Source organism: Akebia trifoliata, chromosome 15 (assembly GCF_017979445.1).
Source record: "Akebia trifoliata isolate Shusen 1 chromosome 15, ASM1797944v1, whole genome shotgun sequence".
Taxonomy (NCBI): domain Eukaryota; kingdom Viridiplantae; phylum Streptophyta; class Magnoliopsida; order Ranunculales; family Lardizabalaceae; genus Akebia; species Akebia trifoliata.
The window spans coordinates 29,131,872-29,254,412 of NC_141389.1; the positions used below are offsets into that span (position 1 = coordinate 29,131,872).

Below are 122,541 nucleotides of genomic sequence, written 5' to 3' on the forward strand. Positions count from 1 at the left end.
ATATACCGCAACTATGAATCAAATGTGTGTGATTGAGCAATTCACAGCTGTGGACCATTCGTTGGACACAGAGTGTCCAACATCATTGGACCTTGGAAATACCCTATAATATAAGAATAATAGTGCAGTGACCTCAAGCTGAACCTCATATCGTACATCGCCTAAGGACGGTATATGTATTTTTCAATTGTGTGACTATATGAGTCAGAAGTACTTAGAACATAAATACTTTCAAAAGTATTTTTTTTAGTACTATTTGGAGTAGGTAGATAACTATTGTGTGTTTAGAAATATTTAAAACATAAATACTTTCATAAGTACTTTTTAAAGTACTGTTTGGAGTAGGTGGATAACTGTTGTGTGTTTAGATACAGGTTTTAAAAAGTATCGTCAGAAGTACTTTAATTTTAATAGAGTTTTGTATTTGAAAACTATTCTAAATTTTGTTAAAATAACTAGAATACCCTTATAAGTATCATTTAATATTTTTAACATTATAACATAACAAATTATACTCTAAAAGAAATAAAAATTATTATTTTTATTCATAAAAAATTATATAAACACCTAACAATTATAAACTAATAAAAGATATTATAAGTAAATATATACAATCACTAAAAATATGAAAAAAATTTCACCACATTAATGGATAGTAAATTTGTGTATAATTATTCACATCAAATGCTATACTAAAATGATACCACAACATCAATAGATAGTAATATAATATTATTTAATTGCATTTTTGAAAGTATGCTTGTAATTTTTAAAATTTATGAGGGGCATACTTATCCCAAATGTCACACCAAAAGGGCACCACCACATCAATAGATAGTAATATAATATTATTTCAATTGCCTTTTTAAGGGTAGGCTTGTAATTTTTAAATTTTATGAAGGGCATACTAGTCCCAATCCCATCATTTTGATGGTGTTTGATGGCTTCGTGCAAGAAAAGTTTAGAGAAGTAGCACCATCAGTACTCCATAAAAAAACACCAAAATGACTTCAAAGTAAAGTAGTTCTCTCCGGAAGTTATTTATCTAAACACCCTTAAAGTGCTTGTAACTCCCACAAGAGTCATAAGCATTTAGAAAAGTCAATCAACACAGACCCTTAGTTTTTAATAAATAAACCTTTTTATTTTTAAGTGAACCAATCAAATATGAAATTCTCTTTCTCTTTTGCTATTTGTTTGTCTCTTCTTCTTCTTTTTCTTCTCTGCTCTTCATCTCGCTTTCTAATTCATTATACATTCATTCATTCTTCTTCTTTATGTTATCCTTCTTATTTGCATCCATGAAGATTTCTACGAGGGTTTTGTGACACAAGAAGCAATACTATTAAAACAAGAGTAATCAAACTCATTTTAAATATGGTTTTAAAAAAAAATTATTCAATCTTGCAAGAACTATATCAACATCAACCCATAGACAAAATCGATTTTTTGTTTTTAAATGTGATCGGAGCTCTTATAAAAAATGGAGGAACCCAAAGTCATTTTTAATGGGGATCCACGTACGTCAAAAGGTGGGTGCAAATAGAGTGCCACTATTAACAATTGACCTTTTTGGTAAAGAGCATTCTACTTATGCCAAACTAATAACATAATTGATCACTTCCACAAAGCTTAGATGGATGATGTAAAACCAATGCATTGGTCTGGTTCTACAAGCTCTATTAGTCTAAAAATACGAGGATCCCCACTATTCAGTATCCAAGCATTATTGGAGCCATCAATATTTATATTTCACAAGGCCATTAAGAGAGTATCTGATGTGTGAAAGAAATAATAAACATTTTTTTTTATTTTAGTTTTCTTATCGTTGGTATCCCCACTCTTCAGGTCAACCTGATCTTGGAGAGCGTCCCCTAGGACTTCATTGTCTCATGGGGTTTCAAACTCTTGACCTACTCTTATGATTGACTTCACTATCAAAGTCTTGATGATCGTCGATGTAAAGCATGGAGGTTTCCTCCTATTTTTGCCTTCCCTTGTTGATGTCCCCTCCTCTTCCCTATTAATATATAAGCATTGTTGGAGCCTTCAATACTTATATTTCACAAAGCCATTAAGAGAATTATCAGATATGTGAAAGAAATCAATTATTATTGACTTTACTGTCTGTCTAATTCTCTTTATCTTTCCATTTACTATTGGGCTGGTAGTCCTGATGATCGTCGATGTAAAGCATTGGGTTTTCTCCCAATTTTGCTGCCCTTATTGGGCCCACCGCACCTCAACCCGGTCCATTTGAAGGGAGGTCTAAAAAGATGCTCTAACACCACAACCGGAAATCACCCATCAGATTGATTTTTGATGACTTGGTTTACCAACTTTGATTAGACAATTATTTGTAAGTGGGCCCATGAGACTTCGCTAATTGTTACCTAAAGGATGGTATGGGGCCATTCTTAGATGGGCCTGATCACACAACCCAACAATTTAGAGAAGTTGGTTAAATACATCAAATTTGATGTGTTAATCTTCTTGTTTTTAAAGACCTTTTTGGGGTGAATAAATCTTTATTTTGTGCCTCATTGACCAGTCTCCCTTGAGAGGCTAATTGAATATGGTCTATATGTCCAACCTTTAGCCCACAACTGTTACTTTTCTACCAAAAACTTTAATCTGAATAAAATTTGTAGTCTCATCTTCAACCTCTAGATTATATCTCCTCAAATCATAAACCTCAAGAACAAGTTAGGATTTTTACAGAAGTTGAACATAAAGATCAAATCATCTTGAAATTAAATGTTTAGATTTTCTTCACCTTCTACAATCTTCTTTTTCTAATTTAGGAAAGTCAAAATCAGATTATATAAATTAAATTTTCAGAATCCAGAATCTTGTTTTCTTATAATATTTTCAAAAATAGATTTCTCAATCTCATGTTGTTGTCCCTATTTCTATAGTTTAAATATGAAATATATTCACTTTATCTTAAAATCATAAAAATCATCCATAAATAGTGGGGGCCTATGCACCTATGGTTTAGGGATAGTTTACTGACTTAGTATATGAAATTTCATATTTCATATTTATTTATTTTTCATTAAAAATATAGTACTTCCAAGCCGGTTTATAGGATATTGGGAATCCATCAAACCAAATCACTCTTAATCCAGTTTGATTTGGTTCGATTTTAAGGGCAATTAGATTTGGTTTTTATTTTTATTTTGGTGGAACCAACCTACCTTGATTTGATTCCTATTTAGATAGCGGCAAAGTCAGGATTTTATATACGTGGCGAAAACTAATTAAGATCCTTATAAATATTAAAAATTCTTGTGGGCGTAAAAACGATGGATTTCTTTTTTTACCATTGTTATCTGTCGCAATAACATATAAATTCTTATAGTTTTTAAAAAATTTGTGGGAACAACTACCATTGCCCCCACCATATATCAGTTCTTCTAGATTTAGTCTCAAAAGAAATCACATTTTACCTAAGGGTGTCAATGGATAGTCGAAAATTCGACTCTGATTCAAATTTGAATTCGAAAAATTAGATATTATTCAAAAATTTCGAATATCAAATTCGAATTTGGATAGTTTTATATGTTCGAATCCTTATCAAATATGGATTTGGATATTAACATTTTGAATCCAATAATATCTTATTCGAAATAATATATAATATATATTATTTTATTTGATTCATTTTTTATATAAATAATATATATTATATTATATTATTTTATTTATTTATTATTTATATTTTTTTAATATACAAATTATTTGAATTTTAATCGGATATTATCTGATATCCGATAGGATAATCAGATTCTAATTCAGATAGGATTTTAGAACATCCGTCGAATTCGAATTCAAGTTTGGATATTAATGTGTTCGAACCGATAAGCATCCGTAGACAACCCTAGTTGTACCTCTTACTTGTTAGCTATTGATGGCAAATCTCAATATCTAAAGATCTATTTTAGGATTGACTTTAATTATATTTTATTATAAAGATTTATTTTAGGATTCTCTTTATATTTTAGAGTCGAGAATAACATTAAAATGTACATCAATTCTAACACTCTAATGTGGTGGTGCATGCATAACCAGAAATGCTTTTCACTAGTATCTCGATGAAAGGCATCTATGATTATTTGTGCACCACCACATCAGAATATACGATCGATATACATTTTAATGTTACTTCAACATTATCCTATATTTTATTCTTCAAGTATTTAAAATTATTTAAAACCCCTCCTCCACCAAACCCCAAAGCCTTTCTATATGAAGAGGTAGAATGTCCAACAGACTCATTCTTCGCTTAAGAAAGAGAAATCAAAGAGAAAGAGAGTAAGAAATATGTCAACAGCTTCAGAAGATCAGAGAGTGGATGAGATGAAAATGACGAAAATACCCCCAACACCTCACTTTGTCCTCGTGCATGGTCTAGGTGGTGGTGCATGGGGTTGGTACAAAATTCGATGTCAAATGGAGAGTTGTGGGTATAAGGTCACATGTCTTGACCTTAAGAGTGCTGGTATTGATCCATCTGATCCTGATCTTATTCTCACCTTCGAAGACTACAATAGTCCATTAATGGACTTCTTGTCTTCCTTGCCAGACAATGAAAAGGTCTCTCTCATAAAATTTTCATTTACATGGGTCAGAGAAATATTTTTTTCTAGAAAAAAAATCTTCCAAAATAACTTATTTTCATCATTTGATTTGAATTTTTAAATTTTCAGGTAATTTTGGTTGGACACAGTGCTGGAGGTCTAAGTGTGACTCATGCCATTAACGAATTTGGGAAGAAAATCGATCTAGCTATCTTCATTGCTGCGACCATGTTACCATTAGGGTTTTGGACTGACCAAGATCTTAAAGATGTAATCGTCTCTATTATTTCTCTCTTTTAATTTTTAATTTTTAATTTTTTTAAAAGGATATTTACAAAAAAGTGATCAATTTTTGATGAATTTACGATTCTCGCTCGCTGTTCATTTTAATTACCAAAACGTGAACAATAACAAATTGAGAGGTTTAAAATGATAATTTTGCAGGTTTAAAGTGACAAATTAAAATTATTCACTTTAAATCTTCAAAATAATCACTTCAAAACCTCCAAATTCGTTATCGTTCACGTTTTGGTAATTAAAACAAACAGTAAGCCGGAATTGTAAATTCTTTAAATTTAACTCACGAAATGATAATTCACCAACTGTTTTTTTAGTGCTGATTTTGTACCTCAAAATTTCTACAAAGATTTGATTTTTTTTTTTTTTTTTTCCTTTATTTGATTTCAAATAGGGTGTTCCAGATTTATCGTTGTTTGATTTAGGGTTTGGACTCGGGTCGGATCAGCCTCCAACAAGCTCCTCTATTAAGAAGGAACTTATGGGCAAGATCGGTAACCAGATGTGTCCTCTAGAGGTAACAAAACTAAGATGTTAATCATTAACAGCATATTAGAATAAATATGATGGGCCTCGTACCCATGATCCTCCATGTGCTATATTTGGATTGGTGATTGGTGATTGATCTTTGATCATTTGATATGATTTGTTTGGTGGGGTACAGGATGTGATTTTGGGTTCGATGCTCTCGAAGCGAGGACCGATTAAGGCTTTACTTGGTGCACGCTTTATCCAAGGAAAGGATGTTGATACGGTGACACGTGTCTACATCAAGACAATTCATGACAATGTTATGAAACCTGAACAGCAAGATTCGATGATAAAGAGGTGGCCACCGTCAGATGTGTTTGTTATCAGGAGTGATCACAACCCGCAATGCTCTGCTCCCTTTGTGCTCTTTGGTATGCTGATCAAAGCTGCTGCTTCTAATCAGTGTATCTAGAACTTGTTCTGTATCCAATATAATAAAGTTTTAATAGACTTATAATAAAGATTTCATAAACTTAATATTTTCGACGGCTGAGATTGAAATTCTATCGTAGATAAGTTAGTATCTAGTGAGTATGAAATCAATTATATGGAGAAGAACAATGGCCCTCAGTTTAATAACCCACTCGTAAGATTCCAAACTAAAAAAACTCACCAATCTCCAATGACTCAATGGAGTTTAACTTGACGATTTGATTTGATTTTGGTGAGTCAAATAAATATATATTTCATTAAATAATTTCAAATAAAAATTTCATCAAATTCCATAGGAACCAAACCAACCCAAACCACACTAAAGTTGGTTTGATTCAGTTTGATTCTATGGTGGCTAATATTCTATAAATTGTAAGTTATATTGTTTAATGAAAAAATAAATATAAAATTTCATACAATAAATTACTAATCTATCTATAAAAAGTCATTAGATTATTCATAAAAGATTATTAATCTATGTCCTAACTCCTAAAATAATTCATAATAATTATTATATACAAATATATATTTATTTATTGCATAAGAGTTCGGTTCTATACAAGCTTGATCCGAAAACCGAACCAAATTAATCAGTTCTCCATTTTTGTAATCCGAAACCAATCCACAACTTGTTCTAAACCGAACCAAATCACCCCAAAGCTCTCGATTTGATTCAGTACCCGGTTTGAACCGGACCAAGTTGCATCCTTATTGGGTACGAGGCCAAAGTTTTCACGTCCAAGGCTAGAACCACATCTAGCATGGCCCAACTGTATTTGAGCGAAGATATGGCCCAAGAAAGGCTACATGTATTTCCCCCATTGGCCCAAGCCCATCCAACATTTCTCATTATCCATGCCCCATAAATTTATGAATAATGATAACTGACTCCCCCTCTACTCTCTTGATGTGGCATGTGCATAGAACCATTGATTTTCTCTTTGGGATACACAACTGCACATCCCAATGAATATGTAAAGATGTGTATCCTGAGAAAACATATATGGTTCTATGCACATACCACATCAGGAGAGTAGAGGGGGAGTCAGAAAATGAAGACTTTAAATTTATTTCTAAAAGAACGTGGATGGAGATGGTGAAAGAACCTATTAACAATTGATCTCTATTACAAAGAATGTTATACTTGTTTCAAATCAAATTAGTAGTTGGTCTCTTTCATAAAGTTAAGATGGATAAGGTTAAACCAATGAATTGGCACTTAGTATAGAATTATTTGTGAATTGGAACCTTCAATACTTATATTTGACAAAACCATTAATATAATTCTCATATGTGTGAAAGATATGACCAATGATGGGCTCCACTATCTGTCCAATTCTTTCTCTCCTTCCGTTTATTCCTATGATGATTGGGTCAAATGTCTTTATGATCATCAATGTAAAGCTTCAAGATTTTATCCAATTTTTGTAGGAGCCACTATCATGATTTCCAAACTCGTTCAAGACCGAGATGTATCATCCGAGTCGTCTCGATATCAGGCATGGATAAGACAGACGGACAAGTCAAATTTTCATATGAGATATAGAACTCCTATTCATTTTTCATTTTTTTGAACGAGACGTGTCAAAAGTATCGAAAAACTCATCAGAGACAATTTAATATCTGGCATGGACGAAATGAGATGCGAAATCGAGTTTGAAAATCATGGCCCCTTTTGATATTATCATTATTATTATTATTTGAGAATTTAAAAATAGAGTCGTGATGGAGTGACCTCAAGATTATACCTCGTATGACACATCTTGACGTGAAAGTATGTAAGAATCAATGAAAAACATCTATGATTCCTACACACTTTCACGTCAGGATGTGCCATACGTGGAACAATCTTGAAGTCACTTCAGCGTTATTCTTAAAAATATGCTCTAACACATAAGAACCTTGTATAGTTATGTCAACTCAGCATAATAGTTAGAATTTTTTTTATATTTTATTTTCTCCAATAATAACCATTTATATTACACAGTTGTACTCAACTCTACATGATAGAACCTATAGTGAAGTTTTCAACAGTTGTAATCATCAATCAGGTTGATTTTTTATGTTTATGTAATTATTGGTAAGTGGCCCAAGAGACTTTGCTAAATGATACCTAAAGGGACAGCAATGAATGCAAATGAAAGGAAACATAAAAGATCTAGTAATGTTTTTGGCAATGAAGATGAGATTGGGATCCAGATGTCACACACATGTTGGCTTGTGCTCCTTATGAACGATACCAGTTTACTCTCACATTTATTAGATGGACCTGTCCTACCAACCCAAAATTTTTCATTTATTTAAGCCATTTTTGGAGTGACCATACACACACGAAAAAAGAGAATATTATACCCTTTTTTCACGTAGTATTATATCTTTTGTTTATGCCCCCATTGACCTCTTTCTTCATTGAGAGACTACAAAAAAAGACCTTGGTGTCCAACCTATAACCGACAACCCTTAATTTTCTCCTAAAAATCTTCAGCCTTTAGGTTAAAACTGTTTACCCTCATCTTCAACCTCTAGATTCTATGTCCTCATCTTATAAACCTCAAGAACAAATTAAGATATTTTGAAAATTTGAGCATAATGAATTTTTGGGGAAGAAAAATCAAAGATATTTTTTACAAGAGATGTAAAATGAGAATAATTAGGTTAAAAAACTAGAAGAATGAAAATAATCGTACATTAATCTTCATATGAACCACAATACCTTCACACTAATGGACCCAAATGTATAAGGATCAAATAATCTTGACATTAATTTAGGAATGTCAAAATTAGATTAGATAAATTAATTTTCATGATTCAGAATCCTCTTTGCCTAAATTGTAGGAATTAAAACAACTCACACTCTTTGAGATTAGTAAAGTTGTCAAATCAAAACATTCAAATTCAGTTCAACCTGATCTAAACCAAATTATATAAATGGTTCGAATACCCAATGAATCTGACCCATCAAAAACTCATATATACCTCAATCGGTTTGACTACAAAGGGATCCAACCTTTCCAATCGTTATTCACATGTGGTTCATCCTCCTAAGGAGCCAACCCCTTCACTTATTGCATTAGGTACTTCGGCCTCTTTTTGGAGTCAACCCCTTCATTCATATCATAAGGTGGTTCGGCCTCGTTTGGAGTCAACCCCTTCATTTGTTAACATAAGATGGTTCAACCTCCTTTGGAGCCAACCCCTTCACTCGTTACCTCATAGGGTGGTACGGCCTCCTCAAGGAATCGAGCCCTTAACCACTTCGATATAAGATGGTTCAATCTCCTCAATTAGCCAGCCCCTTGCTATTTCATCTTTATAGTGGGTCCTAACAACATCAATTTGTGGCATCCAAAAACATGATCTGATATCACAGGTTTATAAAGGACAAAATTCTAAGAACTTTGGGAAATAAAATATAAAACAAAAAGTTAATTTTCACCGTTGAATTTTAGTTTTATATTGAGAGTTTGGTAGCCATCCATTTTCAACACCTTAGATAAGATCAAAAAGATTTTTTTTTTCTTTTTGAATATGAGTTTTTCCATGAAATCTAAAAGGTTCTAGTATTAGATTGTAAATTTGATAATCTATATGAGCCCAACATATTCCTTAGTAAGATTTGAAATCCAAATAAGTTAATCGCTAGTCTAGTAACAAACTTGATAAGGGATTTTTTGTAATAAAATTGCAACAAGTAGGCCTGCCCGATAAATCTATGATTAGTTGTGTAATGACCTGAAAATCCTAAAATGTATCTCGAGAAAAAAAATTTAGATCCGTGCATTGATCTAAAAGTTATCAAATCCTCGAGTTTCGTATTAGATATTTTACAATAGGTAAATGACACCTTAGAGACGTAATTTGAGGAAACCGATCATATCATTAGATTCGTGTCGAAAAATCACCCGAAATAGAGTATAAGTTTGTCCAATTCGGCATTTGGGAAAAACAATTCCCAAAATGACAAGTATGTCCCAACTTAAGTGATATAAATATCTAAATTCTATTAGAAAAATCAGATTTTTCTTATTCTCCTCTCCAAACAAATCTCAACCCTTTTCCTTCAATATTTGAAACTCAGATCTACACTAAACGAGAACGATCCGAGCTTAGGCGCAAGAAGGAAAGTTGTTCCTCTCGCCGAGGGTTACGCGTGGACGCAAAGAAATCCGATTTTCGCCGGAAGAAAATTTTGGAGATTGGCCGGAGACGATTTTAAAGTCCATTCAACCGTTGAAAATAGCTTGATGTAGGTTGCCTTCCCTTCTACCTTCTAGTTATGCAATAATTTCATAGAAAATCAATGTGATTGTTGATAAATCGATCGTTTCATTAAGTTTATACATATTTGAACGATTTGAATCATGTTTGCTTGCTTATTTATGATTGGTTTTAGTTCATTTGATGTAATATAATCATTTTATAGTTAATATGATATTTGGATCGATTTTGGTCGAGTTTCGACGAAAAATCAGCAATTCAGAAAAGTATCCGAATGTTGAGTTTGGTTCTAATTTGTTTTGTGTTGCTTCCATATAGTATGTATACCCATTTCCTACATTTATTTCATTAAAAACAAATGAGTATTACTTTAAGTTCTTTAATAAATAAATAAATAGTTCGTTTTCAATTTCGACTTTGAAAAATTATTTTTCAACACTTAGTTAAATTTGCATAGATTTTCAGCTTTTATGTCTTATGATTTTATCTTTGTTTTCGAGTCTCTTGACTCAACCAAAACCATCGAATGGAATTGGTTGATGCTTTATACATTTCGAATTACTTTAATAGATATGTAGGAAATTAGATGATAGATTGATCGATTTAATTGATGGATGAATAGAGAGAACATATGTTCTCGATTGATTGATGGGACAGTGCCTCCAGTTCTACGTAGTGGCCATGCCACGTAAAACGTGATAGATAGATAGAGGGATGAGATGGTTGATGGATGGATATGACAGATAACTGTCACTGGATGGCACTACCAGATTTTGTTTGTATTTTCGATTAAAAGAAATGATATATTATATACAAAATAAATTATTTTGTTTACCAGTAAAGGTTTGTAGAAAACCCATAAAGAGTGACGCGTTGCTGTGTATCCGGAAGCGGCGAGTCAATCTAGGATAACACTAGATGTCATATGCTCTTCGGTAGTATGGGATACCTTAGAGCATATTACAGCTTATGAAATCCGGAAATTTCTCCTACTTATTTTCTGGGGAACGTTGTGTGCAAAGGCAGTCTCTGTATAGTGTAGAGCTAGGCGGGGTTCACATGCATTGCCTCTTGATAGGCTTCGACGCGAGGGGTCTCCTGGGCTAGTTAGTGATCACTATTAGTCTGTAATCGTCAAACGGTCGACCTTACCGTTAGTTGAACTCAGTATTGGGTTCTTGGTCAACGGCCAGTCTGAGCCGGATAAATGGTCATCCAACCGTAGTATGCTAGACCGACCACAAAATCAGATTATAACGATGGGATTCCACATTGGAGGTTAAGTTTGGAATATCATATTGCCATAGCCGAGGCGGTTATATCGACGTGTTCCTCTACTCTCTTATCGATTACACCGCCATGTTCTTATTATGTATCTTTTCTTATTTTGTGATGTTTGATAGATGTTTTTATTTGAAAGATGCATAGGTTACTTTAAATGATAGAAATGATAGTTTGAAATTATTTAACTGTTTATTAAATATGCTTAGACATTTATCGTATGTTACATTATGAAAAACTTACATTATTTAACTGTTCAACTGATTACTCGTGCATGTATGACTCGTTGTTAGAACGGCGTTCATCCTGCTGAGTAACATTCCCCTGTTACTCACCCTATCCTTCCCCTTTCAGATTATTCAACTTTTGAAGAACCGTTCTTTAAGGAGTCTTTTGAGGAGGTCCTCGAGGAAGATCAGATTGATGTCTTGCCGCCGCCATGTCTTTGAGGACTAGTAGAGGATCTTAGCGGTTTTTGGTTGTAGATAAGAAACATGGTAGTTTAGAAATTTTTGTAACCTGATGAATTATGAGATTAAAGATCTTGACTTATATCAGTGTTTGTCGATTTTCTTCTGTTTACTCTAGACTCTCGTATAGATGTTAGTTAAATGTTTATTCCGCTGCGTATATTTTCTTTTCATAAGTATTATTATTTATGAATGTTCTGTCAAATTGTGTGATTGATTACCTCACACCTCGAGATTCTAACCGATGAATCATAGGGATTCGTGTTGGGATTTCGGGCGTGACAAGTTGAGTATATTTGAGACTTTTTAATCATTTTATCATTATTTTTATTTTAAGAATGCCAATTTTCTAACTCAATCTGAAAGAATAACACAAAAACTCATTGACGTGGCATGTGCTACCGTAGATTTTTTTTCCTCAAGATACACAACTGCACGTCAATGAATTTTTGAGTTATTCTGTTAGATTGAGTTAGAAAATCGGTTCTCTATTTTAAATGTAATGAATTTATAGTCATTTTATCATTATTCTTATTTTAAGAATGCCAATTTTCTAACTCAATCTGAAAGAATAACTCAAAAACTCATTGACGTGGCATGTGCTAGCGTAGATCTTTTTCCTCAAGATACACAACTGCACGTCAATGAGTTTTTCAGTTATTCTGTTAGATTGAGTTAGAAAATCGGTTCTCTATTTTAAATGTAATGAATTTATAACTCAACCTGGTAGGGTAACTCAACTGACGTGTACTCTATAAGAATTGTAGATTTCCCCCCTCAGGATACACAATTGCACAACCCCCATAAATATGTGTAGTTGTGTATCCTGAGGGGGAAAAAATCTATGATTCTTACACCTACCACGTCAATGAGTTTCCCTATCAGGTTGAGTTTAAAAATCAGCACTCCTATTTTAATTGAGTGCTGATTTCTAGCTCAACTTAGAAGAATAACTCAAAATCTCACTTACGTGGCATGTGTAAAAACCGTAGATTTTTTTCCCTCGGGATACATAATTGTACATATTTATGGAGATTTGTAGTTGTGTATCCCGAAGAAAAATCTGAGTTTCTTGCACATGCCACGTCAGTGAGTTTATGAGTTATTCTATTGGAGTTGGGTTAGAAAATCATTACACATTTTTATTAGACTAATGATTTTGTAACTCAACTTGATAGCATGCTTTTATTAGACTAATGAGTTGGGTTAGGAATACACACTTGTATCATAAGAATACACAACTGTAAATGATAGGTCGGTTGTGTATCCCGAGGGACAAAATCTACAATTCTTTGCCCATGCCATGTCGATGAGTTTTTGAGTCACCCTATCAGAATGAGTTACAAAATCAGCAGTCTTTTAATTAAGAATCATGATAATCTGACTACCTCACGTAGCATACTCAATCAACTAAGTAATGCGACAAGTTCGGACAATCGTAGATCCATGCTCCTCAAGATACACGATTCCCTTGAGATACACTTCTTTATAGAAGTGTAGCCGTGTATCCCGAGGAGTTCAGATCTATGGTTTCGAACTTGTCATGTCAGGGAAGTCGATTTGAGTTTGCCACGTGGGGTAGTCAGATAATCACGATTCTTTGATTATTCCGTCAGCCCACCTACCCATGAAAGCCTCTATATAAGCCAGGTAAGAATCTCCAAGAAACCACTCCTCTTCAGTCCACACGAGAGAGAGAGAGAGAGAGAGATAGAGAGAGAGAATGGCCTCAACGCCTCACTTCGTTCTGGTACATGGTTTTGGTGGTGGAGCGTGGAGTTGGTACAAAGTTCGGTGCCTTATGGAGAGTAGTGGGTACAAGGTGACATGTGTCGACCTTAAGAGTGCTGGTATCGATCCATCTGATCCTGATCTCCTTCTCACCTTCGAAGACTACAATAAGCCTTTAATGGACACCTTGTCTTCCCTTCCAGATCATCAAAAGGTCTCTCTCTCTCTCTCTGAAACTTATGTTCTAAGCTTTCATGCAATTCTTATTTATATGAGACAGGAAAATATTTTTTCTTCCAAAAAGCTTCCGAAACTATTTATTTTCTTCTTTTGATCTATATTTTTATTTTATATTTTAAAATCAGGTAATTTTGGTTGGATTCAGTGCTGGAGGTCTGAGTCTTACTCATGCAATTAACGAATTTGGGAAGAAAATCCATCTCGCCATCTTCATTGGAGCAACCATGTTGCGATTAGGATTCTGGACTGATGAGGATTTTAAAGATGTAATCATCTCAACTATTTCTCTCTCCTCTTTTTTTCTTCTTTAAAAGAAAAATATATATATTTTTTGAGAGAGATTTATCCGACAGACCTATCCGTTGCAATTTTTTTTTTTTTTTTAAACTCGATTTTTTTTTTATGAATCAGGCTGGTAAGGCTGACTTAAAAATCTTATTAATAGTTGTTGGGCCCACCTGAATTATTAAGTTGTGAATTTAACACTACATCCTATTAGATTTTATTGTAAAGCTCATATTCTATTAAAAAAATATATAAATATTATTTTTAAAGTTAATTGACGCGATTGAAAATTGATGACTACTGAACTCTCAAATCTGAAATTAAAATTCATCGTTAAAATTTTATTTTTTTATAGAAAATTCTTAAAATTTTGTCTTTTACAATCTTGTACCATCAGATCATATTTTTAAATACAACAAATTGATGCGGTTATGATCCACTCCAGGATATGTTAAGTAACAAATTAACATCATCAATTTGAATTTTATGACTTCGATCCCTACTTCAAGGTTTGATAGGTAACAAACTTCATAGAGTAAAATATCGTTCAAGCTGTGAGAACTCTCAAAGAGTTTTTTTTAATAAAAATGGAACATTTAGGATTGTTGGATAAACCTCTCATGTTCTGATCTACGATAAAAGGCAAAAAGATAATAGTGGTAGGTGTCAACAATAACATATGTGTCAAAACGTAAATGCATGGTTATTTTTCTAATGTACAATCACGTTGGGCTCTTTGCATCCTACGAAACGTCTTATAGATGAGAAATGATTCCTATAGGAGTCGTGATGAATACATGTGATTTTGATACATGACTGACGTGGCAAGAGCACAGATCATAAATCTTTTTCATCGGGAGGCACAAGAAAAAGATTTGCAATTATGTTCCCTGGTCACGTCATCCATGTACCCAACCGCATATTAAAACTGTGGGCTTTCATCATTATTCTTTCTGCAAATGTAATTTTCAGGGGATGTGGGGGTAAGTGCTCCCACAAGAATTTAAAAGTTACATTGATTAATGAGCTATTATGACAAATATTAACGGTGCCACTATTGCCCTCATAAAAAAAAAATTCTCTTAACTGCCCTCATAAATTTTTTTTTTCACTCTAAGAATCCCTCACAAAATTTTGTACACTCTTAATTGCCCCCACATGGCCAAAGTCTTAACTGCACCCTTAGTCAAGTTAACATCTTTCCATCTCAAGCGTTCATTTTTCCTTTGATGATAGATTGACAGTTTAAGATGTATGATCATAGCAACTATGTACTAATGAACCTCGTTTGAGGATTTTAATAAGAGTCGTGATAATCTGACTATTCCACGTGGGATATTCAATTGATTACCTAACATGATAAGTTCGAGAATCGTAAATATACGCTTCTTGAGATACACTATTCCCTCGAAATACATTTTTTTTTTATGGGGAAGTGCAGTCTTGTATCTCTAGGAGTGCAGATATACTATGAACTTATCACGTCAGAGCAATCGATTGAGATTGCCACGTGAATAGTCAGATTAACACGTTGTTTTAACAATTTTGATACTTTTTGTCAGGTGGTTGTTACGTCATAATTGCAGGACCAGCAATATTCTGCTTTTGTGCATCACCATTGATTTTGTAGTTCTGGTTGCATCAAACTAAATTACTACCAACGTCTTAAAGATTAAAGTTTGATGATCATTTTCTCTTCAAGATTAGATTTTTATTTTTTTAGTCTTAATATGTTGTTAAACAGGGTGTTCCAGAATCATTGACGTTTGAACGCGGATCCAATCAGTCTCAAACCAACTCCTCTATTAAGAAGGAATTTAAGCGAAATATCGGTTACGAGATGTGTCCTCTTGAGGTAAAATTATAAGATGTTAATCACTAACAACATATTAGAATAAAGATGATGGGTCTATTACTTTGATCCTTCATGTGAAATTTGTTTTTTGATGGATGATCGATTTTTCATCATTCGATAAGATTTGTTGACTTCAATGTTCAAATGATGTCATGGTGGATCTGAAGTAGGGCTATCAATGGGCCGATTCGGCTTAGTTCCTATAGGATGCAATAGGGTTGCAACTTTGTTCTCGATTTGAGGTCAAATCAAAACTGAACTGATCAAAGTCGATTTCATCAAATAAGAACAAAAATCGAATCGAATTGTCCATAGAACCGAATAAAACCAAATCAAGATAAGGTTGTTTTGGTTCGGTTCTATGGGTTGCCAATATCTTATAAAATGACTAGAAAGCAACGTATATCTTAATGAAAAAATAAAAAAGAAATATTTTATAAAATAAGTTATTTATCTATGTCCAAACTCCTACCTTAGTAAGCACAATAAAAAAAAAAAGTCAAAGGAAAGAAAGAAAAGAAAAAGAGAGACACAAGAAGCTAAGGGCCCGTGTGGATACAGGAGCCAAAAGTACTTAGAATATAAGTACTTTCATAAGTACTTTTTGAAGTACTGTCTGGAGTAGGTGGATAACTATTGTGTGTTTGGATGCAGGTTCTGAAAAGTACTGTCAGAAGTACTTTTGATAGAGTTTTGTGTTTGGAAACTATTTTGGATTTTGTTAAAATAATCAAAATGCCCTTATAAGTATCAGTTACTATTTTTAACATTATAACTCTACAAATTATTCTTCAAAAGAAATAAAAGTTATGGTTTTTATTCATAAAAACTAATATAAACACCCAACAATTATAAACAAATATAAGATATTGTGAGCAAATATATACAACCACTAAAAATATGAAGAAGCTTTCACCAAATCAATGGATAGTAAATTTATGTGTAATTATTCACATCAATCTTGCAATAAGAAAATTTCAACTATGGTTGGAATGCTCATGGATAAATCATTGAGTGAGCAATTGGGAGAGCAAGAAATCCAAATTCAAATGCTATACTATAAGGCTACCACCACATCAATGGATAATAATAAAATATTACTTAATTACATTTTTGAGGGTATACTTGTAATTTTTAAAATTTATGAGGGGCATACTTGTCCCAAATACTACATCAAAAAACTACCACCACATCAATAGATAGTAATATAGTATTACTGCAATTGCATTTTTAGGGTATGCTTGTAATTTTCAAAATTTATGAGGGGTATATTTGTCCCAAATGTTACACCAAAAGGCTACCACCATATCAATGAATAGTAATATAATATTATTCTAATTGCCTTTTTGATAGTAGATTTATAATTTTCAAAATTTATGAGGGGCATACTTATCTTAATCTCGTCATTTTGACAATATTTTGTGGCTCCGCGCAAGAGTAGTTTAGAGAAATAGCATCATTGGTACTCCGTGAAAAAGTACTAAAATGACTCCACAGTAAAGTAGTTTTTTCCAGGAGTTATTTATCCAAACACCTTTAAAGTACTTCTGACTCCCCGCAAAAGTCAGAAGTACTTAGAGAAGTCAATCCACACAGGCCCTAAATTTTTTGAATCGTTATAATCTGACTACCTCACGTGGCAAACTTAATTGACTATCCTGACATGACAAGTTTGGGAATCGTAGATTTGCACTCCTCGGGATATATGGCTGCACTTTCCCATTAAAAATCGTATCTCGAGGGAATTGTGTATCCCAAGAAGCACAGATCTACAATTTTCGAACTTATCAAGCCAAGTAGTCAATTGAGTTTGCCACGTGGGGTAGTCTGATTATGACGACTATTATTTTTTTTCCTTCAGAGTTTTTAATTTTAGTATGGGACATAAATCCTTTTAGATGACTGATAAGGGTTCAATTCTTAGTTTGGTTTGGTTTGATTTGGTTCTATAAAGACCTTGAATTAAGAACCAAATCAAAATTACCAGTTCTACATTTTCTTAACCTAGAATTAAATAATAATTTATTCTAAACCAAACCAAATCAATCCAGATTAAGTTATCAGTTTAGTTGGAAGATAATAAAATATTGGACTGCATGCAATATAGAAAATGGCTTAGTTAGGAGTTTCGATGTGTTTTAATCTCTTTAGACAACATTCTACATAAACATCTTCTTAATCCTTCTTAGAATGTTTGGTTGGTTGGGTTCAGGACGTGACTTTGGCTTCGATGCTCTCGAAGCGAGGACCTATTAAGGCGATACTAGGTGGACGATTCACTGAAGGAAAGGACGTTGATAAGGTGACACGTGTTTACATCAAGACATTACACGACAATGTTATGAAGCCTAATCAGCAAGATTCGATGATAAAGAGGTGGCCACCGTCCGATGTGTTTGTTATAGAAAGTGATCATAACCCGCAATTTTCTGCTCCATTTGTGCTCTTTGGCATAATGGTTAAAGTTGCTGCTTCTAATCAGTGTATCTAGAGGTTTCTTATTAAATACAATAAATCTTTTATGTAATTTAAAATTTTCAACGGTTGAGATTGAAATTCCATCGTATTAATTTATCTTAATTAATAGAGAAGAACAATGGTATTAAATAATCTCATACAATAAGGTTTGGAGTTAAATCAAGATCGAGAATGTTTGGAAAGAGATAATCCTAAATATCTCTAGACACTCTAAAGATATTTTGAGGAAATCATTTATGTTCCGGAGTTTCAAGACACATAAAATTTAAATTATGACTTGATGTTTTTTCGATTTAAAAATATCTAAATCTATCCAAGTCCAAGTTGTTGAAATCCTTGATTTGTAATTAAAAAAATCTTTTAAATTAACCCCCCCAAGGGTTGGCCCAATGGCAATTTCGAATCCAATAAGTGGGGAGAGTCCTTAGGTTGTGTATTTGATACCCAGTATGAGTACTGCCTCCTCGAGGCCACCTGTAAGGGCGTACCCTCACTTACCTGGTGTGTGTGATGTGCAAGCATTGCACTTGACACCCACCTAAGAGAAGGACCCATATGCTTTGGTCCATGTCCTGGCTCACCCGATCCACTAGTTGGACGTAAGTTCGAACACCTTTATTTAAAAAACATCTTCAATTGCTTCTAATTCCATCCATTGACACACAAGTCAATTTGGGATTGTAGAAGTTCTCAATCTTATACCATAAAGGTCTGGCCCATGGCCTATCAAGTATGGGAGATTAATCTTCTTCAATTTTTTTTTTTTTTTTTCATTGAGTAAATCTATTTTTTTAACAAGATCAATAAGTCGATGATGGTGGGAATTAAACCCAGGACTAAGGTATCATTACTTATATCTACCAACTTATAGACTTTACCAACTGAGACCTATAATTGGGGGTCTCCTTCACAGTTTAAATATATAACAAGAAGAATAAATTTTTCTTGGAGATCAAACCTTAGTTTTTTAGGGATTGACATAATTTTTTGGAATACATTTTTCTTGGATATCCTTAGCATCTCAATCATTTATTGGATGGAGAGTATCAACTTGATTATTCACTTATCATTAGAGATATTTTTTAAGTATGTCCTCACAAGATTAGTCGATAAATCATCCATAAATTCGTTGATATAATTAGTTAATGCCTAATCCCAAGTGATAAGCTTCTCAGGAAGGGTAGGTCAAGTGTTTGAAATCTCACGAAGCAATGAATTCCTTAGAGCCACCCTCCAAGGTCCAGTTGACCCTCGACTCAACAAGTTGCACTTAAGACATTCCAAAGGGGCGATGTGTGTGATCATGAGATTAGTCACATCCGAAGGATGAGGATACCCACAATAAGTAATAAATATATATATTTATATATATAAGAGAATGCTAACGTCCAAAATCTCATGGAGGCATTAACATTGTCCACCAAATTCATATTTTCTTTGATACCTTTCTGCATTTTGTCTTTTAGTAAAAAAGACAAGAGTATGTTGGTGTTGCTCTGGACAATCATCCTCTATTTGATAAAATGCAAGTCTCCAAGTTACTTGATGGGTATTAAACTAGTAAATCCATTTTATTTATAAGAATATTAAGCAATCTAATTAAATATTAGTCATGGATATTTAAAAGTAAACATAATTTAATTAAAATTAAAATCTAAAGAGGATGGGAAGCTTTTTCTTTACTCCCCCATTTATGTTACTCATTCTTTCTCAATTTCAACTCCAAACCAATACTCCTGAACGAAATTTTCTACAATGTTAATATATATCAACTAACATGAGAGGAATTACAAGTAAATTTATTTAATATTAGCTCAAAAATCATTGTATTTCTTATTAGGTATATGATGATTATCAAGTATGAATCATGATAATCTGACTCACTTTTTTCATACTCACTTTGTACGCTCTCATTATAGAATCTTAGATCCTTTGCTTTGGGATACTCAAGAAAAAGATTTATGATTCTGTAACTACTAAGTCAAGGAGCATACAAAGTGAGTATGAAAAAGAGAGAGTTGAAAAATCACTATTCATCAAGTATTTGTAGGGCCGGTTCTTGTTTTAATGATCTCACTATTGGAATAGAAATCAATAAGAATCAAAACTGATATTTTATTTACAGTAATGCAAGGGTGACATAGGGATTTACTGTGACTCTCACATTTCTGACGTGGAAGTGGCCACATAACTATAGATGCTTTTTACTCATATCTCAATGAAAGACATCCATGACTATCACATCAATGCAGCGAGAATCACAATGAAAAGTAAAATTCCCCAAGGATTTTCCTTTTATTTATGTTTCGATTTAAGATCCATTGACTCCCTAGTATTACTTACTAGGGACGCAACTTGGTCCAGTTTGGGATCAAATCAAAAGTGAACCAACATAAAAAGATTCCCCCTAACTAAGAATCAAAATTGAATCAAATTGCACATAGAACTAGGGCTGTCAACGGATAGCTATCCGATCGGATAGTAATATATCCGAATTCGAATCCGAAAAAAAATATTGATATCCGAATTCGAATTCGAATCCGATCGGATATCGTTAACCAGCATTCGAATTCGTATTCGAAAAGTATATCGGATATCCGATAATATCCGATTCGATAAAAACCCTAATAAAATTAGATTCGATGTACACCAACCTCTTCAATCGGCAAAAATCAAATTGATTTTCCTAATTTTTTCAATTTCAGAAATAACAATTTTCAACGTATTTCAGTTTTAAAATCAAATAAGCTTTGATTTTTGAAAAAAAATTGATTTTAAAATTAAAAAAACTTTGATTTTTGAAAAAAAAAATGAAAAATTCGAATAAAATATAAGGTTTTACTGAGAGAGAGAGGAAATACCTACTTTGGTGTTCGCCGGCCGGGGAAGAGAGTGGCTATGGGGAATTTGTACAGTCGAAACCCACGGTCGAAAGTCGAAACCCACCTGGTTTTGCTTCTTTGGTTGAGAGAGAGAGAGAGAGAGAGAGAGAGACCTACTTTGGTGTTCGCCGGCCGGGGAAGAGGGTGGCTACGGGGACTTTGTACCGTCGAAACCCACGGTCGAAAGTCAGAAACCCACTGGTTCTGCGTTTTGGTAGAGAAGATAAACATTTTAAGTTATACTTCGTTGTGAAACTTGAATACATGAGAGAATATATAAATAGAAATAAGTTTTGTTGTGTTACATGAATACGTAACACATGTATTTATAATCGGAGCGGATATTATCGAATCGGATTTAGTAATATCCGAATTCGTATCCGAAATTCATTCGAATGTTAAAATAACATCCGAATCCGAATCCGATATCCGAAAATTTCGGATAATATCCGATTTTTCGAATTCGAGTTCGGATTTCGACTATCCATTGACACCCCTACATAGAACACTAAAATTGGTCTGGTTCGCGTCTATGGATGGTCAACATCCTATAAACTTACTTGGAAGCAATATATTCTTCATTTATAAAGAAAAAAAGTAAATAAATAATGAACATGAATTTCAAACAAATGTCATTAATCTATCCGTGAAAAAAAAAAAAAATCTATGGCCTAAGTCCAAAGTCCTAACTCTTAAAAAGTAGTAAATCATTAAAAACTCGATCCTCGGTTTGATTCGGATCCTCAAATTTGATTCGGTTCAACACAAACCTTGAATCGAGAACCGAATCAAATGAATGACTCCAATTTCTTATCCAAGTCAAATCAGTCAAAGTGATCGGTTTGGTTCGAAATTTTTTTTCAACTTGACCAGGTTGCACCGTCGTTACTTCCAAGACAACACAAAAGTCAAATCAAGTCTTGATGACTCGGACCGTGTTTCGTGTCAAGTGGACGAGTTCATGAACCCAAATTTTCTCCACATATAAACCCAAATTTTCATGGATAAACCTGTAATTGACACGTGGCAAAAGTGCGACCTCTGCTGACAACTTCAGTTGAATCTCTTTAACCAAAACCAAGAAGAACACAAGCCAGCCTTCACCATGGCTTCTCTGCTGCCACCAACTGTTATCCATCTACAACAAAACCCTAAGTTTCCATGGCTTTCTCCTTCAAAACCCATCTCTCAAAACCACTTCTCTCAATCCACAAACCCTTCTGCTAGAAATCTAAGGACCTGTAATGCCTTTTTTGGTAACATTTCAGAAGATCTTCATCTAAATGAAACATTGGCTCTGTTTCCATTTTTAAAATCTGGGTTTTCTCAATTTCAGAAAATTTCTGAAGAATTACCAGAGATGGAGAGATCGTGGATTCTGGTTTTTGCTGGATTGAGTTGGGTCTATTTGACTGCAAGACCTGGTGTACTTATTGGTGCCATTGATGCTTATGTTTTAGCACCTCTACAGCTTGGTTTTGATAGTTTGTTGGGGAGAAGGAGTTTGAAGAGGACTGATTTTGTGATTGGAGATAGATTGGGAGAAGGGTCTTTTGGGATTGTTTATTTTGGTGCAATTGTTCCAAAAAATGTGAGTGTAGAGGATCGAGTACAGAAGAGAGGAAGAGCAATGGAGATCGATAGGAGGTTCAAGGAAAGGGTCATTTTAAAGAAGGTAAAATTTTAATTATTTATTAAAAATTAAAATTACTCTCATTTTATTTTGTTATTTTTAATGAAATTTTCGAGTGTTTTTTGGATTATAGTAATTATAAATTTTGAGGTGGGCAGTTTCTTCAATTATTTAGCTCAAATCCCTATTTCATCAAATAGGTTTTTTTTAGAGAGCTGTTATTAGCACCCCAACTTTTACTTAATACACCCCAATTTCTTGAATAATTTATCAACCCAATTAAAGATTTTCATAGGGGTGCACACTGGATCGGCTAAATCCGAGAACCGAACCAATCCAAAGCCTTTTGGATTGGATTGGTTCGGGTACAGATGGTAAAAAATAACCAATTGATTTGGTTCGGTTCCGGATTAGGGGTATAATAGAACTGAACCAATTTTTATATTTATTAATATATATATATATATAATATAATCTTAAAAGACTAAAGGTACAAACATTCAAACAATACTCAAAGTCTCAAACCCCTTTCTTAGCTTCTTTCATCTATTCTCTCTTCTTCAATTTCTTTGAAGAAAACCTAGCCGTTCGTCTCCCCCACCTCACCACTCGCCACTTTTCTTAATTTCTTTCATCTATTTCCTAATGTTTTCATGATTTTCATTTTTAATGTGTTATGCGTGATGCTTTGTTTATGTTGAAATAATAAGTATGTTGATGCTTTGTTTATGTATGTTATGTGTATGCGTGATGCTCTGTATAATATTTATTTTGCTTAGTTTTAAATTTTAACTATTTTAATTTTACTATTGAAAATAATAAGTATAAGAACCGAGAACCAATCCAAACCAAGGTTGGTTTGGATTGGTTTGGTTCTATAGGGTAATTGGATTGGTTCGGCTCCAAATTTGTAGAACCAATCATGTTTGGTTCGGTTATGATTTTGCCAAAAATCCGAACCATGTGCACCCCTATTAAAAGATATTCTTCAAACATTACAAATGTTTGACTCAAATTATAATCTCAACATTATGAAACATCATGGCACTCATTCAAAAAATTTTAGTAGTTGTTTACAATTATGATTAGGCTCATATAAAATCCTAAACCCATAAAAAAAAAAAATAGAAATCTAGCACACAAAAAAAAAAAATGAGAGAGCTTCTATTGGCAACCCAACTTTTACTTATTTATTTTTAATTGGGGTGTAATAAGTAAAAGTTGGGGTGCCAATAGAAGCTCTTATCTTTCTTTTTTTTTTCTTTTCTTTTTTTTTTTTTTTTTTTTTTGGGGGGGGGGGGGGGGGGGCAGGGGTGAGGCATAGCAACATAGATTCACTTCATGGGATCTCATAACCATGATTTGAGGTAATTTTGGAAATTGTATGTTACGACCTCAAAGAGATGGATTTAACTTTCTGTACCACTAACGCCTAGGTACTTTTGATGCATTGGTTAGTTTCGTATCATTTGGTATCAGAGCGAATGTCACACCTCTAGTTCAAACGTTGGAAGGAACGACCTAGGGAATGGGTGGACTAACTATGGCCCCCAAATAAAGGGTACCAGAGTGAAAAGTGTTAAAGTCAAGAGAACTAAGGTTTCTTATTCCAATAAGACTGAATAATGAAATTACATAATAATCATGTTTTTATAGACTCCCTAGAAAATAGGAAACCTACCAATAATCGGATATCTACTAATAATAGGAAATAAGAAATAAATAAATAATATAATCTAACAGAAAGCACCACCAAGTGAGCCACCAGAACATTTGCTATAGAGCGTGGTGGTTTGTTACAAGGCCAAAGAGATATGGGCTTAACTTACTTCACCACTACATCATCACGAGTGTAACATAGACTGATTTTTTCATTTCTTTCCTATCTGCCATTTCTTTGATATTTATTATCGAGGGTTTTGTTCCTAATGATGCACCTCTGTTGATAGCTTCAACTAGTGTTTAACTATGTAACATGTTACAAGGCGTAACATGGGGCCTTAGAAGCATTAAATGCCAACACGTCAAAACAATATATATAAATATTTTATTTGAAAATCTTAAAACAAATGGTGACATATAATTATTTTGGAAGAAAAATTTACAAATCAGGAATTAGCAGGTTAAGGTTGGAATTGAAGGGGCTGAGGAATGTGGCGATTTTGAGGAGTGGTTTAACTACAGACTTTCAAGAGCAGCTCCTGAAACATGCGCTGAGTTCCTTGGAAGTTTCATTGCAGACAAAACAAACTCACAGTTTACTAAGGGTGGCAAATGGCTTGTATGGAAATTTGAGGTACCTTATCTATCTTCATTTTATCTACGCTGTCTCTCTGTTTCTATATTTGTCTCTATGTTTGTTTAAAATTTATATAATACATGCAACACTGAACATCTGCATCCATAACCATCTGCAGTTCTATACCCATCACTTTGATGTGCATTGATTGACTGATCAACGATTGGGATATTATTTTAACCCCGAGGGGTTGGTTCAGTGGCAATTTCGGGCCGATAAGTGGCTAATGCCCGTAGGTCATGAGTAATGAGCATTAATTCCTCAGGGGCCACCCGCAAGGGCGCACCCTCACTTACGTGGTGCATGTGATGTGCGGGTGTTGCACGTGCCCCAGGACTAGTCCTTAGACAAGACCATGGTCTATGGAGTGGGCAAAGCTGAGATACGGGCCCAGTCCGCTGTCTACAGGGATACCCGGTTATCAACACAAAAAAAAAACAATATGGATATTTTGACAGAAATAAATTATAATAAAATTGTAAAAAAAAATTATATTTATTAGCTATAGAAACTCGTATAATATTGATGGAGGTATCTTTTTTTTTTACAAGTATAAACTTCATTAAAATGAAAGCAGGAGGACAAGGTGGCCCCTTAAAAGTACAAGACCCAAAATAACTAAGAAAAACCAAAGCACTCTGAAGACTACAAAGAGCACAACTCCTCCCATCTAAATACAAAGTCTTCGAAGAATACTCCTTCAAATTCTTTTCTTAATTTGCACTAAAAGATTAGTAAAGCCAAAATCTCCAAGGTCACTTCTTAAGACGATTTCTCCATTGACACTGGTAAATGTACATTACATTGTAACTTTTGGGTTAATTTTGTTCTAAAATTTATCTGAGAATTTGATGGTTACAATTTTTCTTTTGTCACGTATCCCTTGCATAATTCCGTGGGTCTTAAAAATTTCGACTCAGACCTCTTATCACCTTGTTTGACACCACAAACCTGGTTTTGAAATCCGTCCACACCAATTTGCTTCCACTTTTCTTCCAACACAAGAAAATATATTTTTTGATGCCAAAATAAGCTTATTTGTTTTATTTATAGATGGTGTATAGTACAACATGCTTGCATATGGAATTTTTGTTTGTTGTGTAACTTATTATAGAGAACCCATGTTCCAGGGAGATCGAAACTTAGCCGATTACATGAGGGATCGCAGCTTCCCTTTAAACTTAGAGTCCATTATGTTTGGACGCATCTTACAAGGACTAGACTCGATTGAACGGAATGCTTTGATCATCAAACAAATTATGCGTCAGATTATAACTTCTCTCAAGAAGATTCATGACAATGGTATTGTTCACCGAGACATTAAACCAGCCAACTTAGTGGTAACAAAGAAGGGCCAGATCAAACTCATAGATTTCGGAGCTGCCACAGACCTTCGAATCGGCAAGAACTTTGTTCCCAATCGTGGTCTACTTGACCCGGATTATTGTCCTCCTGAGTTATACGTGCTCCCGGAAGAAACACCCATTCCTCCCCCAGAGCCCATAGCCGCTTTACTTTCTCCTATTCTTTGGCAGGTATAGTTTTCTTCCTGACGTGTACCACGGTCATCCTCTTATTGAAAACTCTGTAAAATTCGTTCTTTGAAATGTTAATGTTTGGTTTTGTTTATGAATTCAGCTTAATAGTCCGGATCTCTTTGATATGTACTCGGCCGGGATTATACTGTTGCAAATGGCTATTCCCACCTTAAGATCGACATCGGGTTTAAAGAATTTCAACTCGGAAATAAAGACAAATGGATATGACTTAAATAAATGGAGAGAAGTCACTCGAATGAAACCAGACTTACGGCTTCTCGATCTTGATTCTGGTAGAGGTTGGGACTTGGCTACAAAGCTTATTTCCGAGAGAGGTTTCCTTAGAAGGGGGAGATTATCGGCATCTGCTGCATTAAGGCATCCGTATTTCTTGTTGGGTGGTGATCAGGCGGCCGCGGTTCTTTCGAAGCTAAGCTTAAGCAAGTAATCATTTTCTCAGTTATGTAAGTATTGCATTGTTTTCTTCCCTCTATATTTTCTTCAATTACTTCTCTTTGAGTTCATGAATTCAAGTCTAGCTTACGTACCAACTTGAGTTCATGAATTCATGTATTGAAACGTCTAACTTTGCAACTACTAACCAATTTGAGTTCATGAATTCAAGTCTAGCTTACGTACCAAAACAAAATGTGTACTTGATGTTTATAAATGACTTGAGTAAAATTAAGAGAATTTTCGATCATTTTTTTATTCTTTTTTTTGTTTGTTTGTTTGTTTTCGAGAAAGATTTCCTGACCTTTTCTTCCTCATTAATTCTATCGTCTCTTCCAAGATGTTATAAATTTTGACGATAGTAATTCTTTTAACCAATTCATCCTCTTTGATGCAGTCTGGTAAGAGTTTTTTGCCAAAAACTTCTCACAAAGTCCCATCTATGTGAAGTCATCTTGCTAAGATCTACGAAAATGCAGTAACTTTCTCATGTGAGTTTGAATACTGATAGCTTACATTTTTTATTTTTTTAATGAAAACAAAGAATTGGGAAAATGTTTTGTTTGCCTTTCAATATAGAACTAAGAATCAGTGTCCTTTAATATTTGCTAACTTTCTGTTTTAATGATTTGTAAGACATATTCTCAACTATCCTAATAGTTGCAAGACAGGCATCTGAACAAAGCCGTTCCATCAAAAGTAGAAACAAAAATGGACTCTCAAACAAAGAAAATCCAAATACAGAAAGACAACAACCACAGAGGCGTAAATAATTGAAATATATAAAATAAAATTTTAGAAAATTTAAGAGAGAGAGAGAGTATATATCAGTTAGAATTCTAGTGATTTGGAGAGGGATCAGAAAATTTGTCGGCGAAGTTTTGGGTGGGATCGACATGGAAAAAACTGCTGTTTTTTTTTTTTTTTTTTCTGAGCATCCACTCTTCTAAAATTCAGAAAGCACGCAGGTGGACTGAGCCAACCCGGTCAACTGAGTTGACTTGGTGGTCTGATTTGACTCGGTCACTGAGTCAAACTCGATCACTGAGTCAACTCGTTTGGCCGAGTCAACTCGGGTGTTGAGTCGACTCACTGTCTGTGGGGTTGACTCAATGAGTTGTTAACTCGTCCACTGAGTCAACTCGTTTGACCGAGTTAACTCGGGTATCTGAGTCAGCTCGGTACTGAGTCAACTCACCTGATCGAGTTGACTCTGTCGACTGAGTCAACTCAGTGCCGAGTTAAGTCGGTCAAACGAGTTGACTCAGCGACGAGTTGAACCAACTCATTGAGTCATTGGCCGAGTTAACTCGGTCGAACGCGTTGACTCAGTGTACATTTGACCGGTTGGTCATAATAGACGACTTGATTAATAACGAACATATAGTGTAAAAAAAAGCAATCAGCGGCTAAAATTTTACTAACCCTAAGAAACGAAAATGGAGTACAATCACAGAGAAAATCCCCTGAAACAAAAATCCCAAACCACATTCGTGCATAAAGGGCATAACCCAAACAAAAATCCATAAAAAGTAGAACATGTTGAAGACGCTATCATTCGGCATCTTGGGAACAAAATCAAATGGATATCATCCCAAACAACATTCACTGGAGTCTACGGAAACTCTATATGTTTTGAAATGTGTTTATCTATGCTTAACTGTAACTAACTAGTTGGGAATGATGATGTTGGTGAAATGTAGTTTGAATATTTGAACAATCTCTTTAATGTACAGAACATCGCGAGGTTTTTTCATCGAATGGAAATTTATATTTATCATTTCTAGAAACATATCTTGGTCTTTTTTCTTTTTTCTTTTTTTGAGTCATGATTTTCGATGCCCCTCTAACACATGGGGATATGCCCTCTGACGTGGCATGGGCCAGAACCATAGATTTTTTGCTCCAAATCATGATGCACGAAAATGTCACACAAGTTATGAAAGTTATAAAAGATCAAGTTAAGAAATCCCGATGAATACTATCTCTGCAGACATTACAACTTGCTTCTTACCCAAATTCGACCGGGTTCACGAAAATGTTGAGGGCATTAAAGCGAAATAGTAAAAAATATCGAAAAAATAATAAAAATTCTAGTTTGAGTAAAATTTGCCCTACTAACCCTAAAATAATCAATATAGTTTTCTAAAAAAAAATTCTGACTCAATAATCCAAAATATGCTAAAATGAAATTTACTAGAAAATAGAAAGTTTGGCCTTTCGGTCTATCTTCTTTTAGTCCTCCCACTCCATATAAATCATATGTAATTTGTTTGACATCATCTTCATACTACGCTTATCCTCGAACTAGAGAAGAATTAGCCAACATTCTTCATAAATCTTTTGCGTCTATGGAGAATTGCTTCTCAACGATTGTGGTCACCTTGAAGTGGTTGTGTTATAAAAATTGAATCGATTATTAGACCAAAAATTTGTTAAATTGGTTGGATCACGACCAAACTGTGATTAATTTTGGTTCAATCGATTATCATTTATTTAAAATATAAAATAAAATAAAAATTATTTTACTATGAAAACAACACCTAAAAAATCAGTTGTTCATTAATCACATCGACTATATTACAAAACCGGTCGGACCACCGGTTCGGTCCACTTTTTAAAAACACTACTTTCAAGTTTCATCTCTCTTTGAACCTTTGACAACTTTGGTTTAGTTGCACAAGAAATTCCCTTTGTTACTAACGACTTTTCAAAGAAAGTCGTTAATAACAAAGATTATTTGGAAGGGAAAGATTGGTGACTGAACAGAAAATTGGCTCGGCTCGGCTAATCATATATGGTACTCGGAGCTCACTAGTTCTTAAAAAAATAATTGTATTTATATGAGTCATGATAATATGACGTGCCCCTACACACGCTCCCATCACAGAATCATAGATCATTTGCCTCATGATACACAAGAAAGATATGTATGGTTATGCGTATCCTGAGGCAAATGATATACGATTTTGTGATGGAGGCATTAGAAAATCATTACATTAGATACATTACTTTGAATACATTAATGAATCTATCCAATTATTTTCTATGATATAAAAAATATATTAATAAATAGGATTTATGTTAATATTACGCACCCCTCTTGATTATCTATTATATCCATTGATTCATGAAAAAACATGAAATCCCAATTGTTAAAATATAGAATCCTAACACGTTTTCCTAGGATAAGTCCCATCGGTTGGATTTCATGTTTTAACAATTGGGATTATGCATTTTTCATGTAACTTATACGTTTTCTTAGATCCAACCCCAAGGGGTGGCCTAATGGCAAGCCGAGCCCTAATAAACTCCTCAGGAGGAGTAGGTCAAGTGTTTGAAACCCCTGAAAACTATGAATTTCTTGGGGCCACCCTCTAGGGTCTAATTGATCCTCGACTCAACCTATTACAAGTAAGACTTTTTGAGGGGGCAATGCATGTCACTATGGGATTAGTCTCACCCGAAGGGTGGGGATACCAGTCATCTATCAAAAATTGATCCAACAGGTTATCAAATAGGTCATTGTCGAATTGGGTAACCCAAATCCTCGATCCGGACAGAAATTAGCACATTAGAACCAATTATATTTTGGTCCTAATCCCATTCCTTGACAGCCCTATGAGTACCCTCAGATATATAGAAACCAAATCTAAGCCAAGTTATTAGCCAAGCCCAAAGTTCTCAGCAGCATGCCAGCATGGCAGCATTTGTCTTTGCTTGTGTAAATTGTTTTAGAATTATCCGCTAAAATATTATTTAGTTAATAACCTTGGTTTTCTCGGATCATCTACACAAATATGGAGAGAGCCCACATCACATTCCATGGTTCTTATTTTGTCCCCTTTTTAGGCAGTTTTCCAGGCTTTCTAATCTGTTTTTTTTTTTTTTTTTTTTTATTGTTCTTTTAAATCTCCTTTAAAGGTATCAGAACTTCTAAATTTAGAGGAACTTTCTGCTTAGACATGGAGAAAAGCAGGACCTTTGGAGGGAGAATTGAGTTTTTTTGGGGCCTTTTGGGGCTCTTTCTTCTGTTTTGTTGCACCAAAGCTGAAGGTTCAATTCTCTATATATCTTTCTCGATTTTCATGTTGAAAGTTTTTAGAACTTCGGTTCAATTCTTTTATTTTTCGTGACTTTGGTGGCAAATTCTTGGACCCTATTGAACCTTGGTTGTTTAGGGTCTGTTTGTTACGCCTTTTTTTGGTGGCCTTGAGTCAAAAAAGCGCATTTGTTGGTAACGGCTTCTTCAATAGCTTTTGTAGGAAGCCTAAAACTTTGTGCAAGAGCCCCTAATAGAAGCCAACACCGAAAAACGTATGAGGGTGAAATGACAATTTCACCCATCATTCTTCTTAACTCATCGATTAAACTATAGAATCAATTCGAACTCTCTCTACTACTTTTTTGCCAATTTCTGTAACAAACAAGATTCTCCTTGAAGCAGTTTCCCAGACTCTGAGCTTATACTTCTATTAAACACAGAATCCTAAAACAGAAATTGGAATCTGTAACAAACAAACTCTTAGTTGATTTACACATCAGAAAAGCAACCTAATTGACATTTTATAGCCGTTGAAATCACCTATTAGGATGATTTTTTTTTTTTTGTAGGTTCATATTCACCAACCGATGGGGCCAAAAAACCATTGGGATTGGCATAATTTGAGGTTTCAACATAAGATGTGAACCCTATTGTTCCTACTTAACCAATGGGCATGAGTTTCATTCATAAGACACCGCATGTATTGAGGACATTTCTAACTAACAAAAGCACCCACGCTAGGGAAGCCCTCAATACATGTGGCATCCTGCTTTTGGTTAATCTTAATCCGAGATTCTGTGAAATCCCAATATTTAATCAAGTTGTTTTACATTTAGAGCTATTTTTAGAGAACATGACACAAAATATAATTATAAATTCTAATATATTTCAAAAAATAAAAAAATAAAATAAATATTTAACGAATTTGGACTCGTGAATCATTGAGTTAACTCGACTAAAGGCTTTATTTACATCTGAACCTTTTTTTTTTTTTTTTTTGCAGATGGTGTGATCAAACAGGTTCCGGACCCTACAGGAAATGTGAATTTAAGCCCATTTCAACAGTGGAGAAGTGCCTATGAGTGTATGCAAAATGTAAGAATCTTTGGTTATTTCTCCTAAAGCTGTTAATAGATCAGGTCCAGATCCCATCAGGTTGATCTGAGACCCGATCCGATAATTATCACATTAGATAATTCTCAAGTTGAGTTATTTATTAGGTCCAATATTAGGATCCAAATCCAATCAGATAAAAATTGTATTTGATATACAAATTATAAATAAACTTCATACATATATAGGAAAGAGTTGCATAGTGCGAGGGACCATGTAGAGCATGGACCAAGGTCCACATTTGAGTCATGTGGACTGCCATGTTGGTCCAAATGATACCTCATCCCTCTTGATTTGTCGTCTAGATTGGGTTTGAAAAAAATTGGGGATGCCCCCGCGCCCCCCTCCCTCAATACAAGTGGCCTCGTCCGTGAAATCCAAAATTAAGTTTTTTGTGAGCAAATATTTTTTTTCTATCGCATTTTATTAATGTTTGATTTGTTTGAGATTAGACATCAAATAGCTGCCCAGAAAAGTACAAATTAACAGAAGCAGGATGGTTGAACGTAACTTTAATCGACACTACGGAGTATTGTAAGCCCGGTGGGTGCGCACAACACACCATGGTTGTGCTTACATGCATTAATTTGGTGAAACGCGATTACAAGTTTGGAAGCAAGGCCACTGTCCAGGAACTCAACAATACGATAATACATGGATGCTCATCAGGTACTCAAATCTATATATTTATTCCAAAATGGTAAACCAGTTTGGATTTGATAACTTTTCGATGTTAAATTTGGATAAATTTGAGAATTTTTTTAAAATAAAATATCAAAATGAGAGAAAATTCAACTCAGACCTCTTTTCTCTGTTTAGTCTTAGACATCATTTATTTTGTCCTTGAAATCTGAGAAATCCTTCGCGATATCTACTTGAGGTCTGGATACCAAATTTTTTATTTCAGCACCTCTTTTATGCTTTTCTACTGAGAGGGCCTATGATGACTTGCAAAGATTTGCCTACATCGTTTGATTATCTCTTCCATAATAAAAGTTTCTGCAAGTTTGAGGCCTCTTTCATAAAAAAAAAAAAAGGATAGAAAAAAAGTGGTGTGTTGACCTAGCAAGGGAATTTTTTTTAGTCGTGATAATCTGACGCCTCTCTCTAACATAGGTCCCCCTACACCCCCATCACACAATTGTAGATCATTTGCCTCGGGATACACAAGAAAAAGATTTATAATTATGCGTATCCTGAGGTAAATGATTTACAGTTCTGTGATGAGAGCGTGGGATGGGGGCAGAAAATCATTATTCTAAACATGTTACTATATATTCAAGGAGTAATCGAAAAATCTTTGATTGGAGAATACTGGACACTTTCTGTTTATCTTTGCAGGTTTTAATGGAACAAACCTAATTGCAAGCAATGCAAGAAAAATGTATGGGAGCAAGACCATCATCCCCTTGGTTTCAGCTCTAACTGTCTTGTTTCTTATAGGTCTCATCAACATGTAGTCCTCAGACCCACTGTGTATGTCTTTTAAGTAATCTAATTACCTAAATAAATGAACAAAGTTTTTAAATGTTTAGTCCCACATCGGAGAGTGATGAAAGTAGTTGAGTGGAAGGTAGAGTATATAATGAGATGGATTGGGAACGTTGAAGCATACTTACCTGGACGGGGTCAATGGGTGATCAAGAAGGCCCATGGCCTAGGTTAGCAACTTCCATTGCACTACGGAGGGGTGCTCGCCTAAGATCTACCCAAAGTGGTGGAGTCTACGTCATAATTTGTGTCAGAGGGGGTACGCGTTCGCGCGGCCCCTACCAATTCTCATATGTTAAAAGTATTTTGTTAACTAGAGTAGTGGTCTGGGTTGTCGTTGTACTGGTTTCAAATGGGTAGGTAGACTAGGACCGAAACAAAGAAAATTGGTTCAATATGGTTCGAATTCCATGGACTGTATTTGGATTTGATCAGATGCGAATCCATAAAATATACTTTTATAAGCGGTTGCCAAGATCCGGATAAAATATACTTTTGTTATCCAATTCAGAATAAGAAATCTGGATCTGAATATTGATTTACCTAGATCCAACATAAATCCGTCCCATTCTATACAATAATGGTGATTGGGTTGGTTTAGGCATCTTTCTCATCCAAGTTAGTTTTGTTATAACTTCCTTGAGGGTTGGGGGACAAGGCTAAAATTGCTACCAACTAGGACTGCAACTTAGGCGGGTTAATTCGAGATCAACCCGATCAATGAGTTGAGCCTGAGTTAGAATGTCTCAACTCGATGCTATACTCAGGAAGTTCTAAATATTTTTGTGAAATTAAGGAAGAAATTCATTTTATTTATTTTTCCTTCTTTTTAAATCTATTGCCATATGTGCTAATGTACAATGGTAATGATACAGATTATCAAGGATGAAAAGTCCAATCTGTCAAAAATACCTAACTCGGATTAATCCAAACTCAACCCAGTTTTAAAAGTTCAATCATGAGTTAATGAACTCAAACCCGATGATAGAGTTAATTTTAGCTCAGGTTAAATGTTCAACAACTTGAGCAGAGATATACCGACACCCCTTTGTGGTCCTTAAAACCAACCTGGTCGGTGATGTATAACCTCACTATCATACTTGCATTTTGCTTAAAAACTGTCGAACATTGGATTTTTTTTCGTTTTGGTGGAAAAAAATGATAATAAGTAAACCTGTCGTGATTTTACAACTTTTTATCGTACTAATTGGTATCTAAGTTGAAAAGGTGAGATTTCAACTTTAGTAGCTGAGTTGTGATTACAAAAATAATACTTTGATGTCTAAAGACTTTTTCTTCAATTAAACCAAGAGCAAGAGTTATTTAAAAAATAAAAAATAAAAAGGGGAATCTGTAAATCAACTCTCTCATCCATAGTATATTAAAAAAAAAATCCAAAACTCATCAGTATTTTTAGTTTTAGAGACCAAAATCAGACACAAAGTTTACACTTAAGTTCAACCGGAAACAAGTGATAAAAAACTATTTTTAGTTTTAGAGACCAAATTATGTCCCAGCCTTGCGACGCCCAACACGTGCAACAAAACCAGCCTTGATGGGAGCAACTGACCGCCCTGAGCCGCACTGCAAAAGGTTTAAAAATAAAAATGAAATTAGTCCCAGTCAGTTCTAAGGGTTTAGTTCTTTCCAGATCTTGCAGCCATGCCATCATCATTCAACAGCCATAACAATAAAATCGACGGATCTAATTAAAACAATATTGAGCTCTCCTGAAAAAAAAAAAAGAATAATGATCTTCTGACCCCCCCCCCCCCCTATCACAGAACTGTAGATCATTTGCCTCGGGATACACAGAACCATATATCTTTTCTTGTGTATCCCAACGTAAATGATCTACCGTTCTGTGATGGGGGCATAGGAATATATATGTCAGAGGGGGGCATCAGATTATCACGACTAAAACAAATTCCCTTACTAGGTCATCACACCACTTTTTTTCTTTTTCTTTTTTTCCTGAAAGAGACCTCAGACTTGCAGAAACCTTTATCATAGGATTACTAGGTCATCACACCACTTTTTTTCTTTTTCTTTTTTTCCTGAAAGAAACCTCAGACTTGCAGAAACCTTTATCATAGGAGACATAATCAAACGATGTAGGCAACTCTTTGCAGGTCATCATAGGCCCTCTCAGCAGAAAAGCTAAAAAGAGGTGCTGAAATAAGAAATTTGGTATCCAGACCTCAAGTAGACATCAAGGATTTCTCAGATTTCAAGGACAAGATAAATTATGTCTAAGACTAAACAGAGAAAAGACGGCGCGTATAAATTATAGATGTCTTTAAATCTATAATGATATAACCATAAGGCCATTTGTGCAGCAGCACCCACCATCCATAATACGTTACATTTCGAAGAGGCAACCCAAATTTCCAACAGATATGGGAATATGCATATAAAGTGCATACCATCTGTCGGAAAATATGTGTGAATGCATATAAACAAGACAAGATATGGTAGGTGGTTACCTGCTCACATCTGAGAAAGAACAGACGGTTTTCCTTTGAAAGAATTGTATCTGGACTTTTGCAGCCATTGCATATGACATATTCATCTGGAAATACATAATTAAAAAAATAATAAATAAATAAACAATTCAAATAGATCAGCCAACAAGAATAATAGAAAATATACAGAACTACATGTCTTTCACAATATGCCCATGGTTACACTGCCAGTGTTATAGCACATCAGCCACCACCGATTGGTTGAAAAGACAGTTTCTATCCCCTTTCAAAGAATACCGCTTCAACTTTATATGTTGTATTTCTTCTTCTCCCCTTCTCCAATAATACCCCTCCAACTTTATTGTCCTTCCTCAACCCCAAAGAGTAATAAGAGTATAAGACAGGAGAGGAACATATGAAGCAAAAGTGATAAATGGATACACAAAACAAGTCAGGGCCATCTCATCTCAGTTATGCCCCCCTCTACGATAGTCACCAATTTGGAGTTCAGGAATAAGTAGGCAAGAGGAAAATTTCAGTAATATAGGGAAAATGTCGAGAGAGAAAAAATCGGGAAAAAGACAAGCTAGGGTTAAGATTATATAATTGTTCCTATTAAGTGGTGTTCTCATGTTACATCATTAAATACTTCATTGAACTATAACAATCAATTATCAAACCCCATATTGATGTCATCCATGCATGCATAATAAGTAACCACAGGTACACAATATACTATGATTTATATTGTTCAAAATATATATCTATATAAAGGATAATAATCATGTCCAAGTTAGGATTCGTCAACTAGTCAAAAACATCAAAATCAATGTCATCCTCATTTACATCATTATTATCTTATGTTTTATCGATAAAATGGTCATCACCATCTTCATCAAGGTCTATTAATGTCATATTTCATTTAAACAACAAACAAATAAAAACAGTAACATACCCTAGTGCATGCAATGCCCATATAAAAAGTAAAGGCCGAATTATGAAGAGATCAACAACTGCTCATAACAAAATATTAAAGGAACTTACTAACGTATCGTCGCAGAATTCCTTCAAAATTTTTGGGAGCAAATCTTCCCTTGATAACTAGTCTTTGTTGACCATCCAGTGAGCCACTTGTTCCCATTTCAGCAAGCAAGAAAGTCATGACGTGCTCTGGCTGCCTATGCATCCTGTATGTTAAAATAGTGTCAAAAATGTAATTGTCACTCGTCAGAGATGGCAGAAAACCTTGATTAATTTTTTCTTGGTGATAACACTACAGCATCTTTTAAGCAAAAAAATAATATTAATCATACCTATTAAAAGAGATCATGCTGAATTGAAGTGCAAAAGTATTATGAGAACACAAAGCCTTATCCCAAAAATGTGGGGTCAGTTAAACAAACCATGTTCCTCCATGATAGTTATAATTGGGAAGGAACATAATTACTGCTTGATAGCCTACTTAGAAGACACATATACCCTTTTTTTCAAATGCATTTAAACCCCTTTCAAAACTATTTCTCTACTAAACGCCCATCCAACTCAAAAAACTTTCAATTTGATGTCCCAATAGTATAAAAAGTTTGATGTCCCAACCATGAAAAAAGAAACACCTCGTCAAAATTGTTCTCACATTTTTTTCACAGGTCCACTAATCCATGAATAATTCGACCTATCTCTTGGTGGACCTACAACCAAAAAATCAGATTTATTGGTGATTTATAAATATTTCTGAGGAGTCCCCAAAAAGATCATACCCTATTGGCTAGAAATGACCCATAAAAATGCTCAAATCCAAACTAAAAGCCACTAGACAAGATGAATTTTGTATGTAAGTCCATCAGAAGATATGTCAAGTATTCATGGGTCGATGGACATAAAATATACATGTTACTCGGCATTTTTAGGGGATGTGACATCAAGCTTTCTGGACAATGGGGATATCAAATTTCATCTGGAATATATATATATATACTCTTTTTTTTTTTGCGTGCGGGATTCAGAAAGTTAATTAGTGGAGACATGTTGCTTTGAGAGAGGTTTAAATGAATTTATAAAGGAGGAGTGTGTGTCCCTTCAACAGATACTAGCATAAGTATATTTGTGGGTTCACTCGAAGGGACAATAAAGTAGGGTGTGGGGAAGGGTCTCACAACGTAAGGGGAATAAAAACTAAAAAGCCACAGACAACACCCAGATAAAAAATAAAAAAAAAAGGAATGAATAAAGTGAAGTATCGGTGAACTGATCATACGTCTTGCAAAGATCCATAAAATTCACAAAGACTGTCTTTTTGGTGCCTTCACGAAGTACTTGAGGTGGCCTCATCACTGTCCTACGTCTATCCCCTGCAAGCTCTGGATTATTCTCTCTCAGAATGTTGAATACCCGACCTAGGAGCTGTACAATAAAAAAAAGGGATTTTATCAGTTCTGATTCCAGTCGGATATCCGTTAATCGACACCCCTACCTAACATACATCTTCGGCATGAATAAAACTCATTTAAGAAACAAAATATAGAAACTTCGGAAAATAAAGAAAACGCTAATCACGTGAACTAGAAAACAACACCTCTTCGTATTCGTAATCTCGGTCACTTCCTTCCCAAGGATTCCGGGGGGCATGCAGAACAATCCCTTCACCTTCTTCCTCCTCTCCTACATTATCTAAAATATGAAGAAAACATGTGTTTTAGTTTCCACTAGTAATACCATAATATGGTGACAAAAGAGCAACTTTGAGATTACTAATCTTCTAACCACAGATTTGAACACGTGACTTTTACATTCTTTTTCTACAGCAATTTCTCATTGAAGTAACATTAGCCTGACTTTATGAAAAGTCTTACCATCTTGATCTTCTCCAGCATCCACATTCTCATCATTCATAAAGTCCATCTCAACCTGCAGGAATGGGACACCAAATCATTTACAACACTCGCAGCCAAAGAGCCGAATATCTTTAATGCTTCTAAATGCAAACTTACCAGCTTCTTCTTCTTCTTCTTCAATCCAGCAAAAGCATTTTCAAGTCCTTCAGAAACTGTATGCGGTAACCCAGTAAGAAGCCAAAAAAGCACAAATTCAACTAAATAGTGTAGAAAATTTAAAAATTATAATAAACACAATTTTGGGAAAATTTTACTTTGATTAGTACTATACCTGACAAGCTTTCTGTTTTCTCAACCAACTTATCCACAGAATCATCTTTAGTATCTTGAATTACAACCTTCTTCTTCTTCTTCTTTTTTGTAGGATCAAATGGGGCAAGCTGCACAATCGTGGTACATATCGAAGTTAGAATTAATTATAACATAAAAGGCATAATCCTACAATACGATTAAAATTTTCCAGTTTGGAAATAAAATATTTCAGTAAACTACAATAGAAACGTACTTCTGCCCCCTCATCCTTGAGGTCAATAGCAGGTGCTTCGTCTGCCATTTCTGTTCCATATCAACACAACACAATAACAGATTAAAAATATATTTTTCCTTCCATCACCCAAGATGAGGAAGAAGAGATTGCCAAACTTGAGCAAGGAATAAAAAATATGTGTATACCACGATGACATAATGAACAAAAATTCACTCCACAGAAACGAGGAAAAAAATATTGTGATGCTAAAACGTACTCATCATTATCTACATAGATCAAAAAGCCTGAAGCCCTTCAGAAAACTGTAATCCAAAATCTCTCTAGAATAGAAAATAGAAAGAAAAACTTTAAGACAATTGCATCAGCAAGGCTTCTTTTGGTTCACTATGAAAGGAAACATTCGGTTCCCATTTTGTTTTTGTTTTTGTTTTTTAATAAAACTAAGGGAAAAGAAGCTGAAAATCAGCTGAGAAATACTGTAAGTTGCTTGGATGGTTAGAAATGAATATTGCTTTTCTAAATACATAAATAACTAAAAAATGCATTCAACTTAGAACCAAGTAACAAGGAAGTGCATTAGTGCCCGAAACTGATACAACCTGTTACGACACACTGAATCCTCACAAACCCAATATGCCAACATATCCGCACAATTGCTTCCATATGTAAGGAGATATTCTTTACAAATTTCAATTCAAGTATAAAATGTAGAAAGTTTTTTTTAATTGGTTGTATAACACAGAAAGAATGCATTTAGAAAATCTGACTTGCATAATGTCTTTAAATATAGAGGTGTTGATAGAGGCAATTCAATGGCCAAAAGTGCAGAGCATGAACTTCACGAGAACATTAAAAGGAGAAACATAGGAAAGAATAAGAAAAAAATTTATCTATTATTCTATTCCATTTGAGGAAAGACATGTTTTCGTAGATGTTAACCAACCTTGAACATTAGCTAAGGATTAGTAGAAGAAATAAAATTGCCACAACCATGATATGTCCGCAAGGTGTGCCATTGGCACCAAGCATTATAAAATGTTAACCAACCAACTACTCCAAAAGACCAATCTGTTGGAGAGGGGGACAACTATGAATATAGGAGGGTCACAAGGCTTAACTAAGGTATGACACACCTAAGAGTAGAGGAAAATATACAATCAACACTCTCCCTCACCCATAAGGGTGGAAAGAATCGAACCTATAACCTATAAGAACTTAGCGCTCTGATACCATGTTAACCAACCAGGGGAGGAACCAGGATTTTCTCATAGTGGGGGCAAACTATGGTTAGTTGTATAATTGAAGAACTTGAAGATGAATGGTGTTAGGGAGAAATTTAGAGGTTTTTGGTTAGTAGTTGAAGAAAATGATATTTAGGTCATTTCCAATTAGTATATGAGAAGGCCCGGTCAAGAGGCAATGTTATCAACAAAAAATTGAAGGGGGGGTGGCAAAAAATGGAGGGAGGTGAGGGTGTGGGGCCAAATGGGGAGAGAGGTGAGGGAGTGGGGACAAATGGGGCATGTAATTAGTTGAAAATATAGGGGTGTGTCAAAGTTTTGTGGGGGCAATTGCCCCCACCAGCTCCTTACTAGCTCCGCCCCTATAACCAACCAACTACTCCAAAAAACCAATCCACTGGAGAGGGGGAGAATTATGAATATAAGAGGGGCTTAACTAGGGTATCTATGACACACCCGAGAGTGGAAGAAAATATACACTCAACAAATAAAGGATGAGAATCGTAAAGTATCCAGGGACTTGGATCCCAAGCTCTGCTGGCACATTGCATTTCAACTTGAGGTCCTGGGTTCAAGTTCAACTTACCAAAAATAAGGCATAAAACCTAATTAGATAAGGCAAATGCCTAAGATTTTAAGCTTTTCAATAAGACTCAAGGTGTTTTAAGGAAGTCCCACCTCCATACAAGCATCAAGGCATTAACGTCAAACAAAAACAAATGAGTGAAGCTATGATCGTACCCAACGAGATACGCCCATAACCAGAACATGACTACACTACACCAATAAAATCTCCAGAGGGGCCTTGCTATTGGCGTGCTACTGCTTTTCAGCCTCCGCTTGTTGTGTGTGTGTGTGGTGGTGGTGGGTGGTGGGTGGTGGGTGGTGGTGGTGGTGGGCAGGGGTGGGGGGGCTAAGTTTTGCAACTAGCACACAAAACGGCTTGAATTGATTGCCCCAGGCCTCCGCTTGCGTAGTATCTAAAGGAGCGCTCTACTGATCGATAGCGTACTACACTAGTATCACCAGGCTTCCCCCTCTATGAAATGTCTCAAAGTCCGCCCAATATATATTAAAATCGTATAAATAATAGGTGAAAACAGTATAGTTGAATCACAATAGGTTTAAAAAAGAAACAATTTGAAAATAAAAAAATATGAAACTAACACATGAGAATCTAAATTTTCATAATATATCTTAGATCAGACTTTGATTGAGATTTGAAACCGATGATATTAGGCCAGCTGAGCAGATATTAACAATCAATGGACGGAGAACTTTCAGATTAGGGAAACCTTCATCTCCAAGATAAGAACCAGTAAGTAAATAGAACCAAAGAAACAAAATTATAATTTAAATTTAACATATATATTTTTTTTTTTAAAACGAAGTTTTACGAAATAATTAGTAGTACACTTTTGGGTAGAATTCAAATTAAAAACAAATCAACACGATTTCAGCAAACAAAAGAATCCATCTTAAAGATCTAAAAACCCTAGAAGCAAGAATCAAGAATCCACCTTAAAGATCTAAAAACCCTAGAAACAAGATTCAAGAACGTGTGCAAAGAAATTCGAATAAAATTGGAAGATTTATACCTTCGAGATTGCAGCAGCTTAAGAGAGATGAATGTTATGCGGTGTTGAGTATCAGGATTCAGGGTTTTAAAAGCCCGCCAGCCGACCTTTCATCTCGTCTTGTCGCACATAGATTTCGGGTTAACTCGGATTTTGAACGAGTTAAATCATTTACTACGCCAACATTTACCTTCAACATTCCAATCCTTTTGAAATTAGAAAATGCTGGAACGACACAAAGGTGACAAAAATGATGGGGTGGCACGCACATAACCGTAGATGCTTTTTACTCGTATCTCGTGGAAAAGTGTCTACAATAATGTGCACAATACCATGTCATTTTGTCACGTTCGTGTCTCCCCGTTTGTGTCATCCCAGCACAACTCTTTGAAATGAGGGATTTTCTATCAAGATTGGACCTCATATTGCACATACTGATGAAAAAATGTATAGTAACCATAGATGCTTTTCATCGAGATACATGAAAAAAAAACATCTATAATTCCTATACACTTTCATGTCAATTTTGAAGTCATTCCAACACGACTTTTTCCCAAAACGTGCACAACTTATGTCCAAATTCTGATTTCAATACATTGTTCATCTTAATTCTTAAAACATGTTTTTCCAGTGAATTCGTCACTTTTATAATCAATGAATTTGTTGATAAATTAAAGGCGAGATCGTTGATAAGATAAAATTGCTAGTATTTTATTAATGAATTCGTAAATTATAAAAATGACAAATTCACTGTAAAACAAATATTTTTGAGAATTAAAATGACCAATCATATTCAACACAAAATGGAAATTGACCCTTTGAAATTGAAGTGTCATCAGGTTAAATTTGCGTAGTATAGCAGTTCGCTATATTAAACTGTTTTTTTATAAGAAATACTTAAATTTTAAGTAAGAATAATTTAATAATCTTTTCAAAAGAGTAATAATTTTTTTACTCTCCCATGTGACATTTTTAAAATAATCTCCTGATGTGGCATGTGCTAGAATCATAGATCTTTATTCCCGGGATGCACAACTAAAAATATTTATGGGAATGCACAAATGTGCTTTCGGAGACATAAAATCTACGATTCTAACATATGCCACATTAAGAGAGTATTTTGAATATGCCACATGTGGGAGTTAGATTATCATGACTCTTTTCATAAACTTGAACAAGCTATCCAACAAGGAATCGTGATAATCTGACTATCCCACGTGGTACACTCAATCGACTCTCCTAACAAGACAAATTCTGAAAATGTAGATCTATATGTCTCAGGATACAAAATTGCACTTTCCTGTAAAACATGTATCCTGAGGTGTATAGATCTATGATTCTCCAAACTTGCCATATTAGAAGAGTTGATTGAGTGTGCCACGTTAGCTAGCCAGATTATCACGACTCATCCAACAAGTCATCTTGAATATCAAATGAATCTGTGCAATAGACTATTCACATTGACACCATCATTCGATTGATGGGGACGACTTACCTAACTTTTCTTGGCCTGGAACTAGTTTTTAAATCATTATGGTTTCCATGATATTAAAACTCTGTATCCCGCCTTGCCTCATTGACATTGAGTTGTCTTGGACTCATCCCATTTTGAACGAGTTAAATCATTTAAATCGGTCTTAGAAGAATTATTTGCTGCACCAAATATTTACTTTCAGCATTCCAATCCTCTTGAAACAAGGGATTTTCCCCAAACTCTATGGATATTCAATGTGGCAATGTGAATTGTCTATTCCACTGATTCATTTGATATTCAATATGACTTGTTGGATGAGATAAGTCGTGATAATCTGACGATTTAGGACCAAGGAATCTACTCTTTCTATAGTCTCAAGTTCAAATCCCACTACCCATAAAAAACTTTGGTGGCCACGCACCGCTCCATGTAGTGGGGTATAGCCTGAGTGCAGGGTGTAGAGACTAGTCTTGTGCGCTCAAGCTGGCCCGGATACCCTTCGTTATCACAAAAAAAAAAAAAAAAAAGATAATCTGACTACCCCATGTGGCACACTCAAGCAACTCTTCTGGCGTGACAAATTTGGAGAACCATAGATCTATACACCTCGGGATACAAATTTTATGGAGAAGTGCAATTTTGTATCCTGAGACATATAGATTTACATTTTCCAAACTTGTCACGTTAGAAGAGTCGATTGAGTGTGCCACTTGAAGTAGTCAGAATATCACAATTCCTTATTGGATAGCTTGCTCAAGTTTATGAAAAGAGTCGTGATAATCTGACTTTCACTTGTGGCATACTCAAAATACTCTTTCGACGTGGCATATGTCAAAATCATAGATTTTATGTCTCGAAAAACACATTCTCATAAATATTTGTAGTTGTGCATCCCGAGAATAAAGATCTATGGTCCTAGTACATGTCACATCAGGAGATTATTTTGAGAATGCCACGTGGGGGAGTAAAAAATTCATTACTCTTGTGGAAAGCTCAGTCAAATCAATTGGATTTTGCATTTTTATGATATAAATAATTATTCTTACTTAAAATTTAAGTATTTTCTCATAAAATGACAGTTTTAATACAGTGAACTGCTATTAACAAGCAAATTTTAACCGATGACAACACTTCAATTTCAAAGGGTCAATTTCCATTTCACGGTGAATATGATTTGTCACTTTAATTTCCAAAACATGCTTAAAAATATATTATAAACTTATATTCAAAATATATTATAATTTTTGTATTATTAGGTGAATTACTAATGGATTAAAAATTCTCCTACTCATGGTGGAGAGATAAGGATGTTTAATTGAGTAGCCCACAACTATGGATTTAATTAAACAAATCTGATTACAATTTTATAATAAACCTTATAGCCATCTTTATGTCTTTTCTCTATGGGAACATGGATAACTTTCGGATTTTACACAAATTAAAATAGTAGTGGGGGAGTGTGGACCATTTCCTTTAAATCATTATGGGTTCATGATTTTACAACTTGGTATCTCGCCTAGGGCTGTAAACAGATGCTTATCAGTTCGGATACAACAATATCCGAATCCAAATCCAAATTGTGTATTTGATATCTGAATTCGAATCCGATTATCCTATCGGATATCAAATGATATCTTATTAGAATTCAAATAATTTGTATATTAAAAAAAACACAATTTTTTCTTATCCAACTAATTTTTTCTTATTAAAAAAACATATTATATATTATAATAAATAAAATAATATATATTATATTATTTATATAAAAAAAATAAATCAAATAAAATGATATAAATTATATATTATTTCAAATCAGATATTATAGGATTCGAAATGTTGATATCCGAATTCGTATCTGATAAGGATTCGAATATATAAAACTCTCCGAATTCAAATCCGATATCCGAAATTTTCAGATAATATCCATTTTTTCGAATTTGAATTTGAATCAGATTCAAATTTTCGACTATCCATTGACACCCCTAATCTTGCCTTGCCTCATTGACATTTAGTTGTCTTAGATGATTCAAATCATTTAATCAAATTTAAAATAATTATTAGTATGAATTTATGTTTAAAAATATATTTTAAATTTTGTTGTATAAGGTGAATTACTATTTGTATGGTAATAATCTTATTTCGTATAATTAGTAAATATTTAAATCATTAAAAATATATATTAAAAAACACAAAAATAAGTTTACTCAATCAACGTGAATCATTTCAAACCTCAAACAAGTCCATGCGATGATGATTTACATTGATCATCTCGAATGATTGCATCCAAGATCTAGATGACTTGTCTTGTTCTCACAAATTCTAAAATAAGGCTGCAACTCGGGCGAGTTTGGTCGGATTGGGGTCCAACATGTACCCAACCCAAACTTTACAAACACCAACTCATGCCCATGCCCAACCTGATCTCAGGCATGAAATGATCAACCCAAACCCAACCAAAATCGGATTATACAGGTTGATCGGATTAATTCATTCCTCATTAATATTAAATAATTTAATATTGATAATGGTTTATATAAATATAAGTGACATATAAAAGAACTTAAATTTTACAATTATTTGTCCTTGAAAAGTGTTTCAAAATTCTATGTAAATAAGATTATAAGTAAATTTAAAGAAAAAAGATTAACTAAAATAATCAACTTTATTTATTCTTAATGGTAATTTCAACTAAAGAAATTAAAACTTACCATTGTAATATAATCATCGCATGACAATATGTAATTACATGTAAACAAAACTATTAATAATAAAAATAATTTATTTAATAAAAATAATCACACATTAATTTTGATCATTTTTTTAAAAGAAAACATACATATTGAAATATGAATTTTGAGTGCAAAAGAAATCAAGATATAAAAAATATTTTTAAATTATAATCATATTATGTTTGGATTTGGGCAAATTGAGTCACCCGATACTTATGCCCAAACCCAATCCGATTTGAGCCAAGCAATTTTTGTTTTTTGCCCAAACCTAAGGTCGGACCCAAGCAGCTATGCCTAGGTCAGGTTCAACCCAATTGGTTCTGGTTTGACCCGCTCAAGTTGCAGTCTTACTCTAAAACCATGTTGTTTATATGTGGAGTCTGACTTTGAACTTTTCAAAATTTTGGAGTAACCCTCCTCGTTAAATGACACGTATCTTTTTGTGCTTATATCAGGCCCCTACTTTTTCATTAATATTTGTAATACCTCCCTAAGACACCACACATAATTTAAATGAAACACTTTTCTTACTAAGATAACAAGATTGTAAGCCTTACTAAGGGTCGTTTTGCTTAAATGGATTACCACATCAACAATCCAACACCACAATCCTCTAGATTTCATCAAAAAACTCATATTAAAAAAAAATTTATTTCTATTGAACTTGATCAAAGATTTTGAAAATGGACATTTATCCAACTTTCACTTAATTCTCAAATTTAAAATTAAAATTCAATAATAAAAAAATAAAATTTTTTGAATTTTTTTCTTCAAATTTCATAAAATTTTGTCCTCAACCACCCTGAAGCATCGAATCATATTTTTGGTTGCCACAAGGTGAGGTTAAGAACTCTTAGTAAAGGTAAAATATTTATTTTGAAGCCAAATAGTGGCTTGAAAGTTTTTTTCCGTATATCTGAGAGGTAGATTTGATTTTAAAAACTAATGATAATCTAACACTTTTATTTTTTTCAGATGCCCCTCATACGCTCATTGACTTGGCTGTTACTAAAATCATAAATCTATGTCTTGTGTATCCCGAAGCAAACGATCTACGGTTCTATGATGGGGATATACAGGGGCGTCTGAAAAAAAGAGATTGTCCGATTATCGCGACTCAATTTAAAAACTCGATTAAGAATTGAGATCTGAGTTGACACACAATATTTTGAGGTTAGAAAACTCGGTACAGGATACGTTCCAACTCATCAAACGCACCGCCTCTTGAAAGGAGAAATGGGGCCCACTTCTCCAACTAGCCTCTTCAGCAATTTCTACGTTTACGAAACTTTCACGCGCCCACGCCGATTTTGGTGCAACAAGCCAAGGATGACAGACCACAAACTTCATGGAGGGCCCCAGCAACATCTCAGCTAGCGTTGGAAAGCATTAATAGGCGAATTTGGAAAGTAGGATAGTTGGATAGTTGGACTTTCTTATGTCCAATGAGTGGCTGAGATTTCATTCAAAAATACTTTGCGTTAAAACTTAATTATACATCATTGATGAGAAATTTGTTTAAACAAATCAAAATTTCAAGAAAATAGTGATGGAAATCGATTTTCTCTGGAAAAAAGAGAGTAGGTGGCATACTCAATCAACTCCCTGATGTGGACAAGTTCAGGAATCGCATATAAGTACGTCTCAGGATACACGATTGCACTTTCCCATAAAGGTGTCTCCCGAGAGAGGGATATATCCCGAGACATACAGATCTACGATTTTCAAACTTGTCCATGTCAGAGAATCGACTATTATCAGGACTCAGAGAGAAAATGACTACTTGATATCCTTACTAACCTATTAAAAGCTCTCTCGCCAATTATTTGGGGGAATAATGGGTTTGAAATCTTTCACGATGAACATGATCCATGAGTTAAAAATAATATTTAATTTCAAATATTGAGATGAAAGTGCCCAAATCCAAAGGCTAAAAATACCAATCAAATTAATTTTGAGAATTGTTATTGAAACCCCAACTTTTACTTATTATACTCCACTTTCTTAAATTATTTATCGCACCCCAATTAGAGATTAAAACACATTATTTATACATTACAAAAATTTGGCTCAAATTATTTATCTCAACATTATGACACTCGTTCAAATAATTTCAATAGTTGTTTACGACTATGATCATGGTCATATATAATTCTAAACTTTTATTTATTCTCAACCACTCGTATATTTTCTTTATTCTTAATTGGAATGTAATAAGTAAAAGTTCAGCTGCCAATAACAGCTCTCTTAATTTTTAACTAATAAATATAAATTTATCATAGTTTGAGCTTATCATTCACGGGTCAATGGATGTATAACATATGGTTTCATTTGATGCGGTATAATTGAATACTTTATGTAAATAATATAATACGATATGCAATTATGCACCTTAGTCGCTCAACTTCTAGTTCATAGCACGTACACGTTTAATTTAGTTAGACATTTTTTTAATGGACTTTCCTTTATTTTCCAACTACTTCACAATATAGCCAATTTAATATAATTTGTGAACTTTATGGTTTGACTTCTTCGATAATTCAGCAAAACATTTAAGTAGGCAACATGATTTAATATCAAAATTACCTACTTACGTCTTCATCATATTTTTCAATATTTTCTCTCTTTATTTATTTATTAGTAAGTTTTGTTTTTAATGAGTTTAATAATTCGATGTTGGCAGGACTTGAACCTAGGTCTCTAATATCATCACCCAAAGATTTTACTAACTAAACTAATTGTCACTTGCCTTGTAATTATTGATCTGACTTTATAATTTACAATCTCTATTATTTGAAATAATCTCTAGATATGATTAGACAGAACTTAGGAATTTCTCTTGCTTATACCAATATTGAACAATTAAATTGCACTATTTGATGAATCATACTTAGTCGCTAGTTAACCTTAGGGGTTGGCCTAGTGGGAAGCTGAGCCTTGATAAGCTCCTCAAAAAGAGTAGGTCAAGTGTTTGAAACCCCCACGAAACTATGAATTTCTTGGTGGCACCCTCCAGGATCCAGTGGACCTTTGACACAACCTATTGCACGTAGGACTTTTCGAGGGGACGATGCGTGTGACTGGGGGATTAGTCCCACCCAAAGAGCGAGGATACCCATGATATCAAAAAAAAAAAAAAAAAATTCGATAGTGAAAAGTGTAATTAATTTAAATCACATGTCATTATATAATGGGACGGACGCTGATGGAGTCACTAACATAGATTGCTTGTATTAGTGATTTATAGATCAACAATACTTGAACTCGGTAGAAGGGTATATTCGGAAATTATTCAACTCGCCTGTGTTAACAAATGTTAACTCGGTGAGTCATGGCAAATTTCAGACAAAAATAAATGATGTGATACGCGTACAGCGTGGTGCTCTGTCACCAACTCTTTGAGATCAAGGGCAACTTCGTAAATAAAAAAAGTATTTTTTTCGTCACTCAGATACTTAAATGTTTGCTCAGTCCTCTCAGTTTCTTGCGCCATTGCGGACTTGAAACCCTATCTCTCGCCACTTGGATCTGTTGGATTCTCTGCTGTTAGAAGGTATTTTCTCTTTCGATCTTCTCTCGAGTTCGTAGAAGCTGTTCTTAACACGAAAACCACTTGAAAACTCTTCATTTTGGTCGGTTGTTCTTCTAATTTCGTATCAAAATCTGTTCTTTTATACATTTTCTCGATCGATCTAAGTAAGAGTTTGCGTGCATTTCATGTAATCTCGTTCTAGGTTTTTTGTGATTGAAAATAATTTGATTGAGTTACTGAAGAAAGTCTGACTAGATTTCAGTAAAATCTGGTTATTTTCTATGGTTTTAATCTTCATTGACTAAGGATGATGGAGGTTCTTGAAGGTTTTCATGGATGGAAGCTAAGGTGGTAGGTTAATCCCTAGATCTTCTGTGGAATTGAGATAATCAAGCTCTGAAACCGATCTGTTCGTCGTTTTAGTGCTTCTGATTGATTTTCTGGAAGATTTAGTCTCCAGGGATTAATTTTTGTATAAATCTGGTATATTTGAGTCTCCATAATACTGGATTTTAGACCTTTTGGAAGTTGAAATTTTAGTTGATAATCCAGATCCTGTGTAATCGTTTCTTCTCGATGAAGAACGCCAACAAGAACCATGTTTTATCCATATTCGTCTCTCTTTTCCTCTCTTTAGTTGTAATCCATCTAATCTCTGCTGCCGATTACATCCCATCCGACAAAATCCTCTTAAACTGTGGTGGCCCACCGCAAACAAACGATTCCGACAGTCGCATATGGACCACCGATGAGGGGTCTAAGTTTGCACCCCCGGCGGAGAACACGTTGAAATCCCGTGCCGCCACTCAAGATCCCTCTGTCCCAGAAGTCCCTTACATGACGGCACGAATCTTCCACTCTGAATACACCTATAGTTTTCCAGTTGGATCTGGCAGGAAGTTTGTTCGTCTCTACTTCTACCCTTCGTCCTATGCAGGTCTCAATGCCTCTAATGCGATCTTTTCGGTCACTTCCGGGTCCTATACCCTCCTTAGAAACTTTAGCGTATCACAGACCACCGATGCTCTGAACTTTGCCTACATCGTCAAGGAATACTCTTTCAATGTGAATGATGGACGATTGAATATTACCTTCAAACCATCAAATATTTCCAATTCTTATGCTTTTGTGAATGGGATTGAGGTTATTTCAATGCCTGATATTTACAATACTGAAGATGGAAGTGCCCTTATTGTGGGTCAGTCGGTTTCGTTCATCATCGATAACAGTACCGCCCTTGAGAAAGTTTACCGTCTGAATGTGGGTGGGAATGATATCTCGCCCTCAAAGGATACTGGCATGTTTCGATCCTGGTCTGATGATTCACCGTACATCTTTGGTGCGAATATTGGTGTGACTGACACTATTGGACCAAACATGACAATTAAGTACCCTCTAAACATGCCTACCTATGTTGCGCCTACAGAAGTCTACGCAACCGCTCGTACAATGGGACCAACTGGAAGCATTAACCTGCAATTCAATCTGTCATGGATTTTTGCAGTTGATTCAGGGTTTAATTACTTGGTTAGGCTTCATTTCTGCGAGATTCAATATGTTATATCGAAAATCAATCAAAGGGTGTTTGATATCTTCATCAATAATCAGACAGCTTTTAATGAGGCAGATGTTGTTGCTTGGGTAAATGGGAATGGTATTCCTGTTTATAAGGATTTTGTTGTGCTTGTTCCCAGGGGGAATGGCCAGCAGGATTTATGGCTTGCATTACATCCTGCTGCGGCATCTAAGTCTAACTATTACGATGCTATCTTGAACGGAGTGGAGATATTTAAAATTAGTGATAATTCTGGAAACCTTGCTGGGCCCAATCCGATTCCTGCTCCAAAACAGGACGAAATCCACCCAGAATGGGCTAGACCATCATCCGGATCTGGGAATTCGAAGAATCGGTCTGCACTCATTGCAGGAGGTGTTGTAGGTGGCATTGCTGCTGTTTGTCTTCTTTGTTTCTTAGTGTTTGTGTTGTGCCGATGCCGGAGGCAAGGGAAGGATTCCAGTTCCAGTGATGGGCCACAAGGATGGCTCCCCCTCTCTCTATATGGAAATTCACATTCGGCTGGGTCTGCTAAGACGAATACTACAGGAAGTTATGCTTCATCGCTACCTTCAAACCTTTGCCGTCACTTCTCATTTGCAGAGATCAAGACTGCCACCAATGACTTTGATGAGGCTCTACTCTTGGGGGTTGGGGGTTTTGGTAAGGTTTACAAAGGTGAAATTGACGGTGGAACCATGAAGGTTGCCATCAAGCGTGGAAACCCACTTTCCGAGCAGGGAGTTCATGAGTTCCAGACGGAGATTGAGATGCTTTCGAAGCTTCGTCACCGCCACCTTGTCTCATTGATTGGGTATTGCGAAGAGAATTGTGAAATGATACTTGTCTATGATTACATGGCTCATGGAACTGTTCGTGAGCATCTCTACAAGACCCAGAAACCACCCCTCCCATGGAAGCAAAGACTTGAGATCTGCATTGGGGCTGCACGCGGCTTACACTACCTTCATACGGGTGCCAAACACACTATCATCCACAGAGACGTGAAGACTACAAACATCCTCTTGGATGAGAAATGGGTGGCGAAGGTTTCTGATTTCGGGTTATCTAAGACAGGGCCATCATTGGATCACACACATATCAGCACTGTTGTGAAGGGTAGTTTTGGGTATTTGGATCCGGAGTACTTCAGAAGGCAACAATTGACAGAGAAATCTGATGTGTACTCCTTTGGTGTTGTACTGTTTGAGGTCCTCTGTGCACGGCCTGCGTTAAATCCAACGCTAGCGAAGGAACAAGTGAGCTTAGCAGAGTGGGCCTTACATTGCCAGAAGAAAGGCATACTCGATCAGATAGTTGATCCATTCCTGAAGGGTAAGATTGCTCCAGAGTGTTTCAAGAAGTTCGCAGAGACTGCTGAGAAGTGTGTGGCTGATAGGGGAACTGATCGACCAGCGATGGGTGACGTGCTGTGGAACCTCGAGTTCGCACTACAGCTTCAGGAGAGCATGGACAGCGGTGAGGCACAGAGCGACATGGACATTGAGGTGACCCCATTCACTGGTGCCGAATATGGAGGGAAGAAGGATCCTGATGCGTCAATGGGGTACGATGGCAATGTAACTGACTCGAGGAGCAGTGGGATAACTATGAGCATTGGAGGTCGGAGCCTTGCAAGTGAGGATTCCGATGGGTTGACACCTAGTGCTGTGTTCTCACAGATCATGAACCCGACAGGGCGATGAGATTGATGGGAATTGTTCACGTAATAAGTTTAAAATTTTTTTTTGTCTCTTTCTATTTTATTAACTTACTGTTTTTCATGGTATGTTTAATCATTGATTTTAATTACTACTTGAAGAGTACAACGGTATATGTATGTATTGGTGTTTCAGTTCAAATTGTAAGGATATTTTGGGATTTCTGAAATCAAACTCAAGACATTATCAAGTCGAGGGAATTGTTGTGTGAAACTCATCAATGTGATGTGGTTTTAGTTTGTATACTATGATGCCTTTGTAAGTAATGGAAGTGTCCTACTCGGGGATTGTGGATGAGAGAGAGAGAATCGATCTACTTAGGTTTTGGGAGTGAGATTTTGGATTTCAAAATCATGGTTTTGTTTCATAATAAAAATGACCTCTTTTGTCTGTGGGTACAGGCATCGTTGCCGAATCAGTGAATATTTTATCTTATATGATTTGTTTTTTCATGTATTATTGTGTTTAAATAATGGGATTGAAGAGAGAGAGAGAGAGATGAATAATTGGTGTATCTACTTATTTGGTTGCATGTTTTAAAATTCATTTTGATGTCTCATCTTGTTCATGAACAAATTCAAGTTGTCTTGGATGAGTTTTCATATATATTTGAGTTGTCTCATTCAACAATAAGAAAAATGAATTATGATTTTAAATTTCTTTTGATTTATTGGTAGATGATAATCAGATGTTTGGTTGTGCTATAATTGGTGTGATATTAAAAATAGTGGTGTGGCAATATCTCCAATTGAAAAACAAACATACATGGCGGGATGTGGGTCTTCAGTTTTTTGGCTAAACCATGAATCAAGTTGAACTAAACATGGTGTGGAGCATAGTTTGACAAAAAGGCCTACAACGCGTTTGCTTTTTATTAGAAAAAATATAAAATATAGTATCTGTACATTTGGATGAGCTGGTAACGTGTGCTTGGCTGTCATTGTGGTTTGTTAGCTTTAACTAACTTTGATTAAATTTCAAATTTTCGTTTTTTCAAAGATATCACGCAAGTCTTGCATGTTTGCACGTCAGTTAGTGGGTCCCACGCGCTTTCGTAAGTTGTATGTTTTATTTGCGTTTTCCTATCCCATGTGCCTGCCTGATGATGACACAATCCATGACAAAAATGATGGTGGGACCCACTGATTGGCTGTAGATCACCAATCAAGCTGTCATTTTCTTAAATTGTCTACCACGTTGGATGGTCCTTGACATTTATGTCCACGTAAGATCTTGGAGGTGGTTCCAAGGTGTTAGGTTCTAGACCGACTCATCTAGCATCTTAAATTAATGGGTATTGTTAAGATGTGCCCTTAGGGCATACGTTAAAGTGAAATAAATACACCTCGTAAATTGGAATCTGCACTTTGTTAAAAATAAAAATTTTAATATAAAATTCAATTTTCCAAATGTATTGACACATTAACAAGATCCTAAATTAATTAACTTTCTATTAGATTGTCAATCTATTTGACGATGAGTCTTACTTGATTTGTTGACATCATATACTCAAACCAACATTATTAACTTGAAGACTGATATTATTATTTTTCAATCTCAACTTTCAAAATTGACGGGTTAACGGGTATTAAATACAATAATGTATATTAATTATTTTATCTTTCCCGGTCAATTCTCTTTAATGCTATTTGACAACATTATTAACCTGATGACTAATATTATCATTTGAGTTGTGCTTAAGTGACATTAAAACTTACATCAATTCACACATTGTTGACGTGGAGGTGCAATCAGAAATCATAAATGCTTTTCACTTGTATCTTGATGAAAAACTTCTACACACGTCCATGTCAACAATGTGTGAATCAATATATAGTTTAGAGTCATGATAATCTGACTCATTTTTTGTATACTCTCTTTACAGAATCGTTAATCCTTTGTTTTGAGATACGTAGGGACAGATTTTTATGATTTTGTATAATTCTGTAAAGGAACGTACAAAAAGTGAGTCAATGTATTAGGTCTCTAAATTTTAATGTCACTCGAGTATTTTCATTATTATTTCCTTAAGTATAATGATTTTTAACGCCCCCTTACACTTCATCATAGAAACATAAATCATTTGCCTCGGGATATGCATAATCATAAATCTTTTTCTTCTGCATCCCGAGGCAAATGATCTATAGTTCTAATGAGAGCGTGTGTTAGAGGGGGGCGTCATATTATCACAACTCTTTCCTAAAATTTCGCTAGCTTGGACATTTCATGGATTGTTTACTTTTGTGTGTGGGCCCCACAAGTTTTGGAAAAGAAACATTTCATATCAATCTCAAAAATTTCTCTCCTTATACCTCAAGATTTGTGTTACAGAAGATATTCTCCTGTTATTGTTATCTCTAACAGAAATGGTTCTTGTTAGTTTCACTTCAGTCGTTAAAAGAATTAAAAATTCTTAAGCTTCAACCACGAATCATCAATCAAAATACACATTTCTTTCATGAAGTATTACGTCTTCTTCATGGTTGAACTTTGGTTCAATTGTTTGATTCATTACATTTAGCAATCCTATTCCATCTGATTTTTAGGATACTTTTTTTATTCATTTTGTTTAAAACTGCTTTAATAATCTCAAGATTACATCAAAACGACTCGATCTCAAGTACAGTGGGCACAGTATCTGAATACGTTTTCCAACCACTTGATTAGTTAGGTATGGGCCCAACCTCTACAATCCAAATATCTTACAGCAAAATGTATCATTGGTATGCAGCAAAAATTATTTATCATTGGTACACGATCATCACATCACATGGGTTCCATTGTGGGCCCAAATCAGCTCATTGCAACACAAGAACATTAACAATGAGGCATGCATGCACCATATGGAACAGATGGTGTTGGAACTGCTGCAGCACAAAAGACCAGTGATACAAGAATGCAAAGGAGCCTTTACAACCTACGTCAATATATTCATTTTAAAACCCAAGAGAGTCGAAATATCTTTTACAATTGGAATAGTCTGTTATCACATTTGTTCCTTCTTCATCGACTCTTACGCCGATGTTTACATTTCTTCTCTTTCTTACTATCACGAGATTTCTCCTTTGATTTGTGCTTCTTGGAATGTCGTTTCTTTGATGAGCTCACTGATTCGACCTTCTTTGACTTCTTCCAACTACTGTCGTCATCAGAATTGTTGTCAGAAGACCTGTGTGACTTCAAAGAAGATGGCTTTTCTGGCCCGAGAATACGATGCTCCCAATCTTCCCTCACCCTTGCATCGTCAGGATATGCTAAGAGCTTTCTGTGGGAGTCTGAACTCGACGGTGGAAGATAAGGACCCGTTTCATCCATCCTTGATCCTATGGCACCTCTTCCACGCTTGACCCTGCCATCGATAAAACCGTGTCAGCAGAAGCTGAAGTAATTATGAGGCGGACATATTGCGCTATGGGTAGTTTACAACCTTGAGTTTAAAAATTCTTCAACTTCTTCATCTCTCAAACCATCACCTTCACTAGAGTAGCACTCTTCAATTTCCCTTCTGCTTGGACTGCATGAAGCCATGACTGTTTTATCAGTTTTTCGGTTCTTTGTACTTCTTGGGGAGACACTGAGGTTGTCCCTATGGCTTCTACTTGATCTCCTTTTCAGTTTATTGTCCAGCTCTAGCTCCTTCTGCCGGACTCGCCACATTTCATTTACTTCTACAGCTCGATTTGCTACATAAAACTAGATTTCATAAGGAGCCAAGATCACACCAAGAAGAACGAAACAGGGTGATGCTATAAGGAAAAAAAGAGGAAATGCAGTGTTGTGCGATATGCCCCCACCATGGACACGGTGTTTTGCCTCTCTAAGCAAATAATGTTACTGGTTGAAACATGTTCATCAAAAAATACTAATCAAGCCAATTGAGGAACTTGTATGGGTTCTTTTTTAATAACTCAACAAATAGAATTGCAGGGGAGGAGCAAGTTTTGGCCTTGGCATCCAATAGGTCATCTTATTGGGCAAGGCACCATCGTTGACACAATAATGCTAACTGTTGTTGGCCAATAAAAGAGATTTGATTCAGTGTTTTAGTCCCCAGCCAGTTCAAAAGCCTAGGAATAGGTAGAGTAGATTAGATTACTCACTAATAAACACAAACAAGCAAGCCAGGCAAAGAAAGCAAGCAATAAAGGAGTGTATCAGCATCTCAACTTTCAACATAAATGGTTTTAATTTTTAATCAATCCGTAGTTGAAAGTCAAGTTTGTAGACAAAGCCAATAAACACACTTAAACAAGGAAACTTTACAAGTAAAAATTATTTTACCATGCTTGGGGAAATAATGGAACTAACCTTGTTGCACCCCACGAACAGTTGCAGATAGGAAACGTGAATTCGGTCGACCTCTTACTTTGGCCTGGTGAAGATAAGCATGTACGCCTTCTTTCTCAGCTTGGCGACGCAATTCTGCAGCCTCTTTCATCAGTATAGAAGCTATACGGTTTTCCGTCTCAAGATCCATCTGACCCTGCTAGGAAAGTAACGGGGCACTACAGTACAGAAAGTTTAGAATCAATATGAATATGATTCAGAGGGAATTGATGCAAGAGTCGTGCTGGAGTGACCTCAAGATTGTACCTCATATCGCACATCCCGACGTGAAAGTGTGTAGGAACCATAGATGCTTTTTGACTCATATCTTGATGAAAAACATCTAAGGTTCCTGCACACTTTCACGTCAGGATGTGCAATATGAGGTACAATCGTGACATCACTTTATTCTTGATGCAATACTACAATGGTACTATTAATATTAGGTTCCCATACACTCTTCAAGTGCATATTTCCATAGAAACAGTAAATAAAATCAACAGGCAACGAAAAAATGGTTAAGCCCTGGTCCTAATAATTTCATAATTGGGGTTTCTTATGTTCCTTGGCTCAAAATTCTTTTTTTTTTTTTTGCTTAACTAAAATGATCAATAAATTGACTGGCTTTGCATCATAGGAACTCCAAACAATGTTTTTAACAAAGGGGTGTGCTGAGGATCTTCGCCTCTTCCATTGTCTAGATGAATGTTAATAAATATTTAAATATTAAATAAAACATGGGCGATCCAATAAAAGAGGAGAAATTTAGGAAATATTTGGATTGGGGTGGGGTAGGGTAAATCTCCAAAAACCTATCTTGCCAGGTTTTAATGGTTTTGAAGATGAAAAATCAATTGGGTTGAAGATGACTGGGTTTGATGGGAAAAAAATCTAGGGCTTTTGCTACAGGATTGAAGACATGAGCATTTAGGACATTTTTTTATTAATCTATCACAAAACTTCAATTAGGGTTTTTTTCCTCTAAGGTTCATCCTCTAGCATTAAAAATCAAATCACAGGAAGAAGTCAAACCTACTAAAAAATGATACCAACAACAATTCGACTAAAACAAATCCCATTGAACAACTTTTCCTGTGTTAGATACTCGAACAACAATTTGACTAAAACTAAACAGGATCCTAGAACTCCCAAACCTGATTCTTAAATTAACTTATCAAAAAAAAAAAAAACCTAAAATTACATCACATGCAAAACTCTTCAAAATCAGAAAAGAATTTTTTTTTTTCAAAAACCCCAAAATAAATCCTTCAAAATTACGAACAAAAAATCGACTAAAACAACACCATTTTCCAAGTTCAAACCTAAAATATGAACTCTTCAAAATTATAAACAATCAATCAACTAAACAGGATCCTAGAACTCCCAAACCTGATTCTTAAATTAACTTATCAAAAACAAAAAAAACCTAAAATTACATCACACGCAAAACTCTTCAGAGTCAAAAAAGAAAAAAAATTAATTAAACAAATAACCACCAAACAAAATGGCAAATAAAACTCCATATTTGAATCCCAAGTTGCAATCCTAAATAAAACCCTTAAGAACACTCATTCAGCACTAAACCCCAACATAAAATTCCGAGACATAAAATCTATGGTTCTAACACATGCCACATCAAGAGAGTATTTTGAGTATGCCACATGTGGGAGTCAGATTATCACAACTCTTTCCATAAACTTGAACAAGCTATCCAACAAGGAATCATGATAATCTGACTACCCCACGTGGCACACTCAATCGACTCTCCTAACGTGACAAATTCGGAAATCATAGATCTATATGTCTCGGGATAGAAAATTGCACTTCCCCATAAAATGTGTATCCCGATGCATATATATCTATGGTTCTTGGCCTCCTTGTATTTTGTTCTCTTTGTTGCAATATATTATACTTATCAAAAAAATATATATATCTATGGTTCTCTAAACTTGCCACGTCAAAAGAGTTGATTGAGTGTGCCACGTGGGCTAGTCAGATTATCACGACTCATCCAACAAGTCATCTTGAATATCAAATGAATCAGTGCAATAGACTATTCACATTGACACTGTCATTCGATTGATGGGTCTCGACATCATTACTAGAAGCTCTCACATAACTTGTAAACAGCTAACACATAAGCATTGCAATCTCTAAAAGCTACAACGGAGGATGCTTAAGCTTCTGATCTCAAATTTAAAAAATTCAGTATATAATAAGAGGAAATTTTTTGCCAATTTCACATTTTCCAGCAAGAGCTACTATGAATCAAATTTAAAGATTTACAAATCTCTCTCACCATTTGAATGCTATAGAAACTAAGAATGAGTACCGATCCCTTCTTCTTTTGGCCTCTAATGTTATATGAGGTCAACATCACACGTTCTCATCAATAAATCCAAAAAAATAAAAATCTAGAAACTGAAACACAGTTATCGATCAAGCCCCCTCTCTCAATAGCAGTGATTGCTAAATTTGGCATCAAAATAGAATTCTGAGATACATAAACCCTAGATTTCCTATGAAGCATGCGTTTTGCTGAACTCTAAACACTTTTAACCTAATTGGCCGAAATTCAATTCGATCAAACTCTCTTTGAATAACAATAACAAGGGAATATCGCATCAAAACCAATTGAAGTTGCATAAACCCTAAAATACCCGTGAAGCATAAAATTTAATGAAACAAACTGTTAAAACCCTAATTTAAATACATTTTCAAACAACAAGGAGAAAGGAAATTCTAGGTTTGGTGAATCCAATTCAACGACAAAACTTACAGAAGGAAGCTCGATACGACCAGCCTCACAACAAATGACCGGACTTCCACTATCTACGCTCAATCTAGATCAAATCTATTTCTTCATCTCAGAAAGAATTCGAATCCTCTGTAGCAAATTTTTCTCCTTTTTTGCTCCAATTTCTGCCTCGAAGTCGAAATAGGGTTTTCGGCTGTACTCGGCTGAATGGTTTTAAAACTCGTCCGAGACCGAAACGTATCGCCTGATTTAACTCGGATCGGAATTGAACGAGATCAACTCACAAATCATTTTTTTTTTAATGAGGTTTAATACCTCACGTTCAATTTTTTATTTTTTTGAACGAGACATCTCAAACGTATCAAGAAACTCATCCGAGATAACTTGGTATCGGGCCTGGACGAGACCAAATGGGAAATCGAGTTCTAAAACCTACTACTTGTAGACTTCTAGAGAAAAATCTAAAAGTAAAAGAGATCTAATATTAAGAATTTTTTTTTTTTTTTTTTGAACGAGACGTCTCAAACATATCAAGAAACTTGTCCGAGACAACTTGGTATCGGGCCTGGAGGAGACCAGATGGAAACCGAGTTCTAAAACCTACTACTCGCAGACTTCTAGAGAAAAATCTAAAAGTAAAAGAGATCTGATATTAGGAAAAAGAAAATTAGAATGAGAAAATTATTATACATCAAAAAAACAAATATATATACCCATTGCCACACTAAATTTTGCTAACACCACCCCAAATGTGTGCTAATGCCCTTTGTATGAGTTGGGTAGTATTATAAAAAGTTTGTGTGAGAATAGAATCTCTCTAAAAAAAAGAAATGAAAAGGAGAAACATAAGCATGAAGACATGTACGGTCAATGTATATAAATATATATTCGAACTTGACCGAGATACCAAGTGAAACACTTTTCTTACCAACTTATTAAGCATCACAATGTTTAACTTAGTAAGTTTCATGGAGAACTCAGGTCCAATAAAATAATTCAATAATATAAAAAAATTAGTATGAATCCAACTTTTACTTATTGCACCCTAATTTAAAAATAATGTAAAAAATGACTAATCCAGAATAAGTAAAAGTAGGTGTGACAATAGACACTCGATCTCTTTTTTTTGTTTTTTCTAGATTTCATTTTTTACTTGGATTTTAGATTTTATATGAGCCAAAGGATCATTTTCAACAGTTACTAAAATTATTTAATGGTGAAGTCATAATCTGAGCTGAACCTTGATAACATTTGAATAGTGTGTTCTAATCTTTAATTTGACTAAAACAACACCATTTTCCAAGTTAAAACTTAAAATATGAACTTTTCAAAACTATAAACAATCAATAAATTAAACAGGGTCCTTGAACTCCCAAACCTGATTCTTAAATTAACTTATAAAAAATAAAACCTAAAATTACATCACACACAAAACTCTTCAAAATCATAAAATAAAATAAAAATTAATTAAACAAATAAACACCAAACAAAATGGGAAATAAAACTCCATATCGGAAACCCAAGTTGCAATCCTTAGATAAAAGCCTTCAAATTACTCATTCAACGCTAAACCCCAACATAAAATTCCAATATGAGTTCAAAATAAAAATCCCCAACATGAAAGCCTTCAAAATCTTCACCCACAAATCCATTGACACCCTAACCTAAATCTTCAAAATCAGAAAAGAATAAAATAAAAAAAAAAAGGCAAATTACAATTAACAAACTGCCTAGTTGTGGTTTACCTCCAAATCATAAGATTCAACAAAATAAACATGCCCTAAAAATTGAACTTCTTTCCAATAGAAGAATGCATAAAATATTCCTACAAGCTACACACATGTTACTCAAAACCATGAACATTTAATTAAAAATAAATAAAAACTATAAATATATTAAATCACGATTCTTCAAAATATTCGTGTTTTTTTCATCGAAATAGAAAATTCCTAATAAAAAATCCATAGAACTCTTCTAAACATTCATGTTTTTTTTAATCGAAAAAGAAAAAACCCTAACGATGATCCATGAACTACATCACCCGTGAAGATTTTCAAAATTTTTGTGCTCGGTCGCTTCACCTTGGATAGAGAATCACTGATTTCTAAATCGTCTCTATCTGTTGAAAATGGCTTCGATGGAGATGAGTAAGGGAAATTATAAAGGCACCCCGCGAATTGATGAGGGCAACCCAGTGAATTTAATGTAAGTTTCACTGTTATTAGAGCACCCCATGAAAAACATTAATGTTGACATTTAGAAGTCGACATATATATAAAATGTCGATATTTTTTATGTCAACATGGAACAAAAAGTCTTATTTAGTGTTGACATTTAGAAATATGTTGACATTAAACTATCGACATTTTAAGGAAAATATTAAGTTGCTTTTTTCTTTTGGATTGTCCTAATCGTTAATCCAACAATATGGGGTGCCTTTTATACACGGATGCCCTTAATGAATAATTGGGTTGCCTTTATAATTTCCCGATGAGAAACCTCAAATACATGTCGAGGATATTTTTGTAACATTGATAATTTTATAGACGATCCATGGTAGGGGTGTTAATGGGTACCCATTTAATCGGAAATTGAACCAGAATTGAAACCGGAACCAAATACCCTGTACCAAATCCTTTTTTATTGGAATCGATTAGAGCTGACTATTAGGTTCTATCCAATGGGTACTCGCGAATACCCGGAACTAAATTATTTTGTCATTTTTTTTTACATATTATAGATGATTTAAGGTATTTTTTTATTTAAAAAATAAATGCATGTTGTGGAGGTAATTTTTGTGATTACCTTGGTATTGTTCCTCTTCCGATCTTGTAGCCTGTAGTTCCTTATAATCATCCCAATTTTTTGTTCCACAGAACCTCCGATGCCTAAATTAATTCTAGAGACAATTTTATAAAGCTCTTTTTCAGATCAAAATTTCATACCTTCCTTGTTGTGAAACGTCCTATTTATAGATCTTTTTGATAATCTCATTCTTTTAGTAGGTTTTCAATTTATTCTCATCTCCATAGAGTTATTCCCTCCATTTCCTCAATTTTCTTCGGTCTAGATTTGATTGTCTTGATATGGATCCCTAATATTACGGGATTCGAGACGATTATTAAATTTGATTTCTCCAACTATTCTGATCCATCATTCTTTTATAAGGTCCAAATGCATATTGTGCCACATGCCCCTATTTTGCTATTCCGAGGTTGATGGATTTTTCCCTCTACACATGTTATATAAAATTCTTCAAATTTTCATACAAATTATCAATTGAAACTTAAAATGAGTTACTCTTCTACAAAATCACTACTTTTAACAAAGATAAAATTTTATTTAAAAATAATAATAATTAATATAACAAATTATAACTAATTATAACTAATATAACAAATTTTATTTAAAAAAATAATAATTAATATAACAAATTATAACTAAGTTAGTAATTTTATTGATAATATGTTAATTTTTTGAAAGGATTTTTATTTTTTACTTTATTTTTTTTATAATGATTTAAAATAATTTTTTTGTCATTCGATTCTTGAGTATCGGAATGGATGGGTACCCGGGATTTTTGACAGGTTCGGTTCCGGTTCCGGTTCCAGTACCAGTTCAATTCCATTTATTTTAAGAAGAGAACCGGAACTGACCCATTGACACCTCTTTTTGGAATGTTATCCGATCGGGTAGGGACTGGCACGATCCACGGAAAGATCCAATCCAGTGATTTACATATTCATCGGGATTCACACGATCTGGAGCAGGGGACGATGATATCTCTTTCGCGCGCGCCACGTGGCATTTCTAACTGCTTATATTCTGCATCGTGTTATCCCCCACACAGCTAGTCCCTCGCGAATCTAGTCTTCGAGTCCGCTCTCGTACTTAATGGAAGCTATGGTTCCGAAACTCTCTTCTTCCTTCGCAACCCTAAACCCTAACTGCGCCACTAGAAGATTTGCACCAATCCGGTCAGGGTTTCGAAAAATTTCTTCTTCTGCAACAGCTTCGATCCGCATAGAAGGAGAAGGAGCAGTTCAATTCGCTTCTCTCGGGCAAATCACCAGACCAGATTTCCCAATTCTTCATCAGGTGATCCGAATTATTTCGTTTTGTTTGAGTTTCTCTCTTCGCGTGATTGATTTCCTGATCAAATTTATTTCTATTTTTTGGGGCGATTTGGTTTATTAGTTTTGGATTGGAAAGAATTTGGAAAGCTATTGTTTGTTTGTTCGTGTTATTCTGCATATTTAAACTGTTTATTAATTCGAAGGAGAGTGAACTATAGATGAAATTTGGTTTGATTCTCAATATTGTTTGTTTGGCATTGGCAGGAGGTGAATAACTCGAAACTCGTCTACTTGGATAACGCTGCAACTTCTCAAAAACCTTATTCTGTTCTGAAGGCTTTACAAAACTATTATGAATCCTATAATTCGAACGTGCATCGTGGAATCCATTTCTTGAGGTATCCATTTCGTCCTGGATTTTTTTTTTAAACATTTGTGTGTGGATAGAATCAAGAAGAGAACAAATATACGTGAAATGGAGTTCTATTTCATTTGTTGTTGAAAGATGAATTATATTTATATTCCAAAGGCTCTAGATTTCAGGTTTAAAAGTCTTAAAAAGCATGTGAAGTCACTCATCCTAGTCAAATTAACTAATTTGATTGGAAAAAAAAATTCAAAACTCATGGCTCGGTTACCAATTGAATTGTCATTAATATTCACCTTTTTTTTTTTATAGATATTAATATTCAGCTTTACCCATTAGCTATTGAGGTTTACGACATACTTTGAGAAGCTCGCCTTCAAATCACTCCCACTGGTCTCCAAATTCCTCAAAGTATAAAACATACATTCTACTAGCTTCTTTTGTATATGCATTGATAATACCTTAATTGGATTGGGCTTTCCTTCAAAAAGTAGTTCCGTATGAATCTTCCATTTTCCTGCTTATTTTTTGGTTGACTATCTTGGGTGTTAGTTTTTTGGTCTCAACTCTCAAATTCTAGTCTTTTTCTCCTTTAGTGCAAAGGCTACTGATGAATATGAGTTGGCGAGGAAGAAGGTGGCAGCATTTATTAATGCATCGGATTCTAGAGAGATTGTGTTTACGAGGAATGCCACTGAAGCTATAAATCTAGTAGCCTACTCTTGGGGTCTCTCAAATTTGAAACAAGGAGATGAGGTATATTTTTCTTGTACTTCACTTTTTTCATTTTTAGTTATTTACACTGTATTGTTTATTTTCTATTGATCTTTTTCAAAAAGAAAAATAGATCGATTCACCTATCAAGAGAGATTGCTTCCATTGTAACATTATTATTAAAGAAGTTGAAGAAAAATGTATACGATATATTATAGTTCCTAGAAAGTTAATCTGGTGGATTTTATATATGAAAAAAAAAAGTGGCCTTCTTTGTTGACATTATAAAAGGCATTTTTGCTTAGTTGTAACTAATGTTAGAATTTTTGGTGATGAGACAAGAGTTTCTAGTTAAAATAGGTTAGCATCAAGGATTGGCCCTAATCAATACCTTTTTTGTACTAATCACAAATTGATTAACTGGTCCTTGGGTGCATGTTATTTGTGGATGGTGTAGAATTGGCCCGATTAAACTAGAGAGGGATACTCTTGGTAAAATATATTCAGCGTAAATTTAGTAAGGACACCTCTAGGGATGTAAACTAGTAAAGTTGACAGGCAAGAAATACACTATAAAGACCGCTTTCTTTTATTGGTGCTCAATTATCCCTAACGATGGAGAAATTCGAGGTGTGACCAATATAATTGTGTTGTATGGATAACGTGAAGGACTACCTCTGATATGACCAAATGTACTGTTAAGTGTTAAGCCTTAAGCCTTCCAATTAAATGCATGTGGCAATGGTAAGACGAGCCATACTTTACTAATTTGAATGTTAGACAATAAAAAAACAACATATTGATAGAATGGAGTAGCAAATATGATGTTGAGATGGAGGAGTGTTAACACAAACGATGATAAAAATAAAATTAAGTAAACTCATAATTGGAGATAAAATAAAGAAAGTTGATTGGAATGGTTTGAGCATGTACAAGAAAGTCCAATGGTGGTACCAATGATGTGGATGGAGAGAGTAAGAAAAAGATTGAAGAACACATGTATTGACCAAAGGTATGACTCAAGATAAAGTTGAATGGTGAAATAGGTTTCATGCAGTTAGCCCCAATTGGATGAGGCATAGAGGAATAATGTATGTTGCATGGGTTATGAGATCCACACACTATGTTGGTTGATGTATAAAATGTAAATCATGCCAAGTCAATTTCCCTAATTTATATAGCATGATGGTCTTTGTAGTTCTGCTAAAAATTCTTTATTTTATTTATTTATTTTTAAGATTTGAGCTGCCTGTTGTTGCCACATCCAAGTCGTTTTGTCACCTTGCTTGTTAAATTTGGTGCCCCTTACTTCCCACTTCCAAAGAGTTGGTGCAAGTGCAATACATAATTGTTTCCTAGTCGAGGTGTTGAAGTCTTGGATATTGAAGTATTGGGGGCTACATTTGAGGTACCTGTATTCCCTAGGATTAAATTTCAACACTCGAGTGATTCAGCTGACCCTTTGTAGTTTTACCCCCCAGGTACATAGTTGGGATACTATGACGAGCGTTCAAAAATGAAACAATCAGCTAGTTGATATCTTCACCAAGACTCTTATCTTTATCTCAGCACCATGATCTTTTAACCCGGCTTTTGTTGCTCCTATGGATGAGTGTAAGAGAAAAGATTAATTTTATCTTTTCATTTCTTGTTCTTTTGTTATTTAAGTGGGAGAAGACAGTAATCTAACCTAGGTCTATGCTATCACCACTCAAAATCTTTAAATTTTACCTTCAGGGCGTTTTATTTTCTTCAATTGCCCTTGTATGTTCTATGTTAGGGTTATATTCATGTCCAGATAATTGCACCAAACACGAAACACTCAAAGTGGGTCTTCTTCTTCCATCGTTCATGATATGACATAAGGCAGGGAAGCACCTTCTCACATTTGGGCATAGCAGATGCCCCAATTAGAAGGGCCATGCTACCAAAAAAAATTCCACCCCAATTCTTTCCCAAACACTTATTTTCATTTACTTCTATTCCATTCTTACACTCTCTCTCTTTTTAACACACCCCAATCTAGGCACACTTATCTGTTAAAACATTCAACATTGAAACTCGTGTGCTAATCACATTCTTTAAACAGTGATATTTCTTTTACACTATGGGAGGCTTTAATTTTACTAATTACCAAAGACTTACAGCTTCTGATATTCTGTTCTCACTATGTCTGTCATTTTCAGTCTCATTTTTCCTTGACATTTTTTTTTGCAGATTGTTCTTACAGTTGCTGAACATCACAGTGCTATAGTTCCTTGGCAATTTGTAGCTCAAAAGACTGGTGCCAGTCTGAAGTTTGTCAATTTAACAGAAGAAGAAGTTCCAGATATTGAGAAGTTGAAAGAAATGCTTTCAAAAAAGACAAAACTTGTGGTTGTCCATCATGTCTCGAACACTCTTGGTAGGTGTTTTCCTCCGTTCAACTCTTCTTTTTCTATAATGTTCCAATATTTTACTCCTCCAATTATGACGAGCATTCTATTTTTGATGGGTAAGATGGACTTGAACCCACGAGCTCAAAGTTGCTTTGCAATGTGTCAAACCAACTGAGCTATGGGTCCAAAGCCCTATGACTAGCATTCTTTTGTCATTATATTGGCATTTACATGGCACTTGTCATAATTAGACAAAGACTGATAAAGGAAAATTCAAGACTACTGTTCAGGTACTAGTTTTTCAACCGATGACCATCTAGGATCCAGTCATAGTCACGGTTTAAGCATGTGTGCTCTATATCATATTTGTAGACATGTCAAGTCTTGGATTGCTTTTTCATAATTCCAGACAGATTCTTTAAAAGAATCGCTTATTGTAGAAATGACACAGTTGCTTGGATTATAGGCGTTTATTTATGTCAACATTTGTGTTGTATAATCCACAACTGATTAATTATTTGTTAATTGTATTTTCCAAAAAAGAGAGTTCTCTTCTGATAATAGTAGTTAAATATTTTCTTTTGGAAAAGAAAAGATGAAACAAAAATTGCCACAATCTAATATTCTCCTTTTGTAGGCTCTTTTCTTCCTATCGATGATATCACGCTTTGGTCTCATAATGTTGGTGCTAAAGTGCTCATAGATGCTTGTCAAAGTGTTCCACACATGGTGGTTGATGTGCAGAGTCTAGATGCCGATTTCCTTGTTGCATCTTCACACAAGGTTCGAGATATTCAGGATCTTTCTTTTCATTCTTAGTAGATATGCATTGTCAACTATGTTACTAAATTCTGCCCCCCTAAGAATTCATATCACCAAGTTAAGGAATAAACATGTCTCAGATGTGTGGGCCTACAGGCGTTGGATTCTTGTACGGAAAAGGCGAACTCTTGTCTTCCATGCCTCCTTTCTTAGGTGAGCTTATTTGGCCTATACTACCCTAGCTTTATAGGAGAGTGCTTGTTCTGTAAAAGTTTCTTCTAGTTATTTCATCTGGAGTAGCGCCTTTGACATCCAAGTTTGTTCGGAAGCTTTTTAACCACTGTGGCTAATGTTGTTTTTCTGTTCAAGGTGGTGGTGAAATGATCGCTGATGTATTTCTAGACCATTCCACTTATGCAGAGCCTCCTTCCAGGTTGGTGAGCTTGTTTAAAGCTTTTACAACCAAGAGTCAACCTATTAGATAATAAGAGCTCATGTCAGGACAGGAAGAAAAGAGCAGCAGCCTGCCTCCTTTACCATACACGATGCATGCTCCTTTGCATGGAATGAATGGGGTGGAGTTGGAATCTGTTTGATAGTCTGACCCCGGAGATTCTATACCCACAAATAAATCTGAGCAGAGATTGACCAACAATCTGATTTATCACATTCTTTTGGACCGTAAAAATAATATGGTGGATGGTCTATATTAATACAAAGATTGGGTAGTTAAGAACACATATTGGATAGTTAAAACACCCGACTTAAATTTCTTCCTTGAAGATTACATTTCTGATTCACCAAATTCTGTTCATAGCTCCTCTTCTTTCCTCTTGTCCTAACAACTCCATTTTTTTTTTCCTTCCGGTTTTATAGTTTTTTGTTCCTTTTTGGCTAGGTATACTTTAAAAATGCAAGGCTATGTTATATGCTGTAAATCTTCCTAAAGATAATCTAGAGGTACTGTAAAGGCTATGTATTATTCTATAAAGTTATTCAGAATACATATCCACAAAAAAAAAGGTTATCTTAGTGTGGCAGAATTTTTAGTGTTATGACAGGAAGGGATTGCATTTTACCTGTGAATTACATTACTTTTTCTCCCATGGAATTTCCAGCAGAAGATTAGCGATGGTAACAGACTGAGAGTAGTTCCCCTGCTATGAAATTTGGGCACCATCTCTCTGCTTGGTGGCATCAACACTTGGGCAGTCCTACAAAAATAAATGCTCCAATCCAATTAAAAAGTTCAGGAATGGAAAATGCATATTATATATGCAAGTATAGAGATCAATTTAATTTGTAAAGTGGGCCTATGAGCTTCCAAATGAATTGCTGAAATTCTTAAGGGAACTTTTGTCATTATGACCAAGGTTTAAAATATTGTATCGATTAAACGTTTTGGTTAATGAAAAAATCAAGACGGCATCAGCCGATACATTTGATAAAACCAATACATTCTGATTCGTACCCGATAAATTCCCAAAACATTCAATGTTTCGGGGTCAAGGTTTTGTATCGGTCTTGGCCGATACTGATACGTATCAACTGATGCATTCCAATATTTTAAACCATGATTATGAGTTTATGACCACTAATCCTGAATTACGGAAGGAAGGAGAAATTCCTCTATTTCAACCTTAACTTCTTTGGGGATATCCTTGCATTTCAAATTCTTGCCATAAGAATTCATTTTACATGGTTATTTTAATTCACTTGGCCGGGTGTTCATTAACTATTTAACTGGACCAGGTTTGAGGCTGGAACACCTGCAATTGGGGAGGCCATAGGGCTAGGAGCAGCAATTGATTATTTGTCAGGGATTGGAATGCAAAAGATCCATGATTATGAGGTGAGGATTATTCCTTCCATTTTCTTCTGCTACCTTGCACTCATTTTATATCAACTTTTGAAGTATGGGATCGTTACGCAGTCAAACCTTCTCTTCTGTGTGTTTGATGTGCGGGAATAGGAAATCTAAGGCCTCGCCTTGAGGCTCCATTGCTTTGAATAGAAGTTCTTCTAATGAAGTCACTTCTGTAAGAATTGTGCTTGCATGTACAATTTTTTGGTGGTAGCCTTTGGGAATTGCTTTTAGGGGTCCAGAATTTGTTGGGGGGTTTGGTAAACCGTTTCTGCATATCAAAATTGTGTTTAAATGATCATATTGCCCCTTCAACAAGTGGAGCATACCATACACTAATACCAATTTTTTTTATTTGGTTGGGATCCGCTGACTCCTAAGAATGACTCATGAAAAAACCACATGATCCCAACCCTTTAAACACAAAATCATATGGTTGAGATTTATGAGTATCTTGATGACACAAATCTTGGATATACTTATCCCAAAAATAAATCTCAACTGTTGGATTTTGCATTTAAAGGGTTGGGATCATGTGTTTTTTCCACGAGTCATTCTTAGGAGTCAAGGGATCCTGACCCTTTTTTTTTTGTTTAAAAAAGGTTATAATGAGTATGAGCACGTATTTTGTAGGTCCCATTATATTTATATACATTCAGGAGAGTAGGCAATCTTTCCCAACTTGAGGGCCATGATAATAGATAAAAGAGAAAAAATGAACAAGATGACAATCACCTTAGAACACTTCAAATCACTCAAGGGCAATAACTATAAATAAAAATCAATCTGTTTTGAGCATTGCCACCATGTTGATGGGCCAGCCAATATAGCGTCTGCTATTGTATCCCATTTTGATTCCATCTCTTTTAGACATTGCGACTGCCCAACTATATCCAGATCAGGTACATCATTAGATTGTTTGGACTATCCTTCAAAGCAATCCTTATCATTATAATGTATTCTTCATCAACTATGCATTCTTCTAACTTGTCAGATGAAATTGTAAATGGCCATTCATGCAACGACAATATACACCTGTGTTTCTAATAACTAGGGGGGCATGTGATTCAAAATGGACCAAGAGACTTGGACAACACCGAAAGAATACTCCATTTGGCTTTCTGATGTAGCTCATTGAGTTAACCATGGGTTGATTGATGCTATTTTGGCTCATGTTTGAGGTTCATCCTCATCCCATCTCAACTTTAGATATACTTTAGGATTAGGTTTTATTATCGTTGTGTGAGATGAATGCAATTCAACACCTAGTAAATAATTCCTTCTACAAGGTAAAAAATCCACCGGGTTGGATGTCAGTCTATGTTCTTAAACTGGTTTCTGGCCTTATGTTATCTTTGTTTTACAGACTGAACTGGCTAGTTATCTCTATGAAAGCCTGCGCGCTCTTCCCAATATCCACGTATATGGCCCTGTTCCTTCACAAACTGTCCGCCGTGCTGCTCTTTGTTCATTTAATGTTGAAAATGTCCACCCAACAGACATTGCAACTTTTCTCGATCAGCAGGTATGACAATAGAACCTAGTCACTATGTTTAAGTTGCTATTATCTTTCTCTCTTTCTTTCGATTATGAAAATAAAAATATCTGCAACCTGAGAAGGGATGACAATTAGAGAGTTATAAAATTGGAAGCTATTATGATAATGGTGTGTCTTTCAGCCAGTATCATGGAAAGCTAAGTGCAGTTTTGTGTTCTCCCAAAGAAGTCAGGCTCTTTGTTGGACAGTTATCTCATGTGAGGGTGTTTTAGTAATAACAATGGGATGCAAAAGGTGCTGTTTATTACCAAAATCCCCTTGCACTGGGAAGATGTCAAAAACAATGAGGGCCTTTCCTTCTTACTTTCTTTATTATGTGGATATGTGAGAGGAGGGACGAGGAGGAATTTGTTTTCAAAAACGTTTGTTTACATTTTATTTTTCTTGATGATGTAGATGTGAGCATGCCATGTCGACACTTTAAACATGCCATAAAGCTTATATATGTCATCTCTTGGAAACAGGATAGTTGTTGGGTGAATCTGAGATTCAATTGTCAAGCATTGGTTAGACAATTTAGACTGATATTCATGTCTATTGTAGCATCACATTATTACCCATGATGAATTCTCAAATTTTATGTCTTAATGTTGGTAATTGACAATCCATCGAACTCACAGTTGAGACGACCTTGAGGAACACGTGAGATCATAATTCATAACAAAAGAAAACAATAAATGTTAAAATCCTTGAGGGATGGCATGACTATGAATCGTGACACATTGTGGGGGATGACTCCCTATTTTCACGATATAAACCGACACAGTGCCATCTCTCTCTTCAACAAGTTCTTGCTCGTAAAGAAGGCATCGACATGCATGCATTACTACAATGAAGTTTAATGGATATTAATCATCTATAGATATACCTGATGGTTTGTGTTATTTTGTTTTAGTATGGAGTGGCCATTCGATCGGGACACCACTGTGCTCAGCCTCTGCACCGGTACTTAGGAGTCAGTTCAAGTGCTCGGGCTAGCCTCCATTTCTACAACACCAAAGAAGACGTTGATACCTTCATCTCAGCATTAAAAGAAACTATCAGCTTCTTCACTTCCTTCCAGTAAAAAGGTACTCCCTCCCCTCTCTATGGTTCTCCTTACTCGGTACTCCTTACTCCTTGCTTGTAAGATTGTATTGTTTGTTCAATTTATCTCTTCATCTATTTATAATCTAACTTAAAGCAAGGTAATACCCTTGCATCTCTTTCTTTTGATGTGGTGGCTAGCACCACTTTTGTAGTTCTCTTAAAAGTCAGAATATTTTGAAACTTGATACATCCCGTGGTTTCTGTCTATTTACCATTATATCCATGACCCACTCCATGGGTTAAGAGTCGCACCGAGAATTTAATTGGTGGGTTGGATCATTGACATTTCTTTTTGGGAATTGAATGTTACATGTGCAGTTTTAATGTTAAGAACATTAAGGAATGCTAAACTCGATAAAGAGCAGACAATCAAAAACCCCCAACATAACAATGCCGATTTTTGTTTTTTGTTTTTTTTTTTTATAAATATATATGGTGAAACCAACTTGGCTACATGTATATGTTCTATGGGATTTTTTTTTCTCTCTCCGAACCTTGATTCCTAGGTCGACTTGTTTGGGGAATAATGAGGATTGGGGTTGGTACAAGGGGATTCAGGTCCTACAGCATTTAAGGCTTGTTCCTCCATTCCACTGCATAGATCCACATCTGATATTAATAAAACTGTGTTCAGAATCAAATTACTATAGTGGTTCTCTGTATTTAATTTTCAGATATTTTTGGCCATTAGTGCATGAGTATTTCTTTTGGGCTCTGTATGGAAGAGAAAGCTTACACAACCAAGATTTTTTTTGCAATGGAGGGAACAAAAGACAAATTCTACTGTCTCGGAATTGTCAAAGGAATATTTTTTATGAAAAAAAATAAAATTAGGTCTACATGGGGCCATAGAGATTGATTGTTGACCACGATGGTTAGAAAATTTGTTCTCAACCTCATGGTTTGACATACTCTTTGAAGCCTTCAAAATTCAAAACATTGTTGTTTACTAGGAAAGATGTCAAGATCAGGTGTGTTTGATGTATGGCCAAAGACGTTAGTTGCATATCAGGAGCTATTATTTATTTTTATTTTTTTAAAATGGGGATAGTTGTATTAACCTAGACATAAACAAAGAACGGCTGAGATGGGATGATATTATTCCAAGTGATTCTCAAGAAAATTATATCCCTAAAAAAAATTAGTACTGCTCCCTAGAAAAAAAAAAGTATTATTGACTGTCTCCACCTTAAACTCTTGGCTATAGTGGTGGATCTTTAGAGCTTCTCCGATCTAGGGCACAGATGTGGTGACTATGAAAGAACTTTCTATGTAGGGTTGGCAATGATATGAAATATACTCAATGTTCAAAGTGGTCCAAACTGATCTGAAAAAAATATGAAAAATTGGATTCGGATTTAAATCTTAGATCAGAAATAATTTTGGAACAGATTAGGATGTACCCTAATCCGATTTAAACATATTTCAATAATTTTTATTATTATTCTTAATTTCATATAAATACATATAGATAAAATGTTTTAGTCTTTTTTTATTTTCTCTATATTTATGGTAGGAAAAGTAGATTTTTAAAATTTTATATGATTTTTGAACATTGATAATTTTAAAATAAGGCATGTGTTCCAATCGGATTGGATCTCAGATTGAATTCACAATTCATTAATCCATTTGGGTCGATCTGGTACATCTTTAAAAGGATCGGTATTGGAGTGGCACTGATCTGGTACCAAATCGAACCGCTGCGAGCCCTACTCCTATGCCCAAATAAGAATGGTTTCTCGTATCAATGAAGATGCAAAATGTCCCTTGTACATATCTTTTCTATTTATAAACATCTTTTATAATCATCCTATCCTTCACAATCTCTTCGTGATATATTAAGGGAAAATAACATTTATTGGATTCTTGTGGATTAATTATGAAGTGGGGTCATACAAGAATAGAACTCTCTTAAATGAAGAATAACCGGTCTTAAGTGTTAAATATTATTAAGCTGTTCCCTTGCCCACTTTAGAGGGTACTTGTCTTGTCTATAGGTCTAGGGCGTTAGTTGGGTTCCCATGAAGGTGGACTAGAGGTACCATGGGCTAGGTCACATCATTCGGATGTGTAGAAACTTGATGGAATTTTTAGTGAAAAAACCAAAGATTTTTTTACTTGGTGGTTAAGGTGAGGTTAAAAGTGATGGAGTTTTTGGCCAGAGGTCCTGTTTTTACTAGTCTATTGAGAAGATTGAAGTTAAGGACATAACGTCAATTTGAAAAAACAGGCATCTCGATAACATTCATCAAAACAGGGAGGGGGAGGGTGTTTAAATCGGCGTAAAATTTAATAATTTCTTTTCATTATAATGATGCCATGATTGATGAATTTTTTTTTATATTTCTTGTGTATCCCAAGGCAAATGATCTACAATTTTGTGATGGGAAAGTGTGTCGAGGGAGGGGGGAGTTAGAAAATCCTTGCACTTTTATAAGAAACTCTCTTCTGATCGTGAGAAAAAGGATTTACAAATCTCGACTGGAGGTTTTGTGTTTTACAAATCTCGAGGTCCTTTTTGATGGTGGATGAACTTTAATCAGACCTCTTTTTCTTTATCTTAGTAAGGATAGTTGGACTACTTTTCTATAGGATCATGATTTTTGGACCTACCTCTTAATGGATTTTCAGACATGGAAATCCAATCTTATTGATGATTTTTATCTCTTAGATTTGAGCATTTTAAACCATAAAGTAGGATCATTGTCTGAACCCCATTAGAAACGGTAAAGGTTGAAAAGACCCCTATTATATTATTTAATTCAAACATCTCTTTCCCATATCATGCTTCACTAACTAACGATGTTTATCTTCCAAACTAACGGGGCTGTTATGATATTTATACGACAGCGTTTTATAATTTGGAAACATATTGTTTCCATAGATTTTTTTTTCATCATAAATATCATTCTTTTATAAGTAAATAAATAAATAAAAAAAATCAGATAATTTTAAAAAAATTAATCCTTATTTTAAAATATATTTGACAATGTTTGACTCTCTTTAATACCTCCAAAAACTTCTCTCATATATATATATATATGAGAGAAGTTTTTGGAGGTATTAAAGAGAGTCAAACATTGTCAAATATATTTTAAAATAAGGATTAAATTTTTTAAAATTATCTATTTTTATTTTTTTAAATGATCTTTACGATGAAAAAATCATATATATATATATATATATATATATATGAGAAGTTTTTGGAGGTATTAAAGAGAGTCAAACATTGTCAAATATATTTTAAAATAAGAATTAATTTTTTAAAATTATCTGATTTTTTTTTTAAATGATCTTTATGATGAAAAAATCATCATCATAAAAAATCAGTTTATTTTAAAAAAATTAAATCTTAATTTTTAAGGTTGAAGAATCGAATTTTATAAATCACTTTTAATGAGATTAAAAATTTATAATAAATTGATTATTTTATTATTATTAAAGATCATTTTCATAAAAAATCAATCCATCCATAATATTAACGCCAACCTATATATGTACACACATATTTTACCGCAATCGAAACGTGTTAGATATCCAGATTACTTGGCGCAATGCTTTGTGGGTCCTACAAATCGGTCTACCCACAACCAACATCAAACACTATTTTGTCGTTTTTCTTTACTTTTCTTCAAAATGCAGCATTTTAGAGAAGGATTGCCAGCCGCCTTCGGTACTTTCTGTTTAGTCTAAATCCCCACTATACATGCGTGACCAATGGGACGGCTCTTCACACTTTAATTACCAAACTAACCATTCCCCTCCTCTACATTTCCATTTTTTTAAGGGATACTTTCGTAATATTTATGATTTTGGCTGTGATAATTATAAATTGGTGGGACCCAATACACCAGCTACTAGCTTCAGTCCCAGTAAGAAGTCACCTCACCATATGACGAAGGCCCAATTTGCGTTCTATATTATGACACGCGTCCCACATAACCGGTTTTTTAAAGAGAGCCGCCCATTACAAACCGGTGAAAGAAGATTCAACGAAAATATAATAAAATATTTAAATAAACTCTTTAATTTTCCACGTCAAAGCGTGGAGATCAAGGAAACAACCCCAAACGCTACTCATAGAGACTCTTTTGCTTCACAGCTTTTTCACTCGCACAGACCGAAAAAAAAAAAAAACATAAATACAATAATAATTTTTAAATTATATAATATAGTTAATAAAAACAGTTTTTTTAGGACAAAATCGATGTATTTAAAGGATATTTACCTCGCAAATGTACGTTTAAATCCGCCAAATGCCCTGATGAATTTGCTGATTCGATATTGGAACAAGGGATTGATCGGGGGGGCATTTTGGTAATTTCGATAAGATACTTTTGTTCTTCTCTAGAATCTGAGGAGCTCGAGTGAGAAGTCTTCCATGTCAAACTCGCTGAATTCTTCTTCGCCAAAGTATTTTTTCGGCAATTTAAGTTCTGGAAACGGCAAGTCTATGTTAAACCCAAAAGCGTCCACGTCAACGTAACGGAAATTATCAACTGGCGTTAAATCACCGTGACGAAGTACCGAAGTAGGAGACAAAGCAGAAGAATTGGAGAAGGCGTTGTCGCTTCTGTTACCGTTAGAAAACGTTTCTTCTGATTTATTGAGGATAGGAAAATTTGTAACGGCGTCAGGACCTTTTAATCTAACGGCAGCGTCATCATAAACGATTGCCGCTTCTTCCGGCGTATCGTACGTTCCGAGCCATAACCTTTTACGACGTACAGGATCTCGTATCTCTGCCGCCCAACGACCCCACGGTCTTTGTCGAACGCCTCTGAACCTTTTCCGGCGATTTTCGTCAGATTCTGGTAACTGGACACTTCTCTTCTTCACTGATACATCGCGGCGCACTTTAGCAGGTGCTTCAATGTTGATTTCTCTAACGTGTCTCTTCACTCGCCGTACAAATTGTGCCTCATCGTCGCTGGACGAGTCAGTTGCGTCCACATCTGTGAAGATAATTCTCACAACTTGCTGGCGCACTAATCTCGTTTCCGGCTTAGGATCGCCGTTTTCCAGTAAATTTCGTGCAAATTTCCGATCAGATATTAGTTTCCTAGTCGTGATTACGTGTTCAGAGAACTTCACTGTCTGCGCTTCATCCATATTGGAGGTTTTACTGAAGAAACAGTTTCGATTTGTACCGACCGTCGGATTCGTAGTAAGTGATAACGGATCGAACGAAGAGATATGCGTTTCCTCTGCTGCATCAAAACGAGCAGAGAAAAGCATCTCACAGTCCAATCGAAGAACAGATGAAACTTTTTCTTTTATAATCGAAGTACTTTAAAGAAAACTCAAGCAAAACTTGGATCGGATCACAAAAGGCTTCGAAAACTATTAAAAAACGAAACCCTTCAGTAAAACAAGCTCTTCGTTTCCTCGATTTGCGTTTCAGAAACACGAAACTGTAGACTTCGAGATCCTTTTTTTTTTCTTTCTATTATTAAAAGGAAAGATGAGATCTAGGATTCCAGAAAGGTTTCCTTTAGTAGAAAACTCCCCTGTTCCTTCGATTGAACGAAGCTTCTTGCAGATAGAGGTGTTGTACTTAGTTCAGTAGTACTGTAGAACTAGATCTAGCTTAAAACTTCAAAGAATTTGCTCTGAATCGCCGAATATCAGAGTGAAGTTTCAAGGATTTTAACCCCCCCCAAAAAAAAAACTCTCTCTCTCTCTTCTTCGATTTTGGCGGGAAAGAGTAGATAAGATCGAAAGTCTGTTAGAAAGGAGAGAGAGAGAGAGAGAGAGAGAGGGAGAGAGGGAGACAGAGGTGATGAAGGGAGTGTACGAGGGGTTATTTATAGTGCACGGGTTTAAAGTGAGGGTTCCGCCTTCGGCTTGGCTTACATTTGTGAGTTGAAACCAGAATATCTCCCCTCCCAGCCAGCTGTCCTTTATGACGCGATACTCGAAGGTGTAATTGAGCCTTTGAAAGTACTAAACTACCCTTATCTTGACGTAACATTTGGAGCCTATGTTATTATAGTTATAAATTCGGAAAACTCGATTAGGATGTCCAACTTGTGTAATTAAAAACTTATAAAATTAAAACAAACCCTTTCCTTACTGTCATGATATGGAAAAAGGCATTACTAAGTTCTGTCCACCGTAAAAAAGACTCTGAGATACGTAAAATAAGACTTCAATGTCTATTATGAATCTCGAGGGCTTATTTTGTGCATCTTGGTGTCTTTTTATAGTGCATGAGACTTAGTAAGACGAGTCCTACTCCAAAATTAATTTTAAAAATAAGTTTTAATATTAAGATAAATAATAAAATATTGATTTTTCAAATTATGTATAGTTTAATAACTTAATCAAATTCCTCTTGAGACTCGGTGCATTTTTCATATGGTTTGATTTATTTGATGTGTTTGTGCTATTGAGTTTTGGGGTCAAGCAACATTGAAATCGTTTTTAGTTGATTAATTTTTTTAAAAATATTTTATTTTTATTTCCCAATCAAACATGATTGTTTGGTAGACAAGGAATTGAATTTGAAACTTGACTTGAGTGTATGTAGGATCTAAATATTTAAAGAAAGAGTGGTGCTAAACTAACTTAAGAAAAAAAAAAAACCTCAAATACACTAAAATGATGTGGAATGTGCATAAATCATAGATTTCTTCCTTGAGATACTCAACCAATAAAATCTATGATTCTATGCACATTCCATGTCATGTGCATGTATTTGAGTATCTTTTTTTTTAGTCAGTTTAATATTATTCTTAAAGAAATAGTCAAGACCATGAATAAATGTATTAAGGTTTTTTTAAGATGTTCTCTCATATCTAAGCTAATTCTGGTTGAAACAATAGATATCCATTCTCTTTTTGCAATCAACCCTACGAACAAGTCATATATAATTTGAGTAGAATTTAGATGTTAAGTCATGAAAATTTCAAATCTTCTTTCTCTTAGGTGATCCCTACACATAATTGGTTCTTTTTTCTTTTTATTGGGAAGGGGGGCACTTCCCAAATTCATTAGTAGCTTATGGCTTGATTCTCACTCTCGAGCTCAGATTGGAAATTTAAGTTCCTTTTGGACCCATCTAACCCAAATGTTCGATACTTTCTTGGATGGAGGTTTGAACGATTTTCATAAATGACACAACACTTGGTGAGAAATATCTAACGGCTCCAAAACGCAAGTTACCCTGATTGATTAGATCACAAAATCTGGTTGGGATAGAATCTAGTTTTAAACTTTGACTAGAATGTCAAATGAATTGAGTTGACTCAATGGTTTGCAAGTGTCTCAAATGAATCAAATAACATACATCCAATGAATACTAGTATGGGTATTTTCGTAATTTTAAGTCACTAAATTGTAGATTTACCGTTATCAATCTTTTGTCGGAACCGTAAGTGAGGTCAAACCCTTATACAATAAGTGATTTTCATAAAAAGTAAAAAAAAAAACTAGAGGTAGTAAAGAAAATTTTGTTTTCAGTTTGGGATATTTTGGTAATTTAATCAGTAAAGATCGGCCCACTAATCGAGATAGGTGAGTGATGGGGCCATCATAACCTTAGAGTAACTCGAAAGCTGATGCAGCCAATTTCACTCGCACGCGGTCAAACCGACCGACCGCTTAATCACCATTACAGTGAAGTTGGATAGATGCACGTTGTTTTACTATTGGAAAATGCTGGAATGACACAAAGGTGACAAAAATGATGTGGTGGCGCTCACATAACCATAGATTCTTTTTACTCGTATCTCGGAGAAAATAATCTACAGTAATATACACGACACCACGTCATTTTTTTCACCTTTGTGTCTCGTTGTGTCACCCCAGCACGACTCTTTACTATTTTTTGGGTTTTTGTTTATATCTATGTTCCCAAGGATGACAGAAACATCTGTCGTCCTTACGTAAGTACCGTTGGATTATTATTATAATCAAATCTAATCCTACTACCTACATTCACCAATAGGAATGTGAAACGTGGAAAATCATCCAAAACCGAAACCAGTACCCTTCAACAAATACATTGAACTTTGAACTCTAACACTTCGAAAGCTTTATTCCCGTTTGTTTCATTCAGATTTCAGATTTTAGAGATCAAAATTTTTGCCAAACATAACCTTGATTATGTATCTTTTAAGGTAAATCTAGAATTTTTATTTTTTATTTAATAATTCTTCGAAGTTTTTAACATTAATTTAATTTGCTTGTTTGAATTATTTTTATGTGACAAATCAAACTTGTGAATCAAATCAACGATCCAAAACCTAAACAGTTCATAAAAAAAAAAACTAATTATATTTAGTTACCCTTATCAAATGAATTTATTTTAGAGTGATAAATCGCGAATCTGATTTGAAATGGGATAACATGTATTTAAAACATAATTTCAAAACTCCGACAATTTAGTCAAGTCCATTAAAGTAAACCCTATTAAGTTGATGAGGACCAATGAATTGAACTAGTGGTCTTGCGAGGTCCAACGAGATTTTGAGATAAAATTGGTTGTACTGGTAAATCATTTTTTCATGACCACCCCCTTTGACATACTCCCTCCACTCCCCCATCATATAATCATAAATAATATGCCTCGGGATACACATGAAAGATGTATTATTCTACATATCCCGAGGCAAATGGTATAATACAGTTCTGTGATGAGGGTATAGAGGGGCGTATGTCAAAGGGGGCGTCAAAAAATCATTATTGATAAAATAATTGAATTTAGTTTAGGTAAAAAGCATACCTATTTTTAAAATACAAGTCAATTCAACCAAATTGAACCTGGATCCAACCATGGTCTGAACAATTTCACTTACTCTGGGTGTAGTTGTTGGTTCTGTTCAGAAAATTTGATTTGGATTAATCAAATAAACATATTTTAATTTTCTTAATATTTTGTAATATATGAATTTTTTTTTTACTCCATCTGAATATTATGTACAATCAAATAACTCGGTTAAATTTCTAATCTGATTCAATGTATTTTTAAATTTGACTTGGCCTAGGTTATGGGTTGGCCAATAGATTTGTCAAATTGACTCGTAAAATTGATTCCTTCGAGCTCATGACCGAATCACCTTAAAATCCATTTGAGTTGAGGTCAACTCGGCCAAGTTTTGAAATTGTGGTATGGCTCTGGCACCAGTAGGGTTGATAACGGGTCGGTTAGGACTTCTACCGACTCTATACCAGAATTGAAACATATATATTTATACCTGAATTTTAGAATAATACTCAAATCCATATTTTAGGTGAATAATCATACCCGATTATTGGGTCATCCAAAATTTTACTCTCTTATTTGAATTCTTTTTTACTTTAATAATAAAAAATTAATTATTTATAAATATTTAAATATAATATAATTTTTTTTTTTTTTTTTGGATAAACAGGTAATCAGGTAAGATATAACATATATTCACACTCAACCCTACAAAACTTTTGGGTAAATAGATATTTGGTAATATTATCCGAATTCTTCATTGGATAGAAAAACCTTGCCCATATTCGATTTATTCAGGTTGGATGAGTCGGGTAGACGGATTTTATTCGTCCCATTCCCAGCCCTAGGCACAAATCTAGGGTCATTACTCTTCTTTTCTTCTCAGAGTAAAACTGTTGTGGGCCATTACTGATCCAATCCCAAAATCAATCTAGCTCCATGATGTCCTTATGTGTCGCTTTCTAATTTATGTATTATTGTACTCTAAAATCTATTTTAAGATCTATCATATAGATAAGGATGATGGATTCTAATTTCAGTCGGACATAAATGTATGTGTAGATTGTATTAAATATTAAATATATAAAATTAAAAAAAAAAGAATAAAAAAATGGGAAGAAACTTGACTCCTCTGACACATTGAAATGAAATTGATCTTCAAAAATTCTAATAGTTGTGATAATATGACACCCCCTATCATAGAATTGTAGATCATTTACCTCACGGTATATAAGAAAAAGATTAATGATTATGTGTATCTCGATGCAAGTGATCTACGATTCTGTGATGGGGTGTCTGTCAAAAAATTATTAGTCAAACTCTAAAGGTAGTTAATTTGGATAAATTCGAGAATGTTTTGGTTGGAGTGGTCGAGTGAAAGACATCCAATTAAATTGATAGAATTAAAAATCATCAATGTTTTTTTTGAATATTGAGAGAATTGTTGAGGTTTTAGATCTTAAAAGCAACTTTATTATTGAAAGTGGATTGATCTTCATTCCATTGGTGAAAGTAGTAGATAATTCGCTAAATCACATAAATCCTTGTATTTATTTTCAATTTTTTCTTACTCTTGTTGCGTTTTCGTACGAAAGAATCATAAACCAATAAATATTAGAAACTTACATGAATCTTATAAGTTTGTTATTTATCTTCAAACCAATATTGTACATTGATAATATAACACTAATGATTTCTTGACGCCCTCCTCTGACATATGCCCTCATCACAGAATCATAAATCATTTGCCTCGAGATATATAGAATCATAAATCATTTGCCTCCATATCCCAATGCAAAGGATCTATGGTTTCTGTGATGGGGGGCGTATGTCAGAGGAGGGGCGTTATATTATCACGACTCATAATTTAATCAAATTAATTTGATAAAATTACAATAACACTTGATGATGAGAAATGAGAGAGGTTTTTAAGTTTAATAATTGAAAATTGGAGAAAAGAGAGAAGGGTTATGAATTTAACATGAAAAACATTAAAAAAAAAAAGGTAGATTGTAAAATATCCTAAACAAGAGAAAGAGTTTTCTATCACTTTTTTTTCAAATACTAGACATGATAAGGGTACATTGTTATGTAATGATGTAAGACTTTTAATTAAAAAGTGAACGTTGCTTTGACATATAAAAGTAAAATGGAAGGGTACGATTGTAATTTAAAATTTTAATTTAAGTGGACAATTTTGAACAATATTCATCATTCTCTCACTACCATAATAAAGATGTATATTTACTTAAAAAGTGTCAAATTATAATATAATGTTTTGAAGTTGGTTTGATCAATTATGCCAAAGCATCATTATTCTTTCTATTTGGTGCCAATCATCTAAAATCTTGACAAACAAATTAGAATCTCTACTTGATAAGATAATTACATGTAAGGAAATCAATTCAAGAACAATATAGATGAAATAAATAAAAATGCAAATATACAAAGAACATAGAGATTTACGTGATTCCCTCCAGATTGAGTTATATCCGTTGATTCACTTCAAATTCCATTATAAAGACAAAATTCTATGTTAAAGATTAAACATTGTCACACACACACACACACACAATAAATGTAACCAGTACTTTATGTGTTACTTGTAAAAGTACGAAAATACCCTTAGGACCAACGAGCTCCATAAATCATTACGCTCAAGTATTTTTGTCTAAATAAATTAATTTTTTATTGAATTCGAATCTTATACACCCAAGGAGGGGTATTGACTTTTAATTTGATCAAGTGCCACTTGATGTGTTTTGACTATCATATTTTTAGAGAGGGTAATTTGTTAGGAAAATAAGGTATAAACTCAATTGAGATTAAACAAGAAAAATAAAAAATAAACTCTATAATTAATAGATTTTTTCTTATCCTTATGTCCAACTGGTGAATCAAACAACCATGTAGGGTGATATAATTTTTGTAAAACAAAATTAGAGATCAACTTATCTGCTAGAATAGATCGAAACATAAGCATTGGTAATTGTCATTCAGGTGAGATTCACTTCTGTGCCTTTTGAGAAGTTGTTGCGAGAAATCAATGATTACTTCTTAGAAATTAACGATTTACTCTTTTACCAATCAACTCTAGCATATGAAGAGTCAGTAATTTTCAGAGATCTTTTTGTCATCGATATCAATATCTCACGAGGTTAAACAATTTCATCTATGATTATTGATGCTTGTTCTCGTGGTAATGGTTTTATATTTTGACAATGAACATTAGGATCCCTCGTTGGTTTAAGCTAAGGTCACAATTGAATTTTTTTAGAAACACGAGTGCCTCCCTAGCCCATGGTCTTGCATTGGCACAAGTGGGTTGGCTCATGAATACACATACACATCATGATTTCAAAATTCGTTTGAGACCGAGATGTATTGATGAGTCATCTTGATATTGCTCGGCAACGAGACTGACAAGTCGATATATCAGACGAGATTTAAAACTCATGTTCATTTTTCTCATTGTTGAACGAGACGTCGCAAACATATTGGAAAATTCATTCAAGATGACTCAGTGTCGTTCCCAAACGAGACAAGACGTCAAAACGAGTTTTAAAACCATGATACACATGGCATTTTTTGCCTCGAGATCCAAAATACTCCTTGTAAATAAATAAAAATAACTAAAAATCAACTCAAGTGATGTTTAGGAGGATGATTTCTTCTTGTCGAGGACTTTTCTTGTGCAATTAGTTTAATTGGAAACAATCTCTATAGTCATAAAAGAATATAATTTTAATTAAAGGATTGGGTTCTAGTAACTCACAAGAAAACACATGATCCCTGCCATATAAACACAAAATTCAACGATTGAGATTTATACAAATCCGCATAACATGTATTTCAAAAATACTTATCCCAAGGAAAAATCTCAACTGTTGGATATTTTGTTTAAACGGTTAAGATCAAGTATTTTTTCCATGAGTCATTCTTCATGAATTACAGGATCTTGACCCTTTAATTAATTATTTGTTAAATTATAACATAATAATAAATGTATATTAAAACATCGAAAAGTAAGAGAGAGCAGTTTAGTTTGGAGAAGAAGCAAACACCCATCATGTTCAAAAAGTTGGGAATGTTTCTTTGCTTGTCCACCAAGACAGATTTTTTTTCCCACAATATTTTATTTATTTATTTTAATTTAATATAAACTTATTATGACCAATATGCCCTCAACTCTAACAACTACCGTGAAAAATACCTACTAATCCACCAAACATGATATCAGGGATGATATGTGGCTCATCCTCTAAGACCTTTTCGTATGAATTCTTTTATTACTTCGTGGACTATCAGCTTAGAATGGGTGGTCGCATTCAATTTCTCACAAGTGTCTGTTTCTGGGGTGATGGTGATTCAATAGGGTAACTAAAGAGCACCCAAAAAAAAAATGCTTTTAAGCAGTTCTTCACTTAACACGTGTCTCAAACAGAAACTTGGTGATGTTAGATTTATAGCAAATGTTAATTAGATTGAGTACGTACTTAGAAACTTCTGTGCTAAGTTAGTGAACCAATAGAATGTTGTCACATGTATTAAGTAAAAGCAAGTATGATTGGTTAGTGGAGAGAAAATTTCCAAGTAGTTACGAGTTTTTGACTAAAAGTCAAGGTCCCCTTTTTTATGAATTAATAGGGAAAACTTGATTTTATTCAAATTTTAATCTATTAATTTTAGTTTTGAACTTTTAGAGGGTATTTTGAAAAGAATATCAAAATTTCACCTTTAAATCATCTAAAAAAAGGACATCGGGCTTATTTCAAGGGATAAAATTTTGCAGGGAAACCTAATGTCATAAATTTCTCAAGGGTTTTGATTGGATCAAACCAAAATTTGATTCATTTTGATCCAATAATATTTGATTTGGATTTTGATAGGAATTCAATCTGATAAGGATTTGATCTGATAACCTATTAGATTGGAACTGGATCGGTTCTATATCACCACATCTCAATTCGATAATCCTGAATTCAATAAAATGTGAGAAAATATTTTGTTTGTAATTAATGTGATTTGGACCCTAATGTTGAGGTTTGATAGAAACCTAGTCCAACAAGGTTCTAATTGGATTCTAATCAGATCAGTTTTAAGACCAATCCAATATAATTTGTATAGATTTGGAATAAAATTAACCTTGATCCAATCTGGATCCAGTCGATTGACAAGCCAAATTTGGATGTATTTGTCAAGTGGAACATCAAACTAGCAAGCAAAAACTAACACGTATCTAGGAAAGGGAATTCATTGTTCACTTAATACATAAGACTTGATGTCACCCCTTGACTTGACAAGTATTTTTCCCAAGGTGTGTGTCAACGGTTTATGAGATTGAGCATTTATCTCATGTGAGACGATTGGAATCTGACTTTCTTCTCAAGCAAGATAATCTGACTTTCATCTTCTTCTCCAATGAGCTAGGGCTCTGGTATGATATCTGTCAAGGATGATTTGACATTCAAGTTAGTACTCAGAAGAAAAATATGGAGGATGAAAAAAATAATGAAAAGTGCTAATAGAGATGAAGATTAGAACTCAACCCCCCCCCCCCCCCTCGCGCCCCTTTATTCTATTTATAGGCAAGCCTTGGAGATAGGTATCACCCATAGATTATTCCAGGTGTATGATGAACTAAGTAATTAAGTGCTTTTGAAGATGTGTCTATCATTTTGAAGCAATCATTTGAGTCAGTGTGTAAGTATTTTAGATCATTAATGCAAAGTAGAAAAATAAAAAATTCTATCACTTGATGTCCCATCACTCTTATAAAATCTTGTCTGCATTTTATTTAATGTGAAAGGATGTGGTTGAATTTAGATATGTGCTATGGATCAGGGTAGATACAAGGTACAGACCAGATCGAAAATGAGGTTAAGGATCAAATACGAGCTTAGGTTCAGCTTATAAATGAGTTCAAATTTAGATCAGATATGAGTACATATCAAATACGAGCTCAAATTCGGATTAGATACGAGGTATAGATTAAATACAAGCACGAGTTCATATACAAACTAGGCATCAGATAAAAACGAGCTCAGGTTCAAATCAGACACGAAATATGTTATATAACTAAGTTCTGAATGGCTTAACATAATTATTTAAATAAATTCGAGAGCTTGGACCCCATTTTGTTACATAAGAATAATTTATATTTGGGAGTACTTGTCACTATCTTAAGTAGGGACAAAAGTATGTATCAAAATAATTATCTAAATATATAAGATATTAAATAATTTTAAATCAACTTAAATACAAGTTCAATTAATATGTACCATATTAAATGAAATGGTCCTGATTTTCTCACTCCCCCCTACTATCCTAGCATGGCATCTGCTAGAATTATAGTTATTTTCTCAGGACACACAATTCCAATTAATATGTACCTACTGAATGAAATAGTTGTGATTTTCTCACTCCCGTACTCTCCTGACATGGCATGTGCTAGAATTATAGATATTTTCTCATGACACACAATTCCATATCTCCATAAATATGTATAATTGTGTATCTCGAGAAAAAATCTATGAATCTATCTTATACCACGTCAGAAGAGTACGGGGGAGTATATCACTTGTGACTCAGAAAATAATTAGTCTCAATGACAACATAACAAAGAATTGCTCCTTCCCCACTACTTTATAAACCGTTATGCTTCAACCGTCAGAAAACAAACCACATGGTTTGGAGAAGAACCATAATAGTATACATTATTCAAATCTCAACTCTATGTACTGACAATAACGGCTGAGATTTGAAGATATTTCCCAGTTCACATCTCAACCCTTTGTTGTACATTCAGTTTCAACCCGTACGTTTTACCTTTAGAAAAGTGCCTGAATCAATGGGGCTAAAGCCGCTTCGATGGAAAGCCAACCATGCCTACCATCAAAGCTCTCCATAATTCAGAGAGAGAGAGAGTACGAGGACGAGTAAAGAAGGGCATTGATGAGAAGAGGAGAGAGGACTGAAGCGAGCAGAAAGACAGGTAGGATGACAAGTAGTAGTACATTTAATTGGGAACATTCATCATCCCATTAAAGAGAGAGAGAGAGAGAGAGAGTCCCACAGACATGAAAAGATGGGAGAACTGTGACGCACAATACCAACTTGATAGGTCCCAACGATATCTTCTAGATTTTATTTGATTTGATGTCTTAAATTGTATTTAAATAGAAGCAACCACTCAATCGCTTGAGTTCTCAATTTTTTTTTTTCTTCCACAAACTTTTATTCAATTTGGACCAGAAGGACCCGACAATGTGCTTTTAATATGTCCACCATAGTTTTTAAAACTGGTCGAATCGACTTTGACTCAATTGAATTTCGAGGTGAATCAGTCGATTCACAGAATAAACTCGGTAATTCATTGAGTAAACTCATCAACTCAATCAAATCAGCTCAAAAATGAATCGAGATTGGTGTTCAGAGACTTGATCCAGATATTTGACAATTAAAAACCATCTTTTAAATATTTATAAATTTCTATTTAATTCATCCAAGTTGACCCGTGTCGTGAGTTATTAATTTGACTTGACTTCATGGATATTCAAGTTAGAGTCAAGTTTTAAAAACTATGGTGTGCACTGCAGTTAGTGCTATAGGAGCCTAAAATCTGAAAATTTTCTTGGATTCTGGCTTACGTGGCAAGTGTTGAGGTGTGGGAGAAGGGAGCGGATCCTCAACAGCTCCACTTTTTTGTAGTGCCCTATATCTCTTCTTCTACTGTTTACGAAACATCACTTTTGAAAATAAAATGTAAAAAATTCAGATTTATTTTATTGAAAAAAAAAATGGTCTATGATTTTGAAAATGGATGGTCACTGAATCTCCAATTGTCAAACTCTTTTCAAGGGCGAAAAGTAAATTTATAGGTGACATGTCACTTTTTTAACCATCTAAGCGTGCTATAGGTCGCTATAAGAAAATAGACCTGTAGAAGATGTGCTTTTGTGGGAGGAGGGTTTCAATCCTCCACCCTGGGGGATTTGGACTCTAACGAAAAAGGGTGCTAAGTTGGTAAATCAATGGAATAAGGCCATGTGTCAAGAAAAAAAAGTGAAATTCAAAATCTTAAACTCTTAACCACATTCTCTTGCAATTTTCTCCCCACTAACCAATCAGAAAAAATCTTTCAATACACGTGGTGTCATGCCATTGGTTTAACAACTTAGCACGCATTTTCTCTAACAACAAATCTCAATTCAATAGGGATAATCCTCTATAGTACGTGTACATGGTTCGGATTTGTGGGCAAATTGGAATCGAATTAAACATGATCGATTCTACAAATTTGAAATTGAACTATTCCAATTATCCTATAAAATCGAACCAATTCAAAACAACCTTGGTTCGGATCGATTCTCGATTCTCATACTTATTATTTTCAATAGTAAAATTAAAATAGTTAAAACTTAAAACTAAGCAAAATAAATATTAAACAAAGCATCACGCATAACACATAACACACATAAACAAAACATCAACATACTTATTATTTCAACATAAACAAATCATCACACATAACATATTAAAAATGAAAATCATGAAAAAAAAATAGAAAATAGATGAAAGAAATTAAGAAAGGTGACAAGTGGCGAGATGAGGAAGACGAATAGCTAGATTACTTTTTATCTATATATATATATATATATATATATATATATATATATATATATATATATATATATATATATATATATGGTTCGGTTCTATTATACCCCTAATCCGAAAATCAAATCAAATTAATCGATTTTTTTATTTCACAATCTATATCCGAACAAACCATTCTCAATCCGAACCAATCCAATCTAAAAGGGCTTCGGATTAATTTCGATTCTTGGATTTACCCGATCCAGTATGCATCCCTATTAGTACCTTTTTTTGTAGTACTTTTAGAACAGTTGAGATAGTGTCAAACCTCTAAAATTCATAATCTAGATTAGATTTGAAGGAAAAAAAAAAAGACTTAATCAAAAGCTTCGAAAATGGACAGTTAGGCAGCTTGAAAGCTTCGAAAGGTTAGATTTTATTATTTTAATGATATGGCACTCTCAACCATCTAAAAAGTAGCATACACTACCACAAAAGTACATACTAGAATATTTATAAACCAATTAAAAGAAAAAAGATACTCAAATACACTCAACTGACGTGGAATGTGACAGAGCCATATGTTTTTTTTTTTCCTTGTAATACAGGGGGAGAAAAAATCTATGGTTTTGTGCACATATTCCACATTGGTAGAATGTAAATTTGAGTATCTTTTTTTTAAAGTCAGTTTAGCCCGGCTCATAAGTAACTATAAAGGATCCTCTCCCCCCATGCATTATATCTGGCCGAGTCAGTCTTACTCAAAAGAGTAACAAAAATTCTTGTTGACTCAATAGGATACTTGTAAAACAATGTGATTCTATTGCCATCATATATTACCTCGAGATTTGCATCATATATTTGTGGATGGTACTTAGTAGGTGAAGGAGAGTAATGAACTCCAATAGTGGTTGTAACTATCAACACTAAGAGACTTCAACCAACTTAGTAAAGAGTTTGCTTCTCTCCTTGTAAGTAGAGAGAAATTGATACCGAGAGGATCAGTGGTGTTAGAAACATGGTTTTAAAACTTGTTTTGATGTCTCGTCCATGAATGAGATCAAGACGAGATATCTGATTTATTTCAGTTGTCTTGGACAAGATTTTAAAAAAAATGCCTCAGAATTTGAACAAACCATGTATTTGAGCCGACTTGTCGACTCGTCTCGTTGGTGGATGATACCGAGACATCTCAGATGAGTCGTCTCGGTCTTTGACAAGATTTAAAACCATGGTTAGAATAGAATCCATCAAATTCGAGCATATAGAGAAAAGGACCTAACCACAAAAGTTCAAACAATACGTCCATTAAGAAGTAAGAGCCACAATCTCCCTTGATATCAAAACTTGCAAGCCTGTCTCTACGACCATCAAAATTAAGGCTGTAAGTGGTTTGGGTTTTCGTTCGGCCCACAATGAATTGGGTTTGGGTAGTGTCATTGGGCCCATTTAATTATTGGACCAAGCTATAAGTTAGAACAGCTCCAATTCATGTTTAGGGGAGAACTCAGGCTTGGGAACTTGATATGGGTGTTTTCATTAGGCCCGGCCAATAAACGGGCTGGTTGGGTTAGGATTTATTCTTTTATGGGCTGAACGGCCCATTAACAAACAAAGAATGACACACAAGAATACCTCATTCATGACCTTTGGATTGAGAGAAGTGGAGAGAAGAGAAACCCATTAAAAGAAGAGAAGAGAAACTCAGTTTCTCTCCACCGGGTTTGGATTGACAGGAGGGATATTGGGATAGTTTTGAAATTTTAAATTCTCTCCCCCCACTTACCAATCAAAACAACAGAAATGGAGAGAAACTAATTTATTTTCTCTTCTCTCCATTTCTCTCAAACCAAACAAGGTGCAAGATATCCGAATACAATAAGCTCCAGCAAGTCAAATAAGAAATAAGAAAAATAATAAATGCTATACAAAGACACCATTATAACGCCATCGTAAATGTTTTTTAAATTACAAGAAACTTTTGCTTTGTGGAACACCTTGAAAAAGCTGAACTAAGCAATGTTTAAACCATTACTTAACACACTCACAAAACTTATATATTGAGTTTATGAGGAAACAAGTATGGTTACTATCAAGAATTTGATCCAACATATCAAACCGTGGACATCCATTAAACCGAATAATATTGGTATGTGATTGTCGTGCTTGACATTGTAGTAGTTTTTTTTTTGTGACAAGTTCTATATGTTGCAATTAGCTTTTCATCAACAAGGAAACTCTATTTTTTTTTGGCCATCATCTCGAAGAAAAACACTTTCATTCATATTTGATTTAAGGTAATATTTATAAGTACATTTTTTTAATTGGTCATCAACAAGGGCCATCTACTCAAATTCACTCTACAAGAATCTTGACTCTTTAATGTTTATAATTCTTTTTTCTAATAATTGTAAATTCATACTAATCTTTTTTATTTTATTTTATATATATCTGTATTATAGATTTAAAAACTTGCATTACCTTGAGATTTATGATGATGACTTAAAATCTTTACGTCTTGAGCTTCTATTTATACTTCAATCCAACCTCTTTAATGTCATAGTTAGAATAATATATTATGTCTCTGGAAAAACATACATTTTAAGTCCTTGTCCATTTATTTGAGGAAAAATCCTAAGATCCCCTTTGATCATCTTTCTAATTTCGTCCTTATCCATTTTAGTAAGTACATATTAATTATAAATGTATTTAATCAATACTATTTCCTTGTTCATTTATCTTTTTTTGGAATCTTTCCTTATGAAGAATCTTCTCATTTTTTTGGAGTCTTTGACCCAATATCACCTAGACCAATCAAGATACAAGTTTATGATTGGTTTACGATGAACTTACTTTCAAATGAGTTGGTTCGGATCTCTATGACTAATCTAGATTCCTATATCCCACGTGTTATCTCCTGATATCTTAAAAAACATCATTGGCATGTATTGTCATAATTTTCATTCAATCTTTATCCCTTATTTGCAACACATGCCAAGCTATTGTACATTGGAAGGTGTCATGAAATTTACTCTCTTAAATAAATTCCCACGCTATGCCTCAACTCACACAAAATCTTTAGAAGCTACACTTTTAATTAGATAGATTCTATTACCACTAAGCTTTATAACTATTATGACAAGAGAAAGCAGAATAAAAATGATTCACACCAAAATTTGGATTTCAGAAATATGCCGTACTTAACATTTAAATTTAATATAATCAAGGTCATTTTGATTAAAGATAAAAGAAAATTCCAACCTAAGACTATATCACGTACGTTATTTCATTTTCAAAAGAGTCGTGATAATATGACTCGTGAGGTGTCATAATCAATTGACTCCCTAACGTGGACAAGTTTGGGAATTGTAGATTTGTATGTCGCGGGATATATATTTTTATTTTTTATTTTTTATGGGGAAGATCTATGATTCCTGATCTTGTCACGTCAAAGAGTCGATCAAGTATGCCACGTGCCAAGTCATATTATCGTGACTCTTTCAAAATTACAAAACTGTGCTTTTATTATGTAATTTTCAAAAACCCTCTAATCAACATTTTATATTACAAATAAACCCATATGATACACGTGCGTTTGCACATGCCATCTTTAAATCGGGGAGAGAGAAGAGAAGAGAAGAGGCGTTACCAAGTATCAACCTTCTGTCCCCATTTGGCTTCATCGCTCTCTCGCTCAAACGCGCGAAAATTTCAGAAATCTACGAATTTTGAAGCTGAAATAGCCTGCAAACACATTGGATCCGAAGGTACGTCTATGAATCAACTGTTTCTTCTAATTAGAATTGTTTCTCGCTTTGTAATACACAGCTTGACAACTGAATCGGAACGATTTAAAGATCCTTCGTTTCGGATCTCGAGCCTAGATCACTAGGGTTAGGGTTACATCTTCTACGTTTTTTATGCATGTTTTTGATCCACGAGTTGTGTAAATGTCAGCGAATTTGAAGTATTTTGCTTCACTTCGGGATTGCTGGCATCGCCGCTTTCCATGAAACCGTAAACAACATTTTAAGTTTTTATTTTAAATTTTTATGCCGAATTATCCTTTGATCTGCTCTGCTTTGGATTTGTTTGAAGGTCTGATAATTTGATACTGAGTTGGAAAAGTAATCCTCTCTCATCCAGTGTGTGTGTTTGATATGGTAACAGGTAACGAAGTTGGATCAGAATTATTCATGATTCTTCAATCAAAGTGATTCTGAGTGTTAGGTTTGAGTTGAACCAATGGAGGACAATAAAAAGAAGAAGAAAAACAAGAGAAAGAAAGGGAAACAAAATAAAACATCAGATGTAGCTGTTAGTAGTGGCAGAGAAACAACTTCGGTTGGGAAGAATCGTGTAATTGCAGCCCTTGAGCAAAATCACGAATCAGGAACTTCAGACACTGAAACCGTAGGGGTGTTGGAATATGATACTAGTGTGGATGAGCGTCAGAGCAATGACATGGAAGGCGTAAGTCAGATTTTGATTCCCATGATGTTTAAATGTTGTACATGTTCATGGGTTTCACATGGAGATGAGTCTAGGCTAACTTTTGGTGAAGATGATCTGATAATCCTTACTGAAAATCAGCCCATTTGTTTTGCATGACTAGCTTAGGAGAATGCTTAAATGCCTTTCACCTATGAGATTACTTTTTTACGAGCGCTTGTGAAGCTTTGGCCAACGTAAATAAAGAAAGAACGAGTATCCAGAACAATGTCTTGTAACTATAGAATAGGAACGGTGCCTATGTGGCATGTTTTGTTTGGAGTTTAAAACACATTGGGCTCCTAACCAAGACGTTTACTATAAAGGATGCAGCCCGATGTGTTTAATCTCCAACCAAAACATGCCACGTAGATACTGTACGTTGCCATAGGAACGGAACACCGCTTTGGATCTCAACTCAAAAAGAAACTAACGTTTTTTTAGGTGGTCAAAGGAGTATTTGTTAAATGGCCAGTAATAATTTGTTGTAACGAGGGTGAAGTATGAGTAAAAAATCGGATACGTTAGTTTGAATTGAAAGAGTGTAATTTTTTTAGTTATTGGGAAAATAAAATGCCAATTTGCATTGCTAATCCTAAAATTCACCAGTAATGTTGTATTTCAATTAGGCATATTAATAAATAAGGTATTAAATTTCGATTTTAGTGTCTAGTTTGGTCAGTTTAGAAATGGAAATATTCGATCAATGTAAAAAATCAACACAACGTTGGGAATGATAGAAATATTGGCAGGAAATGAAAATATTTTTATCAATGTGATAATTAATACAACTCTCATGAAAATATTGTGAAAATGATAAAGATGTTGAAAAATATTGATAGGAAATGGTAAAAAAGACATTATTATGTACTCATTGACCCTAAAAATACAATAAACAACCATATAAATTATGGATATGACTAGCAACAACAATCCAGTACATGTACTTGCAACTTTGCAAGTATTTTAGACTCTGAAAGTGAAAAAACAATGATACTCCACATGGAAACAATAATAATGTCACGTTAACTGCATGCACTGTAATATGTAAAATACTTAGTTGATGAAGAAACTATTAAGTACTATATTCATGTATTATTATATCTGTATTTTTTAGACATGTGAATAAATTACTAATATATCCAAATAGATTGAAGTTGGACAATTATATGCACGTCCTTTCATGAACATACTAACAATTGACATAGGTAACTAACTAATCTTTATTATTATGCGTACTTTTTTTTACAAGTGATTATTATTATTATTGTAATTTTCTAGTCATTTCTACGAGAGATTTGCAAGTTTTGTTTTATTTTTTTTGATAAATTTTATCCATATAATTAGATTAAATTTTTTCAGCGAAGAATATTTCAGTCTAAGTTTATTGTTGGCCAAAATATTTCCATAAATTCTTGCATTTCAATATTTGAAATATGATTGTTTTGATTGATATTCACTATTAATTATTCTATAATGAAATGAATAGTGGTTTCCATCAAAATATATACAAACAGAAGCTTTTGGTTAAATCTCATGTCAGTCCTTGTGGAAATGGACATATTTTGAGAAAGAACAATGATTTTCTGACCCCCTCCCCCTGACATACTCCCCCTCTACTCTACTCTCCTGATGTGGCATGTGACAGAACTGTAGATATTCTTCCTCAAGATACACTACTGCGCATGTTTATGGGGACATGCGATTGTGCATCCCAAGGAAAGAAAATCTACGGTTCTGTCACATGCCGTGTTGGGAGAGTAGAGGGGAATATGTCAGAGGGAGGAGTCAGAAAATCACGACTCTTTGAGAAATATGTCGAAATTTAATAATATGTATGCAACTATCACTATTTGGCCAATTGGTTTGTAGAGGATCATCGCTATGCATTGAGTCACTTCTTGAGTAAATAATGTACTTCACTTGACCCTAATAATGACTTTCCTGAAGTTATTTAACATTTTTATACCCAATTATTTTAAAGGTAGATGCTATGCTCTTTTGTGGCCTAAAGTGTGACGTGTAAGCCTAAAGGCATGGATCATTGGCTGAACAAAATCCTTTCTTAAATCATCATCACCACTTACATTGTATCCCCAAATGAGTCTTCATTAGTTGTCCCTGTATTATTGCTTAGATTTTTTTCTTCAAATAAAAATTTCTCCAAAAATGTTCTTTTATATTTTGTGGCAGCGTAGAAACTATCCAAAAGAGTATCTCACAAAAACATTTTACTGTTTAGTAACCTTTTTTGTTGAAAACTTTCCCAAATTTTTTCCCTGTGTAACCATATTATCCCTAAAGTAAAAGAATATGGCAAATCTTATCAAATAAAATAAACATTGAAGAACTACAAAAATTGCTCAATCTATTTCATATGGTGGAAAGAGATGTTTTGGTTTTGTTACTTAACCGATAAATAGCTTATTATTATTAGCAAAGCAAGAAATAAAAAAACAAAAAAATTGATTTTTATTCCATAAAAAACCTTATGCATGTGAGCTGCTGCCTTTGGCACAAGGTATAAAAAAAATGTAGGATTTATGGCCCATCCTCATTTTCCAAAGCTTTAATGGATGAGCCATAATTCATGAATTTATGCACATTTTAATTAGTCCCGAGGCTTTTCCAAAGCTTTCAGTTTAAAAGAATTTTAAAATTTGCCAGTGTTTGAAAAGATTAGATTTGAGTAGGGACATCTGCTATACTAGGTTGGTGCATGATAGTGTGATTAACACAGGTAAGCTTTCTCAAATAATCGAGCAACTACATCCTTATGGTCATCCTTGGTGGACACATTGATCCTCAACCAACTAGTCTAGGGTTCAGATATTGGTATGTGAGAGGGCACGTTAACATATCATTGAGGCTTCCCAAGATGACTTGGAACTTTATGTGTTGCACATCCATAAGCTGGCAATAAGATCATCCATTGTTTGGTGAGAAATAGAGCCATGTAATTGTCTCTAGCATTTGTCGCTTTTTTATTCCTATAGTAACCTTATTTTAAAGAACCTATTTGTATCTTAGATGTAAAAATTCCTTTATCAATAAATCTATATATTTATTGAAGATCCAAGGTAATAAATGTGACTATGCAAGGCATGTCGTAACTTTCCATAATTCCTTTTGTTTGTTTGTTTATTTGTTTTGTTTTTTGGTGGATGGGTAAGCTGGACTTGAACCCACGACCTCAAAGTTGTTTTGTAATGAGTCAAACCAACTGAGCTATGGGTCTAAACCCTAATTCCTTTTGTTTCTTTTACCAATGTTTGATATTCTATCCATAATTATGCCTGACAGGCCATTTTAGATGAAGCTGAAAAACAAATTTGGCTGGAAAGGGAGGTACCTATAACTTCTTGTACTCAATGCTGGCTTTCCCCCATTTTTCCACTGTTTTTTTACAAATAACCTGATTATCACTAATCTTTTTGAGAATGACTTCTAGAAATACCTGGAAGAAGAATTGAGGCAAGTACAACGTTCTTGGATTTGGAAGGAGGTGATAATTTATTTCCTTAACTGCAGTTTTATATGTAAAAATTATATGCTTTACACAATCAAGGTTTTAAATTCCGCTCCGTTTCAACGTTTCGATTTTTCCAAAAAACAACCAAACTAAAGCTCTAAGAATGTATTGAAACATTCTGGAACATTGGCTTTAAATCAATAAATGTACAAAAACTGTTTTAAAGAGTTTTAATTGAAATTTAGAATTAAGAAATCACACTTTTTCACATCACTAGGAAGAATAAATATTCCCGTGGCATGATAGAATTTCTGTGTTTTTTTGTGCGTATCGATACATATTTCGGTATGTTTTTTTGAATCTTACCCAAACATTCCAAAACTTCTGAATTTAAGTAGGATATTGTTTTCCCCTGATACAAAACATATTGAAACATTGTGAGAAATTTCAAAACACAACAATGTTTTGTTCCAATATTAAAAAAAAAAAGAATGTGTTGGTCTGAACATCCTCGAGTGGAACCAAATTCTGAATCATGCCTTTACTCAATTGATATGGATAATTGGGAAGTATATGAAGTATTCTTTCTCTAGTTCTAAGGTTCTAGTTATTGCAGTAGTTATGCATCACAAAAGTAACAAACTAGATGTTGTACAGGCTAGCTTAGATGGGCAAATCCAACAATTACTGAGGGAAAAGGATTGTTACATCCAGACTGAGGTAAGCCTTTTTAGCCTGCAGAGTTGATAGGGAACAGGTCAATGAGGGAGTGCTGACTTTTGGGTGCACTTGTTTTTTTTGTTTTGTTTTTGCAATTAAGTAAAAAGGTTTCTAGTGTTTCAGCTAAAGATTTTGTTGTGAATTTGGATATTTACAGGCTAGTTTAGAGAAGAAAATCATACAGTTACAAAGGCAAAAAGACACCTGGCTTGAAAAGGAGGTAATTTACATTTTATAGATAAGTACAGTAAAGTGGTTCAGGCAGGACCGAAAGACCAATTAGCTGTGAGATCAGCCAGGATTGAACCTGAGATCTCCCCTCTTAAGGGGGCAGCCTCTAACCACCCTTAAAAAAGGCTTTTGCCTTCTAATTGAAGAAGTTGATTATGCTAAATTTTGAAGTTCTTCGGAGTTTTGAACTTTAAAGTTTTATCAACATTCCACTTCAACATTGCAATCATTTTTATTTGCTTTCTCAACTATAATTTACCACCCTTCCTTTGGGATGGAATTTGTATTTTGTAGATAAATCATCGGCCATATCACTCAAATTTATGTGGAAGGAAGCTTTATGGCTGATGAAGCCACAACTTTTTTTTTTATAAGCATAATGTCATTGACAAAAAGAGAAGGTGGAAGTCGAGAGCAAATACAAGAAGAAAAAGAGAAGCAACCAAATACACAACTACCAGGCCACAAGCTCATGGCCTCTATTTGCACATAAAATCCCATTTGTAAACGAATTACTCAAAGAAAACGCCTTTGGAATGATCAAAAGCTTTGCATCAATAAAATAAGATTTTCTAAAGTTATGATCTCACGAGTGGTTGCACCTTACCTAGAAAAAGACAGCCCTTCCTTTCCAACCAAATGCCCCAACAAACAATAGAGGGCACCAACGGCCACAAGGTCCTTTCCCTACTTAAAAAAATATGAGAACTGACAATTTGGAATATATTTAAAATAAACCTATGAAGTCCAATTGATGCGAAAGAAGAACAATGAAATGGAATTAGATGGCTTTGGCAAAAGAATGATGAATAAGAATGTGATTGACCGATTCAGCGCAAGCAATACAATGAGGTCAAAAATATGCAAGCCTTATTAGTTTATGATTAGCAGTCGAAATCCAATATAAGGTAGCTGACCAAATAAAGAAGGGCAACCTTCCATGGAATCTCGGGACCTCAAAAGGTCAGGTTTTGAAATTTCAAAAGACATTAACCATAGAAGGGTAGAACTATTTTACTTAAATGACCCCATCCCAAATCACCCCCAAACCTTCCAATCTTCCTCCGCTAGAGAGATTGAGGACTGCATATACAAATAAATTTATAAGGCTTGCAATGGAGGCCATTTTCCAGTAAATAATACTTCTTATGAACTCCAAAATCTCAAGAAATCACACCCTCTGACCAAACAACAAAATCTTGAGTTAGATAGGTTTGCAATAAGCTCACAAATGAAGTTGTTCCTAGGAAATATTTGACTTTGTGGGGATCATATTCCTTCCAGTAGTCTTCCCTTCTAAGATCCCTACTGTTTTCTTAAATTTAGTTACCATTCCAAAAAAAATCTTACAATATTAATCATTCTAAAAGGTTGTATCAGGGTTAACAATTTACTGATATGCAGGTGGGCATGGAAGAGAAAATAAAGGAGTTGATGAATGAAAGAGCCTTTTGGATTCAGAAAGGGGTAACTGTTTGTATATTATGTTGCATCTGGTTTTTCAATCCCACTACAGAATTGTGTTAAGAGTTGTTTGTTTGTTTGATGGATGGACTATTTCGTAAACATTAACTTTTCTTGCCCATAATCTTCTTTATGCGTTTGTGGGTGGGTAGTGTGTGTATTCTTTTGAGAAAATTTACACTTGCAAGAAAATTTGGGTGTATTGTATCGCCAGGTAGCTAACTCAATGATCTGCAGGCCAGCTTAGAGGATAAGATCAAACACTTAGAGAGTGATAAAGAATCCTGGGCCTTAAAGGAGGTAATTCATCTCTTTCAAATTCTTAATGCTTGTCACCTAAAATCAAGTTCTTGGGGAATGAAAAGATTGTTTGCTGGTACAGAAGTCAACTGAGGAAGAGATTACTCGATTGAATGAAGACAATATATGGCTACAGATTCAGGTACATTGCTTCACTAGCTTTAGACAGCTACAAAAGCTTCCATTCAAAAAATTTCTCGAACATTCCCCAACAGTGGATTCTCAAATACTTTACATCCTTAGTTCAGTTGTATTGGCATGATATGCTACCAATAGGGGTACTAGATTTTACATTACTATTTGTATTGTATATTTTGTGTTAGACGTCATTTTTTTTAAGTCATGATGTTTGTAATTTGTTATGCACTAGAATAGTGTATCGTAAAGAATGAAAATGGGAAGTGATATTACCAGCCCAGTTGTATTGTTTTTAGGACACAAAATTTGTATTGCTGCAAATGGACCAAAATGCCCATGAACTAAGTGATTGACGAAAATAAGAACAAGCAGATTGAGGAGTAATAATTTGTGGCATATTAACTAATATATGATTGTACATGAAGTTTTTCTATCAATAGCGAAATGATGAAGTTAGTGATAAGTATATCTGAGAAGATTTTTATCTGTTGAGAAGGGAAGAGAAAATGTTTGTCTTTTTAAACTTTCAACTTTTAAGAGGTAAAATATGAAATCTGGATGGAAATTTCTGAAGAGAAAAGAACACACTGAAAAAAGAATATCTTTGCATTTTCAGTTTGGAAAAAATCTAGGAGTCAGGAAACCTATTCCAGGGCCTGGATCCAACCATTTCCAATGAATTTTGGGTTTGTGCAAGAAAACTCTGTTGGTCCTTACTGATTTGGCAAAACCAAGTGGATTCTGCCAACCTTTCCAACAATGATTCATAATTTATCTGCAGTTGTCTTATTACTTTCAAAGTGATTTGCTGAGAAGAAAGCAATCCCCTTCCCTCCAAAACACACACACACACACACACACACAAAAGATCCTGAATCGGATTCCTTATAGCGTGGATATTATACTTTAAAATGTCAGAAGTGTAGTTGTTCTGCACATTTTATTTCTTGTTCCCTATTTTCAAATGTTTCTGATATGGATATTAAAAACGAAGCCTGGCAGGTGAAGGAGTTGGAAGAATCCAAGAACAGTCTCTTTCAAGAGAACCAACAGTTTAGGGAAACCATATCTCATCTGCAGTCACAGGTTCAACATCTTGAGAAGGAGAACATTCTTTCAGCATTCTTGACAGCAGAGACGGTAAATTTTTGTTTAAATACTCTCTTCTAGCTTTTGTACTTTGCATGCTGGTGGTACTAGTAATTTTATGTTTTGTTGTTCCCATGTATAATGTGGAAATCTGGATCATATTTCTCATGTTTGTTTATACCATCACAAGAGTTGTAAACTTGTTATAGATTAAATTACCTATGATCATATCGTCATGGGCCAAACATTGGGGATTATCTAGGCAGGACTTACTGAGTAGTAGGTCCTATACACTCTAATCTGTGTCGTGTGTTCCACTGTGTATATCACCATGCATGATACGCATCCTCTGGTCTGTGTCATTTCTTTCACATTATCAACAACATTCCGGCTCTCATTTTTCTTCAGCACAAGCCTTTCAAAGAATTCAAGTGTCTTTATTTTTTAGGGTTTCTAGTTTAGATGGGATTTAATTTGCGGAGGATTGATTGATGTACTGAAGTGTTTTATTTTCCTTAGTTGCTTTCTCTTTTATAAGTTTCTCTTTAGGTTCGTGATAGGTCTTCTTGACCTTTAGTAAGATCCTTTTTCATTTAACAATAAGATTTACATTATAAATAAATAAAAACAAGTTGATTATCAATTTTGTGAGCTTGACCTTTTGATTCGTAAGAAATCCATTATTTTCTATTATATGTTTTGGTTAGAAGTTTTTAGAAAACCAGTGCTTCGTTCTTGGTAGTCGGAGAGATTGCACTCAAAGCATGGAACTTTGGTGTTTGGTCAAATGAGATGACACGCTCACATGCACACAATCCAAAGTGAAAATAGATGTATCAATGGATACTATGATAAACAGATTAGAATCTATTGATATGTGTTGGATAGAATGTCATAAAAAAGCAGGAAAAAATGATCTGTTCAAGTGCATATGCAAGCGGTAGGTTTGGGCACTTGGCCCCCTCGAGAATGTTTAAAAATTATTAGGATTTCTCTGCTATTGCGACTGTAACAGCGGCAGAAACAGAATCAACCGCCATTGCCCCTACAAGAATTTTTAAATTTTGTAAGGGTCTTAGTTGCCCCCACATAGACAAAATCCTAGCTCAGCCCCTGTATATATTTGACTAGTTATTGCAGTATAATATGTTCTACTTCTAATGGTCTTAAATAAATTATTAAATACAACAAGTAGGAAGAACAAAATAGGTTTTTTGCAAAACCTCCTGCTTATGATAGGCTGATTAGAAGCGTTGTAAAACATGTTTGATGGGTCTTTCAGGCAGGAGAAGAAAAAGGAAAAAAACACTGGTGGATAAAAAAAAAACGCTATTATTTTCTACATTTTTATTCGAAAAGAAAAGAATTGCAAAAGAGCATTTTTGTGGTATAGTAGACCTAAAGGTTTTGATTGGGGAAGGATTTAGTTTGCATTTTATTTGGCTTTAATATTAAGTTGGTATTATCGATTGATATCCAGGAAAAGGTGCAGCAGGTCTCTAAAGATGAGGATTCAAATGCTCAGATAGGAGCAACTTGTACACTAGTGGATGAACCCATGAGAGAAAATGCTGAGCTTGACAAAAAGGTAATAATATTTAGCCAAATCATTTGGAAAACTTGCATTGTCAGTTACCTTTTTGTTTAGATTTTTCAAAATGTGTCTATTGATCAACACCATGACACAACATCAGGATGTGTCATGATGCTCATGGCCTCCACGAAGAGGTTTGGGACTCAGTACCCACAATTTGAAGGGACCAATGTAGATCTCTTACATTGAAAGTGAACTTAATGAGGTGTTTGTAGTCTTCCAATGAGAACACATTTTTCTAGACTATGTGAAATAATAGAACAAATTGTATGCTGGAGTGGAATTCCGATTTTCACACAACATGATCATGATCTCTTTCGTGGGGACTAATTACATCATGATATTGTGCTTTAGTTAATTCATGGTCTTTTTTTTTTTTTGCTTATAAAACTCGGACTATAGATTTGCCAATAAAATCTCAGCCGGACTTGATAGACAGTAACTCATAAAGCCAATGTGTTTCATTGTTTTCACTTTGAATGGGCTCTCAGAAACAAGGGAAATTGTTTCTCACCAAAAATGTCCGGTTTTGATGGATCCAATATATGATTATTTATAGGTGATTAAAGTGCTCATTTATCTTGATTGACAGAGTGTAACTCCTGGGCATCCTTCAATGGATGCTTTCAATCCAGCGGAAGCAGCGTCTGAAACTGTCACCGTAGCTGATTTTATGCCAGAGTTTAGAGAGAAGATGGTCGAATCCGGTGAGAGGATCAACCCACCAGTTAGTGTTCAAAGTAAAGATGAGAGAACCGATGCTGATAATGAAGATAATGAGTCTATCACTGTTACTGGAATCCACATTGAAGAACCATCGGAATCCTATGAAACTGGCGAGATTGAAGAAATTGTGCAGATTCCCTTAGATGACAACGAAATTCGGGAAACTGAGTCACAGGTTGCGGAGATTGATGGAAATGTCAGTGTGCCGCTGTCAGAAGCTCCACTAATTGGGGCTCCTTTCCGACTGATATCTTTTGTTGCCAAGTACGTCAGCGGTGCTGACCTGGTTAGCAAGAAGACATCAACTTCTGGGAGATAATCATTGATGTTGGCATAAGAACTTGGATTTTTATTCTCATCTTATTTCAAATGGTCTCATTGATTTATAACTTTTGCACTTAAAATAATTTTGTTACAAATGGATTATCTATTCCCCATTTGATTCATGTTGCAACGACAGATTTAAGGAAGAATATACATTCTCATGATTTGTATCCAAAGGTCAGTTATAAATTGAATATTTGGCTGAAAGATGAAAGATCCTTTTGTTGAGTTGAAAAAATAATCCTAAGTGGGTGCTTTTGTACTCTAACTAGACCTAAGTCGATCTTTTTTTATTGAGTCGTGCTTGAGTGACCTCAAGATTGGTCCTGATATCGCACATCTTGATGTGAAAGTGGATAGGAACCATAGATGTTTCTTCACTTGTATCCCGAGAAAAGCATCTAAGGTTTCCGTACACTTCCACGTCAGGGTGTGCAATGTGTGGTCCAATCTTGAGATCACTTCAGCATTATTCTTTTTGATTAATTTTGAACATGAATGCATGTGCTCTGTGATAACAATTTGATGATTGAACATCGTTTAGATCATCACCTTGTAATTGTATAAAATCAGCTAAAATAGTTCAATCATTTATGGTTTGGATCATCACCCAATCTGGTGCAGTTTTGACTGTGATACCTCGCTTCGATGGTCATGATCTACTATCTAATTCCATGTACTTTGGGGTTTACCATTTTCATGATCTATGCCTTAATGGAAAAAAAGATATTGGGATTGGAAAATTGAATCTTGTTTTGCCGTTCAAATCAATCTAGAGCCACCTCTTCATAATTTGCTTTAATTTGAATTGGGTCAGGACTTATGAAAATCCAACAGTTGAAAATTTAACCTCGAGAGATGGGTGTCATTAAGGTACACATAAATCTACTGTTGGTTTTTGGGTTTCCATGTCAGGATCAGGATCTCACTAGTCATTCTTCACGAATCTTCAGAAACTGAACCATTTAAGTTTTATAATTGGCTTGTAGAATTATAGCTCATTGATCATCTTCAATTGACAGTGAACCACTTCAAAGCAAAGAGTCAATCACATAAACAAGATTCTTTAAATCCTTGTCTTGAGGCAATATTTCTGTTTCAAGAAAAATCAAGATTATTCAGGAGTCGGTGATAATCTGACGCTCTCATCACAGAACCATAGATCATTTGCCTCAGGATACATAAGATTTTTTTTTTGGTTCTGTGTATCCCGAAGCAAATGATCTACAGTTTGTGATGAGGTCGTAGGGGGGCATCAGAAAATCGATAGTCTTATATCAATGGAAACTCTTAATATTTGAGGATTTATGTTTTGTTTTATGTCCTCAGCCAACACAATTCAAGACAGGCACAAAACATTAAACAATTATGATCACTACATCAAAGTGTAATATGTTACCCAGATAAGTAAGAAGGAAGGCTCCTTCCTAATCTTCCATTCCAAGTGCTTGTGATGAACATTAAAAACATCATGGTTGAAGAACACAAATTGATTCTTTAATGGTTAATAAGCACCATATTACAATGAATCATGAAAAGAAAACCCTACCAAACATTTCTAACAAATCACACAAATGGACACACTTGCATAGTTTCATGCCGCATACATATGCACAAGGTTTGAAATTTAAACAAACTTGTAAAAAACCTTACAATGTATGTCGTTGGAATCTAAATAGAATCACCGGAAACGACAGCCTGAATCTGACACCAATGCAAACAATCTCAAATCAATCATTGGGCTTGTTATCCTCGGAGAATGGATGATTCGCTGAGTCAGATTGTCGAATTTCCTCAATCATCCTAACAACTTCATCCATCTTTGGTCGCGAATCTGGAATCTTTGTGACGCAAGCCATGGCTATCTGCAACATCTGAACCATTTCTTCTTCAATGTTTTGGTACTTCATCAGCTCAACATCGAAAACCTCTGCTGTCCATTCTTCTCTCACGACTGACTGGACCCACCTGGGGAGATCAACAACATCATCGTGTCCAGAGGATTGGATAGGGGATTTTCCCGTCAGCATCTCGAGGAGGAGGACCCCAAAGCTGTAGACATCAGACTTCTGAGTTGCTTTCCGAGTTTCAATTACCTCGGGAGCACGATATCCGGGATTTCGAGATGTGGTGGCAGGGAAGTTCAAGAGAGGGATTAGGCCGAATTCTGCAATGCAGGCACTGAGGTCTTGGTTGAGTAGGATGTTGGAGGACTTTATGTTGCCATGGATGAATTTATTGCCACCCTCAGACTGGATGTGGGTGATGCCCCTTGCGGTTCCAAGCGAGATCTTTACCCTAGAGTCCCAATCTAATGGAGTTCTTCCAGCACCCGAGTTTCCTGTTATTGAATTTAAAATCAAGAAACGTGCAGACATTAAGGAATCATAACTTAGACATAGATTTAAATGATCCATTGATATAGAAAAAGAACTTAAAAACCTAACAGAAAAACTTGCATGACTTACGTGAGAATTCTAACTCTCACAATTTTACTTGCATGAACTGGACCGCAGTCCAAGTTTGGTTCATGAAGAGAGTTTGTGATGACGATTCCTCTTTCAAATTCCAATAATCATGCTTCCCATTAGAGCAAATGTATTTTGAGAAAGAGAGAGAGTTGTGTCAAACCTATCTCAGCTATAATTACCATCAATGTCGGTATGTTGATTTTGATTTAAATCTGAAGTTCAGCACCCAAAACAAAAGTCATATCCTATTTTTGCATATGAAATTAGTTTATACAATAGGGAGTACTTAGGTCAAGATGGATTACAGGTTGAAGTCTGTTGGCCCTTTAATGTCTTACATCTGCACATATCCAGAAAGCTTTAGTTCTGGATTCACCATTTCAACAGGGTAATGGCAGCATTTTACTGTCTCCATTTCTTTTGTAGGGAAGTGTAAAATGTAAATCACCTTATTTGGTCACTGAATTCATACAACTAAGTATTAATATCATTTTGTTAAATCACTTTATGGATATGCCACATGTGAGGTTCCACATGTTTCTTGAATGAAGACAAGATGTTTTTACTTTTGTTTTCCAGTTCTTATATACCTAGTGTTTGATAAGCATGATGACCACTTCAAGTTGGTATGTTGTGCATTAAAGTGAACAAGCAACTTCAGTTATAAAGTACAAGGACATGCAAGTTTTGTTACTTGATATACAAAATAGTTAACGCATATATTCACTAGCATCTTGACGGAAAAGGAAAGCAGGTTTTTCTAAGAGATCTCTTATGGGTGGTGACACATCTAAAGGAGTATTGAAGAGAATAAGGATTGGATAAAGCATACCATGCAAGCATGCGAACAAGCTGCCAGCTGGAACATAGTCGTGAACAAGCAGCTTCTCGTCCTTGGAGTAGTAGTAAGCACGGACAGGCAGAACATTGGGGTGCTGCCCAACCCTCCCAACAATTGTCATCTGCTGTTCAAATTCTCTCTTCCCCACCACCACTTCTTTCAACCTCTTCACCACCACAGTTACTCCTTCCTCCAAAACTGCCTTATAGGCTGTTCCATGACTACCCTTCCCCAACACTTCAGCTGAAGCCCTCAATAGATCCTCAAGATCGAAGTTATAAGAAGATCCCTCAAAGAAAACCAACTTGTTCTTGTCAGCATCTTGCATCCCAAATTCTTCCTTAGATGTCTCACTCCTTCCACCAACAGTGGAGGCCTTCCCTTTCGACACACCACTACTTTCTCTATCTTTTCTCTTCCAACAGAAAACCAAGATCACTACTGCTAGAAGAAACAACAAACCAGATCCCCCAACTGCAATAGCAACGATAGCCACAATTCCAAGTTTCTTTCCTGGGCCATGTTTTTCTTGAGGAAGTGTTGGTGGGGTGGCCAAGGCAGAAGGGGCAGGAGAAGGTGAGGGGACAATGGGAGAGCATTTGTTCAGAGGTGATCCACATAGGAGAAAGTTTCCAACAAAGGAAGAATTGGGAAACTTTTGGAGAGAAAATGGGATTGAGCCATTAAGGTGGTTGTAGCTAAGATTCAAATGGTTCAATCTTGAGAGGTTGAGATCAGGGATGGGCCCAGAGAGGTTGTTGTATTCGAGGTTCAAGCCAGTAAGTCGAGTCAGATTCTGTATAGTGGTTGGAATGTTGCCAGTGAGGGAGTTAAAGGAGAGATCTAGTAAGATGAGTTCATGGGGGAGAAAGGCAGGGACATCACTAGAGAAGTTGTTATGTTGGAGGTAGAGGTAATGGAGGGAATGGAGGGAGGCGAAATCAGAAGGAAGACTCCCACTGAGGCGGTTGGATCGAAGGCTGAGAGTCTTGAGGGCATCAAGCTTTCCAAGAGTGCTAGCTGGAATTTCACCATACAGTCCAACACCAGGGAGATGAAGGGCAAGCACACGGGTGCCATCCAAAGTGCAAGTAATGCCAACCCAAGAGTTACAGATGGGGTTAGAACTGTTCCAGTTGAGTTTTGGACCGTGGGGAACTGCTGCAGCAAAGGCTAGAAGGGCTGCTTTATCAGCGTTAAGGTCAGCAGTGGCTTGAGGAAGGACAAACAGTAGAAGTAGAAGGAAAGGAAGTGATGACAAAGATAAGGAATTGAGATTCGGATGATTCATGGGGTCACTGTGACTTACTGTCACAGTGTGGTTTCAGAAGTTATGGTCCACCTGATTCAAAACCAAAGCAATGGAACAATATTAGTCAAACAAGTGGCAATAAAACCAAAACCAACCACAATTCAATGAAAAGTAACATTATCCATAATACCTGCATGATACCCCAAAAAAGAAAAAAAGAAATTTTCATGCAACAGCATTGAAGAGGGGGAATAATAGGTAGCAGTTGAAAGGGAAAGAATTAAACAAATAAATTGATCTAAAAATTAAATATAAATATTCTTGTAATTCAAAATTACACAAATTTTCATCACCCAAAAATTAAATTATAGCCTGCGTCTTCCTCCTACTTCTTCCTCCTAAAAGAGAATGCAAATATCTAATTAAGAAAGACCACACAAACACTACTCATAGAATGCCAGTAAGGCATGGAACTTATTCCTGTTGGTGGAATCCACAATTCCGTTTTTTGTAACCACTTTAAAAACAGGCCCTTGGGGTGCGATGTCGAATGCCATAAAAGACTAGAATTGGCCACCTCTAACACCAATTGGTTTAGATGGAATGGCAGCTCTCAGTCCAACAAGTGGTATCAAAGCCTGGTCACGGGATCGAGTTGCAGGACCATCATCGTGAGGGAGGGATTGTTGGTGGATTGCCCAATGCTGCTCCCTGCGATTGCTCTAAAAAAAAGGCCCACGGGGCATGAGATGTCAAATGCCATATAAGACTAGAGTTGGCATCCTCTAGCACCAAATAGTTTTGGATGGAATGGCAGCTCTCTGTCCCACAATTCCCTTTTACACAATATTAAAATTCAAAATGGAAAAAAGAGTGATATTTGATCTACCATGAATCTATCAGGAACTAGGATGACTGATATTTGACCAAAAGATGAGAAAAAAACATGAGATTTGCACATTAGACCGGTTGTTAATCTGTGGGCATGCTATTGGCAACTAAGTTTTTTTTAATAGGTAAGTACAATTTTGGGTCAGAAATGAGAGACTCACCAGAGGAAGATTTCACAGGTTTTCTCTTAGAATCAACGAGTAGAAGATCATAACCCGCAATTAGAGCTCAAATTCTCTGCAAATCCGCCTAAAGAAACAGATTCTCCTGCACGAAGCAAAAGAAAGGGGACTTATATCATTAGCCTCAGAATCAAAACCCTAGTCCCACTAGATTCAAAGCCAACAACTCAGATGAGTGTATTTTCCCAACCGTTCCGCTCAAGAACGTAATACAGTGTCCTGATCCTCAATTGAAGGTCTGAAAACTTCTGCAAAACCTGAACCAGAGATGAGAGAGCTTCAATCACTTAAAAGTATGAGATTCTCAACGAAATTCATCCAAAATTTCCGGTTTTAAGAGCTGAAACTGGATATGCTGCATTTTATTAATTGAAATGAGAATCTCAATTCTCAAGTAGGAAAATTGCATCAGAGAATTACTTGTGATCTTTGATGGAGAATTAGTAAAATCTACACACTAAAGCAAACGTGCTTTGGAAAGGAAAAATAAAATAAAACAAACTTTAAAAGCTTAAAAAAAACCACGAAAGCTGAAAAGAAAAATGTACAAAAGATAAAGCAGATAGACACTAAACTCTCAATTTCTATAAAAATATATATATATATATATTTTTTTGAAATTTCTCTTTAATTTCCACAGAGTCTTCACCAAATAATCAACTCTTGGAAGCTTCGGATCCGCCATTAGACCTCCACAAAGCTGAAATCAAAGATAACAAGAAACACGAAATTCGAAATTTACATTGAATTTTGTTTTCTTCGGAAAGTGCCAATTATTCAACAAAAATCCTCTCTTTTTACAACATTTAACTAAAATCAAAGCTCCAAAGACAACAAAGAGAAATCAAATCTGTAACTAAACAGATTAAAGAAACGACTCACATAACCAGATTTCTTCTATGCTTCCAAGGTGTTTCTTCGGAAATCCTCTCGCTGAAGATTCAGAAAAGCCATTAAAACTCTATTTTTTGCTGAAATCGATGCTTCGTAACTGAGGTGGCGCAGATCTCGAGATTTCTATATAATTATGTGTGAATTTCTCTCGAAGTCGCCAAAACTTCAAGCTTGGATCCAGAAACCGGAGTTAAATTTAGATCTTCTCATCTTACTATAGAGTATAAATGGTTAAAATTGATGATTTTTTTGCAGAAATTTTGTTAGAGAAGATGAACAGAAAAATTAAAAATAAATTACAGGAAATTAGTTGGTTCGTCACTATATCTACTAATGAAGCAGTGACGCAAAGTTGCTTTTCCGAATAATATGGATACTATACTACAGGAGTTGGATAACCTTATCCAACTTCACTACTTTTTTTGCCTCGTCAATGCAGAAGTTGGATAACGATATCGAACTCCATTCGTTTTTTGCCACGTCATACATCCATGGTCCCACTTATCCACCTTCGAAACGAAACTTCAATGGTAAGAAACAACCAATCAAATCAGAGTAATCAAACATACAAGCCGACGTGCACTACAGGATCAAGAGCCTAGGCAAGTGGAGTGAGTATTTATTGCAGTCCTTTTCCTCTTCATGCATTTAGCAAATGGCACTGAGTTTGAGCTAAATTACTATTATACCACTGGGATGTGCAGGTATCACATGTGCAGTCATACTCGGTAGTGTACTCTCTGACGAATATCGGAATATATATCTTTTCAACCACGTATTCCATCTCGTACAAATTATCCCATTTAATCGTCACACGTGTCCACCGAATATTTAGTTGGAAATTGAAAGTTGGATGCGAGTTTCATGTATCAAAAAGTGTACAGAGGGACTGTCGTAGAAGGTAAATTTTGCTATTTTTAAAAATAGAAAGTTTGTTGTTCTCTCTCTCTCTCTCTCTCTCTGAAAAATGGTCTTTTGGAGACTTGGTAGGGTTTAATATGGAATTGAAGGTGCAACTGCAATATTCATTTAATTTTATTTATTGTTAGTTTGTCAAAATTACTTTTCCAACAACTTTTTATAATGGTCTTAAAGAAAGTTGGCATAAATGTTTTCCATTAACCCCAAAAAGTTGTTTTGATGGTCAAGATCACTTGTGACAAAATGAAGGTCTCGCGTTCGAATCACCCCTTCGAAACCACCATCACGGATTTATCCCAGACATTAGTCGATGTGCGTGTAGGGGTAAGGGATTGCACATCCCCGAGGATTAGTCAGTGAAAGTTGGCATAAATGATTTGGACATGTACTATGAAAATCAATTAAAGATTATGACAAAAATTCATCATCACAATGATAAGATGTGACCATTCGATTTTATATTTTAATACTTTGTGATCATTTATTTTTTCTTGAGTAATTTTTCACAAGTCACGCTTATATTTATTTAACCATCATTACTATGCCATCACTTACAAATCTGTTATCCATCATCGTCGTAACCACTAGAATCACCATTGTTACCACCACTTCACAATGACTGTCTCCATCGTGCCACCACTACCGTCATGACCACCATGTTCACCCCAATCAATATCACCACCAACTTGTTGTCCCCATCCCTAACGTCATCATGGCGTGCAAAACTACCATATCAAATAGAATGTGATTTGTTTAAAGTTATGTTAATTTTATTGATAGGAGGCTAATTATATATGTAAAAAGGGTTGGATCCATAGGTTGTTGAAAAAGAATCTCATAGGTTGTATTTGTCAGTCAGTCGTATCCATTGCATAAGATACACAGTCCCAAAAGTTCTATTTTATTCAACATGTAATGAAAGCTAAGAGAATTTAACCTAAATCAATAGGAGTTTAACAGGATCAAAAAGCCATGAAAGAGGAATCCCACAAAAACACCAAGATTCCTCTTTCCCACCTTTACTAAACTTCTATTTTTCTATAATAAAAAAAATGAAAAAGAAAAGGGAAAGATTTTGTTTCTTTTTTACCAGATTCGTTACAAAGACAGGAGAAAGTCTCATATCATCTCTTTCTCTCTCAACATGGCTTGATTCAAACCCCAATGAGTTGATTCAATGGAAATTTCGAGTCAATGCCTGTAGGTCATGAGTTTGATATCCAATATGAGCATTAATTCCTCAATGATGTGCGGGTATTGCATATTCCCTGAGACTAGTACTTAGACAAGATCATGGTCTATGGATTGGGCAAAGCCCAAATGCAAGCCCAATCCGCTACATACAGGGATACCCGGTTATTTAAGAAGAAAAAAAAAAAGGACTTAGAAAAAAAAAAAGGACTTAGATTCTTGTTCATATGATTGTGTTGTTTGTACACACGTGTATATAATGCTAATTTCTGTAATTTTATATTTGATTTTTTTAATAAAATTGTACCTCATTAAACATCACATGTGTTGCGATTGGAGGAAAACAAACCAGACAATGATCGTACCTAATTCACAACACTTAATATTATATGTCAACAAAGTGTAATATACCAAAACCCTTTAGTCTATTTAACAATGTTATGTTTTGTTTCAGTTCAAGGGTCACTTTCTTTGTACATTAGCGCAAATGATGAAAGTGACGAAAAAAAATTAAGATAGAAAAGTTGTAGTCCACTATGGATTTTAGTGATTCAAAAAGTTTTGATTAATTCAAAATTTCAATTTGATTAATTTCATAATATAAATTCAAAATTTTAATAGATTTGAATTATTTTTATTGTTGTAAAGAATTTTATGTTGGCTAATAGATGTGAAGTGATTTTTCAAAATCGTGATGATAAAATATTTCTTATATTTATTAGAATATAAGTTTTTTTTTTTTTATAACGAAGGGTATTCGGGCCAGCTTGCGTGCACCAGACTAGTCCTTATACCCCGCACTCAGGCTATGCCCCACTACGTGGAGCGGTGCGTGGTCACCAAGATTTTTTTATGGGTAGTGGGATTTGAACTTGAGACCATAGAAAGAACAGATTCCTTTTGTGTTAAAATTTTATTTTATGATAATTATTTTGAGATTAAAATTTAAAATTAAATTTAAATTTTAAATATTTATCACACATAATCAAGCATGTAATTCCATTAACTAAACACAAAATTCAAAAATGTTTTTCATGGACCCAAAAAAGTTCCAGCCAATTTTGACTCCAATAGTTCAATCACGGTCAGCGGGACAAATAGAAAAAGCCAGGGCAAAAGTATATCAAATAAAATCATTGTCATGAAAATGATAAAATCGTGGCATTTTATTTCAAATTAAAGAAGAGTTTTCGTGACCAACAAATAAATGAGCCGAGGTAGAAATCTCAAGAAAGGTAACTTTTGCTCAATTGAGTTTTAGAAGGTAGTTCGAAGAGGAAGATAATATTGGCTTAGTTTATAAAAACTTGACCATTAATAGGATTTTGCAATTTTTATTGGAACAGAATAAAGTTAGGTCTTAAAAAACATCTTATATTTTCTGCAATTTTATTTTTCAATTGTTACTATTTATTTTAATATTTAAATGAGATTCATCTATAAATTAACAATATTTTTATATGGTATAATTTGGTCTAGCATTTCATATATAGTGTTCCATTGTCGTGGTGCATCAAAGTGCAATTTTTTTTATTTTGTTATTTAAACCGTTTAATTTACATAATTCTTCAAATCTCTAAAATTTAGATGATGCATTCATACGAGTTTCAGATTGATTCTAGGTTTCGATCCAATGTTTCGAGTAAATGTTGGTCTAGTTCCTGGTTTTGATCTGATTTTAGGCATCTAACCCAAAATTGAACCGTAAGTCCTCGGGTTGGGCGGGTAATTAATCGGTTTCAATCCGGTTTGTGGGTTAAAAATATTGGTTCGGGTTGATTCGGGTTATCGGTCCGGATTTTTTTGAGCACTCCTAGTCCTACTCTTGACACCACTTTAGATCCAATTCTAAACCGATTTAAACAGTTAGACTCGTCTGACACGAGATGTGTCAAACGAGTCAAGTCGGTTTCCCTGGGTTTTGAAGCCTTGATCCTCATTCCTCACCCTCTCTCTCTGTAGTAGAAACCAACCACGATTTCGCTCCAAAAAGTTAAAACTGTTCCAATGGCCTTTCTTCTTCAATTTTCTGCTCCAATATTATCTTCTTCTTCTTCTGGTCTCACTTCTTTCAGAAAATCTCAATCAGATTCTCTCGTAATTGGAATCTCCGCCTTCCGTTCTCTGCACCTCCCATCTCCTCCTCGTTGTTTCAATCACAACCGTCTATCTCTAAAGGCGAACGCTAGCATCACCGTTGATTCTCCATCCACTTCTGGCACTGATCACGAGGGAGAATCTACTAAGCTTCTACTTGAAGTCAAGGATTTGACGGCTGTGATTGCTGAATCAAGGATACAAATTCTTAATGGAGTAAACCTCGTCATTCATGAAGGAGAGGTAATCTCGATGAATCTTCTCATTTTATTTGGAATTAGGGTTTTTACTGCGTCGAATTAGGGTTTTTCTCTTCTCATCTTGTCTGATTGTGAGTTTATTCTTCAAAAGAGATTATTTGAATTTGGTTTTAGTTTCCATGGTTGGAATTTATATTCGAATAGAGTTATCTTAGCAACCAAACACTCCTCTAGAGGTTTTGGGCCTTTTGGGTCTGTCTCGAAACCCTACATAAGATTGGTCTAGCTGTTACCAATCCTTAATTCTCTAATTAGTTTAATCTAATTTCCGTTAAGTTTTTTAAATTTGCACAATTATCTGATGTTTTAGTTATTTTTTGTGTTTAGTAGGTCCATGCAATAATGGGGAAGAATGGTTCTGGGAAGAGCACATTTTCTAAGGTTGGTGAGATTCATTCCTTAATTTTGGGTATGAGTTGAATTGTTAAACTCAACAAGATTTTTGTGCGTAGTGACCACACATTATAGCTGAGCAGCAGAATTGATTACGTCTCTAACTGTTTTTTGTTTTTTCTGTTATTATTTCCATGATTTTTAGCATTTCTATCTCTAAATAGTATATAAATGATTTACTAAAATATGGAGCTTCGTTCAATATTCCATGAACATCCTTGATGTCTACTTGTGTTTTTTTTTTTTTTAATGAGTACTTTGCTTGGTTTGATACAACCTAGGCAAACAAGGTATCATCAAAAGACTATACTAAAAGAACTAGGGGGAACCGTAAATGAGATTTCCAACTAAATATAAGATCTTTAAAAAGCAACCTTTACAATCTTTTACCACCATGGACCACTATAAAAAGCGAAGGTATAGTCTTTAGGACTATATTCTCAATGATCGCCCCCTTTCCATCAAATATACAAATATCCCTTTCTTTTTTACGTCCCAATGAACCATTTAGGGGAGCATAAACCAAATAACTCAACCATTATCATAATCATCAAGGCCTTATTGCAAAAAATTGAGGTTGGTTGAACGAATATTTTTCAGCCATTCAATTTTGTTTGAAGTCATGTCTTTTATTAATCCTAGTGTGTTCATATCAGCTCTCAATACCTAAGAAGGACCACTTAGCTATGTGGTAAGATCTTGTGGAGGTTTTTCCCAAGGTCTTAGATTCAAACCCTTGAACCCTTTCTTATGCTAACAACTAACCCTGCCTAGCCTAAAAAAAAAGCTCTCAGTACCTCAAGCCACATTCTTTTTGGTCTTCTACTTATTTTTTTAGAACCTTCAATTTGCATATACCTTCTAACTAGTCCGTAATAGGCTTTTGTTGCGCATAACCAAACCATCTCAAACAATTTTTCCGTGGTTAATAACCTACTGGGACTATTTTTTGAATTGTTGAAATGCTTTCACTTCTAATTCTATCTTTTCTTGTTTATCTACTCATCCATTTCAACATTATCATCTCTACTACGATCAATCTGTAGTCATGTTGTTTCATTTTTGCCCACCATTCATCTCCATAAAGCCTTGCCAATCTTATAAAAAATTATATTATTTTGATTAGAATGCATTTGTCACATTGCAAACCTGGAACACACCTCCACTTATCTTTAATTTTTATGGACAATATCCGCCTCAGTTTCTCCGTTTTGTGGATGTTATGTATAATATAACATAGAATGGTACTGCTTCATGCTTACACCTCACTCTCCTTTCAGATACTCCAGCACCTTTATTTTAAAAATGAGGGTAGGGTATCGACAGTTGTGCCATCTGAAACACACTCTTTTTGCAAATTAGGTTTTGTTTGATGATAGTGAATGATAAAGGGCATAGTTTTGTTGTAACCTCTATGACTGTTTGGTACAGCCGGAGCTAGCAAAGTGTAGATAGAAATAAAGGAAAGTACAGATAATGCTGGGTTTGGTCTCAACTTTGGCTCATGTGATTTTTAATCAGGAATACTTCGAATATTTTTTTGAGAGGCCTAGAAATAATTTGAATAGGCCTCTTCTTGATTTACCTATCCAAGTTTAGTAATTTCTAGTTGTACTTTACTGCCCGAAAGGCTGAATGAGGCTTTTATTTATTTCAGGTTCTCGTTGGCCATCCAGACTATGAAGTTACAGGAGGCAGTGTTATGTTTAAAGGGAAAAACTTGCTTGACATGGATCCAGAGGAAAGGTCTCTTGCTGGTCTTTTTATGAGCTTTCAGTACCCAGTTGAGATCCCAGGTGTGAGTAACAGTGATTTTCTGCTTATGGCCTATAATGCTCGAAGACAAAAACTTGGTCTTCCAGAGGTTGATCCTATTCAGGTATTGATCCATCTACAGAACTTTATTTTATTATTGTAGTTGTTAGGCTATGGTCCTTATCATATTCTCTTATTTGTTTCCCTTAATTAAAGCATGTTTTTGACAAATGCTTTTCTCAAAAAAATGTAAAAGCATCAGCACGGGGGCGGATTTACAATGGGGGCACTTGCCCCACAAGAATGCTTAAACTTTATAAGGATTCTTAGGCTACTACAATTGAAATTTGCAAGAAACTTATTTGTCCCCACGTAGACAAAATCCTGGCTCCGCCCGTACATCAATTTTTTTAGAGATTCTATTGCCACACCAACTTTTGCTAATGCCACCCACCCCAATTCATATGTAAATCACCAAAGAATTAGCACTTATCTTGGAGTGGCGTTAGCAAAAGTTGGCGGAGCAATAGAACCTCTCGTTTAAATATAAAAAAAAATACTTCTGATGGGAATTATTTGGGTTTTTGTTGGTGCAAGCCGTTACTGTAAGGGGTCTATCAAAGTCAGGGAAAAGGGTGTGTTTGTTCTCATTCAACATAATTTTTCCTCTCTGGGTCTCATTCTCAGTAGTTTCCATAAGGTGTAAGCTTTTCAGGAGTGAATATGAAAATGTGGAGGATGAACTCATTTGTACCACCTAGGAGATCTCCAATGCCAAAGAATCAAGTCAGTGCATATCTTTTAGATTTTTGGGGCGAACAGTTGAGAGAAGAAGCTATAGACACAAATCATCCATTTATGTTTCTTTTCTTCCAGAAAATCATCTTGTTGACTCATAGGATGATACACTACGGCATAGGGATAGTATCCTTGTGGTCCTCTGATGGGTACCTTTGATAGTATTGATTAAGTGCTAACTTGGTGGCTAAGTATTTGGATAATCAACTTTTTTAAGGGATAATCAAGTCCAGAATTTCCTCATTTATTTACTTGGCAGTTCTGTTTGCTGATGTAATAAAAAAAATTGTGATTGATACAATTTTTTTTCATTAGCCTTTTGTCCTTTACATGAATTCCTTGCTTTGTGAAAAGGTATATGATGCCATGTTCTTTTCTTTCTGGTGCGACTGTCAATATCTGTGGCCTAAGGAAACCGAGTGAAAGACAAACTCCATTAGGGTGAACAGGATCACTGATCCCATTTTTTTTTTCTTGCAGTTCTTTGGCGTCATATTTCCCAAGCTTCGTGATTTGAATATGGATGAAAAGTTCTTGAACCGAAATGTGAATGAAGGGTTCAGCGGCGGTGAAAGGAAACGCAATGAAATTTTGCAACTTGCGGTATTTATTGCAACATCATTAGAAGCTGCATTATTCATTTTTTTTTCTTATGCCCATTTGACTTTAAATTTTATAAATATGATCAGTGCTACTAAATTGTAGAAAGAGGAATATTGTGATAGGAGTGAGAGGCATTACCAAATGCCAGGATCCTATTTTCAATCTTTCAGAGGAAATACCAAATTAACTAATATTCTGTCAAAAATTCTTGTCAATTGGTTTGAATAGAGATCTTAAAGTATGGGTAAATATATATTGTTAAAGAATGTTCAAGCAATGAAGATGCTGAAACTTTTAAGTTAAACATCTGATTTTGAATAATTTAAGAGAGCAAAAAAAGTTCACTAAAACAATTGTTTCGGACTGAATGATTTTGGACATGCAGACTTTGTCAATTTGCTTCAATATTCAACTAATTCATTTGGGTTTGCAATGATCACAGCTGTATACACTTTCTTTTATCGTTGCTCAATCAAACTTCTTCACTTTTTCCAGGTCCTTGGGGCTGATTTGGCTATTTTAGATGAGATTGATTCAGGCTTAGATGTTGATGCACTTCAAGATGTAGCAAGAGCAGTCAATGGGCTTTTAACTCCCAAGACTTCTGCTCTTATGGTCACACATTATCAGCGAATTTTGGACTATATCAAACCCAAGTATGTCCACATCATGGTAAGTGACTTTTGAACCTTGTATTACGGATATTGCTATCTATACTTGCACCTAGTATAAAGTAACTGGAACCTTGAGTTTGCACCTTTCTTATTTTTCGAACTAATCAATGAGTGCTCTTCAATACCGAACATATCTTAAGTGGAGTTTACCATATTAATATTGGACTTATGGATTGATCGTCCGAGTGCTTTTTTACAACCTCAAAGTCTAAATCCGAAAAATCTGCTATTAAGACTTTGTGTCTGTCACTAGTGTTGAAACAGAGAGAAAAGGAGAGCTTTTCCATGTTCTTTGGTGTGATATCTACCCACTTCAAACCAATTTTTTGGTTGACTCGCAAATTTTTGAACAATAGTTCCTTGAAATATGTTTGATATTTTTCCACCCTAGTTTGTTCTTCATAATTCTTTTTTCTAATGTTGCCCCCCTCCACCACCACACACACACACAGTCATGGATTTTGTTGTGAAAATTTTGTCAGAATTGTCTTCTAACTATTATTGGATGGGAGAAGATTGAATAACATGAAACTTTTTTCCTGGGTACTTGGTGACTTGTCAACACACTCAGTCATATAAGGGATATTGGATCTAATTTGCAAATTTTGTTTAGCGACACTCATATTGCTAATGATTGTGCTCTTGGACGTACTTTGTATGTTTGGAAATGAATGCTTTCTAACTGCAATTAATTCTCATTCTTTGGGTTTTGTATAGGAGTATGGTAGAATTGTTAAGACTGGTGATATCTCAATAGCGAAGCAACTTGAAAAGGAGGGTTACAAAGCAATTTCTGCTCCATAGCTACAACTGGTAACGCAGAATTAGTTAACTTTTTCTGTTTATCTGTTTTTTTAATCAAATCCCAAGCCCGTGGAGTTGTCATAAAGCTCTTTAGGACTCTGTTGAGTTTTTTCGAGACCATGATTTTTAAACCCAGAGAAATTTTGGGCAAGTCATCTTGAACTCACAGGCCACCTCAATAACTCATCCAAAAAGTGGTTTAGCTGACTGATTTTTGATAACTTGGCCACGTTGTTTGGTATGAATCGTTTTCTTTTTTCCCATAGAAATCTATACGGTTCTTCAATTTTAGTATCAATCAATCCAGTTAATAACAACAACAAAAAATAAAAAATAGAAAGAATCAATTAAATAATAAATATATATATTTTTCGAACTGGTTTGGGATGGCCTGGTCCAAGTTGAATTGGATTGTATAATTCAACTGAAACGTATGGGGTACTGATCCAATCCGAAAAACTTGTTTTTAAAACCATTATTGCTACCCCTACCTTGTCACATCATAGGATCATTTACTTTCATCTGAATTTCTCTTTGTAGGTTCATGCATTATGTGTTAGTATCGAGCCTAATCAGTGGGGATCCCCTCCACTGGGAAACCTCTGGACAGACCATGGCCAGGTTATGCGAAGACAACCGAATGTCTATAATTGAGGAAGATAAGCCAAATGCTCTGTATTTTGAGGCATCATAGAGAAGATAAAGAGTCTTTTGTGTTGTAGGTAGTGTTTGTTTTCAGCTTTGTTATTTGGACTTGGTTCTTCTGGAATGCTAAAGCTTCCCCATTCAAACGTTGCTAATACAACTGACACTGGTGAATTTTATTCCAATAATTTAATTTGTGTGTAAATGAAGTGGTGAAATCTGTGGGGTGATAGAACTCAATTAAAAAAATTATAAGTCAGTGACTGTTAAGTCAAGCCAGAAGAACCAATTAAAAAAAATATATTAAAATTATAAGTATTTAAAAAGACAATTTTTAATATGTTGATGATAGTACCATTGTGGAATTTGCATTGGTCTTGAACTTCTTTCATGATTTCGATGTAGTAATATTGATCCATGTCAAGTTTAGAGATATGTTTTTGTTTTGCACCAATGTAATTATTATTTCTGTATCTTTCAATCTTATAATCCTGATGAAATCTATCTCTGTAGTTGGTGATGAAGTCTACATTGGGTTGCGACATGACTATTACAAAAATCAATAAATACTCTATTTTAAATCTAACATAAATAAA

At 34.8% G+C, this 122,541-nt stretch overlaps 12 protein-coding genes and 3 non-coding genes across 19 annotated transcripts; 10 read left to right on the top strand and 5 right to left on the bottom strand.

The window, feature by feature from the left end:
• The first annotated feature begins 4,279 nt into the window (after nt 1-4,279).
• Nucleotides 4,280-5,888, top strand: LOC147385140 (methylesterase 17-like). Its single transcript, XM_086426222.1, has 4 exons — nt 4,280-4,599; nt 4,713-4,853; nt 5,275-5,397; nt 5,545-5,888. The coding sequence occupies exons 1-4, from the start codon at nt 4,327-4,329 to the stop codon at nt 5,821-5,823; spliced, it is 816 nt and encodes a 271-aa protein (XP_086282348.1). The 5' UTR covers nt 4,280-4,326; the 3' UTR covers nt 5,824-5,888.
• A 7,366-nt stretch (nt 5,889-13,254) lies between these two features.
• Nucleotides 13,255-18,503, top strand: LOC147385141 (methylesterase 17-like). The gene is made up of 4 exons (XM_086426693.1): nt 13,255-13,757; nt 13,909-14,049; nt 15,813-15,923; nt 18,136-18,503. The coding sequence occupies exons 1-4, from the start codon at nt 13,536-13,538 to the stop codon at nt 18,412-18,414; spliced, it is 753 nt and encodes a 250-aa protein (XP_086282819.1). The 5' UTR covers nt 13,255-13,535; the 3' UTR covers nt 18,415-18,503.
• Nucleotides 18,504-22,327: 3,824 nt separating this feature from the next.
• STN8 (Protein kinase superfamily protein) lies at nt 22,328-27,818 on the top strand. 2 transcript variants are annotated; one of them, XM_086424805.1, is made up of 5 exons: nt 22,328-22,958; nt 25,039-25,212; nt 26,346-26,750; nt 26,854-27,217; nt 27,604-27,818. In XM_086424805.1, the coding sequence occupies exons 1-4, from the start codon at nt 22,389-22,391 to the stop codon at nt 27,199-27,201; spliced, it is 1,497 nt and encodes a 498-aa protein (XP_086280931.1). In that variant the 5' UTR covers nt 22,328-22,388; the 3' UTR covers nt 27,202-27,217; nt 27,604-27,818. The 2 variants fall into 2 exon arrangements, with proteins under 2 accessions (XP_086280931.1, XP_086280932.1); XM_086424806.1 differs by lacking the exon at nt 27,604-27,818 and having other exon boundaries at nt 26,854-27,456.
• Nucleotides 27,819-27,965: 147 nt separating this feature from the next.
• LOC147385143 (uncharacterized) lies at nt 27,966-33,974 on the top strand. Its single transcript, XM_086424808.1, has 4 exons — nt 27,966-31,262; nt 32,255-32,346; nt 32,817-33,033; nt 33,706-33,974. The coding sequence occupies exons 1-4, from the start codon at nt 31,172-31,174 to the stop codon at nt 33,822-33,824; spliced, it is 519 nt and encodes a 172-aa protein (XP_086280934.1). The 5' UTR covers nt 27,966-31,171; the 3' UTR covers nt 33,825-33,974.
• Nucleotides 33,298-33,382, top strand: LOC147385144 (small nucleolar RNA SNORD34). The gene has a single exon (XR_015173152.1). It is a non-coding gene; the product is annotated as a small nucleolar RNA SNORD34 (small nucleolar RNA).
• Nucleotide 33,975: 1 nt separating the features above from the next.
• On the top strand, nt 33,976-34,136 carry LOC147385145 (U1 spliceosomal RNA). Its single transcript, XR_015173162.1, has one exon. It is a non-coding gene; the product is annotated as a U1 spliceosomal RNA (small nuclear RNA).
• Nucleotides 34,137-35,207: 1,071 nt separating this feature from the next.
• LOC147385146 (eukaryotic translation initiation factor 2 subunit beta-like) lies at nt 35,208-42,678 on the bottom strand. Its single transcript, XM_086424807.1, has 10 exons — nt 42,538-42,678; nt 39,717-39,766; nt 39,483-39,591; nt 39,308-39,363; nt 39,170-39,224; nt 38,893-38,987; nt 38,575-38,720; nt 37,365-37,507; nt 36,342-36,427; nt 35,208-35,439 (listed from the first exon to the last, which is right to left on the bottom strand). The coding sequence occupies exons 2-10, from the start codon at nt 39,762-39,764 to the stop codon at nt 35,362-35,364; spliced, it is 816 nt and encodes a 271-aa protein (XP_086280933.1). The 5' UTR covers nt 39,765-39,766; nt 42,538-42,678; the 3' UTR covers nt 35,208-35,361.
• On the bottom strand, nt 35,918-36,002 carry LOC147385147 (small nucleolar RNA SNORD34). Its single transcript, XR_015173153.1, has one exon. It is a non-coding gene; the product is annotated as a small nucleolar RNA SNORD34 (small nucleolar RNA).
• Nucleotides 42,679-50,157: 7,479 nt separating the features above from the next.
• LOC147385148 (receptor-like protein kinase FERONIA) lies at nt 50,158-53,793 on the top strand. The gene has a single exon (XM_086425125.1). The coding sequence runs from the start codon at nt 50,828-50,830 to the stop codon at nt 53,510-53,512; it is 2,685 nt and encodes an 894-aa protein (XP_086281251.1). The 5' UTR covers nt 50,158-50,827; the 3' UTR covers nt 53,513-53,793.
• Nucleotides 53,794-56,424: 2,631 nt separating this feature from the next.
• On the bottom strand, nt 56,425-60,794 carry LOC147385149 (G patch domain protein). 2 transcript variants are annotated; one of them, XM_086426079.1, is made up of 4 exons: nt 60,633-60,794; nt 57,836-58,032; nt 56,955-57,210; nt 56,425-56,876 (listed from the first exon to the last, which is right to left on the bottom strand). In XM_086426079.1, exons 2-4 carry the CDS (start codon nt 58,002-58,004, stop codon nt 56,531-56,533), a joined length of 771 nt encoding a protein of 256 aa, XP_086282205.1. In that variant the 5' UTR covers nt 58,005-58,032; nt 60,633-60,794; the 3' UTR covers nt 56,425-56,530. The 2 variants fall into 2 exon arrangements, with proteins under 2 accessions (XP_086282205.1, XP_086282206.1); XM_086426080.1 differs by lacking the exon at nt 60,633-60,794 and having other exon boundaries at nt 57,836-58,049.
• Nucleotides 60,795-64,451: 3,657 nt separating this feature from the next.
• CPNIFS (chloroplastic NIFS-like cysteine desulfurase) lies at nt 64,452-74,444 on the top strand. The gene is made up of 10 exons (XM_086425462.1): nt 64,452-64,709; nt 64,952-65,085; nt 65,651-65,810; nt 67,986-68,172; nt 68,784-68,929; nt 69,049-69,121; nt 69,278-69,341; nt 70,661-70,760; nt 72,139-72,297; nt 73,226-74,444. The coding sequence occupies exons 1-10, from the start codon at nt 64,506-64,508 to the stop codon at nt 73,394-73,396; spliced, it is 1,398 nt and encodes a 465-aa protein (XP_086281588.1). The 5' UTR covers nt 64,452-64,505; the 3' UTR covers nt 73,397-74,444.
• Nucleotides 74,445-77,418: 2,974 nt separating this feature from the next.
• On the bottom strand, nt 77,419-79,199 carry LOC147385151 (pathogenesis-related genes transcriptional activator PTI6-like). The gene has a single exon (XM_086426525.1). It carries the CDS (start codon nt 78,655-78,657, stop codon nt 77,767-77,769), a length of 891 nt encoding a protein of 296 aa, XP_086282651.1. The 5' UTR covers nt 78,658-79,199; the 3' UTR covers nt 77,419-77,766.
• Nucleotides 79,200-94,334: 15,135 nt separating this feature from the next.
• Nucleotides 94,335-105,437, top strand: LOC147385152 (uncharacterized). Of its 2 annotated transcripts, XM_086426670.1 has the most exons (12): nt 94,335-94,491; nt 94,895-95,197; nt 98,519-98,563; nt 98,667-98,720; nt 99,345-99,407; nt 99,565-99,627; nt 101,043-101,105; nt 101,340-101,402; nt 101,485-101,544; nt 102,543-102,680; nt 104,110-104,217; nt 104,816-105,437. In XM_086426670.1, the coding sequence occupies exons 2-12, from the start codon at nt 94,970-94,972 to the stop codon at nt 105,266-105,268; spliced, it is 1,338 nt and encodes a 445-aa protein (XP_086282796.1). In that variant the 5' UTR covers nt 94,335-94,491; nt 94,895-94,969; the 3' UTR covers nt 105,269-105,437. The 2 variants fall into 2 exon arrangements, with proteins under 2 accessions (XP_086282796.1, XP_086282797.1); XM_086426671.1 differs by lacking the exon at nt 104,110-104,217.
• Nucleotides 105,438-106,748: 1,311 nt separating this feature from the next.
• LOC147385153 (putative inactive receptor kinase At5g58300) lies at nt 106,749-112,107 on the bottom strand. Its single transcript, XM_086426669.1, has 5 exons — nt 111,793-112,107; nt 111,101-111,167; nt 110,890-110,995; nt 108,577-109,927; nt 106,749-107,614 (listed from the first exon to the last, which is right to left on the bottom strand). The coding sequence occupies exons 4-5, from the start codon at nt 109,874-109,876 to the stop codon at nt 107,004-107,006; spliced, it is 1,911 nt and encodes a 636-aa protein (XP_086282795.1). The 5' UTR covers nt 109,877-109,927; nt 110,890-110,995; nt 111,101-111,167; nt 111,793-112,107; the 3' UTR covers nt 106,749-107,003.
• A 3,744-nt stretch (nt 112,108-115,851) lies between these two features.
• On the top strand, nt 115,852-122,163 carry NAP7 (non-intrinsic ABC protein 7). 2 transcript variants are annotated; one of them, XM_086426976.1, is made up of 7 exons: nt 115,852-116,256; nt 116,604-116,654; nt 118,324-118,545; nt 119,700-119,822; nt 120,318-120,494; nt 121,214-121,309; nt 121,841-122,163. In XM_086426976.1, exons 1-6 carry the CDS (start codon nt 115,924-115,926, stop codon nt 121,298-121,300), a joined length of 993 nt encoding a protein of 330 aa, XP_086283102.1. In that variant the 5' UTR covers nt 115,852-115,923; the 3' UTR covers nt 121,301-121,309; nt 121,841-122,163. The 2 variants fall into 2 exon arrangements, with proteins under 2 accessions (XP_086283102.1, XP_086283103.1); XM_086426977.1 differs by having other exon boundaries at nt 116,124-116,256; nt 116,601-116,654.
• The last annotated feature ends 378 nt before the right edge of the window (nt 122,164-122,541 follow it).

Excerpts from the sequence above, each read along its gene's own strand:
- LOC147385140 (XM_086426222.1), top strand. The coding sequence starts at position 4,327 with ATGTCAACAGCTTCAGAAGATCAGAGAGTGGATGAGATGAAAATGACG. Across the intron at positions 4,600-4,712 it reads CCTTGCCAGACAATGAAAAG|GTAATTTTGGTTGGACACAG; the intron begins GTCTCTCTCATA and ends TTAAATTTTCAG. Across the intron at positions 4,854-5,274 it reads CTGACCAAGATCTTAAAGAT|GGTGTTCCAGATTTATCGTT; the intron begins GTAATCGTCTCT and ends GATTTCAAATAG.
- LOC147385141 (XM_086426693.1), top strand. The coding sequence starts at position 13,536 with ATGGCCTCAACGCCTCACTTCGTTCTGGTACATGGTTTTGGTGGTGGA. Across the intron at positions 14,050-15,812 it reads CTGATGAGGATTTTAAAGAT|GGTGTTCCAGAATCATTGAC; the intron begins GTAATCATCTCA and ends GTTGTTAAACAG. Across the intron at positions 15,924-18,135 it reads ACGAGATGTGTCCTCTTGAG|GACGTGACTTTGGCTTCGAT; the intron begins GTAAAATTATAA and ends GGTTGGGTTCAG.
- STN8 (XM_086424805.1), top strand. The coding sequence starts at position 22,389 with ATGGCTTCTCTGCTGCCACCAACTGTTATCCATCTACAACAAAACCCT. Across the intron at positions 25,213-26,345 it reads GGCTTGTATGGAAATTTGAG|GGAGATCGAAACTTAGCCGA; the intron begins GTACCTTATCTA and ends CCCATGTTCCAG. Across the intron at positions 26,751-26,853 it reads TTTCTCCTATTCTTTGGCAG|CTTAATAGTCCGGATCTCTT; the intron begins GTATAGTTTTCT and ends TTATGAATTCAG.
- LOC147385143 (XM_086424808.1), top strand. The coding sequence starts at position 31,172 with ATGGAGAAAAGCAGGACCTTTGGAGGGAGAATTGAGTTTTTTTGGGGC. Across the intron at positions 31,263-32,254 it reads TTGTTGCACCAAAGCTGAAG|ATGGTGTGATCAAACAGGTT; the intron begins GTTCAATTCTCT and ends TTTTTTTTGCAG. Across the intron at positions 32,347-32,816 it reads CCTATGAGTGTATGCAAAAT|ACATCAAATAGCTGCCCAGA; the intron begins GTAAGAATCTTT and ends GTTTGAGATTAG.
- LOC147385146 (XM_086424807.1), bottom strand. The coding sequence starts at position 39,764 with ATGGCAGACGAAGCACCTGCTATTGACCTCAAGGATGAGGGGGCAGAA. Across the intron at positions 37,508-38,574 it reads TTTATGGATCTTTGCAAGAC|GATGCATAGGCAGCCAGAGC; the intron begins GTATGATCAGTT and ends TTTAACATACAG. Across the intron at positions 35,440-36,341 it reads TCTTTCTCAGATGTGAGCAG|TGCGGCTCAGGGCGGTCAGT; the intron begins GTAACCACCTAC and ends AACCTTTTGCAG.
- LOC147385148 (XM_086425125.1), top strand. The coding sequence starts at position 50,828 with ATGAAGAACGCCAACAAGAACCATGTTTTATCCATATTCGTCTCTCTT.
- LOC147385149 (XM_086426079.1), bottom strand. The coding sequence starts at position 58,004 with ATGGATCTTGAGACGGAAAACCGTATAGCTTCTATACTGATGAAAGAG. Across the intron at positions 57,211-57,835 it reads TGTTCGTGGGGTGCAACAAG|CAAATCGAGCTGTAGAAGTA; the intron begins GTTAGTTCCATT and ends AGTTTTATGTAG. Across the intron at positions 56,877-56,954 it reads GAAGAATTTTTAAACTCAAG|GGTCAAGCGTGGAAGAGGTG; the intron begins GTTGTAAACTAC and ends TATCGATGGCAG.
- CPNIFS (XM_086425462.1), top strand. The coding sequence starts at position 64,506 with ATGGAAGCTATGGTTCCGAAACTCTCTTCTTCCTTCGCAACCCTAAAC. Across the intron at positions 64,710-64,951 it reads ATTTCCCAATTCTTCATCAG|GAGGTGAATAACTCGAAACT; the intron begins GTGATCCGAATT and ends TGGCATTGGCAG. Across the intron at positions 68,173-68,783 it reads TCATGTCTCGAACACTCTTG|GCTCTTTTCTTCCTATCGAT; the intron begins GTAGGTGTTTTC and ends CTCCTTTTGTAG.
- LOC147385151 (XM_086426525.1), bottom strand. The coding sequence starts at position 78,657 with ATGCTTTTCTCTGCTCGTTTTGATGCAGCAGAGGAAACGCATATCTCT.
- LOC147385152 (XM_086426670.1), top strand. The coding sequence starts at position 94,970 with ATGGAGGACAATAAAAAGAAGAAGAAAAACAAGAGAAAGAAAGGGAAA. Across the intron at positions 98,564-98,666 it reads AAATTTGGCTGGAAAGGGAG|AAATACCTGGAAGAAGAATT; the intron begins GTACCTATAACT and ends AATGACTTCTAG. Across the intron at positions 98,721-99,344 it reads GTTCTTGGATTTGGAAGGAG|GCTAGCTTAGATGGGCAAAT; the intron begins GTGATAATTTAT and ends GATGTTGTACAG.
- LOC147385153 (XM_086426669.1), bottom strand. The coding sequence starts at position 109,876 with ATGAATCATCCGAATCTCAATTCCTTATCTTTGTCATCACTTCCTTTC. Across the intron at positions 107,615-108,576 it reads CTTGTTCGCATGCTTGCATG|GAAACTCGGGTGCTGGAAGA; the intron begins GTATGCTTTATC and ends ATTCAATAACAG.
- NAP7 (XM_086426976.1), top strand. The coding sequence starts at position 115,924 with ATGGCCTTTCTTCTTCAATTTTCTGCTCCAATATTATCTTCTTCTTCT. Across the intron at positions 118,546-119,699 it reads CAGAGGTTGATCCTATTCAG|TTCTTTGGCGTCATATTTCC; the intron begins GTATTGATCCAT and ends TTTTTCTTGCAG. Across the intron at positions 119,823-120,317 it reads ATGAAATTTTGCAACTTGCG|GTCCTTGGGGCTGATTTGGC; the intron begins GTATTTATTGCA and ends CACTTTTTCCAG.